Below are 144,179 nucleotides of genomic sequence, written 5' to 3' on the forward strand. Positions count from 1 at the left end.
GTTGCCATGATAAAGTATCGCAATTGGCAGCTTAAACATGAGAAATCAATTTTCTCACAGTTCTGGAGGCTGGGAGTCCAAGCTCAAGGTACCAGCAAGGTTGATTTCCTCTGTGTCCTCTCTGCTTGGCTTACAGATGGCAGCCCTCTTGCTGCCTCTGCATGGGGTCCTCTTTCTGTGCAGTCTTGTTCCTGGTGCCTCTTTGTGTGTCCTCATCTCTTCTTTTATAAGGACACCAGTCACATTGGATTAGGGCCTACCCCAACAGCCTCATTTGAGCTTCATCACCTCTTTAAAGGCCCTATCTTTACAGTCACATTCCGAGGTACTGGGGTTTAAGATTCAATATGGAATTTAGGCAGGGGGATACAATTCAGTCTATAAGACCCAGGAACTCACTGAGACTACACGAGGAGCTTAAATCACAGGGCTGTGTGGTTTTGCAGTGTGGCCCTGTTTGTAATGTATGAAATTCTATGCTCAAGGCTAGTCTTCTTCCTTCCCCCCACTTCCTCTTCTTTTCCTGGTGGGAAGACTCAAGCGAACATCTCCATTTTGACAAGTATATATTTCTTCTTTCTTTGCAGGGATTCTTCACCCATGGTTGCTTAGGTTGATAAGCAAGGAAACTGAATGAAGTCCCTTTCCTTTCTGGGTGAGCCCCTGGGTTTCTGGAAGATTCTTAAAATCACCCCTAAATGGCTTCCAAGCACTGAAGCCCGAGCTGTTAGCTGGCCTATGTGAAGCCTTGAGACAGAATGCCACAGCCACACCCCAAGGATGCTGAAGGGGATTTCCCTCCTCTGTGGTTTTTCTCCTTTCTTCCTGCAGCACTCCTCCTACATGGTGAGTCATCCAGAACTCCAAACACACAGCCAGCTGTTTGGAACACAAGAAATAACCATAGCCAGAGGCATCTTGGGCCCAAACTCTTCTCTCTTTTATTGCTTATTTCCCAAGTCACTTCCTTTCCCCTCCCCTACCCCCTACTTCCCCTCCCAGTTCTTCTTAGGATTTATCACAGGTGTCTGGAGACGCTGGGTCTTTGTCAGTCAATGTCGGACCTCTCCTAACATCGATATTTATCAAAGTAACGGTTACATCCCTCTTTCATATACTCGGAGTATTGTTCTTTCCTTCCCTCCCTCCCTACCTTCCTCCCTCCCTCCCTCCCTCCCTCCCTCCCTCCTTCCTTCCTTCCTTCCTTCCTTTCTTTCTTTCTTTCTTTCTTTCTTTCTTTCTTTCTTTCTTTCTTTCTTTCTTTCTTTCTTTCTTTCTTTCTTTCTTTCTTTCTTTCTCTTTCTTTCTTTCTTTCTTTCTTTCTTTTTCTTTCTTTCTTCTTTCTTTCTTTCTCTCTCCCTTCCTTCCTTGCTTCCTTCCTTCCTCCCTCCCTCCCTCCCTCCTCTCTCTCCTTCCTTCCTTCATTCCTCCCTGCCTCCCTCCCTCCTCTCTCTCTTTCTCTCCTTCTCTTCTCTCTTTCTGTCTGTCTCTTTCTCTCTTTCTTTCTTCTCACTCTGTCACCCAGGCTGGAGTGCAGTTGGAGGGATCCCAGCTCACTACAACCTCTGCCTTCCCAGTTCAAGCGATTCTCCTGCCTCAGGCTCCAGAGTAGCTGGGATTACAGGATTGCGCCACCACACCTCGCTAACTTTTTGTATTTTTAGTAGAAACAGGTTTTTGCCATGTTGCCCAGGCTGGTCTCAAACTCCTGGGCTCAGGCAATCCACCTGCCATGGCCTCCCAAAGTGCTGGAATTACAGGTGTGAGCCACTGCACTGGCCTGCGTTTCTTTCTTAAGGTGTGATCACTTTCCTTGTTGAATCTAGAATATTAGCTAATATCTAGAATGTTAGCTTCTCATGAACAGGGATCATGTAACCTCCATGGCCAGTGCTTTACACGTAGTCATGCTCAAACACTTTTTGAAGAAAGCAACGAAACTTTTTTTTTTTATCGTCACTTCTTTTTATTATTATTATTATTATTATTATTATTATACTTTAGGCTCTATGGTACATGTGCGCAACGTGCAGGTAAGTTACATATGTGTACATATGCCATGCTGGTGCGCTGCACCCACCAACTCGTCATCTAGCATTAGGTATATCTCCCAATGCTATCCCTCCCCCCTCCCCCCACCCCACAACAGTCCCCGAAGTGTGATGTTCCCCTTCCTGTGTCCATGTGTTCTCATTGTTCAATTCCCACCCATGAGTGAGAATATGCGGTGTTTGGTTTTTTGTTCTTGCGATAGTTTACTGAGAATGATGATTTCCAATTTCATCCATGTCCCTACAAAGGACATGAACTCATCATTTTTTATGGCTGCATAGTATTCCATGGTGTATATGTGCCACATTTTCTTAATCCAGTCTATCATTGTTGGACATTTGGGTTGGTTCCAAGTCTTTGCTATTGTGAATAATGCTGCAATAAACATACGTGTGCATGTGTCTTTATAGCAGCATGATTTATAGTCCTTTGGGTATATACCCAGTAATGGGATGGCTGGGTCAAATGGAATTTCTAGTTCTAGATCCCTGAGGAATCGCCACACTGACTTCCACAAGGGTTGAACTAGTTTACAGTCCCACCAACAGTGTAAAAGTGTTCCTATTTCTCCACATCCTCTCCAGCACCTGTTGTTTCCTGACTTTTTAAGGATTGCCATTCTAACTGGTGTGAGCAATGAAACTTTTAGGAAAAATATTATTCTCTGAGAGGTATAGGCTTGTAGTTAGCTTTAAAGAAACTTGAGGAGTCCCCTGAGTTATGTAAACCTGGAGTCACGGTGTGCCACTAGTACAGGTGTTACCAGTTACTCTGGTGATACCATTTAGCCATAGGTATAGTTTATTTTAAAATATATATATAACTTCTTTTGATACTAAAATGTAAAGCAGATAACTACATAAATTCATTTTTATAGACATAAATGCTTAGGTAAAATGTACCACCACATTAACTAGATATGATTTTATCATGTTTATTTGTTGTGGCACATGTGCACCATGGAATACTATGCAGCCATAAAAAGGATGAATGCACATCCTTTGCAGGGACATGGATGAAGCTGGAAACCATCACTCTCAGCAAACTAACACAGGAACAGAAAACCAAACATTGCATGTTCTCACTCATAAGCGAGAGTTGAAAAATGAGGACACATGGACCCAGGGAGGGGAAGAGCACACACTGGGGCCTGTTGGTGGGTGAGGGGCTAGGGGAGGGAGAGTATTAGGAGAAATACCTAATGTAGATGACAAGTTGATGGGTGCAGCAAACCACCATGGCACGTGTATACCTATGTAACAAACCTGCACGTTCTACACGTGTATCCCAGAACTTAGTATAATTTAAAAAAATAAAATAAAATAAATTGTGACAAAAATAGATTGGTATATAATATAGTTACCTATTGACTCTCACTTTCATTTCTACAGAAAGAATAGGTTAATTCTGATATGTAATAAAAATCATCCATATGAACCTTAAAATATATATAAATATTTATATATTTAATATATTTATATATAACTATATATTTAATATATTTATATATAACTATATATTTAATATATTTATATATAACTATATATTTAATATATTTATATATAACTATATATTTAATATATTTATATATAACTATATATTTAATATATTTATATATAACTATATATTTAATATATTTATATAACTATATATTTAATATATTTATATATAACTATATATTTAATATATTTATATATAACTATATATTTAATATATTTATATATAACTATATATTTAATATATTTATATATAACTATATATTTAATATATTTATATATAACTATATATTTAATATATTTATATATAACTATATATTTAATATATTTATATATAACTATATATTTAATATATTTATATATAAAATATATTTAATATATTTAATATATTGTTATATATTTAATATATTTAATATATTTAATATATTGTTATATATTTAATATATTTATATATAAAATATATTTAATATATTTAATATATTTTTATATATTTAATATATTTATATATAAAATATATTTAACATATTTAATATATTTTTATATATTTAATATATTTATATATTTAATATATTTATATATAAATATATATTTATATATTAAATACATTTATTATATAAATATATATAATATATATTATATTAATATAATATATAATATATATTATATTAATATAATATATATTATATTAATATAATATATAATATATATTATATTAATATAATATATTATATATTATATTAATATAATATATTATATATTATATTAATATATAATATATAATATATTATATTAATATATAATATATTATATATTATATTAATATATAATATATTTATATATTATATTAATATATAATATATTTATATATTATATTAATATATAATATATTTATATATTATATTAATATATAATATATTTATATATTATATTAATATATAATATATTTATATATTATATTAATATATAATATATTTATATATTATATTAATATATAATATATTTATATATTATATTAATATATAATATATTATATAAATATATAATATATTATATATTATATTAAATATATTATATTAAATATATAATATATTATATATTATATTAAATATATAATATATTTATATATTATATTAAATATATAATATATTTTTATATATATATTTTTTCCTTCTTGTGGCTTCAAAGTTAGAAATACCCTCTTAGATACTTGCTCTGATATTAAAGTCCCTGAAGTTTCATTGAAGTTAATGTCTTCAAGCTTTAAAGAGCAAGTTTAAGAGCTTCAAGCTCTTAAACATGTGGGGGCAGCGGGCTCTGACCCCATCCTAATCTTGCTTGCTCTCTTTCTCTCCTCTCTCTGCCATCAGAGGAAGAGGAAGGCAATGAGGAGATCGAATGGATCTCAGTTTTTCATCTCTGACCTTTCCTGCACTCCTTTCCGCTTAGCAGAAATAAAGATGGGGTACACGTGTGAAACTTGTACTTATTCATTCAACAAATATTTAATATGAACCTACTGTGCGCCAGACATTTTGCCAGGTTTGGGCACTACAGAGATGAGAAAGTCACAATCCTGGCCTGCAAGGAGCTCATAGTCTACTGGGGAGTAGAAATGCAACCGAATCATTCTTATAGACTGAGATATTGGAAATACATATAAAGGACTATGAGAGTACTGAGAAGGGGTTTGCCTCTTAGTCCAGGGTTTCTGTAGAACAGAGGTTCTCCAAGTGAGGTCTCCAGACCAGCAGCATCACCTGGGAACATGTTAGAAATGCGAATTACTTGGCTCCAGCCTAGACCTATTGAATGTGAAGCTCTGAGCTTGGGCCCAGCAATCCTCATTTTAACCAGCCCTCTGGGGATTCTGATGTTCACTCAAGTTTAAGAAACTCTGCCCAACCCTAAAGGATTTTTACAGTTGAAATGAAGTTAAGATGAACACTAGTAGAAGATTAAGGAAAATAAAGGCAAACAGAAATGGTAGACTGATAACAAGTTACAAATAAACAAGGTGGGAAAGCTAGACTCAATCCTGTGCTGCTGAGTCAGAGTCAGAGGTATAAACTCATACTGATTTTCGTATATGTAGGCAGATAGATATAGAACATATAGATATGTGTATACGGGCTGGGCACGGTGGCTTATGCCTGTAATCCCAGCACTCTGGGAGGCCGAGGCAGGTGGATCATGAGGTCAGGAGATCGAGACCATCCTGGCCAACATGGTGAAACCTCATCTCTACTAAAAATCAAAAATTAGCCGGGTGTGGTGGCAGGTGCCTATAGTCCCAGCTACTTGGGAGGCTGAGGCAGGAGAATTGCTTGAACCTGGGAGGCGGAGGTTGCAGTGAGCTGAGATTGTGCCACTGCACTCCAGCCTGGTGACAGAGAAAGACACTGTCTCAAAAAAAAAAAAAAGATATGTGTATATGTAGGTTAGTACACATGAATATATTTCCTACCTCTGTCTGCTGAGAGGTCCTAAATGCAGTGATACCCAGCAGCAAGAAGCATGCCTAGAAGCCAGATTTTGGTTTCTAATTATTGTTCTCTGATAAAAGAAACTTAAGGTCCTTTGGAGAAATGGCAGATTCTAGGGGGAGCAGGAATACAAGATAAGCCTGGAGCATCTTATAGTTTTAGAACCCCTAAGGAAAGCAAAGAAGTTCTAAGGAAACAAAAAATTAAGGTACATCAAAAGGACACAGAAGCCAACCTGAAAGAGTTCCCAACATCCAGAGCTGGAAGAATTAAAAAAAAGAAATTTTAAATATTATTTCAATAGTTTTAGGGGTACAGGTGGTTTTTAGTTACATGGATAAGTTCTTTAGTGGTGATTTCTGAGATGTTAGTGCACTCGTCATCTAAGCAGTGTGTGCACTGTCCCTTACCCCCTCTCAACCTTCCCCCACAAGTCCCCAAAATACATTATATCATTCTTAGGCCTATGCATCCTCATAGCTTAGCTCCCAATTATAAGTGAGGACATACGAAATTTGGTTTTTCATTCTTGAGTTACTTCACTTAGAATAGTTGCTGCAAGACATTACTTCATTCCTTTTTATGGCTGAGTAGTATTCCATGGTGTATACATACCACATTTTCTTTATTCATTCATTGGTCGATGGGTGCTTAGGTTGGTTCCATATCTTTGCAATTGTGAATTGTGCTGCTTTAAACATGCATATGCATGTGTCTTTTTCACATAATGACTTACCTTCCTTTGGGTAGAAACCCAGTAGCAGGATTCCTTAATTAAATGGTAGTTCTACTTTTAGTTCTTTAAGTAATCTTTTAGTTCTTTAAGGAATCTCCATACTGTGTTCTATAGTAGTTGTACTAATTTACATTCCCACCTAGAGCTGGAAGAATTTAAGCAATAAAATAAATGATGATAGGCTTGTATTATAACAGCAACAACAACTATATATATATGTTATATATTCACTAGTCTATGCAGGCTTAAATAAGTGATTGAATAAATAAATAAATGAGGTAGGAAGGGACAATTACTTTTTACAGAAGTTTTCAATAATATATGTAGACCATTCCTCCTTCAGAAAGTGGAGCTTAAATCCTCTTCCCTTGAGTGTAGGTTGGTCTTAGTGATTTATTTTCAAAGAGTAAAATATTGAAAGGGACAAATAGTAGCTTTATGGAGTGCTCTGGCAGACATCATCTTAAACAAGCAATGGGATTAGCATCACTAGTGATGTCATACACCCCGGCTATGATGACGAGAAGCATCACACCTCTGTGGTATTATCTTTAAAAACCCATAACCTCAGTCTAAGCATACAAATCCTTCCGACAGACTCACATTGGGAGATATTCTACAAAATATCTTACCAGTACTCCTTAAAAGTATCAAGGTCATAAAAAACAAATACTGAAAGACCGTCCCAGACCAGTAGAAACTAAGGAAACAAGATGATTAAATGCAATATGGTACCCTAGGTGATTCCTGGAAGAGAAAAAGAACATTAGTGAGAAAACTGGTAAAATCCAAATAATGTTGGTAATGTGATAGTAGTATTATATCAATGCTAATTTCCAGTGTGATAAAGATGCCATGGTTATATAAGATGCTAGCGTTAGGGGAAATTGAGTGAAGTATATACAGGAACTTTCTGTACTATATTTGTAATTTTTTCTGAGTTAAAAATAATTCCAAAATAAAAATTTATTAAAAAATATAGCTTGGTGAAGGCAAGATAGCTTGGTAAGGCCTAATATTACGTGCTGCCTTGATATCTAGTGCAACTGGGAAGGCTTCAAATGACCTAACTGCAAGGTCTCCTCTCTACTCCACTCCTGCAGCTAACATCTTCTAGTCAAACAACTCTCCTTTTCAAAGGGACCAGGCACAGTTTCTGCTTATCCCTGAGTAGCAGTGTTCAGTTTCCTGCCAGCTTGTGAAGTTTTTCAAACAAGCCAGTCACCTCCTCCTGTGGGAACTGAGAAGCACCCCACCCTCTCGATACTACAAAGCCCCTGCTTGTTCCCTAGTGCAACTCCCATGTGGTCCTGTGGAGCATATGGTATCTTCCTCTTCTGGGCAGTGGGCATATGTGACTAATAAACTGTCTATCTCATCTGTTCAGTGCCAGGTGTCATTTGTTCTTCCATCCCATGACCTAGGGTGGGGATTCCTTCCACACCAACAGGGTGAATGCAAGGTGATTAAAACAAGAAGTCTCTTCAGGATCTATATCCTAGGGAAAAAATTAAACAACAACAAAACAAGAAGCCTCAGCTCTGACTCTGTATTCCAGATGTGCTACAGGGGCCTGTCTCCCCAGAGCCACTCTCTGGGTCAGAGCTTACCTCCCCTTGCTCAGGGTTAGGAGCTCTGGGCAGGAAGAGGACACATGGTAAAAGCCAGAGATGAAGAGGGGAATATGGTAATGAGGAGACAAAGGAAGAGAAGCCAAGGAAATAGAAAAAGGAGGAGGTGACACACCTTGAAGGCTCCAGCCAGTGCTTAGGATATGCCAAAATGCATTAGGGGCCAGTGCCCCCACAAAATGCCTGGCATGTAGTAGGTGCTCAATTAGTATTGGAGGAGTCTGAAATTTTTACTGCCATAAGGCTTGGAGCAGGCTTCAGTGGAAAGGGACTGGATCCAAGCAGTACATCAAGAACTTCATCCAGCCATGCAATGGGCACTGCATTGGGTGTTACAAGTTTGGAATGTTGTTCCCAACACACCATCTAGCTGGATGGCCTTGGACAAATTCTCCAGTCTCTCTGAGTGTATAGATTCTCAACCATAAGTGAGGCTAATGAAACCCATGTGGTTCATACTTACCAAACTGGGTGAGACCCAAATATAATGTTCCGTGTGAACATGCAAAAAGTGTTAAAAAGTGTTAGCTTTAATAAACGTATTAAACACACTGATTTATGGGGCAGAAAGATTATGAGAGAGTATCAGAATAAGGATGAAAAGATGTGGCTTCTGTTCTCAAGAAAGGTGTAACCTAGTGGGAAGGAACACACACAGAGGTCACAGCAGTTCCAGCAAAGTCAGAGGTTCCATGGAAGAGGCGTACACAGCATGCAGCAACAGGGACGACTTGACCTGGGGATGGATAGAGATTCCACTGAGGAGGTATGACATGACCTAGACCTTGAAGTGTGAGTAATTATAAAGTATTATGTGGGGTGACACCAGTGGGGTTGGAATCAAAAGACTGGTTCAAATATTAGTCTCTATACTTACTGTTTCTGTGACACTGGGCAAGCTTGACTCTTTCTGAGTCTTAGTTGCCTCATCTTCTAAAGGGGATAACAATATCTATAGTTGTGATGAGAATCAAATGGAAGATACAAGTGAAAGTGCCCTACAGGGTGCCTGGCATGCAGTAGGTGCTCAGTTACTGTTGGCTGAGTCTGAAATTTTTATTGTCATAAGGCCTGGAGCAGGCATCCCTGGATAGGGGTTAAATCCAAGGAGCAGATTAAGAACTTAGCCCATCCTTGGAGATTTCCCAAGCATCATTAGACTTGTTCTGAAATACTTCCTGTTAGCCAGAGAGCCTTCAGAGCTACTTTGGGGATAGAGAGTGGGCCAGGGAGTGAGGCCTGGACAGCTGGGTTCCCAGTGATTACAAAATGAGGTGGGGAAGTCAGCCTCCCTCATGTGCTGTCCACTCTGGGGACTGGGCAAAGGAGGCAGGCACTGCCTTTCTGGCCTGGCAGTTATCAGCAAGCATATGGCAGCTGGCTTCAGTGGCTGCCACCTCAACAGGTGTTCCACTTAGCCATCATCTGCCATCTTAAGCTCAACACATCCAACCTGAACTCCTGATCTTCCATACCCACCTGCTCCGTCTAGCCTTCCCCATTCAGTGGACAGCATCTCCATTTTTCCAGGTGCTCAGGCCCAATTCCTCAGAGCTGACTTGGATCCTCTCTCCTTCTCCCTCTCTCCCTTCCCTCTCCCACAGCCCACCTTTCAGGAAATCCCATTGGCTCTCCTTTTATAATATAGCCAGAACTGACCACTCCTCAGCACTGCATTGCTGCCCCTGGGTTCAGATACCATGGTTCCCACACCTGGAACACTGCAGCATCCTGCTGGCTGGTCTCTTTGCTTTTACCCTTGACCCTGCTTTACAGCCTGTTCACAAGAGGGCAGCCAACTGATCCTACTAAAACTTAGATCATTTCAGTCCTCTGTTTGAGATCCTGCACATGTCCCCATTTCACTCAGAGTAAAAGCTAAGGTCCTTACAATGTCCTACAGGATCCCCTGTGACCTCAGGACCTTGTTTCTGTTCCCTCTCTGACTTCATCTCCTGCAACTCTCCCCCTTGAGTCCTCTCTTCCAGCCACACTGGCCTCCCCCTGTTCCTTAGGGCTTTTGCTCTGGCTGACTCTCTGCTTGGAATGCCTTTCCTCCAGATATCCATATGCCAGCTCCCTCATTCCTTCAAATTTTTGCTCAAATGTCAACCTCTCAATGAAGCTTTTGACAATCCTATTTAAAATAGTAACCTGCACAGCTCCCCGCCTTCCCCCAGCACACTCCAGCTCCACTACCCTGTGCCTCTTTTCTCACGTAGCACTCATCATCTATGGATCTTTTAATGTACTTGGTCTTTGTTTTCTGTCTCACCTCACTAGAGCATAAGCCAAATGAAGGCAGGGGACTTTGTCAGGCCTGTTCATGGATGTACTCTAAGTGCCTGGGGCACTTAATTGTTGCAGTTAAATATTTGCTTGCTTTTTTTGTCTTTGGCCCCTCCATACTGCTGGATGGAGCAGGTCTACTGTACCTAGGAGTCAATGCGTGGTCTGGGTTAGCAGCCTGGCCTTCGTGTAGGATCTCTGAGTTAGGTTCTAGGAGTGAACTGACTTGCCTAAATCCTCGAGCTGAAGTTGAAGGCTAGACCTAACAGGGACCTCAGGGGATCTGACTCCAAATGGGTCTTCTGTGTCTCTGAGCGTCCCAGGTTAAGAGAGGATTGGAACAGGAGATTGGAGCAGGAAGGAAGCGCTCCTGGGCAGGTGGGGGCTTAGGGACCCCCGTTTGTTCTGAGTGGGGAATTTAGCACACCTGCAGGATGTGCCCAGGGTTAGCTGTCTCTTTTTGAAACTGCCGTCTCCACCCCATTAGTTGCATGAGCCTCAGGTGGGCATCTCTCATGTTTCCATACCTGAGTGGGATGGGGAGGATTTCAGATGTTAGAGTTGAGCTTGCCAATGAATGAACTCTGGACTCTGAACTGAGCCTCCAGGAGAGGGAGAGAACCATGGGCAGGAGGTTGGGAGCTCGAGGTCCCCCTCACTCCAGCTGCTAGGCCATGGAGTTTTCATCTGTTCAAAGGGAACAGTTAAGCCTGCACTGTCTGCCTTCTGGAGTTCTGAGGATCAAGTGAAATAATGTATATGAAAATGTTTTCAAAAGAATAAACAGCTTTGCCAGGATAAGCAATTGCTTTTATTCCTAGTGATAAGTCAAGGGTGAGATTTCTAACGAGTATTTGTGTGTGGGCTGTTTTTTAAAAATTCTGTTTTGTTTCTTCAAAAACAAAAAAACCTCATGATCCACCTGACTCGGCCTCCCAAAGTGCTGGGATTATAGGCGTGAGCCACCGTGCCCGGCCAGCCGGGCCTGCTCTATCAAGAAAGAGTGGAGTGTGATGTGCGGCTTCACAAATCACCCATCTTTCCACAGCTCAGTGTTCTCTCCCACAGTAACCTGTTCTCAGATGGGGATGTGCTGGGTGGCTGAGTGTCTGCCCACCAGCACAGCCCTTGCATACCTGGGACAGGGCTGTGGTTTTGCAAAAGCCAGATCAGTGCTGCTTGGTTATGAGGGTGAACCACTTGCCCCAGAGCTTCATCGGCACAACTGGGAGGTAGGAGGATGTTGGGCCAATCCCTTAGTTTGTTCAGGACTTGAATGGGGAGCAGTGGAACAAGAGGAGGAAAACGAATATTTGTAGGATTCTTTTCTGTGCCAGGAGCCATCATTCTTTACACCTCACAATAAACCTGCATCTCTCTAAGGTTTATCATCGCTGATTTGAAAATTAGAAAACTGAGACTCAGAGAGGTTAAATAACCTGTCCCAGGCTTATTAGTCACCAGCAGGAGTGGCACTAAAATGAAGATCTGTCTGGTTTCCAAATCTGTGCCCTTTTCACGGTACTGCATTCCCCTTTGCACAGATTGATGGACTGGGTTCCAGTCTCAGCTCCTTCCCTGACATGTGTGACCTTAGGCAAGTCACTTAACTTCTCCCGTCCATTTCCTCAGCTATAAAATGCAATGATAACTTTCTCCCTCAGTGGGTGGTTGTGAGAATCAAGTGAGATAATATATGTGGAATGATCAGAAACATTGAGCTAGATGTTACATGCAAGCAGGGAATTGCTATTATAATTTTGAAAGCATTGCTTTCATTCTGTGACTCAGGAACCTTAGGTAAGTCACTTCCTTGCCCAGAATCTGCTGGGTCCTCCTCATCTCTTATGCTCTCACTGCCCCTCTTCCAGCTAGCCTTCCTCTGTGCTACTTTTTTTTTTTTTGAGATGGAGTCTCACTCTGTCGCCCAGGCTGGAGTACAGTGGCACGATCTCAGTTCACTGCAACCTCCACCTCCCTGATTCAAGCGATTCTCCCGCCTCAGCCTCCCAAGTAGCTGGGACTAGAGGTGCGTGCCACCACGCCTGGCTAATTTTTGTATTTTTAGTAGAGACGGGGTTTCACCATGTTGGTCAGGCTGGTCTCGAATTCCTGACCTTGTGATCCACCCACCTTGGCCACCCAGAGTGCTGGGATTACAGGTGTGAGCCACTGCCCCCAGCCTCTCTGTGCTCTTTTAAGTGGCATGTCCTTTACATGACATGTCAACTCTGCCACCTCTCTGCCAATCTGGATCTTTCCCCACCTTTAAAACATAATGCATACTGGGTCTGCTTCCTTTAGGAAGCCCTATTCTCCAGGCCCACCTGGCTGTGCCACCAGCTGCAAGTCCAAGTGCTCTTCAGTTGTTTCAGAAGCAGGAACATGTCTCTTCAAGGAGGTTTTCGGCTCCTGCAGGGTTGAGATCACGGTTCTGTGCTCTTTGAATGTTCTCACCATACTACATGCAGTACTTGAGACCTACGAGCTAAATACTCAGAAAATGTTGATGGATGGACTGATCCAGGGAACTGGATCCATTCCTCTACTTTCTCACGGTTGTACTGGGTCATGGAAAGGTGTGGCAGTTTTTCCAATCCCCCTCTGGGGTCCTCAACTCTATTCTGGAAGAGACAGCTTCTTGCCTGAACTCACACAGTCCCCAGCTTGAGTCTGCACCCCCTCCTGTCTGCCTGGCCTGGCTCTGTCCTTCTGGCACTGCTCTGCTCAAGGACTCTGACCTCAGGATCTTCCTTGCCTTGTACCCTTTCATACTCCATCTCTGAGCTCTTGCTTATGCCCTTGGGTTGTTTTTCAAGAACGCTATTGGTCAGCCATGGGCATGTAGTGGGTGCTCAGCACTTACATTTTACCAAGACTGGATGCTGATCTCAAAGGGTCAGCTGAAATCTGCACACCCAGATTGCAAAAGCTTCCCAGATGCCTCTTTTTTTTTTTTGAGACAGGGTCTCACTCTGACACTCAGGCTGGAGGACAGTGGTGTGATCTCTGCTCACTGCAACCTCTGCCTCCTGGGTTCAAGTGATTCTCCCACCTCAGCCTCCCAAGTAGCTGGGACTACAGGTGCACGCCACTATGTCCAGAAAGTTTTTGTATTTTTTTGGTAGAGACAGGGTGTTGTCTCTACGAAAAGGGTAGAGACCATGTTGGCCATGCTGGTCTCAAACTTCTGACTTCAAGTGATCTACCCGCCTGAGCCTCCCAAATGCTGGATTACAGGTGTGAGCCACCATGCCTGGCCCCCAGATGCTTTTTAGTATTCAGAATGCAAGTATAGATTCCCCAAGCAAGGGAAGGTAACAAAGAAAGCCTAGCCTTAGTATTGATCACATTGGCTTAAACCATGCCGCCGGGCACATGACCTCATCTCTCAGATCCTTGATTCCTTGACACATAAATTGTGGATGATGATAACACAGACATTATAGGGTTGTATGAGCATGCCTTTAAATTCCATCCCAAATTGTGTCTTCTCCAGTCCCACTGTTCAGGTCTTGGTTTAGATGCTTTTTACTCAGAAAGCATCTGAGAAATTCCTCCTACCCTCAAGGAAGTCCCTTGTGTTGTCTTGTACCATAATGCCCTGTTAATTTCCTTCCTAGCACTTGTACAATCTATAATTACTATGAATGTGTACCTGTATATTTTGTTTTCCCATTAGAATGTCAGCTCCATGAGAGCAGGGAACACCTCAGTCTTAATCACCACTGTATCCTTACCTCTTAGAACAATGCCTGACACTTAGTAGGTGTTCAATAATTTTTGGTGGCATTCCCTTCTCTTTCCTCAGTATATAGCACATTGTCAGCCTGTGTGTCAGGAAGATAAAGGGTCTCCTGTAAACCACTCAGACAGCTCCTGTGAGGGCATGAAGGGTGGAGCGTGCACACGTCAAGAAGGAGCTTCTACAACATAAAAACCTTTTCTTCAGAAAGAGGAAGACAGGCAGTGGGGGTGGAGGGTGGGGACAAGTGCCGGTGACCTTTTCATCTGAAGCAGCAGAACAAATGCCACTCATACCTACTGAGCTGGTTTTGGGGTTTCCTCTGCCTCCGCAGCTGGATGCCTGGAATCCCCAGGCCGCGAGGATGAATCTCGGCTGTTTCCACATGACAGGCAGAGGAGCTGCAGGGGCTGGGGCATTTCTGGAAGACTAGCCTGGTCTCGTCCTCCTTCCTGCCACCCAGCCCTTGCCTTCCCAGTACTTAGGTAGCACCGGGCCTTGCCACTCCTGGAGTCTGTCCAGGTTCGGCACACTGCCACGTGGCCACCAAAGAAGCTACTAGAGCTGTGACTTTTCTCACCCAGTATACTGCACAAGGGAGATGAACATGAGTTTGTGTGTGTGTGTGTGTGTGTACACAGGCGCACATGCAGGACTTTATTTTACACTTGAGAGAAGAAAAATGGGAAAGGACAGAAGAGAAGAGAGACGGGAAAGGCAAAAGCAGAGTGGAGGAGAATGGTGAGGTGACGAATGTGGAGAGAGAAATGTTAGATTAAGGGACTTTTACAATTTAAATGTGGGAAAGGTTCGAGCTTATAGAGAAGAGCCAGTTGAGAGGGAGAATTTGAAACTATGGCACAAGAGGAGGCTAATCACTAGAGCAGAGTCTAGGGTAACCAACTGTCCCAGTTTGCCCAGAACTAAGGGTTCTGGGATGTGGGGCATTTGGTTCAGAGGCCGACATGTGGGACTTCTCTGTGGCCAGGCATTTGCACAAGTGTGGCACTGGGGAGAATGGGGTTGGGGTAACTGAAGGGCCACCTTTCCACATATACCTCCTGATGTTTTCCAGGTGTGGAACCAAGAGTTGCTGGCCTCACTGGCACCTCACCCCCACCCCTGGGAAGGTAGCATTCTCCAGGGTCATAGTGTGGCTCTGTGTGTGTCACTTGAGTCAGCTGGACCTCATTTTCCTCATATGTAAAACAAGGACATTGGATTCAATAGGGTCTGAGACATTTTCCAGTCCCTGCTGAGCTTTTACAAGTCAGTGGCATAAGTTGTGATGATTTTGCTGGCCCTGGCTGAGGTCTGTTGGTAGGAGAATGCCTCAGGAGCCTCCGGTGGGGAAATCTCCAGGGAGGACTGCTTCTGGCTGTCATTGGAGCCCCCCCTATTTTGAAGACCTGGCTTTGGAACAGCTGGACCTCACATGAATGTAAATAGATGAGTGCGTGGGTGAACACTAACGCAGCAGGATCGTCCTCCCTCAGGAAACACTGTTGTCCACGTAGGGGTCTAGGCTAGCCAGGCATGGGCCCAGCAGTGACAAGATATCAATCTGTGTGGGGCTGTGTGGTTTCGTCAGCAGCCCCATGTGGCAGGGGCTACAAGAGAAGACAGCAGGAAATGGGAGTGTGGGAGGAGGGGGCTGCTGAACTGATCAGATTTCCCAATTATTTCTTTAACCAATTTGGGCTGAGTGAGCACCTGGGGCTCTTCAGTTTTAGGGGAGGAGATCCCAAGAGATGTGAAACTGGCCATCCTTCATTTTGGACAGGTAGTGACTTGAGTGATTAATGTGCATATGAAAAACAGATATCATTTTATTTATTTTCCAAGCTGATGGAGCAGGTCATGCCAGTCACATTAGTTTTTAAAAAGAAACAAAACAAAAACAAATAATATGTATGGGTCTGTGGTGGTATTCATGTGTGTTGTATGATGGGGGCGGTGGCTGAAATCCCAAATCAATAAGGTAATTGAGTTACTTCCTCCAAGTGTTTAAGGCTATCACTTTAAGTGAACACAGGGCACTTGACTGTGTTTGCTCGACTGTAATCAGCTTTGGACTCATTGGGCATATTGATCTCTTTCAATGCTACTTGGTGTTCTCACTGAAATACCAGCAAAAGTCTTCCCCTCCTCCTTTCCTTTCTCCCCTCCTTCCTTCATTCTCCAGGCTTCCAAAAAGCAAAAATGCACTTCTTTCTACGAGCTAGGCTGTAAGTTTTCTGCTCCACATCATCATCTCTTGTTCTAAAAGCAAAATTCAATTTTCCAAGACTCTTTACGCTTCTACACACACACACATGCACACACACACACACACACGGCCTCTGTGCTCAACAATGTGCTTTTTAATATAGAAAAAAAGCAAAAACAACAGGTCCACTATAGTCCTGCAGTATCCTCCGGCAGGGAAGCCATTCCCAGTTCAGCAAGAGACATTGTCCTCATTGAGGCGGCTCTCCAGCTCTGGGCGGCTCACAATCCCAACCTTTGTGGTGACCAAAGAATTGTGGCCTGTCCCCTTCCCCTCGGACTCCACCCTACTGGCCCCCAAAGGTCACTGACAGTGATGTCACGGAAAAGCCTGTGCTCAGAGAGCCTTTCCTCAGAGGAAGCCCTGGAAACTATTGGTGGGTCGCTGAATGCTGGTGGAGTTATCCTCCCTTCCGCCCAACCCCCAGCCCCAAGCCCTGGAGAATGTCTTCAGCTTGGAGAGAGTACATTGAGGGAAGGAGTCCTTTTGAACTTGAGTGGCCCAACTGGGAGATTCCACTGAGAGGGTGTGGGCAGTCCCCTTCTGCAGTGTCCATGTGTGCCCACCCAGGTGACAATGAGGACTATGCAAGCTGGTCGCTGATCCCCTCTCCAGCCTTTCATCTACTTTAACCCTCTTTTGCACAGCTGGATTTTGCTCCACTTTTTTGCATTCATTTGCTTTATCCAACCCTCTTTCCCTCCTTCCTTCAGCGTGAGCAGTACCTACATATGCATATATGTGTGTGTGTGCACACATGAATACATCCCCCAGGGTTCCCCATTAGCCTAGCTCTCTGTACGTGTTAGCCCTATCTCAACTCCAGGCCAGAAAAATCCAAGCAAAGCCTTGCTGGAGCAGTGTCGGCAGTGCAATTAGCTAGAGCCTACACATGTCCCTTGCCTGTCAAAGATAGCTTCTACCTAAAGGCTTAGGGGGCATGGAACTCATGGGGTATTGTAGAGATGATCTCAAAGAAAACAAAATTTACGTTAAAGTTGCATTGACCAAAGACTTCCTATGCACCAGGACCTGTCCTAGGTATTTCATATGTATTTCCAACAATAGTCTCAACTACTCCGGGAAGGAGGTGTCGCTACTGCATTTTAGCGCTAAAGAAGACGAAGCACAGCAGTGAGGCCAAATGCATATGAACAGGTTTGAAACCAGGCCCTTTAACTCCAGATCTAAGACTCTCTTTACTACCTTGTAGTTCAGAAACTGCAATAGGTAACTAGGATCATTTACATTCTAGAAGGGGAAGTGTGTGCAAATGTGTGTGTATGTATATGGGGGTGGGGTAGACAGTTTAAGGAATTTGGAGCCCAGGTAATGGGTGAAATGGCAATATCGTTATGTTTTCCTTTAGTGCCTTCCTCTCTGATACATGTCTGTTCTTCTTGGGATCAGGGTCCTTCAGCTGAACTCTGCCCAAGGCTCCACAGTGGCTCCTACCACCCCACTATTCTACTGCCACCAGAAAAAAGATTTGGCTTCCTCTCTGAACCCTCACTCCTTTCCATCCTCTCTTCTGCTGGCTCCTCTCTGCTTCCCTCCCCACTCCACTGTGCATTACTTACTGTGCCTCAAACATCCACGTTCTTGAAGACTCAATCCTTTGTATTGGCTGTACCCTTTGCCTGCCATATCTCCTCCTCGCCACCCTTTTTGGTGACCTCCTACTATCTTTTGAATCTCAACTTGTGACACTTTCTCTTAACCCCCATCCCCGTTGTGTCCCCATGACACTTTGCATATCCATCTATGCATTCCAAGTCTGATCAGAGCTGTGTTTGAGAAAGTTCATTGTATTGGTAGGTGGAGGTTGTTAGAGAAGAGGCTAAAGGCTGGGAGAACGTTAGGAGTTTGTTGCACTCATTTCAGGGAGAGACGAACTAAAGCAGGGGATGCAAAGAAGGGGACTGCCTGGGGTGGGGAGAGTTCCTGGAGATTGAGAGTACCAGGCATGGAGCTGAGTTTGATTCTAGGGTCAGATTAAGAGAGGCTACCACCTGCCCAAAGTGGGTTTCAGGAAAGTTTTGCCTCACTGCAGGAGACTTTCCTAGAAGACCTTTAGAAGACCCTTTCAACCCTTTAACCGATTTTGTTATAGCTGTGGCATTCTTCGGGTTGCTCAGAAGGCAGAAGCTCTAAAAATAGAAAGCATTATTATTACCGATTAAATTTCTTTCCACCTACGGAATTTTCTGAAAGTAATAAGAAGAGGAAGCCTGAGTCTCTGCTTAAGTGTTCCGGGAGCAGAAATGTATTGAGAGGTGATGAAAGAAGAAGGAGGGTGTGGAGAAAGGGAGGCTAGGCAGGTAAGATGGGGTTAGGATAAGAAAACACTGATTGAACCCACTGATGAGTAAAGGGACCTTTCAGCAGGCACTGACATTTCAAGAGAGATGCACTGCATATTAAAACAATAGAGTCCCCCTGAGGCCCACCGTCTCAGCTGTAGCAGGTCCAGGCTGCCAGATGGAATGGGGTTTGCCCCTGTCTCTGCATGGGTGCAATGTGGGAATGCTCTCCATAACTCTGACAAGTGTGCAGCCTCCAATGCCTTCACTCTCTGCTTCCTGAAGCATTTCATAAAAACCCATCTGCAAGGCTGCCTACAGCCTTGCAGTTTCTGAGGAGGGCACCCATAGTGACTAAGGATGTATAAGATCACATAAAGAGATGATTCAGAAAATATCCAATTTTACATATGTACTTATTAATTTTTTTGAAAAAGAGGAGCCTTCAAATTGATGGCATCAGGTCCTACAAACTTGGATTCAATTTTATGGCTCTATTAGAATATTTTAGAATGATTTTAATGCTTCTTTCTTTTCTTTTTTTTTTTTTAAAGATGGATTCTCACTCTGTCGCCCAGGTTGGTGTGGAGTGTGGTGTGATCTTGGCTCACTGCAACCTCCACCCCCTGGGTTCCAGTGATTCTCCTGTCTCAGCCTCCCAAGTAACTGGGATTACAGGCACCTGCCACCATACCTGGCTAATTTTTGTATTTTTAGTAGAGACAGGATTTCACCATGTTGGTCAGGCTGGTCTCGAACTTCTGACCTCAGGTGATCCACCCACCTTGGCCTCCCAAAGTGCTGGGATTACAGGCATGAGCCACCACATCCTGCCTAATGCCTCTTTCACATGACACAAAAAAGTCCAAGTTACTTTCCCTGTGTTTTCTGTATCTTCTCTTCTTCCATACAGCTTAGTTCATTGTCCTGGGTGCCCTCCCCAGTCATCCTTGCAGAATTGTTTTCAACAGCATGAAATATATCAGGACACAGGCTTGAAACTGGGTTCTGCTAAGAACTGACTTGGGCTACTTGCTTCTAAAATTAAATTATTCCAAATTGCTATTGTTCATAGGTAAAAAAAAAAGAAAAAAAAAAAGGTTGAGTAACAGCATTTTCACATGGTTCAACATAATAATTCCTCTGTTTTCTCTTCTACAAAATGGAGATAATAAAGCCTGTCTCACCTGATGGTGGTGAGGATGGAATGAAATAATCTATGTAAAGTGTTTTGCACACTTCCTGGCTTGTGGTCAATGCTCAATAAATGTTAGCATTTATTAGTAGTATTAGTATTAATAGTCGTTGTTCCCAAAAGTGGCGTTCTCTTTTCCCAAGCTAAAATCAAGTCTCTCTAATAGTTAAGGAGGCGAAAAACTCCGGGGAATCATCACTGAACAGAATTGCCAACACATTCATTGTTGTCCTTAGGCTCCCCCTTAAGCTGCAATTTGTATTCTTTATAATTGTAATAATAGCTAACACTCATCTTATGCTTTGTTCTACATGCTTAACACAAATGAGCTCATTTAAGCCACATGAGACCCCTCAAGGATGGGTATAATTATTTTCCTCACTTGCCTGAGGTCACATAGCTAGTAAGTGACAGTCCAGATAAGGCCGAGTGTTGCAAAGTCTATGATTTTGACCACTAAGTCAGTCATATGACCTTCACACAGCTTGCCTTGCTGCAGAGTCTGTAGTTTAGACCACTTAAAATGATTGGCTCCTCTTGAGCCTGTGGCCAACTACAGCCCTTTAGGCCTATGCTCTGTAACCCCTAGAGGGGTGCTCACGGGAGGGAGCTCCTGGAGGTTGCTCCTTACTCTACGGCTTTTCTGTTCAAACATCCTTCCCCTCAGAGAGCTCTGTGGCTGAGTCCCTTGGCCCAGAACTTCTGTTTATTTACATTTGCGTATTCTTCACTCACCATTTAGTTAATTACAGTAATATATGCACAGAGACATAAGTACCTGAGCCATATAGAACAATATAAAACAAGAGTTAAAATGTCCCTTTCCCCCCCGTCACCTGTCTCTAGGTTTAACCTTTTCTGTTTCTAGCTCTTCTGGTGGTTATGTCCAAACTTTAATTGCCTAAATGCTTATATTGCTTTTTCTTGGTTTTTCGACTTTAAACAGTGTTTATTGATTTTTTACTGTAGAGGAGGAAGAATTTAACTCATTTATAGTAGCCTCCTAATTTTGCTTTTGCTTTATTTTTGTTGTCTACCTGTGTGATTTTAAATAATATATTTAATTTATATTTTGAAAGACTATCTTTCTCGATATCTCAACTTCAGACAGTATTTCCTAATTCTTCACTATGAAATAAGAAATTCACCCTTTCTCCACAACCTGTTAGCTGTTCTGTCACTTTTACATTGTTTAGGTTGAAAATATTTAAATTCCGTTCTGTAATTACCATTAAGTCTTTGTGTTTTGTTTATATGTTGATTTTATAAGTTGGAAATCAATCAGTATTTACATTATGATTATGTAATTAGTATTCTCTTCAGAACCAAGTAGTGCAATTAGACACACAGAGAGGATGAATTCTATGTTGTTAAATCTCTTTTATTCGAGAGGGGGATGCTCTCAGAATCAATGTCAGATGTGTTCTGTTTTCATACATTCTACTCATGCTCAGAATTCTGTTATATCTTCATTTTTGTATATTTAGACCATGATTTTCTTTTATAGCTCTTTGTTAATTTTCCTGGTATTCTTAACTGTTTTTCTTTCTTCTTGCTTACAAAATAATGCTATTATTTCACCTTATCAGTAAGGTCATCTAGCTTCTTATTCCAGTTACTTGCTGTAGGAAATTTTCTTGACACTTGAAGACATTTTTCTCAAACAGCTCTGTTCCCTTTTCTAATTTTCTTGGTTACTTTCTAGGCGGCCCTCCAGAGAATTGCCACTCTAGGATATCAATTCATTTCCCTCTGGTTTACTCCCACTTTTTTTGGATCCCAAGTTCTCCTCTTAGATGTCTGTTTCGCTTGGTTAGAGTATGCTTTCAAATGATCTTTACACAAGGGTGCATTAGAGGTTAACTTTCTGGGTCTTTGCATTTCTATAAACTCATCTACTCCCACCTCCTTCATTGGTTTGGCTAGAATTCTAGATTTAAGATGATTTTTTCTTTGATCATTGACTTCTAGCATATAGTTTTAGTAATGATGGTCTGATACTTGTTGCTTTGTAGGTGACGAACTTAATTTTTTCCTCTCTTAGAAACTTTTAGGATATTTTTTATCCTTGGTGTTTCTAAACTTTACCAGGGGATATATTTAAATGTGGACCCAGTTTGTATTTTTTTTTGCAAGCTCCAGGTATTTGCTTGTACTTCTTTCTTTTTAAAATTATTTTCTCCCTTCCATTTACTCTGCGCTCATTTTCTGGAACTCTCATTGAATGGATAGTTCATCTACGGCATTGATTCTCTATGTTGCTTAACTTTTCTCTGATATTTTCCATCTCTATGTCCTTTTAATCTGTGGGTCTGGAGAATTTTCTTGAATTTGTCATCTAGTTGTTCTACTGATCTTTTTGTTTAGCAACTCCATCTTTAATGTGCAATAACTCTGTTTTGCTCTTTGAGTGTTTTATTTTTACAGCACCAATTTTTGTTTTATGAATGTAATATTTCTTTGAATCTCTCTGAGCACACTAGTTAGAATTATTTTAAAAGTTCACTTCTATTTGGTTTCCCCTGTGGTCAGTGTTTTATTTGTTAATCTATATTTATTTGTGATGGTGATTTTTCTCAAATACCTAGTGATCCTTGGAAGTCTATTTATATTTTTTGAATGAAAGAGTAAGTTGATTAATTTCTGAAGCCAGCACAAATTTCCTTTGTGGGTGTATAGTCCTGTTTTCTTACCAGGCTTCTTTACTAAATAGAAGACAATTAAGGTCACAAAGTTTCTGCCCTCATGCTATTTATAGTATTAGGAATACACACAACAAGATATGTTATGTTATATATATAACAGAATGAATAAATATAAAACTCTGATAAAAATTATGAAGAGAAATAACAAGGCTTTGTGAGGGAGTATAGCAGATTTGGGATAACTTTTCTGAGGAGGTGACATTTATACTGAGGTTTAAGGTGGCTTGGAGTTGCCTGGAAGAGTAGGTGTAAGAGCCTTCTAATCAGAGAGCATAGCATGTTCAAAGGCTCTGGAGTAGGAGAGAGGATGGTGTATTCTAGGCCCTGAAAGGAGGGTTGTGTGGCTGTGATGCAGTGATCAGGGCAAGAGTATATGAGGTTAGAGTTAAGTGCTGGGTCATGGGAACCTCGAAGATTAAGTTACAGGAAGAGAATTTATTTCTCAGTGCAATGATAAATCATTAAAGGACTTTAAGCATGGGAGTAATATGATCAAATTTATGATTTATAAATATTGTTTTGGTTATTTTGTGGCTAGTGGAATGGAGGTCTTAGCAGCAAAAACAGGGAAAGAGGTTAGGAAGTTTTTACAGAAGTCTAGGCAAAAGAAGATGATAGAATAAAGTGAATACATCAGAGACAGAGAAAAGTCACAGCATCAAATGAGAAATAAGGAGCTAGGGGGAAGTGGCTTCATGAATGACTCTTAGATTTCCGGCCTGAGTAACCTGGTTGGGTCGAGATACCATCTGGGGATAGCAGACCCTGGAAAAACCAGGTTTGGAGGGAACATCGTGAGTTTAGTTGGGTAACATTAGGTGTGAGATGATTATGAGATATCCAAGTGTGAATGTCTAGTGGGCCCCTTGACACTTGGATCTGAAGAGACTTGTGCCAGGAAGGCCAACTGAGCCTGCTTCAGGAAGGGAAGGGAATGGTCAGTTGTGTTGAGTGATGTCATGCTTGCAAATAAACATAGATAAGATTTATTCAAGTTTGAAGCAAACGGATTTTTTTATGACCTTGGAAAGAGTGGTCCTATTAGAGTGAAGGATGTAGAGGCCAGGCTGTGTGGGTTGAGAAGGAAGTAGAAGGTGGGCATGAGGGTTGCCTAAACAACCCCTTCAAGGGTAGCTGGGAAGGGGAAGAGAGGGCAGCTACTAAAGAACAGTGTCACATAACACAGATTTCCATATCAAAATTATTCATTAGGCTGTGCACTGCAGAGAGCAAGAACAATTTCTTCAACTTCTTTCATCCTCTGGACCAGCACAGTACCTGGCAAATGGTAGTTCATTAAACCATATTTATTGAACCTATCGGAAAATACAAATCCTTGACAAAGAGGACCATTCTACTGCTCCACAGCATGTAGAGCTGGCTCAATCCTTAGCACCCCCTGCTGTTGTTAAGACTGATGACAGGTCCAGATAACTGCAGACTGTTGACAGCCATGGCTTGTGTAAGTTATCCCTATCAGCCTGACCCCTTGGGGGTTAAGTTACCAAACGTTCTGCTTGGGAAAAATCAAAAGGATCCAGTGGATGTCTTGGTTAACTCCAGGGACTGGTTTTAGGGTTGAACTGTCCTCTCAAAATAAGAATAGCTGTAGACCTTCCTTATATTTATTGAGCACCTACTATGTATTGATCATGGTGTCATGTGTTTTTGTACGTTTTTCAATCTGATTTTCACAGTTATCATCCATATTTCATAGATGAGAGCATGAAAGCTCAGAGAGGATAAGTATATTTCTGATATGGTTTGGCTATGTCCCTGACCAAATCTCATCTTGAATTGTAATTCCCGGTAGGAGGTAATTGAACCCTAGGGGTGGGACTTTCCCATGCTGTTCTCGTGATAGTGAATAGGTCTTGTGAGATCTGATGGCTTTAAAAACCGGAATTTCCCTGCACAGGCCCTCTCTTTGCCTGCTGCCATCCATGTAAGATGTGACTTGTTCCTCCTTGCCTTCTGCCGTGATTGTGAGGCCTCCCTAGCCACGTGGAACTGTAAGTCCATTAAACCTCTTTATTTTGTAAATTGCCCAGTCTCGGGTATGTCTTTATCAGCAGCATGAAAATGGACTAATACAATTTCCTATGTGTTGTAAATAGCTGAGTCGGGATTTGAACCCAGGTCTTCTAATTTCACTGGGCATACACTTTATAAAGCTTAGAAAATTAGCAGGATAGAGGAGGACCAAGACAGGCCGTAATAATCCAAAAATATTGATGGTATGTCTTTTCTGTGATTTTTGAGGGACATGAAAAGCAGGTAATTAAATGATCAGGGGTGGGAGGGAGTATAGAAGAGAGGAGGAGGGGGAGGAGGGGCAACTGAAGAGTTTGAGTCATTGATGGGGTGAGATGTTTCATGTAATTCAGGTGAGTGGGCCTCTGAGGGGCTGTATCCAGGGATGCTCATAAAATGTTGGTTTTCTGGTCCAGCCTTTTTTATTTTTAATACATTTTGTTGTGTATATTTAAGGCACAGAACACGATGTTATAGGATACATAGAGATAGTAAAATGTTTCTATAGTAAAGCAAATTACTATATTTATCATCTCACATAGTAACCCATTATTTTTTGTGGCCAGATCAGTTAAAATCTACTTATTTAGCATGAGTCCTATATGCAGTACAATTTTATTACCTACAGTCCTCATATTGCACACTAGATCTCTAGGTGTGTCATCCTACCCATCTGTTGCATCTCCCCCCATCTGCCCTACTTGCAACCCACCTCTGGTAATCACTATTTTGTTATCTCTGTATATTTGAATTTTTTTTTAGATTCCACATATAAGTGAGGTCATGTAATATTTTTCTTTCTCTGTCTGGCTTATTTCACTTAGCATAATGTCTTCCAGAGGCATTCATGTTGTGGCAAAAGGCAAGAGCTCATTCTTTTTTAGGGATGAATAGTATTCCATTCTATATATGTACCACAGTTTTTTATCCATTTTTCTATCAAAGGACACTTAGGTTGTTTCCATATCTTGGCTATTGTGAATATGTTATTGTGAATATGGCTTGGCTTCAGTGAACATGAGGGTGCAGACCTCTTTATGAGGCAATGATTTCATTTCCTTTGGGTATATTTCTGGAAAAGGAATTGTTAGGCCACAATGTAGTTCTATTTTTAATTTCTTTAGAAAGTTCCATAATGTTTTTCATAATGGCTGTACCAATCTACATTCCCACGAGTAGTACACAGAAATTCCCTTTCTCCACACCCTTGCTAACATTTGTTGTCTTTGGACTTTTTGATAATATTTGGCTTCAATCTCATGGCTTTTTCAGGGAGGTGAGGATTCCAGGCTATTTTGTTTGTTTGTTTGATTATTTGTCAGCTGCTCGCTATATGAAATAGAATGTATGGAGGAAATGGGCTGTGACTTGTGATATACCAATGGCAAAAATAAACAAGTCAAAAGATTAAAGAATATTTTTGTTTAAGATTTTAAAATATTTTGATTATTTTTCTCATTGTAAATGTAATACATGGTCATAGAGAATTTGTTAATATATTGAATACTGTAAAATAAAATAAAAATCACTTCAAGATTGTGTGGTCTAAAGTTCAACATTGTTCAAATTCTGTTATATTTCTTTCCAGACTAAAGAATGTTTTTGAAAAATCCAAAGCTACATGAAACTTAGATAAAATATTTAAAGGAATGATGGGCAGTTCTCTTTTTTATCTGCAGGCACGTTTGATCTTACACTAATGAAGGAAAAGAAGAGTCTAGTTTTTCTTTAAAAATTCATAGAAAGAGGATATGTATAGCCACCCAAGGCACTACCTTCCTATGGACCCTACAGCCTGGAAGCCAGGAAGCTCTTTCAGTTTCCTAATCTAAATCACTCTTCTTTTTTACACCCACCTCTTTTAGTCCTGGCAGCAGTAGAAACATCTATGAAATAAACACACAAAATAGTCACACTCAACTTGCCTTTGAGGCAATTAATATTTACCAAAAGAGCTTAAGCCAAAATATAAAACCAAGAAGGAACTAAACTGTCTTCATTACTGTGATTGGCTCAGGACCTCAGTTATAAGTGAGGAAATAGCAGGAGGTAAAAACCAAAGCAAAGGTTAACTAGAAGACAGTTAGTGACCACATGAGGAGGAAGCTCTTTTAATAACAGAATCATAATAAAGTGTCTGTGAACAGATATGCTTCTCTTTAAAATAAAAACCCAAAGCTCTCATAGCTGGCTGGTGGCAAGCTGGGTCCAGAACCCAAGCTATCAGACTCTCTGGCAGACACTAATATGCATAAGTGCCCAGTCCAGTGTCTGAAACATAGAAGGACTCATTAGGCATGACATTTTTTTCCTTTGCCCCATCTAATGTGCTTTTCATTGCACCAACACTCTTCTAAGCTGTGCAGCATGTCCTCAGATGGACCAGTAGTATTTAATAAGGTTATGAAGTTTCATGGCATGGACATTGGCACTGGCGTTGACATCTTCTCAGTGCACAAATTTTCTGGTTCTCCACATTGGTAGGACTTATGGAAAACATCTTGGGTCACAAGGCTGTTTCAAACAGTTATGAGAGAACTTGTTAAAATAATCCATTGGTGAATACAAAAAACTTGGGTTTCTAATTTTTTTTTAAATCACAACCTGGTTTTATCCAGATTTTACATGTGCTTATGTGTTTAAAAAGCCATGGGGGCCCTCCGTTTAAGTACATAGGGTTCTAAAATTGCAGTAGCACCCAAAAATCTGGAAATGTTCAAGAAACCCCGCAGACAGCAGGGCCCAGACAGGAGAGGCCACTCCGAGAGACAGGAACCAACAATATTGTTTGTTCATTCCGGCTGGTGCTGACTCTGTCTGTCCACATTTGCGTTTTCCTCCACTCCCATCCTGTGTGCATCCCCACCCCCTTTTCCCATCTGCAGGCTCCCTATTCTTATCAAAAGCTGCTCCTCTTCTCCAGATCATGTAATGCCCGTTACCATAGCACCCGGGTACTTCACATTATTAAGACAATCTCTTTATTAGTAAGGCGGCTCCTCCCAGGAAGCCAGGAGCCTTGAAGCCCATTTGACAAGATGATGAACCTGTGTCTTGGAGGCTTAGAGATTTATCAGGGGGTCAGGACAGGCAGATTCAGAGAGCTTGGACCTCATGCTGCACTCCTGGCCCACACCTCACTGCTTAGAGAAGGACTGAGACTCCTCACAGCCATATTTCACTCCGTCGCCTTTTCCTTTTAATCATGCACTCACAATAATTATACATGCTATTACACTTCATGTTTTACAAAAGGCTTTCAGATACACCCCTTCTTTCAATCCTCACAATTTGCCTGTTAACTAAAAATTTTATGCTCATTTTAAAGCCTGAAGAAACTGGAAACTGACATTTAGAGGCCCCTAACTAGTCAAGATCATATAGACACTCAGGGGCAAAGCTGGGACTCAAAACCAGATCCTGCACTATCTCTACAACCACTTCTCTAATCCTAGACAAGCAGACAGTTGGACAGATAGATAAGCAGACAGATAGACAGATAAAGAACCCTATACTTTTTGCAGAAAGAGTGCTTAGTAATTATCTGTTGATTTATTGGACTAAATGTGTTTTCTTTTGAATCAAATGTGATGCCACTGACTCACCATCACATGCCTTAGATTACTCGCCCATTAGAGGAATAGGTTTAACAACTATTTGTTTGAGTACCTACTATGGACAAGGCACTGTTGAAAGTGTTGGGGGAATACAAAGGGCGTCCTATATCACCTATATTCTTAAAGACAGTGAAGAGTGGATGAGACATACACTGTGCACACAAAGCTATAAGCAGTGTGTGATAAATGCTATTCATTTATTCACCAAATATTTATTGCCTATCAACTACTAATACATTCCAGGCACTGGGAATTCAATGATGAATGAAAGAGGTATGGCCTTGTCCCCATGGAGCTTCCTATTGTGGAGGAAGCCAGGTGTTAAACTGCTGGTTAGACAGTTATTTAATTATAATTGTGATATGTGCTGGAGAGGAAGAATGCATGCACAGTGAGACACTTGTGTGGAAACTTAGGTGCCAACTTTGGCCAGGATGGAGGGATGTGGGGCACACTTGGGAAAGGTTCCTACAGAGGAGACTTTGATCCAGATTGGTGGGAAGACATGCCTGGCCCCCAAGAAGGGAACTGGGCTCCCTGTCTCATTACAATTATGCCAAGCCCTTGGTGTGGAGGCTAAACATCAGCTAAAATGCAAAAGCAAAAGGCATGAGGAATGAGTTTTTAGTAGCAGCAAGTTAAGTGATAGCAGTCTGTGAGTATGCTTCACATTGAGAAAAATTCAAAGATTACACAGCTTAGTAGCTAGTGCAGATCAGAAATAGAGGTACATGATGATGGGGGCTGGGGGCTGGGGATGAGAGTTCAAAAGCAGAGACAGAGACAGAGAGACAGAGAAAGAGATGCACAGGGACACACAGAGGAGAGAGAGATGGAAAGCAAGATAGAAGGAGATAGCGACTACTTAGTTAGGAAGGATTAGGGAGAGGAGCATTTAGGATGCCCAGAGAAGGATGAGATGGGATTCATCTAATGGGGTGGGTAGTGGGTAAGATGCTATTCCAGGATGGGAAAGCAGTTTGAGCAAAACCTGGGAACAAGGAATGTGCAAAGTGTGTATGGGAAAGAGTACATGTGCACTTTTCTAGACACTGAAATGTGCTCAGTCAAGTGAGGGCCAAAGGACATGGAGAAATGAGATGAAACCCAGTGTAGATATCTCTTTGGGCAAAGGAGAAGCCATTAAAAGTCTTTGGCTTAAAAGCCCAGCATAGTGGGATGTGCCTGTACCTCAGCTACCGCAGAGGCTGAGGTGGAGTAGTTGGGCTACAGGCACATGCCACTGTATGTGGATTGCAAGAGCCCGGGAGTGCAAGGCTGTGGTGAGCTATGATCACACCACTGCAATCCAGCCTGGGTGATAGAGCAAGACCCCATTTCTTAAAAAGGATTAAAAAAAAAAAAAAAAAAGGTCTTTGGTCCTAGGAGTCCCATCAGAGCTGTGCATTAGGAAGATTAATCTGTCAGAAGTGCATAGGATGGGATGGGTGGGAGAGGTAGGGAGGAAGGGTGGCAGCCCCTCCACCTCCCTCACAGCGTCTTCCTGGTTTACCGCAGACAAATCGGTCAATAAATTGAAGTTTTGAAACAGTCCTCTGCCCATTCTTTCACAGGAAATGGGTGATTCATTTTTATCACTGATCATTACTGCTTTTCTTAATTACCAGGCAGGACTGATCCCTCACTGAAGTATGGAGAGGGCACATCCTTGTCCCTCAAACAGTCAGGAAGCCATGGCTGTTCAAGAACTACTTATTGAATTTCCTCCCTTTTTGCTTTTGGTTTTGGTGGCCTGATGTCTTTGGAAGCTCTCTTCATCTGCCAGGCTGTCAAGGAGAAATCTCCTCCGTCACCATTGCCGTCTCCATTTCTGCCTTCACACCCTTTCAGTCTTGGCTGGCTGAGGCCTGCCAAGGATCTGGACCACAGGTGTCTATGCAGGACCAAGTGGCCTCCTGTGAAGGGGAGAGGGGGTGCAACATCAGCCTCACACATAGCCTTTGATTTGGCGTCAGAAGGGCTCTGGCCCCTAAATGTCTCTGTCCCAGCCTGCTGATGTGTCTAAAATTCCACCACAAAAGTTGCTGATGTTTGGGCCATTTCAGAAATAGCGTAGCATCCTTAACAGCTGCTTGTGGGTGAGGTCACAGGCAGCCAGAAAAGCCTTCCTCTCTGCCAAGGAATTGTTTCTAATCTTGACTCCACTACTAGTAACTGTGACTTAGGAAATTGGACTAAAATGGCATAATATCGACTCTTCAAAGTAACCAGAAGGCATCAACAAATAATCTCTGATGCTGTCATGTGGCATACCAAGTTCACACCTGACTTTCTGCAGATACCATTCTCTAAGGCCGTGATTCTCACATCATGCTCATGGGTGGGAATCATCTGTGGAGCTTGTCAAATGGACATATGTCTAGGCACAATCAAGCCCCAGATTCTGATTCAGAGGGTGGGAGCAGGCCCCATAAGTCTGTGTGTTTAGCCACCTTCCAGGTGAGTCTGATGTAGATGGTGCCAGGAGACTTGGAACCACCCTGCTGCAGGTGGAATGTCTCAGAACCCATCTTCCTCTATCTCCCATGGATGCTACTCCATGGTTGATACCAGCCAAACTGGGTCTAGTCTCTCTTCAAAGGCTAATATAATACACTAAATACAGAGCTTTCTCAAACTCTGATATTGCTAAACATTCTGACTATGTCCTTCTCTACCTGCACCCCCCACCAAACTTTTCCCCAATCAACTATTTCTCTACCTACAGCTATGTCTATTCATTTTCACTACTGGACAGAGTTATCCAAATGCTGGTGGTTAGTGTGGTTTTCTCCCAATTCCTTCCAAAACTAAATGCCTTCTGGCCTTTTGGTATTAGCTGCCTGGAAATAGGGATGGTTACAGAAGGGATTATGCAGTGTTTGGCTTTCAGCAGTAAGAAAACTATGTCTCTGTTGAACACCTACTCAAAAGACCTTCCCTGCTACAGAGGAAATCATTATGGCAAGATAAATTCTCATGTCTTAATATCCAATATCATTTCAGATTGTAGCCTTCTTGAATTCTGCTTTAACAATATTTTATACCCATTTATGAATGGGCTACAAAAGCATATTATAAATTATCAGGTGTTATACACATAGACAATTTCATTATTTAGTTATATAACTGCAAGGCCTTCTTATGATGCAAATGCCTCAGAACAGAACAAGGTTGGTTTTGTCTAAGGCCTACCTTGTGACATCTACATGCTTTGCTCAGTGGGTCTTTGGAGGGGATCACATAGTGCTTTTCCTGCCATACAAAACCCATTCTCAGGAGCTCTTAAATGAAAACCAAGTCAAATAATAGACATTTGCCCTTATGTAAATATAGCTCTACAAGTGGTGGGGGCCTTTGAGTTGTGCTGAGGTTAATGGTGAGGCTCCTGACGTCCCTGTCTGCTCCACCCTGCTCAGCTGCCAGCAATGATAATCTGCCTCCTGCAGTCACTGGATGGTATATTTAGAGCCTCTCCCCAAGAGTAAGTGGGATCTGAAAATAGACTGCTTTGCCTGTGTGTGATTGGGTTGCAGCCTCCAAATCTACACCTGAATACATGAATACATGTAGCCAGTAGCCAGTACACAGTGGTTCTTAATACGTGTCCGTTCAACAAAATCCAAGTGGCAATGACTTGGTCTTAGAGGCTGGGCTGTATTTTTAAATTTCCTCATCTCTCTCTCAGGGACTTGAACAGACTTTCCTGAGCTCTAATGCTGACATCTACTTCTTTGGCTGGGATTCCTTGGATCTGGACCCAGTCTAGATGAGAGTCCCATATTTGCACTGCTGTCTCCTCTCGAGAGGGGACCAGATGTTTTCCCCTGGTCTCAGCCCTATTCTCTCAGTGTGGTCACAGTTGTTCTGTATTCTGACAGCTCCCATGTGCACTGCAGCTGTGGTGGAGTTGTTTATGACAGGAAAGGTTTTGTGATCATCATTTGGCTGGGAACCAAGACATGGAGGCATCTATGCAATGGTTCCTTCTACCTTGAAAATTTTGTAACTGGTGTTACCTAGTTTGGAGTTAAGGGTAATTATGTTACCCTTAACTCATAGCTTATAGCTCAATAAGAGCAGAGATAGCATCTGCCCTGTTCATTGTTGTAATCTCAGCATTAATGCAATAAGAATTTATTAGGCACTTACTGTGTACAAAGCAAAATGCCACATTCTTTGACAATATAAAGATGAATAAAAGATTATGCCTGAACTCAAAAGAAGATTCCAGTTTAACAATTAGTTTTGATACTAAGGGAAATTAAATTCATGCTGTAATGAATAAGTAAGAATTTCGAGAGAACAGCAGAAGTATTAACTACTTGTAAGGGAAGACTTGATAGAGGGACTGGCCTTTAATGAGCAAGATTTTGATAGCAGAGGCAGTGTTGTGGGAGCATGCTATGCTGAGGACACAGTGCCAGGAAACCTCAAGTCAGTATATTCTATGTCTACACAGCAGATGGCCATAGCCACCATATCTCCCGCTAAGCAAGAGCTTCTTGGGTTCATAAGCCCCAATTCTGTGTACTAGCAGATGGGCAAAGTGGATCTTATTAGTTCCCTGGAATTATCCAGGGAAACAGTTTCTTATTTTCTGCTGATGGGCTTTTCTTAGCTTGTTATGAGAATGTTCTCTTGCTGCAAGTCAATGTTTCACAAACTCATCTGCACATTGGAATCACTGGGGTTCTTTTGGTAGTTCCAAAACCCAGACTACAAGCCCACATTAATTGAATAATCTCTGGAGGTGAACATAGGTATGAGTAATTTTTTTAAGCTTCCTGGATGATTTCAACTTGCAGACAAATTTGGGGATCATTTCCTTAAGGTAAACTCAGTCAGTTGGTTTCACCAGTGACTTGATCAATTAGCTATGACGCAAACTTATGGTTGGTTCCTAAGCCGTGTGTGACACATTTTAGATTTAATTTGTGCTTTTGGACAGGCCTTTTGGAAACGGCCTGTTTTGGATCATAGATGAAACTGTTCTAATTTAAAGCTAATCATCAATCTTTCTGATTTAGGTGCCTCATTTCCATCATCAGTGGGTCTTAGTCATCAAGACTGATGTACTGCACTAGTGCCAGCATTGAACCTGTCCACATAGGAGTCTGCTTCCAGGAAAAAGGAGCTCATGAAAATGAAAATTGGGCTGTTAAAAACTATTGGAACATAGGAATGGGAACACTCACTTCCTCATGCCCAGTGCCCTGGAGTTGACATCAGGACATCTCAGCATAATCAACAAACTTTTATTCATTCATTCATCATGTATTTACTGGGTTTCTACTATGAGTTAGGTTCTGGCATTAAAGGCTTTAGGAGCTACCAAAATGACTTGGATTCAGTTGTTAGTCATCTAGTAAGAGGGTTTTTCAGGTGCAGTCATGATAATCATATAAGAAGGAACATATTGAGAGACACAAGAGTGGTGAGTTACTGGGGGGTGTCATAGAAAAATGGCGAGTCATTGATCTGACCAGCAAGTGAAGGTGAGGCAAAGCCAGGAAGGATGGTTTTCTGGCAGCACAGAGCCCAAAGCTGACATGGGCATGTCAAGCAAAAAATCATGGGTGAGACAATGAAACAATGGAACTCACTGCAGGCGGGGCAGGGGATAAGAATATTCAGAGCTCCCATGTTAGATGGCCAGACCATGGTTAGACCTCCCATGTTAGATGGTTCAGATCTCCCATGTTAGATGGCCTGACCATGTTAGATGGCTCATGTTAGATGGCTAGACCATCTAACATGGGAGATCTGAACATTCTTACCCCCCAGCTTCTCAGATGCACTGACTTCATTCCCTCCTCAGGGCTGTTAGACCTATTGTTCTCTCTTTCTGCTCCACCATCTCCTCATCCTCCTGCTTTCTTCCCCAGATTGGATCCTACTCAGCCTTTAGATCTGAGTGTAACTGCCATTTTCTCAAAGAAGTCTGCTCTGACCTTCCAATTTAAATGAGATTTCCCTGCTATAGTCTTTCATCTCATCCAATTATTTTCCTTCATAGCTCTTATCATGGTTTATGCTGGTATATATGTGTCTACAAATATTTGTTTAATATCCATCTCATCTATTGGGATGCTTAAGGTACTATATCTATCTTTCCCCTTAGTATATCCCCACTGGTTGTCAGATAATAAGCTCTCAGTAAGTGCTAGCTGAATGATAAGTGAATAAGTGATTAACAGCAAAAAGAAAAAAAAAACTGTGTATAGAGAAACCTCATCCCCATTAACACAAACATAGATAGGAAACATATCATTAATGAGAGAAGGATTGTGATTTCACGGAAGACACATTTACTAGACGGCAGAGTTGGGGACCTGGCTTTTATACCCATTTCTTTCGCTACCTAGTTGTGAGACCAGATCCAAAACCCAATTTGTTAGAGTAACTGTCTTTCATTCTCTGATTTCATAGTCTTAGTCTCAAATTGCACATTTATAAAACTGGGGTAACAAAGCCTGCCCTATTTAAGTCTAGTATTGGGGATAGCACATGGAAAGTTAATGTACTATTATGTAGGTAAGGTATTACAAAAATATAAAAATATTAATACATAATATTAGTATGGAGATATTTGCATCTAAATTCTATAGCTAATGTTTATTGGTCATTGTCAAATGAATGAGTTTGGTTTTTCATTTGTATTTGCTGCAAAATACTATTTTATATCACCATAGGTCAAAACAGAAAAAAAGAGCAGATGTAAAGCTATATCCTTTGATTACCAGGGTGAATATTAGATATTATTGGCCGAATTTGTGTCAAACAGTCAAACATACTAGTCAAAATCCATGCTCTTTTCATTTATTCAAAGGCACTAATGGCTTTAGTAAAAGTAGAACATATTATTCAAGAGGACTAGTTAATTAGGCTTGACAAGAAGTAGGCCAAGAATTCTTGTGAATGAATTAGCTAATTCCTACTATAGACTTTGAGCATTTGGTCTTTCACTTGACATCCTAATGAGAATTCAGTAACAGCTGGAGACACAGTAGTGACTGAAGTCAGTGGAGCTGTTTGGGAAGGGCTTAGATTAGAAATATCAGCCACTTAGGATAACGTTGTTATATCAATAATGGTCTTAGGGAAGACACAATGGTGCCAAGAAAAAAAAAAAGTGTGTTAAAAAGAAAAAAACACATTCGTATTTCTTGATCTTTAGTCAGAGCTTATGGTTTGTTATGGGATATTAAGCCATATGGATGGTATCATAAGAAAAGCATACTGGGGTACCCTTTGGTATATTGTTTTTGATATATTTGACCATGTCAAGCATTTTTGATGCAGAAATATTTATTGAGCACCTACTGTGTGTTTTAGCACTTAGGTGAGAAAACAAAGAGACATAATACATTATCACTATATTTGAAGAGTTAACAATCATGTTATGAAGATAAGACATATTCAAAGGAAAGATAAATAACCATTCCTTGCCATTTCACTGGGGATACACAGTGAAGGCCATACACACTAAGTGTCACCTGAACACACTGGACAATAAGTTTTATCAGACCTAGGTTAGGGAGACATCTTTTTGGATAAGTGTTGTCATGGTGGGAACTGAGCTGGAACTTGAATGATAGGTAAGAATTTTAGCGATGAGAAAAGGTAAATGGGCATGAACAATGAACTATGTGTTAGTCCTTTTAGTGTTGTTATAAAGAAATACCTGAGGCTGGGTAATTTATAGAGAGAAAAGGTTTAATTGGCTGACAGTTCTGCAAGCTGTTAAGAAAAAGCATGGTGTCAGTGTCTGTTCAGCTCCTGGTGAAGCCCAGGAGGCTTTCAATCATGGTGGAAGGCAAAGGGAGAGCTGGTGTGTCACATGGTGAGAGAGGGGTCAAGACAGTGGAGGGGGAGGTCCCAAACTCTTAAACAACCAGATCTCCTGTGAGCTAACTGAGCAAGAACTCACTCATTACCAAAAGGATGGCACTAAGACATTCATGAGGGATCCACCCCATGATCCAACACCTCCCACTAGGCTCCACCTCCAACATTAGGGATCACATTTCAACATGAGATTTGGAGAGGAAAAATATCCAAACTATATCAAACTAGAAGTTGGAATGAACATACCATACCCCTACAGTGGGCAAAACAGCCAGATCAGAAGGAACTCTCAGAGAAAGGGAGGAAAGAAAATCAGGAAAATATTAATTCTTTGCATTTATTTTACAAAGCCATTGTATAGAACTTTGCAGTGTAAAAATGAGCACGTGCCCAACTCTCATCACATTTGATCCGCAAAACCAAAACTAAAACCAGAAACCTTAGTGAGGCTGGCAGCATGGATGTTTTTCCCAGACAGTGTGTATCCCAGGCCTTGTGATTACTGCCCCAAAGCACTTTCCTCTACATAGAGCTCACATGATAGGCCAAGACACCCCACAAATGGTGAGCCTTTTCCATGCCAGGTTAGGATTTGTTTTTTCTTCTGTGAGGAAAAGAAATAGACAATGTACTGAACTTAGAAAAAGGTGAAGAAAGCGTCTATCTGTTGGTGGCTTAACCAACAGACCATCTTGACAATGACCTTGGACAAGTCTGTAGACTGTGATTTTTAAAGAATGGTTTTTGAGTACTTGAGTACTTAGAAAAACCCTTGAAACATGGGTTCACAAAACAAAAAAAAAACCAGTTTAAGTAACTAATTTCCTTCTCTGACATGCGTATAATAGAAAACTGTAGATTGTAAGACACTTGCTTCAGATACCACTATGGAGAAAATAGACAATTATGGAATGGGTGATGGATTAGTCTGCATTCAGTTTTAAAGCTGAAGGTGATATTGGAACCCATGTAGCTCTGCTCCATCATTTTACAAATGAGAAAAAGGAGAGGATCCATAAAGTGACTTGCTTAAGGTTACATCTTCTTCCTCCTTGACCTCCTCCTCCTTTCCATCATTTGCCTCAAATTAGATTACATGTATCGAGTGTTTAGTATTTATCTGGCATATTTCAAGTGCTTAACATGTATTGACTCATTTAATCCTCATGGTAACCCTATAAGGTAACTGAGGCTCAGGGAGATTTACTCATTTGTCAGTATCATGAGGCTGTAAGCAGCAGAACAGGGATTTGTACTCAGCAAGGTTGGCTTGTGAGTTGTTAAGTTGATGCTTTTACTATACATATAGCCTTTCAATGCCATATAACTAGTGAGTAGCAGAGGAAAGTGTCTAAGGCACCAATGAATGGACTTTTTAGTGATATAAGATGTTGTCTTTGCTACGTCCATGTCAACATTTTTATCAATGAGTCGAATAAGATGTGAAAAAGCAGTTCATCAGATTTTCAGAAGTCGTGAAATAAAGGTATGAATAAGAAATACTTTGGACAACAGAAGCAGGATCCCAAAAGATTTGGGATGATGAATGAAGCCAAAAAGTTTTAACTTCAGAGGAATATAGGAAGCATTTCATGTAGGTCCCAAAACCAATTGCCCAAGGATGGGATGAAGAATGTGCATAAGAGAACACAACTTGGGGGAGGTAGGGGTGGGGAGATTTTTATCAAGTTAGTTCTATGTGAATTAACATGCAGAGCTGCCCACCTAATGCAAGTGAGCAAATGGTCCTCCCGTATTCTATATTACTTATGTCCACTGGACTCTCATCCCAGCAACAGTCAAGGCAGCTCTGGGCTCTCCAACGCTGTTTACAGTGAAGGCCTGGATATTTCTTCCTCCTTTCTGACATGCTGTTGCTTTGATTCCCCATTTTGGCCTCCTCCTTTGTCATCATGACTTTGTTCCTGATTCTGGCCTTTTATTCTACGTTTTTGTTTTGGCTTCTCCTAGCATTTGAATCTTGATTTTTTACTCTGGAACCCTGATTTGACTTACCTCTCTGGCTCTCTATGTCTTGTGCTGCATCAGGAGAAAATCTCTTATTTTTTTCCAGCCCAACAGAGCTCAGCCCATGAAATGGACCTTCAGTGGGTATGTTGACAGCACCCCATCACCCTGCCAACACATATACCATGAGGAAAAGGTTTGGACCATATCCGGAGTATTGCATCCAAGTCTGGCCAACCCCCTTCATCACTGTGAGGGTATCTATGTAAACTGAAGTACATTATTAGAAAAAGGATAGGTTGGGAATAGACATGAACCTTTGGTGATACACAGAATTACTGAAAGAGCCAGAGATGCCTAGGGAAAGGGGGATTATGGGCACAGCAGATCAATCTCAGGATTTGCAGAGGATCCCACTGTGAAAGACTTTTTTTGTCTTTCAGGCTTCTCTTGTGTGGCCCCTGGGATCAGTCTAGCACCTGTGGGCAGAAGCTGTAGGGAAAAGAAGCAGATTTTATCTCTATAAGAAACTTTCTTGTGGTGAAAACTGTCTAGAAATGGAATGAGAAAGTGGTGAGCGCCCCATTATTGGAGGTGTTCCAGTACAGGCTGAGCGGTGACTTATCACGAATACTGTATGACAGACCCCAAACATCAACGGGGTGCTTAGATTCTTTGATCTTGGGTCAGTTCCACACAAGACAGGCTCTGTGTCAGTGAGGACCCAGTGGTGTTTTTGAACAGGTGGCAGGATAACAATGGTATATAAAATAAATGCAGAGAAAGGCCTCCACATCAAGCCAACCCCTCCTCCCTACCTGTAAGTTTTCCACCTGAGTAAGCTCTGGCTCCAACTGCACTTGTCAAACTCCCATTGTTAGAGCACAGATAAATGCTTCCGGCCACCCAAGCAGGAGAGGCCCACCTCAACTTAAGGGCTGCTCTGTTTTAGTTTTCCGTAGCTGGAGATTGAGTATCACGCTTTTCTAATCTTGTGCTTCTGAAATGGCCCTGTTCTCTCTTGAACCCTATCCCCTCCTCCTTTCACAGATCGAATACCAAGTACGTTGGACAGATAGAAGCTCGAATGAGAAAATGCATTTTTAATAAAATCCCATTGATTTTTGTGGATGCAAGTCAAGGAACAGGCACCTAAAGAGTCTTCCATCCCCTGCCGTCTCCCGCCTCTCTCCTGACCTACACCGGGCGGTCATACATCGATTGGCTTCCTAGATAATAGATCGTGCCACCCGGTAGGGACCTCTGGGGACGCGCTGGGAGCTGGAAGAGTCGCACGCAGCAGCCCAACCCTGAGTTAATCAAACTAGCAACAGGATCTCAAGCAGCAGCGACGGCGGTGGCAAGAGTAGCGGTGACGGCGGCGGCGGCGGCGGCAGCATTATGCGTGATTACTGACAGGCACCAGCTGCTGCCGCCACAGCCGTCTCAAACGCACTATGTGGACTCTCCGATCTAGAGGCAGATTCCTGACTAATCCCAGAGGGTTGGCCCAGCCTGTGCTCCCCGGGCTGCTAGGAAGCGATGACCACTCTTGTTAGCCCAAGTTGAAGAAAGCCGGGCTGTGCCTGGGAGCCGAGCGAGGCAGTAATATTTAGAAGCTGCACAGGAGAGGAACATGAACTGAAGAGTAAACATGTATGGAAATTATTCTCACTTCATGAAGTTTCCCGCAGGCTATGGAGGTAAGTATCTCCCTTGGGCTTCACTGCGCGGACCTGTATGAGAGACTGAGAAGAAATTGGGAAATACGAATGACTGGATTAGTATTGAATTAAAAGGAGAACATATATGTTTATATGCATATATAGTGTGTATATAGCATTTCAGCGTGTGTGTGCACGCGTGCATGAGAGAGAGAGGAGAGGAGGAGAGAATGGTCTGTAGGTGAGGATACGTTTGCATATCAGAATGAGGATATGTGGATATTCTAAGGAGAGAGTAAACCAACATGCTTGAGAATGTGTCTGAGACAAAGATAGAATAAGAGCATTGTTATAACTCAGTGTGTTTGTGTGGGTGTGAAAAGTGGAAGAGTTAACAGGGAATTACTATGATGTTCCTATTAGCCAACTTGTAATGAGAAAAAAATGTGATTAAAAAGGTTTTGCTTATCTTGAGGGTTCCTGGGATACTTTGTAACAAGGGCATGATTGTTTTACTCAAAAGCAGATTTCCCTTTAATTGGATTTTTAAAAAGAAAACATAGTGCTTTAATTTGCTACTGTGTTTTCCTTCCCCTGTTTTCTTTCCTTTTGATTTGCTAATAGCCTCTTCTCTCCTCCCCTGCTGCTGCCCCCAATTCTACTGCAAGGGTTGCTGCAATCACTTCCACTCTGGGGGTAGAGATCTGGGGATGGGGGGTTGGGGCACTTAGAGAATTGGCAAACTGAAGATTCAAGTCACTGTGCCAGGCAGGGCAGCCCAGTCACACTTCACAGAAGCTTCCGGAGACTAGGTCCTCAGGCTGCTTTAACGCCCAAGCACATCCGTCCCAAGGATCCCCTGATTTAGTGACAGAAACAGTACAGCCGCCCAGCTCTGAGTAAATGGAAGCAACAGCTGACCAACTGGCCTCTCGCTTGTCAGTTGGAGGCATGTAGCTTATGTTGTTGGGAGCCAAAGGAAGATTCTGGCAGGCAAGACAGCAGAAATTCTTATAAGGTCTTGAGAATTGAAAAGTCCCTGCTCTCCAGACTTCCTTCGTGGACCAATTCATCTGAAGGCTTGGGAGTAAAGCTTACCTAACTTGGCTGGGCAGAACCCTCTGGGAGGCATGGTGAAACACTGCAAGGTAGAAGTGATCTCTGTCACCAGGAGGTGTTAGACCTGGGAGTTTGCACATTCATTCAGGGTAGTTTTTATGAGGCAGGCATGGTGTTGGGCACTGGGAATACAAATATGAATGAAATACAGTCTCTGCTCTTTGGGACTGGCACAGGCTTGTTACACAGACACATTATAATACTGCATGATGTGTGTAATAGCAAACGTAGGTTGTACTTGGACTTGGGGTGAGGGCCATGGAAATGTTCCCGAGGTGGTGTTCAAGTTCTTTGGGCCAGTCTGATGACAGAGTGAGAGTGGTGGCCGATGCTGTGAACTGGGCATTTGATCTCTAGTCTATGGTTGGGCTCCAGATGTGAAAACCCTCTTCAATTCCCACCTCAGTCCCATTCAGAGCTGAGAATTGCTTTTTCCTTTACATCTTAGTTCATTTGTAAGAGGTGCATGCTCATTTTCGGCCAGATTCTTGGGCCCCCCAAGGTCTGTGAGACTATGGCTTCATTAATGCCAAAGAGACCCTTGGAGATAGTTGGGGTGAATAAAAGGGTTGAAGCTAGAAAGACTTAGGGAGAGAACTAAAGTAAGAGCCAGAGAAAGAAGATCTAGTTAAAATTCCATGGGGTCTGGAATCTTGGATTGTTAGCATCCTAAGGACCTGAAACAGCATCTTAGGCTCTCATCTTATAGATGTGTAAACTGAGGCTCAAAGGAAGGCAGGGACTAGTCCAAATTTATATGGGGCTGAGCTGCAGAACACTTCCAGAAAAGTCCCTTACTCAAATTTATAATATTATTGCTTTAATATAGTGAAAAGAGCACGAGGAGGAAGAGGAGGCAGGAAGAGGTAGTGTGCTGAGTTTGGTTCCCAGTTTTTCACTTACTAGCTGTGTGACCTTAGGCAAGCTAGTGAACCTCTCTGAGCCTTAGCACCTTTCTCTCTAAAATGGGATTTATAATCTCATCCTTAGAGTATTGTGAAAATTAAATGAGCTAGCATGTGAAAAACAGCTGCTATAGTGTTGTCCATATATTTGCTACCTAATACAATATTTTCTTCCCCTCTATTTTACTCAGGGACTAACATGCAAAATAGTTAAAAATCAGACATTATTGTAAAATAATAAATAAGGAATCTGGGAAAGTAAAATTAAATCCACAAAGACCCTCATATTTTGCTGGCACAGATTTTCATAATTGTGGGGGCTCTGGTATTTAGTGTAATTAGATTTCAGATAGAAGGAAACACAATGGTTCAGCTATGGAAGGAAATAGTTCAGTATAGTATAGGGAACTTGAGGGGAAAGGGTCATGTAGGTTGTCTACATGTCTCCTCTAAAGCTGCTTTTCTATGTCATACTTGAGGGAGGAGAACAATTATTTTGTTTAGTTCTGTTGAGGTTTTCCATTTTGTTGGCATGCGCCAGTTAAGAGGAGGCCTAAATGCTGAGCCAAAGGACTCTGCCCCCATCTGCAGGGAGGTCTGTTTGAGAGCTTTCTGTGATGAGGGAGAGGGACAGAGGACTCACAAGCAGGCACAGGGGAAAGCAGGATTAGAGTGGACGTCACCTTTGGCCTCTAACCTCCCCTGCCACAGTGCAGCAAGTTGCACTGCACTTATTAAAATATTTGGTATATAACCCCCTGCCCTGTTACATATTAGCACATGGAATTACAGAGGGCCCCCATGATTCGTATAAGAGTCTCCAGGGAAGCAAAGTCACCTTTTGGAAATAACACCTGAGATTTTTGTCTGGGATCATGCTTACTAGATGTCAGAGCATCATCTGATCAGTGAGCAACAGATTGCTCAAACTGGCCAAAGTGTGGTGGCTACCTGTTGGCTCCACGAAGGTGCCCAATCTCCCAGCTTTGGGCCCTACCATGTGATGATGAGAGAAACCTTCTTTTCTCCTTCTCTGCCAAGTCCAGTGTTTGCCAGCTGCTCAGTAATAGGTTTGTTTTTCTGGGATGAGACAGTTGCTGCCTCTTAGAAGATGGCAAAACAAAGCCTGTAATCCCCCCATCCAATTGTGCAGTAATCCTCAGGGTGAGAAGGAGATCAGGGAGAGAGAGGACTTCTCTCATTTCATTTAACAAACACACTGTAACACTAATGCTTGCTACCATTGTAAGCACTTTACCAGCCTCGGCTCATGTAATCCTCATAACCATCTTAAGAGTAGGTACTGTTACCATTGTTCTCATACTCCTTTTAGAGATGAAGAAACAGAGGAATTGAGAGGTGAAATAACTTGCTTAAGGTCTTTTAGCTAGAAAATGGCACAGCCAGGGATTTGAACCCAGGCAGACTAGCTCCCAGAGTTCACACTGCTGAGCTGCCTCTCACAGCTTCTGTGAGTGACACATTTGCTCTGCAAAGCCAGGGGCAGCGGCACACCCCCAGGGAGCTCCTGGTGCTCCAATACAACCTCAGAAATGCAGCCTCAGCACTGACTGGTTGTTGCAGGCCCAATGGGCTGGCCATTGAGGAATAAGCCACCGGATAGGTTAAGAGCAACAGTGATCTCTGCAGAATTAATTGGTGGCTTCTCTTGGGTACATACTTATTTGCAAGAGTCCTGTCCAACTGACCCTGACCATTCATGTAGAATAGTTGCTTTTTCACTTGAAAATAGCCATAGAGAAGGGGTTGAGTTGGACCTGCTTGTATGTGTGCATGTGCACATGTGTGTATATGCTAGAACATATTTTTCCCCTCCACAGATACGTGGGTGGCTAATTGGAACCTATCATGGGCATAAGTGGTTAAGGTTTATGTGGAAAGGAGTAACTGTTTATGAGATTTACGAAGGAACATATTTAGTATAAACTATTTTCTAAAACATTTACAATCTCACCAAGAGATAGAGAGCTGAATAGCAACTGGGGGAAGAAATTGTGCAAAGAGTAATCTAAATGCCCCACCTCTTCCTTCCCCTCATTATGAAGCTTCTAGGTCTGCAGAGAACTTAGCCACCAGCTTTGGATGGCGGGTGTGCCAGGGGCTCCCAGAGGAAGCTGGTGTTTTCTCCTCTTTTTAAAAGTAGAAGACACAGAGGCCCAAGGAATGAAGTTAATTTTCTAGAATGCATGGGCTTTGGTGGCTCTCATGAGATTGACTCAGCCCTGGCTCAGTGATCCTCAGAAAGAAGTGAAAATACAGGTTGAGTATCCCTAATCCAAGCATCTAAAATCTGAAATGCTTCAAAATCCAGAACTTTTTGAATGCCAATATGATGCTCAAAGGAAATGCTCATCGGAGCATTTTGGATTTCAGATTTCTGGATTATAGATGCTCAATTGGTAAGTATAATGCAAATATTCCCCCCCCCAAAAAAAATCCAAAATCCAAAACGCTTCTGGTGCTAAGCATTTTGGATAAGAGATACTTAACCTGTATCAACTCGTTTCATAACTAAAACACAACTTTAAGGTCGGTGGTTTTATTACCCCCATTATACAGATGCAAAAACTGGGGGACAGAGAAATTAATAATTTGCCGAAGGGAACTTGGCTAATAAATGATAAAAGTGGCATTTGAATATGAGGAAAAGCAGCAGATCTGGATTTTAATCCCAGCTCTACCATGTACTATACTGTACTACTCTGTAAATTCTTACAGCAGTTACCCAGCACAGACCTTCCTGCCCCTTCCCAATTCAATACTTGGCCTCTCCCAGGATTTTGACCCTGGGCCAACTAGAACACTCCACATCTTGACTCTAGCTCTTCACAATTCAACCCCCAGTTTGGGTTCCCCTCCTCAGGGCTCCCAGCCTAGCCTAATCTTCTTCTCCCTCCTCTTTCCACATAAGAGCCACTCAGACACCAGGGATTAGCTAATATGCATTTCTTATATTTGAATTATTATCAGCATATTCAAGGGTACTTTCTCATAAACATTTAGGCTGCACTGAGTATAACTGCATTATACTGAGATGGAATGGGAAGGTATTTTATAACTGTTTTACTGGTGCGAAGCTTTACATTTTAACCGATGTAGAAAACAAGATGTTAGACATTAAATTTCCTGTGAATGGGGAGCAGAGAGAAGCTTTCTTCTGATGGGAAGGAAACCTTCTCTGCTACGGAAGCCCTTTCTGGCTTCCTCAGTGGGGGAAAATCAGGGAATGTGTTGGAGAGTGGAGAGCATGTAGAAGAGGCCCTCCTTCTGCCCCCGGAGGCTCAGCCCTCTCAGCCTCTCAGTGGGAATGTGAGAATGAAAACATGCATTAGCTGATGGGTTGACGCTGCTGCATGCTTCACGCAACCCCAGTTCGGACCAGCTGGCTAGCCTTTCGAAGCCGCACAGGGCAGTTCCACCTGGATTCATGTAGCCCCCAGAGAAGGGCTGACGAGCTGCTCAGGGTGGGAGCTGGGGTTGCTTCTAGTGCTTGAAGGAAGGGGGAGGGAGAGAGTGGCATCCCTGCCTCTCTCCCTCTCCTCCACCCCCCTCCTCCCCTCGCTCCCACTCCTCCCATCTTCCTCCACCCCCGCCCCCCTCCCCTAAAATCTGTAATGATGGAGGTAGTGAAAAGCAGGGAAAGATTGATAATCAGCCTCATTATTACCAGCATTATATATAATTATAGCAAAACCTCACTCATTTGGATCAATTGAGAGAAAAATCAGTCTAAATTCGTGACAAGTTGGCAGATTACTTTTAAATTACAATTTTATTACTTCTAAGTAACACATGTGAACAGTTTGTGTTTCAAGTACCACAAGCTAATGGTTACTCAGTGGGGATTTTAGAAAACCTGCTTTAAAAGATTCTTTTGTAATTAACACCCCGTTAATATGCCAATGTGCTCCTACTATGCTTTTTAAATTGCTTGAAAACATATGTATCTTAAATAGGCTCAACACTTCTACCATCTTATTTGCTTAACAAACCTTTTTTGTTATTATTTTGTGAATGAACAAATACAAACTAGTTTATACCGTGACCAATTTAGTCACCACTCTGAATTAATTATGTTGTAAATTAATAAGACCGTGTCGGTTGTTTTTGTTTAGAAACCAGACTTTTAGAACTTGAAGAACCACCTCATTTTATAGAAGAGAGGTTGAGAGACTTGCCCAAGGCCATATAGGCAAAAACAGCAGGTCTTCTGGCTCCTGGGTCCAAGTTTATTCCATCTGCTACAAAATGCCTTACATTCCTAAAACTCTTTATAAATATGTGCTATTTATTTCCATACCAATCACTGGGTTATCAGTCAAAAAACATTTGTTGAGTGCCTATTCTGTGCTAAGCCCTGTGCTTAATCCCCATATAATGGGGATAATAAAACTACCGACCTTAAAGTGGTGTTGTAGTTATGAAATGAGTTGATGCAAGTTAAGTGTCCCTTATCCAAAATGCTTAACACCAGAAGTGTTTTAGATTTGGGATTTTTTTTATTTTGGAATATGTGCATTATACTTACCAATTGAGCATCTATAATCCAGAAATCTGAAATCCAAAATGCTCCAATGAGCATTTCCTTTGAGCATCATATTGGCATTCAAAAAGTTCTGGATTTTGAAGCATTTCAGATTTTAGATGCTTGGATTAGGGATACTCAACCTGTATTTTCACTTTTTTTCTGAGGATCACTGAGCCAGGGCTGAGTCAATCTCAGCACAACAGATAGAGGGGCCCCTCCTGGAGGCCACCGTCTATTTCATTCAAACTTCCAACTGACAGTGTAGTCCATAAGGCAGAAATTATTCCCATTAGACAGATTAGGAAACTGAGGTTTAGAGTGATAAAGTGGCCCTTTTGAGGGCTTGCTGCAAATTATTATAGACCTAGAATTTGAGTCTAGTCTAGCAGAATTTCTGTGAACATTTCTGCATATAATTAATGACATTTTGCTTGCACACCACCTTTCCCAGCCAGCACCAAATTATAGACCTTGCTGGTACAGATGGACATTATGCCATCCCTAACAAATGAGAGGCTCCAGGGGATCCTGCTAACGAGGACCGACTGGCTGTCCCTTTAAGCCAATTCCGTATACTGGTACATCATGTACCCGTTAGTCCACGAAGGCAGATGTCAATGAGTGTTTGAAGCAGATGTCAATGAGGGTGCCCCCAGTTCTCCTCTCGTTCCTAAAGTCCTTGAACATCAATTATGTGCATACCCAGCTCTTGAATCCATGACCTCTGTCCATTACTCTCTCTGGATTTCTTGTTCAGATAGGCTCTCTCTATCTGAACAGGGCAATCTCTATAGATTGTCTTCTAAAGAGAGCAGTCTCTTAAAATAAAGCGAACTATATTCCTAGTCCCATGTTACCATTGGGTAATATTCAGAACATTATCTGTTCTCAGGTTCTAAATCTCTGAATTCTTTGAATCCATTCACTTAAACTCAGCCCTAAGAAAAATGTGCAGAAATAATTAATCTCCAAATATTTTGAAGACGTCAGAGCTTGTAACTAGTTTGTACATTCTGCCAGGGCAGGGAATGGGCTTCATGCTCTTGGTGTCTTACACAGCCCATATACAAGCAGATGCTTAGCCAGGCATGCTGGCTGACTGACTGACTGGCATTCTTCTCGGTCTAGGATGTTCTTCCCCTGCTCTCCAACCTCTGCTCTCCACATTGCTAGGGCTGTGAAAACAGATACTGTGAGCCCTGAACCCTCCAGGAGGCTGCTTCCCCATGACACTAGTGAGCAGTAAAATGAAAAGGAGGAGCAAAGGAGATGTTGAGTCACAGAGATGAAACCCAGGCAACCAAGCCTAGAAGAAACACTCCAAAATATTCATTAAGTACTTTGTTTCCCATTCCTCTGACATCTTGTAAATGCTTTTTGAATTAAAGATGATAACAGGCTTTTCTACTTTTCAAGTTTGGATGTTAATTCTGAAATCCTACCAGGAGTTTGGGATTGATCTTTAACCTTGAAACTCTTGCTGTCCCCTACTTCTGTCCCCATCTGGTTACAGTAGCTGATAAAAGAGGGCAAGGAACTCCAGGTTGTTCCATTTGCATTTGAGGAAATGGAGGGGGTCAGGACTTCTCAAGGTCACTGCCTGGAGTGAGGGTCTCCTGAAAATGATAGGAGTTGGAAGTCCCAGGTCACGGCTCTCTTTCTGTCTGACCTCATGAGTGCCTGCCCTGGGATGATTTGTTAAAACATAGTTATCTGAAAATGGTGCTCCCTCCGAGGCAGAATCCATGTCTTATTTACTTTGTCAGCATCTCATAGTGTGCTGTCTGACACTTTAAGAACAGGCGAATCTCCTCTAAGAAAAGGGTACATACCAAATTCTAGCTAAATTTAGTGCCATAGTCTCCAGATTTTCTATAGAAAAGGGAACTAACTTTTATTATGTGTTTACAATTTTCCAGGCTTGATTTTATTTAACCCTCACACTGTGGAAGGTTAACCCTTACCCCATGTGGCTGGTGGCATTGAGCTATTTTACCAAAGGGTGGGAGGAGGACTCACTGTGGTTCAGCCCCCTCTCCTCCCCTTCCTGCCACCCTAGGTGGCTCCAAGGGGACTCAGGGAAACTCAGTTTGAAGACCACAAACAGCCGCAGGTCATGGGCAAGCCATACCTCCTTTCCCCAGTGTCCTTGCTTGTAACTGAGGGGTTGAACTCGATGATCTGCAGGCCCCTCTGTGTAGCTTTGACAGTCAATCCAGCTCTGTGACAGGGAAGCTGGAGGAAGAGCAGTGTGGAGCTAAGGTGTTGGGGATCACTGCTAACTGAAGAGCAATCAGAAATGGTAATGGTAGTAAAACTTCTCCAGAATGATCCCCTAGAGGTCTGCAAGCTTATTGGAATGCAGCCACATCTGTGTGCATTAGCTTACGCATTGACTGTGGCTGCTTTCACACTACAGAGGATATTGTGAGTAGTTGTCACAGAGATGGTACAGCCGGCAAGACTGAAATGCTTACTGTCTGACCTTTGAAAGAAAAAGTGTGCCAACCTCTACTCCAGAATGCAAAATTGAGTTTCACATATTAAAATAAATTGAGGTCCACCTGGAAAAGTATTTTAATCCTTGTTTTATTAGCACCTTTGGGGGCCCAGTCCCCTGCCCCTAGTCATTTTGTTCATTTGGTGCAATTATGTATGTTCAAAAGGAAAAGAATGCATTATGATCCATAAGTAAGTTGTGAAGAGCATAGGGTAAGAATTGAGTATCTTAGTTGTTCTTACACATAATCCACCCGTTTGGGGCTTATCTGAGCTTACCTTCCACTATCTCCCCTCCACCCTGGCAAGTGGCAAGCGCAGTGCAGGAGTTCAGCACAGTGGCCCTGGCACAAGACTGCCTGGATTTGGATCCTGGCCCTGCTCTTTACCAGCTAGGGGGTCTTGGGCAGTTTGCTCAATCTCCCTGTGGCTCCACTTTCCTGTCAGTAAAAGGCGGATGAGGATACTAATAGTACCTTATTTCCAAGCGCCCTTGAGAATATGGTACATGTTCTCAAGATGTACCATAGGTACATGTTCCAAGGGCATGCCATGCCCTTGGAAGGGTGCGTGGCACATAGAAGGTGCCTAATAAATGTTAGCCACTCCAAGCTGAGTATCCCTTATTGGAAATGCTTGTGAATCAAGATATTTCAGATTTTGAATCTTCTTTTGATTTTGTGATATTTACATTATGTACTTACTGGTTTTGCATTCCTAATCCAAAAATCCCAAATACTCCAGTGAACATTTCTTTTGAGAGTCATGTCAGTGCTCAAAAAGTTTTGGATTTTGGAGCATTTTGGATTTGGGATTTCTAAATTAGAGATGCTCAACATGTAAAAAGTGTTTAGAACCATGTCTGGCTTGTGGCAATTGTTCAGTAAATATAAGTTATTGTTATTGTTACACAACGGAGGAGGTGACAGTCAGTTGTTGGTTGAAGTGCCTGTGCCTGGCAATCTCCTGCCGACCTTGCTTGGCAGCATGTCTGTGTTAAGAGCCAAGCAGGGAAAGGATATATGAGTAAGTTTGCTGCAGACAAAGAAAAACAAGCCAGATGTCTGAGAATCCTATGATTGTTGGGCCTTCACACCATATCCCTCTACTGGAGGAACAGAGGCAGGCTTTGGTGTGTGACATTTCCACCGTGGGAGAGATCAGAGTGGGATAGGGCCCCATGGTGCTCCCGTGACTTCATATGGAGACTCCTGACTCTGAAAAATGCCAAGTCTTTAGCTCTGTCCCTTTCCCCATGGGTGGGCATTAGCCATTATCAATGATTCATTACAAGTTTCCATCCAACCTGAAGAGGGTTGCTAATGGGAGAGCAAACTCTCTACCCTTCCTGGCACAGCAGCAAAGGGGTGGAAACACCAGGCCATTTGCTCCCTTGTCTGGCCAGTCAGAAAAACTGCATGCTTGACATTTTGCTTTTATTGGCTGAGGATGAGGTTGCTAAGCAACTTCCTTACCTTGGTAAGAATTCTGTAGTTCTAAGTACCCTGGCTTTTGTGTCCCCTTTCTCAGTAAGTCTCTCTTTCTCTCTCTCTCTCTCTGACACAAACACACACACACACACACACACATGCAATTCATTGTTTAGAGATTGTGGTTCTGGTAAACATCAGGGACATTGCTTTCTTATGCAAATAATTTCTGTTGGTAAACTTTATACCTAGTTATATACATTAATTAACAAAAAATTAATGGACCTCATAGTCTCAGGAGCTCTCAGCAGTCCTCTGAATTAGGCCTATTTGTCTCAATTTATGAATGAGGAAACTGCAGTTTACAGAGGTCATGTTCGGTGCTCAAATTTACATAGCTGGAAAGTGGCAGAACCTCAACCTAGAACTCTGACTTCTGAGCTGTTATCTCCTCCTCAGTCCTGCATCCCTGAAGCCATAATGCCATCAATGCACACAGGGACTTCTGGAGTCATTGTAGAGTTATGCACTGTACAGATTCCCTTCTCAGCTTTGGCTCCTGGTGACACTCTTAGCACCTTTAATTGGAATGCCAAATGGTTTGAAGGCCTAACATAGTCCAATTGATGGTGACAGGTACCCCTCAGCATCTGGTCCAGACTCAGACCATTCCAGACCACCAACATCTGCACTTCTTTCTTTTCAATGCCAATGAGCCATGTCCTACCCAATGCTCATGAAACATTAGTGCTGGAAGGGATCTTTCAGGTGACTGAGTGCCAGCTCCTTACTGGGGGAAATGAAAACCAGGAGTATGCGATGCTATTCTTGGGTATGTTACCAGGATAGAAGAAAACCTTTTGAGGAAATCCATTAGTGCTTTTTCATTAGATAAGTTATTTTGTAAATAAAATCATTGCCTGAGCAAAGAGAATGAACTCTACAGAATACAGACTTGCTGCATTTTCCAGGCATCTGGCATAGGTGGCTGGAAGATCAAGAGGGCCCAGGGGAAGGCAGGGAGCAAGGTTGATGGGATGGCGGGGCCAGGCGTCATGCCACAGAGTGAATTGGGCTGAGAGACTGGATCAGGCCATTTGTGCTGCTGGTGTCTTATGCTACAAAATACCTCAGACTAGGTAATTTATAAATAATAGGAATTTATTGCTCACAGTTCTGGAGACTTGGAAGTTCAGGATCAAGGCACGAGCAGGTTCGTGTCTGGTGAGGGCCACTCTCTGCTTCCAAAGATGGTGCTTCACATGATGGAAGGGATGGAAAAATGGACAAATCATGCATCCTCTGATGCAGAAGAGATGAAAGGGCCAAGTAGTTCACTGAAGTCCTCTCTTATAAGGGCATTAATCCCATTTATGAGGGTGGAGCCCTCATGGCCTACTCACCTCCAAAAGACCCCACCTGTTACTACTCTCTTACGGTTTAAATTCCAACACAAATTTTGGAAGGACACATCCATTCAAATCATTGCAAGGACCAAAAGGGAGCATTAGGGAAAACCTTGACTTCAGATTTGGACTAGACTTATCCTAGGCTGAGGGCTAGACAGAGTCTATCCTGGATAAATTTGCAATAAACACCACTCATCCTTCAAACAGGAGCCTGCCTACTTGCAGCTGGTGCTGAAGGGAAACCTGTCAGTTTTCTGCCCAGTTCAGAGCTTAACCAGAAGACTCTCGGTGGGGAAGGAAAAGAAATAAGATATAATCAGGTATCTGGAAAACTGGTGGTGCCTTTTGGTATTGGCTGCCGTTTCCATGGGGCTGTGGAAAAATAAAAAAAAAAAAGGACTGAGAGAGGCTGACAAAAACATCACAGACAGGTATGCATTAGTGTCTATTTGGGAGAATAGATAAATTTTCCATTGAGAAACACTGTTGTCATAAAAGTTATTGTTTTCTAACTTGTCTAAAAGCAAAGCTATTTATTTCTAAGAACTACTGGGACATTGTGAGAGGCAAAGAACTAAAATGCATTTGTCTAAGATGTATTTGTCTTTTAAAATTCTATTTTATTTTTTAAAATGTAGTTATAAAATAGCCCACCTCTTCTGGGTCATTGACTCAACAGAAATAAATCATATTTTAAAGGCCATTGAGAACCAAACTGTAACTCATTATTTCATTGTATCTCAACAATGTACCATTCTCACCACTGCGCTAAGTAGTCAAGTTAACTTACTTCTTATTAATAATGATAACAACAACAAAAATGTACTTTAAGTTTCAAATCACTTTCACATCATTATCTCATTTTATTTTTGAAACAACTCATGAGTTCTTCAAATTCCATATTTGTATATTTTTGTGCAGGTTGATGTTTCTTAAACATCATTTCTTTGCATACTATTTTCATGATATTTTATATATCCTCTGTGCTTAGCCTTTTTCTTAAATCAATTTACTGTTTTAAGAAAGCTTAAATAGCTATCTTTAGGGAGATAATTTTATAACAAAAAATGAGAGCTCAGTCCCTCCCTATAAACAAAAGGAAACAGAAAACATAAATATAAAACTATTAATTTTTTTTTAAATTTTGCTGACATACCACTTAAAATGCCCTTTGTCACTGGTGGCAGAGGGACCACACCCTGGAATTCTTGGGTTGATGAGTGTGAAGCAAACTCTTGCTCTTGCCTGTGCCCTCAATCTAGGCCTGATGTCAGGCTTTGGTTCTTGACCCTGAGGATAAAGAAATAGAAGGCGCAGTCTCTCTGAGATCTGTTTAAAGCAGAATAAAAAGGAAAGTTGCAGGGTGGTCTGGTCTGTTTTTGGCAAGCCTAAGCAAGAAGGAAAAGTCAATTTCCTTCAGATAGCTTGGTCATGGGGGAAGGACAGCTGTCTTCCCAGTGGAGTTCATGGCTCCTCACCCATTGAGTCAGGGCTGGCTCCTAACTCACCTGTCACACTTTATCTTAGTAACAGACTCAAGGTATACATTGGTCTCGTTAAATGTCACAGCCCCCAGGGCCTCAGAAGAGTCTAAAACTGCTCTTTCCAATGAGTGGCCATCTGAAGAGTCTCGGTTTTCTTGGCTTTGAGTTCTTTAGCACTGCCCTCTTTTCTCTCCTTCAGATGAACTTTCAGCTTGAGATCATTTCATAATTGAGTCATCTTGTACTCTTGGTGCAGATGGCTCTCCAATCATCTTTGCTGTCCTTGACAACAAACACAGAGGAGAGCGTGGGTTTCAGATTGGCAATTTGAATCGATGCTTTGCCACTAACTACCTGGGCAGTGCCAGGTAATCTGATAGAGATGCAGAAACACAACTGGACATGGTTTTTTCCTTTTTGTTTAGTGGGAAAGACAGGGAGTAAACAAATATGGTGATACAGTATAACAAATGCTAAGATACGAGTAGGAACAGACAGTTTTAGGAAACAAAAAAGGGCAGGAAACCAGACCAGGAACACCAGGAAAAGCTTCCTGGAGGAGGTGGCACTTGAGTTAGACCTTGAAGGTTGAATAAGAGCTTCTAGACAATGGAGGCAGAGGTAAGTCATCCTGGAACTGGAAATGGTATGGGGTTAGATGGAGCCTAAGTTTTCTCATCTGCAAAAGGCTGAAATGATTTTCATAGGCTTATTGTCAGGATAAAGAGTTATGGAAACTGCCTGATGCTATTGAGGAGACATAATAAATGTTTGAGTTATTCATTTTAACCACTTTGCCATGTCCCTGCGGGCCCACAGCATGTGTTTTCTCCTTGATTGTGGTACTTAGGACATGGGGTATTGGGACTTATCTGTTTATGAGGCAATTGTCCCTGATAGACCAAAGCTCCATATGTAGAATGACAAGAGGGTCACAGCTTCCTTGGAGTGACTTCCTTCCACAAGTAGCCCTCAACTAAGCTAGCGGAAGCTCCAAGAGAAACTGCAGGTTGACATTTTTTCCAGTGGGATATTTATGTTTAAGAATAGTTTCACAGTTATATTTCTGACACTTCCTGCTCTCCACCAGAACTTGAAAGAAGCCAGTTTCCCCTAGCATCCTACTCCTAACATTACACTTAGCACCCACTGATGTTGCCCAAAGGCTTAGGACAATGCCTTGCATGTAGTAGGCACTCAAGAAGTATTTGTTGGATGAATAATGAGCCACATAAAGTCAGGCATATGAGTTCCTCCACTTCTTATCCCATCTGCTTGGCAAGATGTCTGACCCACAGTAGGCATCTGAGAATGGGGTAGCTTCTCCAGCAGATCGTGCTTACTGAGCATTTAATCCTCTCCCTTTCTATCCACGTGGACAGCTTGGGTGCCATGGATATGCTGCGTGCAGCTACTGTGCACATGGCTTCTTTACATCTGTTCTTGCATGCTAGCTGCACAGGGATCTAGTGATGTGATCCACGGTGGGCTGCCCTGTGGTGTTTTCTAGTCTCTGCTTTGCTGCTACAGATCCTAAAGCTTATAGCTCCTCTCTTCTGGAGAGAATGTTCCATGTGGGGCTCCCAAGATGACAGGAGGGCACTCTCCTGTTTCATCTCGAGTTTGCTACTGACTACAGGGGAATGTGGGTTCAATTTATTGGAAGAAAGTGATACTGATGACCTCTTCACCCAGACCCTGTTCCACAGACACTTTTGGCGGCAGCATTCTATTCTTGGAGGCAGAAATGGTCTCGGCAGTCTGGTCTGCACTTGCCTTCCTATGCTTCCTGGGCCTCTGTGGCCATAAAGCCATGCCTAGCCATTCCAAGTTTTCTCCCCTGAGTGCTAATTAACCCTGTACTATAGAGAAGGACAGAACAAGAACATCATGTACATAAAGCTTCAATAGATATAGGAAACTAGGGATATGACAACAGCCACTGCCTTCCCCATCATTATTATGGAATGTGACTCCTGACGTCAGCGACTGTGTGCTCTTCAGCTCTGAATCCCCAGCACCTGGCACCCTAATAAATGTTTGTTGCATATAAATGAATGCATCTCAGCCCTGCCCCAATTATCAGAGCAATATGAGTTCTAGTCAGGGAATTCTGGAGCAGCCTGGGAACCTACTCACTCTCCCCATCGAGGTTTGGTATAGACTCACCTTCCCTGGCTGGCTGGCCCAGGCCACAGTCACTCAGGCCAGGGGCTTCCGGGCTGTGCCCCTTGTTGCACTGGCTGTGGATCCAGCATAGTCCAGAGTGGATTCCAAGCTAGGCCCCAGAGAACATCCATGCTTATTTCTGTCCTAGGGCAGGCCCTCTCCCCTCTGTGTCCCTCGAGTGAGCTTGTCTTTATACCACCAGGGTAGTGTAGGTGAGAGCGCCTAGGGCTAACAGGTGTGTAGGTGTGGCTAAAAGAGGGGCAGGATACAGGAAAGAAAGGTGGGGCTGGGCCTCTGTCCCCTAGGGCCCCTTTCCATGTTCCCCAACCTCCCACCATCTATATTCTTCTTCTCCTTATAGGCTCCCCTGGCCACACTGGCTCTACATCCATGAGCCCATCAGCAGCCTTGTCCACAGGGAAGCCAATGGACAGCCACCCCAGCTACACGGATACCCCAGTGAGTGCCCCACGGACTCTGAGTGCAGTGGGGACCCCCCTCAATGCCCTGGGCTCTCCATATCGAGTCATCACCTCTGCTATGGGCCCACCCTCAGGAGCACTGGCAGCGCCTCCAGGAATCAACTTGGTTGCCCCACCCAGCTCTCAGGTAAGTGTTCTTCCTCTCCAAGGCCTTTCCAGCCATCTTACATGGTTTCACCCAGGCTGCTCCTGGAGCAGAACCAGCACTCAGCAGGTGCATAATGCGTGCTTGCCAAAGGGTTTGGATGGTCTCTGCAGATGTCCCTCAGGCAGGGCCTTCATTGCATGTGTCCTCAGGCTGAGCAGTCCTGAAGAACTGACAACTCCTCATGGTCCAGGAGACTGTGACCAAAAGGGAGCCTCCCTTGTAGTTTTAGCGGCTCAGCCCTGGCTGTGATTTCAACATCTCTCAGCAGAATGGACCCCTTTTATTCTTTTCAATTCAATCATGAGCATTTATTGAGTCACTGAAGTGCCACGTGCTCTTGTTAAAGGCAGTGTAGAAATGATCAGGAAATGGCCATTGCTTTCCAGGAGCTTACAAATGAGAGGAGAAATAGGCAGGTATGTCAATGGATAAATTGAGAACAAGGCAGACTGCACTACATGCTGTCTCTGAGACTATGGGAGGTTGGAAAGGAAACTTTACCTTAATCTCGAGTGCCTTCTGCTATGATGGAGGAGAAGAGGTATGTGCATGGTACATGCTAGATTGCTACTCTGCAGAGCCTATAGGATGGCCGGATGTCTTTACTTCCTTCTAGCAACGCCACACTAAGGTCATCATCCTTCCCATCTTGTAGTGTTTGGCTATTGCTGCAGTAATGCTGCATAACAAAAATCCCCAAACACTTATCTTCTCACTCATATGTCTACCTTAGGCTAGGACAGATGGCTTTGCTTCAGATGGTGGGTGAGTGGGCTCAGCTGCAGGCTCCTCATATTTCAGTAGGAGTAGCAGCTACTTGGGGCATGCTTTTCTCATGGTGTATCATAGAAATGCAAAAGTCCAAACCCAATCCAGAAAGCACAGTGAAGCCTGTGCTCAAATCATGCCCACTAATATTCCATCAGCTTAAGAAAACCATATGACTGATTCAGGCCGGGCACGGTGGCTTATGCCTATAATCCTAGCACTTTGGGAGGCCGAAGTGGGCGGATCATGAGATCAGGAGATGGAGACCATCCTGGCTAATACAGTGAAACCCCGTCTCTACTAAAAATACAAAAAATTAGCTTGGTGTGGTGGCAGGTGCCTGTAATCCCAGCTACTCAGGAGGCTGAGGCAGGAGAATTGCTTGAGCCTGGGAGGCGGAGGTTGCAGTGAGCTGAGATAGTGCCACCGTGCCACTGCACTCCAGCTTGGGCAACAGAGTGAGACTCCGTCTGAAACAAAACAAAACAAAACAAAACATATGACAGATTCCAACACTGATGGGGCAAGGAAGAAGGCTGTGTCTATACTAGTGGGAGGTACTGCAGAGAAACAATGCAAAGAATATGAAGAATTAAAAGGAGTGAAGTATTAGGAACAATAATCTCATTTGCCATACCGTCATCTCTCCCTGTATAACAGCCAGAGTCCTTGCTGCCCCAACTACCAGCACACCTAGAGGCAGAACTGTCAGAGCGTTTGTGTGTCAACTTGACTGGGCCATAGGATGCCCTCATATTTGGTTAAACATTGTTCTGGATGTTTCTGAGAGGGTGTTTTTTGGATGAGATGAACATTTAAATAGGTAGACTGAGTAAAGGAGTTTGCCCTCCCTAATGTGAGTGGGCATCATCCAATCAGTGGAAGATCTGAATAGAACAAAAAAGCTCACCCTCCTCTGAGTAAGAGAACTTTCCTGTCTGATGACCTTTGAACTGTGCCGTCATTGTTTTTCCTGTCTCTGAACTTGAATTGAAGCATTTGCTCTTCCTGGGTCTCAAGCCTGCTGGCTTTTGGAGTATGCCATGAGCTTTTTTGGGTCTCCAGCTCACTGACTCACCCTGTGGATCTTGGGACTTATCAGCCTCCAAAATCATGTGAGACAATTGCTTATAATAAAATTTAAAATACACACACACACACACACACACACACACACACCTCCTATAGATTCTGTTTCTCTGGAGATCACTGACTAATGCAGTCCCAAAGCCTCCTTTGAATATAGTTTTGGAGAGGAGGAAGGGCTTCTTTTATGTCAGCATTTTCTGCTACTCCAGAGAGAACTTCAGTGACCATGCCTAGAGTCTTCTCTGAGACACCTCGTATTCTAGGGGTCTGAAAGCAAATTCATGTGGAGTTATAGCATAGAGCCAGTAAGGACTTCAAAAATGTATTGCTCCATAGATTAGATAATTTGGAGACGGCCTTCGAGATCAGCTAGTGTAGGGATTCCAGGAGCTGGGGCCAGTCAAGTAACACAGGTGAGTGAAGGAAGGGGTGTGTAAGTTAATGGGGCAGGTGTGGACTGTGGAGAGCTGCCCTGCTCCCTCAAAGCTGTTCAAATTCAAAGACTTTTAAAGCATTCCTCAGGCCAAATAAACTACTTTATTGGGTATAATTTGGCCAGTAATCTTCACCCCAGTTTCTAGTCTTATGGTTCTCACCTGTAGGACCTTTTTCAGAGTACACATTTCTCTCTCATCCCATATTTTGGCCCTTGTGAAGGTAGCAAAAGTCCCACAGGGGATCCTAACTGCCCCACTCTTGCTCAAATGAGGATCACTCATTCTGTCCAAACCCTTTATGCCACAAATGAAGTACCAAGACTTGGGGAGCCCAAGTGACTTGTGCAGCCTCACACGGTCAGTCAAAAACAGAGCCACAATGAAAACCTGTCCCCTGGCTTGCAGCCCTGTGTTCACAACCCTGCATTTGCCTAATGCTGTGATATATGCTGACTTGCACAGTGACCCCAAGATCTTCCTGTTGGCTGCCAAGGATTAAAAGATGGATAATCAGTGCTCCCGGGTAATCTTGTGGGAGAGGTGGCCACATTATGCAGATCCATTGCACTTCAGTGCTGCCTGTGTGCTGTCCTGGACGCAGGAGCAGACCTGAAGGGAGCAAAGAGAGGGACCTATAAACTGCTCAATATATATTCCTTAACCCCAGTGAGAGTATAAAACTGCTCAGAGGAGTGGGGATGGGGCAGCAGTGGGGGTGTACATGTATTTATGCCACCCCCACCCACTGTAATCAGCAGGGCCATTGATACCCTATGCTTCATAATGTATGAGGTTTGTTTATTTCCTTTCTTTCCTGTGAACAGAGTCCAGGAAGGCGAGTAAAATCTGGTAGTTAGAGACAGAAAGTACATTGTAGTTTTGGGATGAAAGTACAGTTTTGCAAAGAGCATTGACGTTCATCCCAATAACTATTTATGTGGACCTACTATGCATCAGGTACTAATTGATACTGTCCTAGGTTTTAGGGATAAGCACGGAATAAGGTGGCCAAGGTCTTTACTCTCATGGCAATCACACAATAGCAGGCAGGACAGGCCAAAACCTAAGGAATAAACAAGATAGTTTCAAATAAAAATCATAATATCTAAAAAGAAATAAAATAGGGTGAGGTGGTAGACAGATCCTGTGGGTAGGAATTGGGCAAGGCACCATCCCTCTGAGGCTGCTTTTAGCAACCACACTCAAGTCTGATTGAGCCAAACCTGGCCAGTCAATTCATCTTCAGAGCTGTGTGACTAGCAGGGCCGCTATTCCTGGACCATATGTCTGTACAGAGGGATTGGGGTTGAAAGGTCAGATGGAAGCTTTGGTCCTGGCCAACTGGGCTGTGTGCAGAGTCCAAGGCCAAGTTTGGCTTTGGGGAGCTATATTAAGCTTGCCAAGTGCTGGGGAAGCTCAGCAGCCTGAGACCCTAAGCAGTGTTCTGGGCTTGGGCTCTGGAACCACACTGCAGCAATGCTTTGCCCGGTTAACGAGATGACACTGGACAAAAGGCCTTGGTGTTAGCTACAGTGTGCTGGACTCTGGATCGTCTGGGCAGATTATTCCTATGCATCCTGCCTTCCTCACCCAGGACTGGTCTGAGAGGGATTCATGATGGAAACATGTTCATTCTGTGACCTGGGTCTCTTGTAAGTACAATTTGGGGGTGAAGGGAGGAGGAAGTGTCTAGGAGTGGGAGCAGCAGGCAGGACCAGTCTCCTCTGTGCTCTGTCATTTCATTGTTTGAGCTTCTCTTTTTGTGGTTGTTGGATTTTTGATCTTGAGGAGTAAAGAGATTGGAACTGGTACGATGAAGGCAGGAGTTGTGTAATCTTTTGCAAACCACTTTAACTCATTTCTGTTTCAGTTTCCTCTTCTTTATCGTGGGGTTACAAATACTTGCCCTGATTACCCTACAGGGATTTTTTTAGGCATGTCAAAGAAGATGTGGATTTAAAAATCACTTCTCAAGACATGCAATGCTCTATAGCAGTAACTTGGTATTATTAGGATTATTCCCAGGTGATAGTATTATACACTTAGGTAATTCAGGTGTACTGTGTTTCTGAGAGGTTCTAGAGAAGTCCATTTCAACAAGCATTTATTGAACCAGGCCCAGTACTGGGCACTGGAGATACCAAAAATGTGTATGAGATTTAATCCCTGTCCTGGGGAGCATCTAAGTGGAGTGATGCAATTTCTAAAGACATCAATATATCATTGGGAAGATATTTATGTACTTTGTAGATAATGTGATATAGGAAACATTTTTCTGAGTGTGTTTGTGTGTGTATGTTTGATACTGCATCTTTGTCAGCATGATGTCTGCTGGCTGGACTCCGCAACGGGCTTCACAGATCTTTGCAATACTCCTGTCCTTTTCTCCCGTCCTGAACTCTGCAGCCTGACCTGGGTTCTATCATTGCTAATTTCTGCTTAGATATTTATTGATAACTGAATTATTATCCTCTTAAGTCTGTTTGCATCTTTATAGAAAATGAATAAAAATTGCAAATGTTAGAGCTGGAATAGACCTTAAAGTTCATCTCTGATGATGATTTTAAAAAATTAAGTCATCAAGTCTTTTCTTCAGATGAAAGCATATTTGGAAGCCTGATATACACAAAAGATAAAAGCAGATCTGGTTGAGCCAGGGACAAAAGACTTGAAGCCTCAACCTTCCTCCCCACCCCCCCAGCGACACACACATTCACCTAGAAATGGGAAAATAGAGTCTTTGCTAAGTGAAGTGACCTGATTAGGAAGTCGCAGGTTTAGACCAAACCCATGTTGGAGGTCCAGGCTTATTACTCCTCATGATGAAGGCCCTAACTAGATTAAGGCTGTGCCACTATAAGAGTTCTGCTCCCTGGAATGGGAGTGCCTGCCTGCAGCCTAATCTTTGGTGGAAGGATTTGGGCTGAACACAGTTCAGAAATGCAGGACTCAGTGTTCAAGGATGGCTCCAGAAGCATGCAGAATGAATTGGTCCCTGGCTGAGTCTGCAAAAGGGAAGACAATCCAGCAGATAAGTATGTTTCTTTCCTGTTCTCAGGGAGCAGCCGGCTTGCATGCAGTAGCAGATAGGAGTTGCCTGGTGAATCCCGGCTCTAAAGTGCTTATTTCAGTAGACTGTTTCTAATGGAGCAAGACAGCCGGGACTGGGGGACTTGGGGACCAGGCAGCTAATGGGTTTATGCTCTGATGGCTGCCTTTGATCTCATCTGCCATTGCTCTGAGCCCAAAACAAACCCCAAGCCAGCCAGAGAGATGGACAGAGAAGACATCAACCAACCTGTCTCACTGCCCCTCCTGCCACTATCCACTCATGAAGAGGAGGAGTGTTGGAGAGGGGCTGCTGGCTCAGACTGGGGAGAAAGTGCCCCAAAGCAAGACCGCTCCTTCAGGGGCTCCTGGCCAAGGAGATGAGGAAGGAAGCTGCTAGGGCAGTTGAAGATTGAGGATCACCTCTCACCCAAGGCAGACAATGTGGTGAATGGGGAATGATGATCTGGGATCCAGGATCTCGGGGTTCTGGCTCCAAGCAGTCAGACCTGGTAAGGTACCTAACCTGGTATCTGGGCAGGTGCAATACCTTGGATGTCTCCTCTAATCTTTCCTCATGCTGTACTTCATTCACTATATTACTGAGATAGTTTCAGGTAATTATTTCTCTGCTCCAAGCCTCTAGTGGCTGCTTATTGCTTCCCAAACTAAATCCATTCTCCTAGCCAGGCAATTCAGCTTCTAGGCTTGGTCATAGCCCACTTCTCAGCATTATCTCCCATCCATCCACTGGACATGTTTGCTCCACAAACACTTGGGCTTCCCTCTACGCCTCTGCTCTCAAAGCCTTCTGCCCATCACTAGCCCATGCAAATCCTACCCATTTTTGAAGGCTGTCACGTCCCAGCTCAAATGCCTCTTCCTTCATGAAGCCTTCCCTGATCTCAACAGCATGTGATCTTTCCTTCCTGAATGATCCAAACTGACTTTTAATCACATTAATGGCCAATTCCTTGAGGCAGTGCCTGCATCTCCCTACGTTTTGGATCTCCATATTGTTCCTGAATAAACAAATGAATAAACCCACTTTAAGTCTCAATGTCCTTATCTGTAAATAGGAAGACCTCTTAGGGTTGTTGAGAGGATTAACATAATTAATTAGCAGTGAGCAAGCTTTCCATAGATGGTAGCAATGGCAATCATTACTCTCTGTGGTTGCTGCTGGGGCGGTGGAGCTGGTCCTGCTGGAGTTGGGGGTAAGAGGAAAAGGAAGGGTGAGGTCCCCTTGAACCTCAGGCAATGGTGGTTTCTTCCTTATTTCCATGACTTTTCTTGTCCCTCTGAGGACTTGGGGACAGAGCTGTGGTCAGCTAGAGGGCTCTCTCTGTGGGGTCATCTGACCTAAAGTTCTTCCATTTCATGAGTCGGATCCAAGTGCTAATCTCTGTTTCTTTGAGGCACTTGAGGAAAGTTATTGCCTAGAAGTCACACTATGGCAGTGGTTCTTAACCTTGGATGCACGTTAATGTCATCTGATGAAATGAAGAAATGCCAGAGCCAGCCAGGCACGGTGGCTCTCCCCTGTAATCCCAGCATTTTGGGAGGCCAAGACGGGCAGATTGCCTGAGGTCAGGAGTTCGAGACTAGTCTGACCAACATGGTGAAACCCTGTCTCTACCAAAAATACAAAAAAATTAGCTAAGTGTCGTGGCATGCTCCTGTAATGCCAGCTACTTGGGAGGCTGAGGCAGGGGAATTGCTTGAACCAGGGAGGTGAAGTTTGCAGTGAGCCGAGATGGCGCCACTGCACTCCAGCCTGGGTGACAGAGCGAGACTCCATCTCAAAAAAAGGAAAAAAAAAAAAAAAAGGTAGGCCAAGGCCCTACCTCAGACTCATGGAATCATAATCTCAAGACATGGATGGGGTCCATGTTTTTTTTCAAAGCCCCCAGGGTTGAGAACCAGTGTACTACATGAAAACAAAGCAAAATACTGGTTACAAGTTCCACATGTCTTCTCATAGCCTTGTATAAAAAAAGGGGTTGTGCAGGAAGAGAGAATTCTTCTATCACATATATTATTATGTGTCATTCATTATGCAAATTAATTTTTAAAAATTAACAGTGATGTTGATTTCAAAACAAAGCACCAAAGGCTGTGTCTTTTCTTTTTTGTATCCCTCATAGTGTTTAACCGAGAGCATCTGTTTGCCTTCTGCGCTCAACGAATATTTGCTTAGTGAATTGAAAAAGCTCGTGAATTTAGAAAGAACCTAGCTTAGGCTCTATTGTAGTTTCTGTTTTATTGAACCTTTCTTCTGTCCCAAAGGCCTTGAATAGAGAGGAAAATCGTACCTTTGATTCAGTTTGAGAATTATTGTCACTTTGGTTAGGCAATATGATTCAAAATTCAGACAAACCATGGGAAGTCAGTGGTTCCTAACCACTATACGTTTACCTCGTTAGACACTTATGCACATGCATATCCTGCACCACCTTCGTTTGAACTTGCTTGTAAGTGTTCTTATTTTTTTGTGCATGTTCAGACTCCTTGATGACATTGTACATTTTTGAGGAATGAGAGATACACCTTCTGGGTTTCTATTGCTGATTGGATGACTGGCTCAAATTTATTCAATTTGCTTTCTTTGGTGAATACAGGGGATACTTAGCCTCAGTTTCTGGGGAATCTTACCAAGAGCACTGGGAGATACAGGGATGGTGATGGGGAGCTGATATTAACTTACAATAAGGGATGTATTTGAGTTAGCATCTTCAGTGTGCTTGCAGAGATGACCATTACACATGTCCTTTTTCATTTTACTGTGAACTCCTTCTGTGTGTGTATTTTTCTTTGCCTTTGTACCCCAGAGCCTGGCACAGTGTCTGGCATGCTGAGTGCCCAGGGAATATCTGTTGATTGACTAATGAATGAATTTGCATTTTTTTCTTGGCTCTCTTAGAGTGTAAGTCTTTAGCCTGAGGGTCATAGTTCGTCTTGCAGCATGGCTGAATAGGCAGTCAATAGTTGATAAAAATTTTAAAATACACAGTTGACATTGTCCTGGGTGTGTAATTTGGCATGGATTTCTAGCTTAAATGAAACATATGAGTAAAATGAATAAAAGCAGAGAGACTCTAATGGAGATGTGTTATGATTTTTGGTTTAGGTTTTGGCTTCTAGAAATAATTTTGTTCCTCCTATGGCACTTTTATCCCTCCCTTAAGTTCATCTCACAGATAGGCAGTTTCAAATACTCTGTACTTGGAAACTGTTTCTTGAAATAGAACTTGTTTTTTCTTGAGTGTGCCCTCATTGCCTTAGGCCTTAGGGATTGAGTTTACTCTGGCTCTGTGCTTTACAGTATTTTTTTCTCTTGCAGCTAAATGTGGTCAACAGTGTCAGCAGTTCAGAGGACATCAAGCCCTTACCAGGGCTTCCCGGGATTGGAAACATGAACTACCCATCCACCAGCCCCGGATCTCTGGTTAAACACATCTGTGCCATCTGTGGAGACAGATCCTCAGGTACATGCAGAAGCAGACACTCCCTGAAAAGTGCCACAGAGAAGGGGCTGCTCACTGTCTGCCTGGATACTTTGTACTCAATGAAAGGAAAATGGCCCTTTAGGATGGGCTAACTGGGGACCCACTTATACATTTTTGTCACTGGGTTCACTGGCTGCCGTTTTGATGAATTTAAAGGATGGCTTTATTTTTTGAGGATGAGATTTACAGGAAACATTTCAGAAACCCTACTCTGGAGTCACACTATTACACATGTATCTGAGAGACAGAAGCTGTTGTCATTATCAAGTATTTCTGCTGGGTGTGGTGGCTCACACCTATAATCCCAGTGCTTTTGTGTAGTCCCAGCTACTTGGGAGGCTGAGGTGGGAGGATAGCTTGAGCCTGGGAAGTCAAGCCTGCAGTCAGCCATGATCACGCTACTGTACTCCAGCCTAGGCCACAGAATGAGACCCCATCTCAAAAAAAAAAAAAAAGTATTAAGAAAAACCCCTCCCAAATAAGCAATTGTAAAAATAATGTCCTAATGTAGAGGATTTGAACGAACTAGAAAACTGCAAAGAAAAGTAAAAAAATTACCCATAATGTCCCCAAGAAAAATAAACCCTTTAATATTTTAGCATATTCTTGCTATAACATTCTAGGTTTTCAATATGTTTTTATAGGCAGAAATAAATGTGTTTTCACCAACTTATCTTTGATTCTCTTCTCCTTTTCTCAGTTATTTCTTTCCTTGCTTCTTTCCTCTCCATTCTTCCTGCCCCATATTTCCCTCCCCACCAATTTTGAACACATCCGAATCTCCAATTTGATTATTTGAAGAATAATAATAAGAGGAGGTTATTCTCTTTTCTATAGCTGTCCATGATGGTTAACTGAATATTTCCTTACAGTCTTAATGCCACCAAAGCCACTAAAGAATGTCACTCCATTGAAAGTTCCAGGCACCTAGAACTTACCTAGCTGAATGGCTGATGTTTTCTTGCTCTCAAAAGATATTTCCCAAATCATGCAGACTTGTCCATTGCCATAACAGCACAGCAGAGTGTTTTCTCTGCTATGCTTATTCTAGTTGAAAGTCTATGAGGTTCATTTAAATATTGAAAAGCCATGGGAATGACTATGTCACACAGTTGAAAAATTGGTCCCATATTTCTCTAAGACAAATATTTCAGAGCTGAGAGCACTAGGTTTTCTGGACCTAAGATAAAATCCTGTATTTATCATTGCTGTGAGTTCAGCAATGTGAAAAGCCAGCCTGTAGTATGGTCAACTAATGAGGCAAAGGCTAGCTTTTCTTCAGGCAGGCTATCTCTAACCATCATTTCATCTTAGAGTGGCTTCCTCTGAACTGTAAACTCCTGAGATGCTGGAAACCTAAGTAAAACAGAATTAGAAAGTCATGTCACTTCTGTAGCTCAATGACATCACATATTACATTCAAAGAATCAGACATAAATATGTTTTGAATGATTTGTTTCCTTATATTTTTGAAGTTCTGCAATTCCAATCAATCAAGCATAGTGCCTGGTATTGAGAAGACTTCTACCTAGAAAAAGGATTGTGATTGATTCATGATGCCTGTGTGAGGATAGGCTTGGTGGCTCTCCTGACCCAAATTAGCCACCCCTGCCTGGGGTAATTGAAAACTGCATGTGTGGAGCAGGTAATAAGGGCAATGAAATATGCCTCAAATTAGTCTGGATTAAGCAAAATCACCTTCTTTTTTTTTTTTTTTTTTTTTTTGAGACAGGGTCTCGCTCTGTCACTTAGGCTGGAGTGCAGGGGCGTGATCTTGGCTCACTGCAACCTCTGCCTCCAGGGTTCAAGTGATTCCCATACCTCAGCCTCTGGAGTAGCTGAGACCACAGGCATGCGCCACCATGCATGGCTAATTTTTGTGTATATATATATATATATATATATATATATATATATATTTTAACAGAGACGAGGTTTTACCATGTTGGCCAGGCTGGTCTAAAAGCTCCTGACCTCAAGTGATCTTCCCACCTCGGCCTCCCAAAGTGCTGGGATTACAGGCGTGAGCCACCATGCCTGGCTGCAAAATCAGCTTCTATCAGATCTTTATGTCATAGCTTGATTGTCATATGATGATATAAAGATCAAACAGCAATTAATTTCCTCAACAGTCAATAACACTTAACAATTCATAACTCAGAATTCTGTTCATAGTTTATGGTAAAGGATAATAAATTTAAACAGGTTTCCTAAGAACTTGGGTCTGAATTATAGGAAATATTCGTTAAGTTGGAGTTCTTTTCCTGCTAGGTAATATGTGACAAACATATATATTTTTATTTATTATTCACACTAATGTTTTGAATGGAGAAAGAATATTTGCTTAACTAAACCCAAGAGTTGCCTTCACAAAATAAATATAAAGAAAGTCTTAGCTTTAGGAATTTTCTAATAATTCTATCTGGAATTAGTAATGCAGAGGAAAGACACAAGGAAAAGTGTATTTGCTGTGTCTTAGTTTGGTTCCTGTGATCAAGCCTGCATTCTCTGCTAGTGATTATTTGCTTTCTGTCTCAATGCCCAAGTGATATGCCTGTTTCTCTGGGGAAGAGCCAAGAGGTTCTTTTGAATGAAAGATCCAAATAAACAGAAGAACAATCTATGGAATGTTCTTTTCTTCTAACCAGGAAAGCACTACGGGGTATACAGTTGTGAAGGCTGCAAAGGGTTCTTCAAGAGGACGATAAGGAAGGACCTCATCTACACGTGTCGGGATAATAAAGACTGCCTCATTGACAAGCGTCAGCGCAACCGCTGCCAGTACTGTCGCTATCAGAAGTGCCTTGTCATGGGCATGAAGAGGGAAGGTGAGACACATTCGGTTTTAATACTCGTGTCTGGAGAGAGGCATTTCCTAGGCAAGGGGACATTCAACTGCAATACACGAGAAGTCATGGTGCCCAAAGTCATCCTAATCTCCACTTCAAACTTCTTCCCCACAGGGCTCTAAAGAGAAGTCTGAATAGGAAGTTAGGATGACTTTGGGTACTCGTGTATTGCAATTGAATGTACCGTTGTCCTAGGAAATGTGTCTCTCCAGAGCAGAGACGGCAAGAGGCATCTTCCTCCTCCACATTTACCCATCCTCTTCTGGAGCCCAGATGGTTATCCCCAAACTGGACCATCTCGTTTTTTCTTCCAATAACTAGGCAAGTCTCAGAGCCAAGGTTTCAGGGTCCTTATGCTCTGCTCTACCAATAGATCATCAGACTGACCTTCAGGGTGGAGATGACTTTTCTCCTCTAATCCTTAGGTCTCTCTCTGGGGAAAACTGCAGGTTTGATTTCACTCACTGAGTTTTTTACCTGGGTCTGCCATCAAGTCTTTGATATTGGTATATTCCATCATCTTTTGGCATTACTGGCATTACACAGGTTTGACAGACCTAGCCTTCCCATTCAGAGAGACCACCACTGTGTGTTGAAACCATCACATCTTTTAATTTATAGTGTGGTTTAGCCGGGTATTCTAGTATGAGAGAAAAAAACCTCAGAAGGTGCTTTCTGTTCCGTTAGTAGGCAGAAAAGTCTTTCCATTAAGTAGCACAGATAAATTGAAGTGGGCAGTTAATTAACTAGTGAGCTCAAGCAGGGACATGGGGCTAGTGGTGAATCTTAATAGATTTTAGAGTAAGAAGGTCCTGCCTCTCTTTAGGAAATAAGAACAAGGAGTTCAGTCAGGCCCAGCACGCTCCTCATTCTTGAGGAACTTCTTTTCTGTGGGAAGAGGGCATTTTACTGAAAGGGTCAATGAAGAGAAGCTCTTTGTGTCCCTGCTAAAAATGAATGTCACCCATGAGCAAACAAATTCTTGTAATCTTAACATGTCAAGATGCTAGAGGTGGTCTTACAGAGTCACCTAATCAACTGTAACCATCCGCCAGATGAGAAAACAGGCTCAGAGAGGTGAACGAAGTTTTCTGAGGTGCCAAAGTCGGGCAACGAACTGACCCCAGGTCTCTGACTTTCAGATCAGCCATAGTCTGTGTCTCCTTCCCCGCCAGGTTGTGAAGGAACTGAGGACGGCCCTCGCTGTGACATCTAACAGCAACCTCAAAAGTGAGAGACCCAAATCTCAGCTCCTGAAAATCTGCCCCACATCCCAGCCTGTTCCTCACGCAGTCTTCCCCTTTCAGGAAATGGCCACTTATTTTCCAGTTGCTCAGAACAAAAACCATTGACTTCCTTCTTTTTTCACACACCACATGTAGTGGGTGAGGAAATCTTGTCTCTTCCTCAAACTATGCCCAGAATTTTTCCATGTCTCACTACTTTTACCACTAACCCCCCAATCCAAGCTAACTGTAATCTTTTGTAGTGATTTACATAGCATCCTAAGACATCTCCCTGCTTCCATCTTTGTCCTTCTACAGTCTCTTCTTAGCACAGTAGCCAGAGGGAGGCTTTGAACAAGTAGATTGGGTCAAGGTATTCCTTCAGCAAAATCCTCCAATGTCTTTCCTTCTCACCCAGAAAAAAAGACAAACATCTTTGTCATGACTTAAGGTTGTACATAGTCTGGATGCCCTGTTGTCTCCCAGCCTCAGCCTTCCTGGCCTCTTTGGTGATCCTCAACTATACCAGGGATGCACCCACCTCAGGGCCTTTGCACTTGCTGTCTGTCTAGAATGATTTTTTTTTCAGGTATCTGCATGGCTCACTTCTTCTCATCCTTTGTATCTTTACCCAATTCTCACTTTCTTGGTAAAGCCTTGCCTGGCTATATCATCTAAAATTGCACCAGACACCTCCAACCCTTCCTTGTCTCTTTTACACAGCACTTATCATAATCTAACTCTTGTACTTATCCTGTTTACTGTCTGTATCCATGAAGGCGGGGGCTTCGTCTGCTTTTTTCCACCACTGCTTTATCACCAGTGACTAATACATTGTAGCCATTTAATAAATTGTTGAATGAATAGTTTAAACTGAATGCTGAAATCAGAAGTTTTAGAAGTGCAGGAGCTCCTAAAAATGACTCATTCATTTATTCATTGAGTATTAGCTGAGTGCCTACTCTGTGCTTATGTCATACTTGCTGTGGCAGTGGGATCAATGATATTACAGATTGGAACATACGATATGAAATACCTGCTGGTAAAGAACATCTTTTTTCCACCAGGATAGAATTGGATACTCCTTGGAGCTTCCCCCACCATGATTATCAAAATGAAACTAATGACTACAAGTATTTCTCCCATTAACAAGAGTCCAGTGACTGCAGGGTCATTTTTTTCCTCCTAAAACACTTGAGATAAGTTTCCAATTGACTTGGAACAGTAACAGTTTTCATTAAGCACATGATATTGAATTAAAAGAAAGTGAATGGTCTCAGTCAGAGAAACCATCATTTCTATTTCTCTAGCGTTAGTCTAATCCATCTCTGAAAATGCAGGCTGAATATCCCCAGCTCAGTTAGGGACAGAGTGGTCAATAGGCCAAATGTTGGGAACTGTGGTTCGTTAAATGTTTTTAAAAAAGGAAGGAAAACAGGGACATGTGAGCTGTAAGAGACAGGGCACTCCTTCTTGTATGGTTTGGGTACTTTAATAGAAAGTTGGACCCAATTTTTGCTCCTGCATTTTTTTAAAGAATGTGGAGAAACAGAAAGAATAGTGAAAAGCTGAGTAGTAAAAATTAGGAGAGGGAAAGGAGCTCTTAGGGAACTTTCTGAAGAGATTGGCACCATTTACCCTGACAAAGGGAAGGCAAAGAAGTGAATCAATTCCTCCTGTGACTATATAAGAGGGTGCATTTCAAAAGGCTACTGGATAGCCTGTCCACCGCCATCATTTCTGGTCTTGATTTATAGAATTTGGGGCTCAGTTTGAACACTTTCTTGAGGACAAGAATAATAACATCCTGGAGCAGATAACAGAGAGACCATGGAAATCACACAGATAAAGAGATGGAATTGGGGTAGGTACAGAATTTACCTGCCTGGGATCAGGGGCCAGGACCTGTTTCCCTTTTAGGATAAATAATGTTAAAGCTAGAGTGGACATTTTCTTTTTTTTTTTTCTTTTTATTCAGGTTTTATTTTAGAATCGGGGGTACATGTACAGGCTTGTTACAAAGGTATATTGCATAGTGCTGGGGCTTGGAGTATGAATTCTGTTTTCAGGCTAAATACTATTCCATTGTGTCCTTCAGTTCCATGATGCAACTGACAGGATTTCACTCTTTTTTATGGTTGAATAGTATTTCATTATGTATACAGACCATATTTCCTTCATTCATTCATCTATGGATAGACACTTAGGTTGATTCAACATCTGGGTTATTGTGAATAATGCTGCAATGAACATGGCGGTGCAGATGCCTCTTCCATGTACTGATTTCAAGTCTTTAGGATATCTACCCAGATGCACTTCTGTTCTTTGAAGCTCTAGAGTGGACATTTTCTATTCTCTAATGTAACACGTCCATTTCCTGAAAGACGAATTAGAGGTTTGGAGAGCCTAGGGACCTGCACAAGCCCACACAGCAAGCATATGGCAGACCCTGTATAGGACTGGGAACCTCTGATTCGTGGGCCACCTCAGGAATTCCGGAATGTCTATTTCCATGATTTCTTGTCATATACATGTAGTTTCAAGACTGGAGAATGGATTGCCTTTGAGGCTGTTCATGGGCAGCATTGGTATCGTTGTGAGCCCTGTGTGGTCTTTATTAATGGACCTAGCCCAGTACCTTGGAGGCAGTACTGAGAGGTTAGAGATGGGCCCAGGAGGAGCCATTGTGGGTGCATGTGCTGGCTCCATCATGGCCTACCACATGCCCTCAGGTGTGTTACTAGTTCCTGTGTGGCTTGTAGTATGTCAGAGCATTATTGTGGGGATTAAATGAAATGTAATCTATCTAAAATGTTGAGCGTAAGTCCCGACACAGAGAAAGAGCTTCATAAGTTTTGGCTATTGTAATAAGTGCAAAATAAACACGTGTTGGATGAATGGTTAAAATCCTTTCCTAAGGCAGAAGTTTGGCTCTATTTTTGATTATCCAGGGTTCCCTGGATGTACCCTGATGTGTGTCGTAATGGTAGCTCAGAATGTCTGACACGTAGAAGCTACCCCCAATAACAATATATGACTCCTCATTTATGACAGGAAGATTTAAGGCACAAAGAGGAAAAGTGAATAGCAAAGGGTTTGCTCAGTTAATGGCAAAACCAGAATTAGAATCAAATTCCCTGACATCAAGGATATTTTCTCTGAAGCTTGAAGGTTATTTTCCTTGAGTGTTACAAATCTCTAGAAGACATTGATTGAGGACCATGAATGAAACTTAACTTAGTTTGCTTTCCCTCATCTTTTAAAGTCAGGACAAATAGAAGTTCATAACCTACCTTTAAAAAATTAATACAAGAAGCATTCAACATTTCCCAGTAAATCCAAATATAATAAAAAATACATATTATAGTTTCTACATGTTGTCAGTGAATGAAGGCTGACAGAGTGAGCAGAAAGTAAGGATGAGAAAGAAGGAGGAAGAACAACAGGAGAGAGAGGAAGAGGCCAAAAACGGAGATGGAGAGATGAGCCCAAGAGGGTAAAAAGACACAAAAGGAAAGAGGAAATAACTATTTGTATTGAGTTTTTATAATTGTTTAATTCATCCCTACGATATTATTTCAGTTAACTACTGAAGAGTACCAACCTTAACTAAGTACCGGCCTTGACTATCTCAGTTAATCCCTGCTTCACAGATAAAGGATCTGGGGCTTACTAAGCTCAGTCATATGGCCAATGCCATTTAGCAAGGAAGGGGTAGAGTTATATGTGAAAAAATTTTCTTTGACTCCAAGGCACATGTTTTTTGCGCTTCTTTTCCCTATTTTCTCCTCTCTGTTCTCTCTCCCTTCTGTTTCCTCTTTTTCTCACCCTGTTTTGTTGTCTCTTTCCCTTATTCCTTTTCTCCTTTCTACCCTCCTTGCCTCTCTCTCAGTGACTCAGTACCATTCTTGTCTTGAAGCTTTTTGGCGTATCTCCACTAAGTTTTGGAGTATAAGTTGCATTTTTGCCGTCATACCCTTCTCTGACCTACCTTGAGAGACTGATATGGCTCGCATGACAAACTAGATGTTCGGCATTGTGATTCCAGTCCATTCTGCAGCCTCTGGGGCTCATTATCTCCTCAGAGATTAGGAGGCACTCTTGCAAGTGGACTATGGGGAGGAAGGGAGAGAAACAGAAATAGGAGCTGCTAGTGGAGTAGCTGTCATGGAGTTTCAGGCTAGTCACTTGCTTAAAGGATAATTTTCTTGACTTTGGGGATGTAAAAAATGTGTTCTAATATTGAATGCTGTTTATTGCTGCTGTGAATAAGATGGAAACTACAGCCTTCTAGATGATGGAAACTAACCCAACAGAGACTCTTCTCCTGATGAAGATCATAGAATTGGAGGGGGCAGCAGTCTGCTTTCAATCCTAATGTATAGACATGGAGGGTTCTGAGAGTTGCACTGAACCTTGATGAAAACCCTAAGCTTTGGAGAGGCTGAGATAATTTCAGCCTACACCTTTGCCTATGTACCCTCCCCCACCTCCAAAATGAGCCACTGATTCTGAAATGTCATCTAGGTGACATCCCTCCACCCCTTCACTTACTAAATACCCACAGCTGGCTCCCTAAAGATCTTCCCTGACAAGTCGGATCAGGTGATGTTGTGTTCAAGCTGGTGCACTAGGGGCAGACCTAATGGGACGTGAATGCCAAGGATGATGCATAGGATCTGACAGAGGGAGTTTTTAAAGTAATGTGCTTGTTACTTAACTATTTCATGCTCACAGTTTTTTAGAGGCAGCAGGTCGAGCAAGAATGTGGGGATCTGCAGGGATAGCAAGGAGAGGTTGGCCCGTTAAAAGAGAGGATATAATTAGAGTTTATTAAAGCTTAAAATGCATACTTCCTAGTGTTGTCACCATAATGCATTGGAAAGAATATGTACTAAAGAACCCCTCATTCTCCTTAGGCATAAGCAAACAGCTTTGCTTTCCTTGTTTCCTCTGTCAACATTCCAACATCCCCAATTCAGGATCATAATGATTCCCCTTTCATAGATGAGTAAGTTGAGGCTTAGGTGGGTAATAAACTTTCCCACGGTTGTCCTGGGCATTATGGTAACCTCTGCATGTCCTGCTGCATGTCAGCTGTGCAAGAAGAAAGACAGAGAAGCCGAGAGCGAGCCGAGAGTGAGGCAGAATGTGCCAGTAGTGGTCATGAAGACATGCCTGTGGAGAGGATTCTAGAAGCTGAACTTGCTGTTGAACCAAAGACAGAATCCTATGGTGACATGAACATGGAGAACTCGGTATGTGCTCTTAGACACACGTGTGTTCCATTTCTTGGGTAGGGCTGGAAATGGGAGAAAGGGGTGTATTTGAGTCCCAGGACCTGTGCCTCACAGTGCTTTGTTCCTTTTTCAGACAAATGACCCTGTTACCAACATATGTCATGCTGCTGACAAGCAGCTTTTCACCCTCGTTGAATGGGCCAAGCGTATTCCCCACTTCTCTGACCTCACCTTGGAGGACCAGGTCATTTTGCTTCGGGCAGGTAAAGCACATTGGCTGCCTTTTTTCCCGGGACAATTTTGAAATTGCTCTTGGGATCCTAAAAAAAGTAACCTGATGGAGCTGCAACATGTCTAAGCTATGTACCATGTTGATGATGAAATAACCCTATGCGGGGTTGTTCATTCCCAAAGGAAGCATCGTTAATGAAGGAGTGGGACTCTTTTCCCATGCAAATTTTACCATGGCTTTATAATTTGCATACATTTTAAAAAGACTATTAAATTATTTTATTGAGGATAATTTGAAGCAGTGGCTCATTATTGTAATGAAATTGGCAAATAGAGGTATTCCCATTTCATAGGTGAGACAAAGAAGCCAAAGATGTTTGCTCAAGCTTGTACTAGATGGGTTCCGCTGTCTTCCTATTTTAAGACTCTGTGTGCTGTATTTTCTTTTGCCTCCTATTTCTGGGACACTTGCAGGCCGTTGACATACGCCATATCTCCTCTTTGTCACTGAGCCAGCAGGGAAATTTCATGAAGATTGGCTGAGCATTGGGAACCAGTCCACTCATTCATCCCTGCTAGATAATGAGCACTCACTGAGTGTCAGCTGAAAGCTACAGACTGTGTTGGGTGTTACTAGACAATGCCAAAGAAACAAAACTAGGTTGTCAGGTCCTAGGGGGAAAAACTGCAAGGTATATTAGCTTTATCCACCATGGCAGCTAACATAGTGACTATTATCTGCTAAATGTTCAATCCACATTTGTTGACTGATTAGAAAAAAAAAGAATCCTTGTCTTCAAGCTGTCATTCTGGGTTGCATCTGAGAGAGAGTTGGGGGATGTGCAGAGCCATAAGTCAGGAGACCCCAGTCTTATCCTTTGTTTCTTCACTAATTAACTGTGTCATCTTGAACTAATTCTTAACCTCCCTAGATTGTCAATTCTGCTTGTGTTATGTGGGATAATAGTACATGCCTTGGGTGATTATAAGTAAAGAAAGAATGTGTTCTGTTTTCCCTCAAGACCTCCTCCTTATCCTTGCAGGGTGGAATGAATTGCTGATTGCCTCTTTCTCCCACCGCTCAGTTTCCGTGCAGGATGGCATCCTTCTGGCCACGGGTTTACATGTCCACAGGAGCAGTGCCCATAGTGCTGGGGTCGGCTCCATCTTTGACAGGTGTCTCTCTTCTGCTTCCAGTATTTGTGTGTATTATGTGTGTGTGTGTGTGTGTATACACATGTGTAGATACATGAATTCTCACGCGGGCATGAACCTCTGGGTAGTGCTGGGATGGAGGATGGGCAGCCCAAACAGTTAGCTGCACATGACCATGCAGAGACCACTAGGCACATGAAACTATAAACCTGGGGAATGAGGGAGAGATTAAAAGAAAGATTGAGATCACAATAAGATGGAGCCACTCAGAGGCCAGCACAGTTGCCAGGCAGGTGGGAGAACCTGTTCTCCCAGTGGATTTCCTAAGGAAAGATTAGATCTTGACATCAACTAGTAAGTTGTGGGTGGAGAGGGTGAACTGTTTATCCTAGGGGCCAAGGATGGGAAAGGGATCAGGATCTGTCCTCAAGAGGCCAGGCAAGATGGACTGTTTATGCTGGGCTCTGGATGATCTCAGAAGGAGGCCTGCAGCAGGAGCAAACCCATCTTCGTCAGGCAGGGATACACTGACAGAAATTCTGTACCTTAAATGATACTAAAGAAAAATTAAGCCATCTGATAAGGAGTTGAATAAAGTGAGTAGTTAATGACTTGAGAGTGAGAGGATGGAGAACTGATAAAGAGGAGAATTAAGTTGAAATTAATCTCTCTGTCCAATGCCAGGGCCCCGTGGTCCCTTTCTACCTCCATCGTAAATGGTCTTCTTTGGTCATGTGCACATCCACTGAGCTGTCTCTACTACTTCCCTGCCCTTTCCCACATGTTGCATGTAGAGCCCAACATGGTGTTTGGAATGACTCATCCCCCTTCGTGGTGACTGGACCTTTCTACCAGTTCACTGAATGCTGCCCTCTGCTGTGTTTTTCTAGACATGCAATCCCCTTACCTTGCTGTGCCTGTTGCATTTCTAATTTCCAAGACTTCCATGATGCCTTTCCGTTTCCCGGCTTGGAGTTCATTGCTTCCTCTTTGGAACCAACTTGGACTTTGCTTATGGCAGTTATATTCCTGGGCGTCATGCTGCTGCTAGTTTTTATGTCTGTTTCTTTAGTTAAACTGTAATCCCCTTGCAATGAGGGGTTGCATCTTTTTCATTTCTGTACCCCTAGTAACTGGTACATCATCTGGAAACAGAGTGGGCATATAAAAATTTTGGTTGAATTCATTTTATTGGCTCTTGGCCTGTTACTTATGGTTTTCTCATTACCTGCGTGTTTCCTGTTAACAGAGTTCTAACTGAGCTGGTTTCCAAAATGAAAGACATGCAGATGGACAAGTCGGAGCTGGGGTGCCTGCGAGCCATTGTGCTCTTTAACCCAGGTAACCACCCTTCAACCCCAGGGGATGTGCGTGTTCAGCCCTCTTCCACGGTCAGCCTCCAGTGCTCCCATGTTGTTGGTCCTCCATCTCAGCTGAGACACAGATGGCAGAGCCAGGAATCCAGGAGAGCTCACAGTGTCAGCTAGAGCCATCTTGGAAAATGTTTTGAATGAGTGTGGCAGGCACATGTCTGGGGCAAGTGGGGAAGATGAAAGATGACGGTGGCCCAGGGTGGCAGTGAAGTGGGTGGTAAAAAGCGATCACATTCTGGATATATTTCTAGGTAAAGCCACTGTGATTTGCTGATGGATTGAATATAGAATGAGAAAGAAAGAAAGGAGTTATATATGAGTCTCTGGTTTTTTTTTTTTTAAGTTTTGTTTTCCTGAACAATGGGAAAAATGAAGTTCTTATTCACTGAGATGGGGAAAACTCCATGAGGAGCTAGTTCTGACAGTGGGTGGGTAGGAATTGGGATCTTGTCTTTGGACATTAAAATAGGAAATGGGTAGTAGATATCCAAGAGTGGCTGCCCAGGAAGCAACTGCTCATATGAGTCTGGACTTCATGGGAGAAGCCATGTGCATCTGAGAGCTGTCAGCCTCTGCCTGTGTAAGGCTGTGACACTGGGGTGAGATCATCTGGGGAGATAGAGCAGAGAAGATGGCTGGGGACTGAGCCCTGGGGCATGCCAACATTTAGAGGTCAGGGAGAAAAGGGAGAGCTAGCAAAGGAACATGAGAAGGGGCAGGCAGTGAGATAGGGACAGAATCAGAAGGGTGGTGTCCTGGAGGCTTGACGGAAAATAGTCTTTCAAGAAGGAGGCGATCAGCTCCAGCAAACCCTGCTGTGGTCAAGAAAGATGAACCTTCAGAATTATGTAGTCATTCATGCAGAGGCTTTATCTCCAGAATTAGGCAGTTAGTTCATCAATGCAGGACATGTGCCAATTCAGCTTTTGTGCCCCATCTTATCACTCAGTCCATGCTTAGCACATAATAGGCACTCGGTAAATGTGTGCAGGTAATATTTCGAGAACGGTCCGGATAAAATTAAACTCTCCTCCTTAGAATCAGTGGTGGGTACATTTGCCTATTCATGGAGTTTAAAATCTTTGCCCCAAGAATTTGTTGGGTAAATTGGGCACAGAAAGAAGAGCAAGGGGGTGTGAATGACCAGCTTTGTTTATTTCACACTTGTCCCCATCCAGGGTGTCTCTAGTAACTCTAGAGATGGTGGCCAGAGGGAATGGGGACAGCCTTTGCTGGAGGGTGTGTAATCAAAGGCTAACTCACTCATGTCTTTTAGATGCCAAGGGCCTGTCCAACCCCTCTGAAGTGGAGACTCTGCGAGAGAAGGTTTATGCCACCCTTGAGGCCTACACCAAGCAGAAGTATCCAGAACAGCCAGGCAGGTGAGACAGTGCTGGCAGAATGGTAGTAACAGCAGCAACTACTCCCACTCTTCATCTACTGAGACCCTAAAGTACAGCAGGCACTGTTTAGGTGTTTTTAAATGTTATTTAATCTTCATAACAAGCTGAAAGCCACAAAAATGTTAATTCCATGGGGCTAGTGGCCTTATCTGTCTTGCTCACCATTCACTCCTCTAGCCTCAACACGTAAAACAGTGCCCGACACATAGTACACATCTTTAAATGGAGGATGAATAGCAAACAAATGAATAAATGTGGGAATTATTATCTCCAATTTTTATCAAGAAACAGAACCTCAGAAATGTTAAGCAACTTGCTGAAGACCATAATGCTAGCACGCGGTGGAGGTGAGATGTGAACCCTGTTCGTGTGATTTCACAAAGCCTGTGTTTGAGGTGTGACTGCATTGCTTTCTTGTCTGCCCCCATAGAAACCCCCATGCAGTAGGAAGTACAGGCTTTGGTAGCCAGAAGACATGGATGCTGGTCCCTAGGGTTCCACATGTGTGGCATCTGGGAAGGTGCTGGGTCTGAGTCTGGGCTCCTCATTTGGAAAGGTAGATGTTGGTCTAGCAGATCTCTGAGGCCATCTAGCAGTATAGGTATTTCTGAGTTATTAAAAGATATTCTCAAAACTTTCTTCCAAAGTACAGCTAAGCCAAAGAGTTTTCCCTCTCTGCTAATGCCAGTTAAAATGAGAAAATATGATCCTCAAATCTCATAGAAAATTGGAAATGAAACGGAAAAGCCTGTCTTAAAGACATTAATTTTGTTTGGGGGATTAATTTTACATGCTCCCAATGCTCACTAATGGTTTCTATTCCTCTGTGAAGTCTAATATCTACTTAGCTGTTTATCCTGAATCATAAGCCTACCTCTAGCAATTGTCCAGAAGAGACTGAGCTGTGTTTTTTGTTGGAGGCTGTGGATGAATTTGAGTAGGTGGGTTTTGGCCCTTTGGTGCAATGAATAGGCAGGGCCTAGTATATTAGTGAGATTAAGCTGTAATAGACCCACCAGATGCCACCAGTTTATCACAAACATCTATTCCTTGCTCACAAATCTGGGTGGGCAGTGAGTTCAGAGAGGTGGTTGTCTTGCATGCCATCACTCAGGGACAAAGACTCCTTTTTTCTTGTGTCTCCACCATGACCCAGAGCCATACTGTGTTTTGCATCCAGATGATGGAAGGGGGAAGAGGTGGAGGAGCAGAGAGGCTAGGCCATATGGGCCAGACCTGGGTCTTAGAGGGCCCTCATCTTTTCATTCACTTTCATTAGCTGATGCCAAGTCACGTGGCCCAGCTGGCCACAAAGGAGGCTGGAGAATGGATCCTGCTGTATGCCAAAGAACAGAAGAAAAGATTGGATTTTGGTGAACCTGGTAGTTCACTATAGATGAGATTGAGAGAGCCCTGGCCAAGAGGTCAGGACCTGGCTGCCAGCAATAACTTGGCCTCTGTCAGGTGTGAGCCCTGGGCAAGTCATCTTAATTGAAGCCCTGAGTTGGATGATTTCTATCAAATCTTCCATTTTTTGAGCACATATTGTGTGCAGGGCATTATAAATAATGAGTGTCATACATATCATTTTCCTCAAATTGTCTCTGTCTTGCTGTTTATCTTAAAAAACCAACAAAAAACTCCAACTCACTTTTTTCCTAACTATAAAAGCAATGCATGCTTTGGTTAAAAAAATTATAAAATATTTTTAAAAAATATGCGGTGGCTCACGTCTGTAATCCCAGCACTTTGGGAGGCTGAGGCTGGTGGATCACCTGAGGTCCGTTGTTCGAGACCAGCCTGACCAACATGTAGAAACCCTGTCTCTACTAATAATACAAAAATTAGCCAAGTGTGGTGGCATGCACTTATAATCCCAGCTACTCAGGAGGCTGAGGTAGGAGAATCGCTTGAACCGGGGAGGTGGAGGTTGTGGTGAGCTGAGATCATGCCATTGCACTCCAGCCCCTGGATGACAAGAGTGAAACTCCATCAAAACAACAACAACAAAAAAAACCCAGGTAATAAGAACTTATTGTAAATATTTTGGTATATTTCTTTCCATTATTGTCGTGTATCTATTATGTCTCGTGTGTATCCTTGTGTATCTATTATGTATTAAGCATGTCGTGTATGCATTTCTAGATATGAAATTATACAGTTTGGTGTATTATTTTCTTCCCTTAGCCATTCTAGAAATTTTATTCAATTATTGACAACTACAAATTATCATTTTCAATGGTTTTGTAATATTTTGCAGTGTGAACATATCCTAATGTATTTAGTCATTGCCCCGTGATTGACATTTTGGTTGTTTCTAATTCATATCACTTTGAAAACTTTGGAACTTGACTCTTCTGCCAGAATATGGCTGGCAGGGGGCTGGGCTGCCTCCACACACTGGGGAGAGAGGCCAACACTTGTTGCCAGGACTAGGGCAGAGCTAGTCCTGCCCTAGTTCTGCAGGGAGGTGGCAGAGTCCCCTGGGTTTGTCCATCACAGCTTGGACTGAGGCTGACTGCCCTGATCAAGTGTTCATAGTTGGCTCAGTAGGTACATCAGGGGTGTCACTGGCCAGGCATGTGGGTGTGCTGAGGGCTGGTCACCTCTGGTCCGCAGAACCTGGTTGAAGGGGATCCTGGCACAGCCAGGTAGAGGCAGATTTCTCAGCGGGAGAATGCTGCCACTCTGTGGAAACATTTCAGAAGTGCATGTCACAGGGGCCACATTCTGCTTTCGCTCTGATCAGAAAGCAGAGATCAAAAGTCAGGTCACAGAACTCACACACACACTCTCTTGCACGCACAGCAGGCACCTTCAAAGGCATAAATGCCCCTTGCTGCTAACCTGTGGGCGAGGAGTGCTGTGACATTCATGGGTGTGTTTATTTCTATTAGCCTTGATCTCAGTTCCTAAATCCAGGTCACACAACAAAGAGGATAGTATGACGGCATACTTCGAATTTTAGATATTGTGAAATCTTCGCCTTTTTAGAGTTAAAAAAATTTTTTAAAGTTAATCCCAGTCTAACTTTGCACTTACAGAGAAGCCGTTTCCTTTGCCTACTTCCATAAAGCTTAACGGCAGAGGCACGGCTGGGAGTTCAGCCTCCTTATTCTCTAACTACCTCTTTCCTGAATGGTGATGCCACTCAAATGCTTTCAGGGGCTTTACCACTGGAGGCTTTTGAAGTAATGTGTGGCATTGGCATAGACCTTTAATTTTTCCATGTAGGGAAGCAATTTCTACTTTTTTAGATGGTGCCACTTTATTTTCCTTGTATTGCTACATTTATTTAAAATGTCATGTGGCATGAGTATAGAAATATACACATTTTCAAGGAACATTGAAATTCTGATTTGTAACTTTTTCATGAAATAATGTTGTGACACTCAGTAAAGATTCATCTGGAACCAGAAATCTCTGACTTAGGGCCACAGTGACTAATGTGATTTTGGTCCTTGAGCTTTTTATTGGAAGTTGTGAGTAGAGTGACTTTATGTCTAGTAGCATTAATAACGTTAAAAATGAGCTGGCATTGCACTGTGTGCAGAGGGTCACACAGACAGAGTAAAAAATGTCACAGAGAGAGGTGCCCGAAAGGACATGCAGATGGGAGATGAATTCCTTCACATACTGGTCTTTCTCCCTTTTGTGAACCTCACAACAGATGTCCTCAGTTATAGAAAAATGTGTGTGAGGGTGTGTATGAGTGAGTGTGTGAGGGTATGTGTGTGTGCATGTTGTAAGAACATGTTAGAGTGTGAGTGTGGAGTGTGTCTGCATGTGTGTATGTGTGAGTGCATGCATCCACATGTGTGTGTGAGAGTGTGCATGTGTATGTATGTGAGACGACAGGCATGAGATATGTGAGAATGAGTGTGTGCACATGTGTGAGTATGTGTATTGCGTGTAATATGCATGAATATAGTGTGAGAGCATATGAGTGTGTGGATGCGTGTGTAAACACGTGAAGTATGTGTGAAGGTGTGTATGCATGAGAGTGTGTGAATGTGTGTGCATGAGTGTGTGTGAAGGTGTGTGTGCAGGCACATGTTGTGAGTTCCTGTGAAAGTGTACATGAGTGGGCATGTGTGTATGTGTGAGGGTGTGTGTGTAAGCGCAGGTATGCAAGGGAATGTGACAGTGTAAAAGAGTGTGAGTGTGCGTGTGTGAGTGGTGAGGATGTGTGTGCAGGCACATGGGTGTGAAGCATGTGCGATTGTGTATGATAATGTGTGGGTCAGTGTGTATGCATGTGTGCATGTATCCTCTCCCCAAACAGACCATAGACTCCTCAAGGGCAGAGACTATGATTTTCTCTCTCCTCTTTTCCTAATTTAAGGGTAAGCACAGACTAATAAGTTGATCATAAAAATTGGTAACAATTGGCCGGATGCGGTGGCTCACGCCTGTAATCCCAGCACTGTGGGAGGCTGAGGTGGGTGGATCACCTGAGGTCAGGAATTCGAGACCAGCCTGGCCAACATGGCAAAATCCTGTCTCTACTAAAAATACAAAAATTTAGCCAGGCATTTGTGGTGGGAGCCTGTATTCGCGGCTACTTGGGAGGCTGAGGCAGGAGAATTGCTTGAACCCGGGAGGCAGAGGTTGCAGTGAGCTGAGACTGGGCCATTGCACTCCAGCCTGGGCAACAGGAGGGAAACTCGGTCTCAAAAAAAAAAAAAATTGGTAACAATTGGTTACAAATTGGCAACAAAAATTTGGTAACTGTGGACCCCAAGGCATGTGCCTGTAGTCCCACCTACTTGGGAGGCTGAGGCGAGAGGATTGCTTGAGCCTAGGTACTCAGGTCCAGCCTGAGTAACATGGTGAGACCCCATTCTTAAAAAGATTTTTTGTGGGGGCTGGAAACTAAAGCAAATTGATGGCATGATGGCTAGAGTAATGTTCTCAAACGTGTCATCTAACGGTGACAGCTACCATGGGTTAAGCACACTCAGTGTCTCACACTTGGCTCTAAGTGTCTCAGCAGATCTGTGCAGGTACCCGAGGGACACAGAGAATGTGAGGAGCCAGTATGGCCAGCAACGTGAGTGGGCACAGTCATCTAGTTCTTCCTCTTCTCCACTGTGAATGAGGGGAGCTGAGGGCAGTCCTGGGACATGGCTACAGAATTCAAGATTCTTGAAGGGTCATGCACTCCAGCTTCTGCCTTTAAGGCTGACAAGCCCTCTAGCCTGTTTCTGAAGCTCTCTAGGCTTAGAGATTCTGTGACTCCCTTGTCTTCCCCTTCCAGCTCTTTTATCACAGATGGGTCGAGAAGGCCAAGTGGACCCGCCAGCAGGTGCAGGTGTGCAGTGCATGCCCTTCCCTATCCCTGATGCCTCTTGGCTTCCCTGCAGGTTTGCCAAGCTGCTGCTGCGCCTCCCAGCTCTGCGCTCCATTGGCTTGAAATGCCTGGAGCACCTCTTCTTCTTCAAGCTCATCGGGGACACCCCCATTGACACCTTCCTCATGGAGATGTTGGAGACCCCGCTGCAGATCACCTGAGCCCCACCAGCCACAGCCTCCCCACCCAGGATGACCCCTGGGCAGGTGTGTGTGGACCCCCACCCTGCACTTTCTTCACCTCCCACCCTAACCCCCTTCCTGTCCCCAAAATGTGATGCTTATAATAAAGAAAACCTTTCTACACATGAGACTTTTATAGGTGGACTTTTGTATAGATGTTAAAGGTAATACGCTTTGCTGTCTACAGGGCTGGGGGACTTTCTGGAAGTTCTTGGGAAACCTAATCAAGCCTCTGTACATACAATTGGTTTAAATTATTTTTTCACTTGCCCTGGAAAGCAAACAAATGAGTAATAAAATAATATATGTGAAATTGGCACTGCTGGAGCATGGGGTGTGTTATTGTGCTACAGGGAAGTCGTCTCAGACACAGAGAAGGGATATCAGAGGCTGGGGTCGAGGCTGGGGCTGGGGTCCTGAGACCATAAATCCCAGAGCACAATGCTTGAATCTAAGCTAGGCTTTGCTGCACAGCCAACTTTGCCCCAGGGCACATTCTGGGGAGACTGGGAAGAGATGCTGTCTTTCAAAAATCAACTTGGTTTTTTGTTTTTGTTTTTCTCCTAAGAATAATGAGCAGAAAAAGATTTATTCTAATTGGAGGCAATTGAGTGTAAGGCCAAAGGAGAGATATTCTCTGTCCTGGGAGTTGGTGGAAGATCTCAGGTTCTGGGAGTTGGTGGAAGGCAGTAACAAAGGAACAGATTTTTCTGTTATATCATGAGCTAGCAAAGATAGTCAAAAGACTAGAGTACACCAAATTTATTTTCTAACCTTATCTAACCCTGTGCAGCCTGTTCTTAAAAGGGAAAGAGAGAAAACCTCTCCCACCTTCTAGTCTAGGATGTCCAGATTTACCTAGTTTTTGAATCCCAATCATTGGCTGGACAATGAGCTCCTTGAAGGTATAGACTGTGTCTGATACCAGAGACAGCCCATATAGCTCACTGTTTTCAACTCACGTTCCTGCCATCTGCAGGAATAGGGCTTAACAGATACACAAATCGATGTATGCTATGAATTACATGGTACCCCCTAGGGTTGTAAATGTAAATGTGCAGCCTGAACAGCTGCACATGGCAGTCCTGCTTTACCTTTTCTATACCACCAGAACCTGACCCAGGGCCTGGTGTACAAAGCACACAGTAATCTGTGTTGTTGAATTGGGTTCCACACAACTAGAAAGAATCACCTAAGGACAATGTGGATGAAATTTGTCTCATTCCCCATCAATAACTTGTCCCCTCAAAATCCCCATGATTAACTCTCCAGTCCAAATACATCCCTCAGTGATCATACAATTGTAGAAAAACTAACATTGCTTTATTACTAGGAAAAATCTAGGGATCTCTTAGCCTTGGACATTAAGCAATGGAATGAAAATCTTAATTCTGCTGTTCTTTCCGTTAACTTGTGTATCTGCATTTACTGTGAACTATGATGAAAATGGTTGGAGGTGGGTGTTAAAATTTAATTGTAGCTTTCTTGATCTCGTCCCTCTGCCAGCATAATTCACTGGACACATTCAACTGCCTTACAGGTAACAAGGGCCTTCCAGGAAAATTCACTTCACCGCCACTGCTGGTGGTCACTTGAGTCCCATTCCTTTTTTTTTTTTTTTTTTTTTTAGATGGACTGTCACTCTGTCGCCCAAGCTGGAGTGCAGGGGTGCGATCCTGGCTTACTGCAACCTCCACCTCTCAGGTCTGAGCCATTCTCCTGCCACAGCCTCCCAAGTAGCTGGGACTACAGATGTGTGCCACCGTGCCCAGCTAATTGTTTTGTTTTTAATAGAGACGAGGTTTCTGCATGTTGGCCAGGCTGGTCTCAAACTCCTGACCTCAAGTCCTCTGCCCACCTTGGCCTCCCTAAGTGCTGAGATTATAGGCATGAGCTACCGCACCCGGCCCCATTCCAATCTTTGATCCCTTTTCCAGCCAACCCTAGCTCTTGCCTGCAGCAAAACACAGGGTGGTCAGGGCCCAGCAGGGTGCTGCACATCCATCAGGTGCAGTGTCTCCTGAACTGCTGCTAGGGAGCCTCACTGAGCCTGAACAGAAGCTTGGCAGGAGCCGGGTGTCTTCATTGCACGGGCTGGTCCCATGAGATTCAGGGCCTCAAAGGCCACCTCCTTCCTGAGCTGGTCCTCCTTATACCCTAGGAAGAGCAACTGAGTGGATATTCAGCCCCACCTGGATTGAGGTTCACCTTCCTGAAGGCCTGGCTCCACAGAAGCCATGACAAGCTTCTAGGGCCCCACATCTCTGAAGAGCAAAAGCTTTCCTCATTCCACATGCCTCACCTACAAGCGGAATCAGCTGTGTGAGGGGACGGTGCGGTCAAGGCTGACGAATGTTTTTGGAGTCCCACACCCTGTACTACGTAGATGACTTAAAACAGAGGAATGAAGCCTTGTTTTCCACAAATTCTCAAAGAGCCTGAGCTCACGGCTCTGGGGTGAAAAGCTTGTCATTCTGGACTTAGGCAGCCAGAGCCTGGCTCCTGGCTCTGCCAGCAGTAGTCTTGGATTTAGGGAAAGTTACTCACCCTCTCTGCCTTTTATTTCCCTCTCTTATTTGTAAAGGTCAGATAATAATACACACCTTATAAGGATAAAAAGTTGAAGGATGCGTAAAGCCTAGTGTAAGAGAACGTACATAAGACATACTTGGGTTCTGAGTCCTGACTTTGTCATTCATGATGGACTTAAACCTCGCTGAGCCTCAATTACCGAATCTGTAAAATGGGATTCTTGTGAGGATTACATAAGCTAATGCTCTTAGTGCTGTGACTGGCATGGAAGATGGGCAAAAATATTAATTTATTTTCTGCTGAAGAGTGAGATTGCAATTAAAACATAATCTTGGAGTTTCAAGGGGATTGCCAGAACATTCTATGCCACAGCCTGGCTTGGATCATCCAACATACTGTAAAAGGGACAAAAAATTTCTAGTTTCTAGTTTTGGTTTAACACTTTTATTCTAGGTCACATCTTCAGCAGGCAAATGGCAATGAACCAACCAATTTTCCTAACAAACAGTGATGATAACAGGAAAGCCTGTCTGAGCTGCAGGGACCAAGCGAGTGCAGGGCGCTGCTGACTGTGGAGCCTGCCTATGAGTCAGATTGGAGGAAATGCAAGCAGGAAGGGGCCATGGTTACAAACACAGGCTCAGAGTCAGCCCAGTCGGCCTCAATTAAAATCTCATCTGATCACTGAATAACCCCGGGAAAGTGATTTAACCTTTTAGACCTTAGTTTTCTACTTTGTAAACTGTGAAAAATAATAGTACCTATCCACAGGGGCCTGTTGAGAGAAGCAGATGAGATGATCAATGAACCATACACAGGGCTATGTCCAGCACGTGGTGAGCTCTCAATTAATTTTAGTACACCATTATTATTATTATTATTATTCATCCAAATATCTTCTACAGGATTCCTGCTCTGGAAAGAAAGTCCAGACTCCATGGAAAAGCCCCGCCCTACACCTAACTCCTTCTCCACACCCTACCTAACCTGAGAGCTCTCCGCACCTTAGTCCCCATCCTCCACGCTGACAACTCACCCGTGCAGTGTGGGCCCGCCCTTCCTCACATGGTTGGCGTGAAAGTTAAGTGAGATAATTTAATGACAGCACTTTGTACACTATTAAAGACTGTGAAAAGGATGTCATTTGCACAGTAAGTATTTCTTGGCCTTTGCCATTTCTTTTCATATCCTTTAGTGAAATCAACCAAATATTTGTTTATAATTTTATACTGCTTTCTTGTTCAAAAACTTTCAATGACTTCCTTTAGTCTATTAAGCAGTCTCAGGCTGGGCATGATGGCTCATGCCTGTAATCCCAGCACTTTGGGAGGCAGAGGCGGGTGGATCACCTGAGGTCAGGAGTTCAAGACCAACCTGGCCAACATGGTGAAACCCTGTCTCTTCTAAAAATACAAAAATTAGCTGGGCATGGTGGCAGGCACCTGCAATCCCAGCTACTTGGGAAGCTGAGGCAGGAGAATAACTTGAACCTGGGAGGCAGAGGTTGCAGTTAGCCGAGATCACGCCATTGTACTACAGCCTGGGTGACAAGAGTAAAACTTGGTCTAAAAAAAAAAAAAAAAACAGTCTCACCAGGGAACGAGCGTGTCCCTCCCCACCCCCAGGGACATTTGGCAATATCTGAAGACACTTTTGATGGTCATGACGGGGGAGTTCTTCTAGATGGAGGCTGGGGATGCTGCTAAACATCTATAATGCACAGGATGGCCCCACAGCAAAGAGTTATCTGGCCCAAAATGTCAAAAGTACTGAGATTGTGAAACTCTCTTACAAAGTGTCACTAATGGAATAAAATACCAAATAGTATTTTCCTGTCGTTTTGGAATTTTGGCTAAAGCCCCAAGGTGAGGCCATGAGGTCCTCTCATGTTCTAAGGACTTATGAAGGTAGATGAACTGGTTCTGTGACTTATTCCTCTTCTTGAGCCAATATTCATAGAAGATTGGAATTTAAGGAGAGAAGTCCGTAGAATAAGGAGTATTTGGGGAGTAGAGTCATGGCTTTACCCTACCCCTTCAGGGTATACAGTGAGAGGGGGTATCCCCATTCCCGTGGCAAATGAAGAGGGCAGAAAAGAGCCACTTATTGAGTGGGCGTGGGTACCTACACAATGGGGAGGCTGGCACCTGGCATCCTGGCTGATGCTTGCCTAGCAGCAGAAACCCACTGCCCCACCTTGCCACAGAGGGTGGGGAGAGAGAGCTGGGAGTGGTCTGAGCTACCGTGAGCATCGAGATGGATGTTTTTTCTTGATAGAGACCTCTGAGGACAGGGGCCCATTGTGAGGGTGTAAGTGCGGAAGGAAAGGGAGAGCACATACAGTGTATCCCACCGCCCCCCTCCCTGTACTTTGCTTGTCCAGGATGTGGCATTTTCTGTGGGCCAAGTGAATTCCCTGGAAAAAAGTTGTGTTTAGAGTACCCTGAAGGTACCAAGCCAAGTGAGTGGCCTCTCAAGGCAAGCAGACTCCCGCAGTAGTAGGCTGTGGGTTGAACTGCTGTGGGCAGGAACTAAGGGGTCAAGCAGAGCATTCGCTGCCCATACCTGTTAGCTCGCAGCACAGAGTTCCCCATGGGGCTTCCCGAAACCTCACCATGTGCACTAAGAAGAGCCACCTGTTGGTACTTGCCAGATGGAAGGCATCAACAGCACCACGTGCTTAAGAGCACTTCTCTCTCTTCTCAACCTTTCTCCAGGGCCCAATTCCCTGGTAGAGAGAGAGAGAAGCAAGACCCAAAAAAGGAAGGAGGGGGAAGAAGGTAGAAGCAGAGAGAAAGAATTGACCACTAAGCTTGGTTAAGACCAGACTTTATGACTACTGAAGTGAGATATTCTGGGTTTTGCCTGAAGTACTGTTAATAGGCAAGGAGTGGGAATGGCACAGAGCTGGTTTGAAGACTGGCTGGAAAAGAATAAAGCTTTACTGTTTGCATTTCACTGACTGTAGAGGCTTTGCAATACCAGGTGCACCAGTAAAAACCCAGGCCCCAGGCATGCACCAGCTTGACTTTGCCTTCTTTGGTTACCAGTCTCTCAGACTTAGCAACATCATTTTCACTTCTGCCCCTGGAATAGCCTACATGGCTTGTCTGAGCCCATCTGCCCAAAGCATCAGCTGTTATGATTTAGTTCTGCCTCTGAGATAAGCCCCAGCTTTTTATCAGGGCAATCAAGGCTGTCCATAGCTAGGCCCCAAAGAAAAAGTTCCCAGCTCTCTCCTTCTGTACATCACACACACCTCCAGCTGATTTAGCTATTTCTCAAATGAACTGCTGTCTACGTCTTTGCTCAGATATCTCTCTCTGCCTGGCATGACTCCTTCACCAGCTGTAGCTACCCAAGTCCTACGTATCCTTTAAGACCAGTTCAAAGGCCACATCTCTGTGAAGCTCTTCCTGATCTCTCCATCTTCGTAACATTATCAGCACTGCACGTTGCATTATTGACTTGTTGTATATGCTGTCAATTTTACTTGTAAACTCCTTGAGAGCAGGAGATCATGTCTGATTCAACTGCATATCCACAACATCTTTGAATGGAGTGCCCAGCCCAAAGTTGGCATTCAACACATGTTAGTGCAATTGGCACCTCTGTTTTCACTCCCAGTACACGGCAGCCCACTGAAAGTGGTGTGTTCCCATAGCAAGCCCAGGAGCCTCCCCACTGGAGCCCTGTACCAGAAAACCAGTCCTGGGTAGGATGTTAAGATAAGGTATGAGGTCTCCACTGCCTGCCAAGTTACTCTTCATGGGCACAGTGGGCAATGGCCCAAGAACTTGAGGCATGTTCTTTGCCTTCAGGTAACTTACAATGGAAAAAAGCAGAAAGCACAAGGATCAAGGTATCCTAAGCAACAATACACCTCCAGCACTTTGAAGTTCACAAAGCACACGCGAAGATCTGTGGTGGTAATCTGGCCTTGGAGAAGAAGGCAAGGGAGCTGTTGAGGTCTCCATGTTAAAGATGAGAAACTGAGACTCTAGAGATTCAATGACTTGTCTTGGGACACATGTGGTGGTAGCATGAGGAACTCAACTACTCTCACGGCAGATGCAGAGCCAGTGCCACTCGACTCCAAGACCTCTGGGCCTATATCCTCAGTGAATTTTTTTTTTTTTTTTTTTTTGAGATGGAGTCTTACTGTGTAGCCCAGGCTGGAGTGCAGTGGCATGATCTCGGCTCACTGCTACCTCCGCCTCCTGGGTTCAAGCAATTCTCTTGCCTCAGCCTCCTGAGTAGCTGAGATTACAGGTGTGTGCCACCATGCCTAGCTAATTTTTGTATTTTCAGTAAAGATGGGGTTTCACTGGGCAGGGGAGCTGTTGAGGTCTCCATGTTAAAGATGAGAAACTGAGACTCTAGAGATTCAATGACTTGTCTTGGGACACACACGGTGGTAGCATGAGGAACTCCGCTACTCTCACGGCAGATGCAGAGCCAGTGCCACTCAACTTCAATACCTTGGGGCCTATACCCTGGTGAACTTTGTTTTGTTTTTGTTTTTTTTTTTTGAGATGGAGTCTCAGCCCAGGCTGGAGTGCAGTGGTGCAATCTCGGCTCACTGCTACCTCCGCCTGCTGGGTTCAAGCAATTCTCCAGCCTCAGCCTCCCGAGTAGCTGGGATTACAGGTATGTGCCACCATGCTCAGCTAATTTTTATATTTTCAGTAAAGATGGGGTTTCACCGTGTTGGCCAGGCTGGTCTTGAACTCCTGCCTCAGTCTCCCAGAGTGCTGGGATTACAGGCGTGAGCCACCACGCCCGGCCCTCAGTGAACTTTTTATATTCTGTGCCCATGAAATATTTGTAGGTTGAGGGATTGGTATACATGAAGAACAAACATAAAATAATAAGGGATGGTGTTTTTTAATAAATGTGGAACTTAGATAAACAAACCAACATTTAGCTAACATCTCCTTCAGGAGTTTGACTACAGTGATATTTTCCTTGGATAGTTCCCTTTCACGTTTGTCTTCAGAGCTGGTTTAAGGCCACCTAAGATACATGATCTCATGATTCTATAGTAAAGACTTATTAAATAACAACAACTACAACATCTCTCCTGGTCCAGGTTCATGTAACATGCTCATCAATCCGGAACCCAGCATACACCAGGCCCCAGGCTGGCACATTCATATTCTCAGCTTTATTTCCTACATTGTTCAAGAGATTTGGAACTGAATGGCATTTGATTATTTTTAAAAACCAAATCTACCCTCTATGAATGAAAATTTGCCACCACTTCTGTAATTTAAAAAAACTGACTCAGGCTCTGGAAGAACTGGGTCTTGGAGCCAAATGATCTCAAGGCTTCAGGCAATAAATCAACAATGCCTTTCCACTAGGAGAAAGCTTGGGGCGGCAGCTACACGACTAATTAAGGCGTTACTGGGAGGGGCTAAGTGAGGCGTGGAATGGAAGGCACAAACCCCTTTTCTCCGAAGGCAGGCAGGGAAGGCAGATTGGAATAAGAGGTTTGTTAGTTTATGAGTTTAAGAGAACTGGAGACCCAAACTCTTTCCCAGCTAGGAAGAGCAGCTTTCACCCTCCTCTACAGAAAACTCCATGGAAATGTCTCCCGTGACAGTGCTGGCGCACACAACCATCTCTGACCACAGACCACAGACCACAGAAGAATTGGCCCGGCCCGGCCTTCCCAGGGGAGGCATCTTGGGTTGTGCAGCTGCGAGGGATGCTTGCAACCTGCCCCTCCCGGCTGCACACTTTGTGCGGGAAGATTGTTAGGCATGGGCGCCCTCTGCTGTCCGCTCAAGGCATCACGTCCCCGAGAAAGCAGCTTCCAGGAGGACTGAGAGGGAAGGGATTTTAAAAATTGAAAACAAAAAGAGTAGTTTGAGAAATGAACCTCAAATAGACTCAGAGGAAAGGGTACCCTTAGCCAGATACTCACTCAATGGAGTGTTTACTTCAGACTAGGGAAATGGGCTTAGAAGACGAATCTCAAGGGGGAATGGTTGGAGCATCCCATAGAGAATGCATGAAAAGGAGTCGGGTTCAGGCTGGGAAAGAACAACCTCCTCCTCACCTGTCAGCCACACCACTAAAGGGAACACAGGTCTGTAACTGCCAATTCACTGGCATCACATACAAAGCCGAAGGCTAATGCCACATCAGGACTGGTTCTTCAAAGCGGGTGACCACTCTGTACAACAATATTGTTCCCACAGCAACATGACAGTCAAACCTCTTTCCCACAGGTAGAATTTGAGATTTTTGAGAATGGCTAAATGCGAGCTTTTAATGGCGAGATGTTTTAGGGAAATTTTCTGTTGTTCTTTTCCTGGTTGCCATGCAATGTACAAAAGTGCCAGATCAGCCCTTCCCAAATTTGCAGAGGCAGATGTGGGCATTCACAGCAAGCTGAAGTTGCAGTGCTCTTAGGAGGAGCAATGCTGATAGCAGGTGGCCTGGTGGAAGGACCAGGGGACAGGGAGTTAGAGGGCAGGTGAGTTGTCTGACCTAGGCATGTCTCTAAACCTCTCAGGCCTTCAGCTTTCTCTTCCGTAAAATCAAAGATTCTAACCAGATAATCTCTAAAGTTCTTTCTACCTCATCAGATCAATAATATCTTTTAGAGATAGATTGACATTCTACTTCATTACCTTACATGAAAGCAGGAGCTCACCCTAAGCTCTGGGCACCGGTTTCAGAGAGAACTCTGAAAAAATCCTATTCCTTAGAAAGCCCAGGATCTGAAGGATAAAACACACAGATTAAAAAATTATTAAATTATGAGTTGAACACCTGGTATGGGTTTAGTGTGCTGTTAAAGGATAAATTTATAAGGCTGGGCAAGATAGCGATACCCCATCTCTACAAAAAATACAAAAAACAAAATTAGCCAGGTGTGGTGGTGTGCACCTGTATTCTCAGCTACTCGGGAGGTTGAAGTGAGAGGATCTCTTGAGCCCAGGAGGTCAAGGCTGCAGTGAGCCATGATTGCTCCACTGCACTCCATTCTGGGTGACAGAGTGAGACCCTGTCTCAAAAAAAAAAAAAAAAAAGATATAGATTTATAAAGATGGTTTCTAATCCCAGGTGAGCAGAATTGAGTTTATCTATCTCAGTTGATGGCAAAACAGACCATCCAAGTTACTTCTTTTGTTTATTCTTCTCCTGTCATCTGCTATCTCAGATCCAAATCTTCCCCAAAGATTCCAAGTTCCTATTTTTTTTTCTAGTAGGTCCTTGAAAATCCACCTTCCACAGGTTTATTTCTACATATGACATCCATGGAAACTATATGGTATTATTTTGTTGTTTTAAAACTGTATATGAATGACTTTTTTCGTATCAGTTTCATTTTATCCATTCTTCTTTGTTTCTCTCATTACTGCGCTTTGCCATCCATCAGCAATGCTCTGTGTAACTCTGGCCGGTTCCTTTTAATTGCTGCACAGTGTTTCAGTAAACACGTAGATGGCTGACAGCTCTTTACCATGACAGGCATTCTTGCATACGTCTCCTTGCTTACCTGTATGGGAGTGTCTCTGGGGTGTATACCCAGAAGTAGGACTTGCCTAATTGCAGAGTATCCACATACTCAGTTTCACTGCACTTTCCTACTGTTTTCCAAACATTTGCACCAATATATATATAGTATATACTCCCACCAGTGCATAAGGGTCTCATTTCCACACATCCTTCTTAGCATTTGTTATAGTTCAAATTTCTAATTTTGTCAGTGTGCTTCATACCAAGTCTTTCTCTGATTTGTCTTTCTCTTATTACTAGAAAGATTGAGCTCCTCTTTCCTTATTAGCCATTCAGATTTCTTATGTGTGTTCTATTGCTTATCTTAAAAGAATTACAATTTAGGCCTGGCGTAGAAGAGGCAAGTGCTTAGTATATATTGCAATGGACTGAATGTTTATGTCCCTCCCCCCCCAATTCAAATGTTGAAATCTTAACCCCTAAGGCAATGGGGGAGGTGGGGCTTTTGATAGGTGATCATGAAGGCAGAGAATGGGATTAGTGCCCTTATAAAAGAGACTCGAGAGAGATCCCTTTGTCCTTCCACCACATGAGGACACAATCAGAAGTTGGCCATCTATGAGCCAGGAAGTGGGCCCTTATCAGAAACCAGACTTGCTAGTCCTTTGATCTTGGACTTCCCAGTCTCCAGAACTATGAGAAATTTCTGCTGTTTTATAACAGAAATGTTACAAGTACTTTTTCCCAATCTAATACCATCTGTTCACTCCAGCAGAATCTTTAATATTGATGTGGTCAAATCCATCCGTTTCTCACTTTATGGTTTGCAATTTTGGAGTCTTGTTGGAGGAACCTCCTTCATCCGAAGGTCCCAGAATCATTTTCTCATTAACCTAACAACAGACTCAAGGAGCCATGTGGGGATCAAAGTATTTGCTTTGTAAGAGACTGATCTGGACTGGAGAACTTGACAGGCTTTTCTACCCTCTTCCCTTCCTGAATTACAGATGTCCAAGTCCACAGTGCAGGGCCAACCTGACTTACCTATGCTTTCCCAGGTGGAGAAACTGAAGAATGGGGACCTTCTGTGGTGAGAGTGCCCCTGTTCAGGGATTCATCCCTTGGGTCCTGGAAGCACGTGGCTCACTGAACTTCAACACATGCAGGTCCAGGAAACAGGTCAAGATTTTACCCCTCCACCTTGCCCAAGGCAGAAACATGGCTGAACAAATGGCTGCTTTTCTTAATCTCACCAATCTGACTAGTCACCTCTCTCCTATGAGGAAGAGCAAGTGACAGTGTGGACAGGGAAGCCAAAGGATTTCATCAAGGACTTTTATGTCCAGTAGAAAAGCAGGAGCCCTTCATCTTTGAGCTAAAATGAGTATGTGAGATTAGGAAGAGTAGAAAGTTCCTTTCTCTAGCTAATCTTAATATCTTTATATTACAATTGAAGAGGAGTCTCAGAGAGGCTGAGTCACTTGCCCATGGTCCCACAGCAAGTGGTAAAGCTGAAAGTCAAAATTAATCTCTAAAGTGAGACAGACTCTAACTTTTAACCACAAACTCTTAATTTCTTCTTGTCACCAAAAACCTAAGTATAGACTGTGATTTCCCCTATTCTCTATTTCCTCCAGATCATAGATGCTCAGGATGTTGCAACTTCAGCGGCCCCTTCTTACTTCTGCCTGATCTAACTATAGAGGTCCTAGAGACCCACAAGGCAAAGGGACTTGTCCAAAGCTACCAGCAAAGTAGAGGCAGAAAAAAATACATGTTTTCCAAACATCATGAAAAGTTCTGCCTCACTGCTGGATGCTTTTAGCCTTGAGCTTCTTTTTTGAAGAGGACTAATGGAAATAATACAGATGCAACTCAATCTGGTTTAAGTAAAAAAGTCTCACAAAACTGAAAGTCTTAGGACAGGACCAGCTCCAGGTACAGAGGGCCCAGGCACTCAGATGATACCTTCAGGACTCTTGCTGTCTCTGGGGTCTGTATTTCTCTCTGTTAGAGTCATTCTTGATAAGCTTGACAAAAAGTGACTTCCAGGAACTCTAAGTTGGCATCCTTGTGGGCCAGTGACCCTAGCCAAACGAGGAGAGATCTTCTCTTTGCCCACGTTCCAGCAGAAATCCCGGAGCAGATATTCACAAGCTCTACTTGGTTGGAATTAGGTCCCAGATACACCTGTGAGAATGGTGGGAGGGATAGCAACATCTGAATCACATGGGCGGAACCTGGGAAGGAGTGGTTTCCTAAAATGAAAACTGAGGTGTGCTCACCAGAAATGGATCCAGAAAGGAAAAATCTAGATGTCAACACAACTGACAGATTCAACATGCAGCCATGTCTGTGTATTTCTCTATTACTAGCATTGCTCTACTACCAGGCAACCTACATTGCCTGCACATGGTACTCCAGACATTGGGCCAAGCATTTCATATGCATTACCTTATTTTATCCTCAGTGCACTTCCATGAAGTGGCTACTATCATGATCCCCATTTTAATGGAGAGGATATCAATGCTTAGGGAGGTTTTATTATTAATTGTGTCACATAGCTAGTCATGGGCAGAATCCAAACTCGAACCCAGGAATGCCTTAACTTAAATCCCATACTTTTAGCCACTGCATTCTATTGCAAACAAAACAGTTAATTCTAGGAAAAGAGGACAGTCTTTATTCTGCAGATAATATAATGTAAGTCCTTCTCCTCCTGCCCCCCTTCCCCATCGGCAACCAAATTGTAGAACAGAAAGCACAACTCCATAGCATCATTGCTTCTGATTTCTTCCTTGAGATTCTGGATTTCCACTGTATCCACAGACACTTCCTTTCTTGGATAAATCTGACCACCCACACAAGAGAACCGATGCTATAAGATAACAGCTGCTTTGGGGTTGTCCATAGCCAGAGATACACAATATTTGTTTTTCAGTTGAAAAAGGATATTCTCCCTCAAATTGCCTGAATCCAAACTGGCTAAACCACTTTTGTTCAAACTTTCCAAGCAATTTCAACCTTGGGGTGGAAACAGAGCATGAAATGATTTGGAGCAAGAGGACAATTTTTGGCAATTTTAAGTGAGTGAAAACAGGAGGTTATAATGGAAGTTGTCTTTCAACCCTTAACTCCAGCATTTTGTAACCAAGAATTCTGTCTCTCAGGTTTTGCTGGTGGGAACGTAATGCTGAGCAGTTGTCTGGAGCTGCTTCTAGATATTCAATAATTAGAAACAGCAACGCTGACTCAGAAGCCTATCAGCTGGCTTTCAGAGTGCCACTTCACAGAAGAAAAAAGGAAAAAAAGTTGCAAACTTGTTAAAATAACAATTGAACAAAAATCAATAAATATGTCATATACATTTCAACAGTGATTTGTAATTCTCCTTTAAAATTGCATTGTCAAATGTCTAATATAAATAAGTCCTATATGAGGAATGAATTGGAAGAAAAGTTGAAAATTTTTCAGTAATGACGAGAGGGCAAAATCTCTTATTTGGGGCCATGTGGTCAATGGAAGGAGACAGGGTGGTTTAGTAGTAATTCAGGTGACACAACTAGGAAGCTAATTTGTCTGCAAAAATGTCTTTTGAAATTTGGTCCAGGATGGGATCAGTCATGTTCCAATTTCCTCGAAGAGATTTAAAAGCTGGAAAACACCCAGCTATTGTCCATGACTTAGACACAGGCTTCCTGGAGACAGAGAAACATTTTTTGGAGTGTCCTTTTCTACTCAATGATTTTTCAGGGTCTTTGTCTTTCCATCTTACAATAGGTGTGATAACACAGAACATATGGAGAGGACACACACACAGACACACACACACACACACACACACAGACTGTAATCGTTCAGGCCTGTGGCAAATGGTAGAAGAGAGAACAAAAGGCATACGTGGAAGTAGAAAATTTTCCTACAGCATGGAACAGGGCTGGACTTAAGAGTAGAAAAGTTTTCCACTCACCTATGAGCACATCCATCGCAGCAGCCTCAGACATCATAGCCACTGTTTTCTTTCTTGGGTCTGTCTGAGGCAGGTGGAGCCAGGAGGCAAGTGGGATGCAGACTCCTGCACCTGCATTTGCCACTCCGCTCCATTCCTGGGATTATTCTGGAAGTGGTCATGGCCAGGGCCTGGTACCCTGTCTGGTACTTAAGTCTATTCTGAAAATGTCTGTTGAGGGATGAAAGATACCTCTCAGACCAGGGTTAGGGATCTGGCTTGTGGCTGTCCCAAATCTTCAGTGCAGACTCTGAACGCAAAGAGGCCTTTCTCCATCTCCAAAAAGAACTAAAAGGTGTAACACTGGGGCTGGAAACAGAAAGACTGTCTACACACATATTGGACTCTGGTGCCCAGGGAGGTGTCACCTCCACCTCCTCCACATGGCTGGTAAACAGTGCTTTGTTCACATCTCTTCTCTGCACCCAAGGAGCTCACCAAAGCACACATCCACTAACAGAAGAAGCCGGAGAACCAGCTGCTGACCTTGGACCTGGCCCTGATCCTCAGCATTAGTTGGGTGGGCCTTTTGAGTAGTTTAAGAAACTCAATACTCATCAGCCTTTACAGAGCAAACATTTATTCTGTGTGTAATTCTATGCCAAGATTCAGGGCAACGCGTAAAGTATGATTCTGTTTATGCAAAAAATACCCATATAGGTGATTTGTAAGGTTTATATAACTGTATAGAAAGAAGCTAGGAAGGATGCATACTGCTAACGGTGGTTACTTCTGGGAGCAGTGTGGAATTAGAGGCAGTGCTGAAGTGTACTTTCATTTTTTACTTTATCTTTTCTATTTCTTTTTTATAATGAGCATGTATTTATATATTACTTATGAAATTCTTTATAACATTTATCATTTCTTGTCATGAAATACATATAAATGTATATAGATGTGTTTATTTTCTGTCTCTTTCATGAGGACAAAGACTATTTGGGGGGATGTCAAGGACTAAGGGATGTGTATTTTGTTAACCATTGTATTCCTGGAGCCCCGAACAGTGTTTGGCACAGAGTAACTGTTCAATAAATATTTGTTGATCAAATGAACTACTTACAAAATTAAAAACTGGAAAAATATGTGTGTTCCAGTCTGAGGGCTTGGTCTCTGGAACACAACCTGGCTCATGCTAAATACTTAACATGTGAATTTAAATGAAATGCTTTGGTGCATAAGCCTTCATGCCTGCTTAAAGATTTCACAACCCAGGCATGTCCAGGGTAGAATCGGTTCCGTGTCTCTTCTACCTTCTGGTGGCTGCCGGCAATCCTCGGTGTTTCTTAGTTTGGGGCTTCATCATTCCAATCTCTATCTCCGCCTTCACGTTGCCTTCTCTGTGTGTGTCTGCCTACTCTCCCTTGTCCCCTCTTACAACGATACGTGTGATGGCACTCAGGACCCCCTAGATAATCCAGGATAATCGCCTCTCAAGATGCTTACCTCAACCACTTTTGCCATGTAAGGTAATATTCAAACGTTCTGGGGATTAGGAAATGAATATATCTTTGGGGAGGGGACACTTTTTTTTTCTGCCTAGCACAAATGGAGACGATTTTGAGATGTGGAGAAGGGAAGAAGGGGGTTCCAGGTGGAAAGGTCAGAATATACTGGTCTCTGGAGGCAGGGAATCATGAGTCATGGTCCAGGGCTGGTGAATGGTTTGCTCAACAGAAACCTAGGTGTTTATGAGAGGAGTGGATAATTCTACTTCTTGGTGTATATTCCAAAGAACTGAAAGCAGGAACTCAGATATTTTGAATGCTAATGTTTATTGCACCATTATTGACTATGATACAAAGGTAAAAACAGCCCACATGTCCATTAACAAATAAATGGATAAACAAAACAGGGTTTATCCATACAATGGAATATTGTTCAGCTATCAAAAGGAGTGAAGTTCTGATACACACTACAACATGGGTGAACCTTGAAAGTCATATTGAGTGAATGAAGCCAGTCACAGAGGGACAAATGTTGTATGATCCCACATATATGAAATATCTAGAATAGGAAAATTCATAGAGGCAGAAAGTAGTTTAGAGGTTACCAGGGCTTGGGGAAGTGGGGAGTGGAAGTTACTGCTTAATGATTACGGAGTTTCTATTTGGGGTGATGAAAAAGTTTTGGAAATGGATAGTGATGACAGATGCACAACATTGTAAATTAATACCTCAGAACTGTCCATGTAAAAATGGTTATGATGGCAAACTTGTATATATTTGTACCGTAATAAAAAAGAAAGACAAAAGAGAAAAAAAGGGAGGGGTGGGTTTTATAGCAGAATGGGAGGTGGGCCTGAGTGCCAAGCTGAGGAAACAGAAGTGGATAATGGGGTTCCCTTCTTAGAGCCCTGCTCAGGGTCCATAGAGCCATGCCTTGGCTGCTGGGAGCATCACCTGCTGATGTCTCCGAGCTGTGTTCCTCACTAGGCACTGCCTTCGGCTGTAGGGAGCTGTCTTACCTGGGAATGTACCCCCTTTGTGGGGTAGGGTAGACTGTGACCAATGAGTGGCTGATGTCTGGGGACTTGGCTCAATTTGGGACTACTCTGCAGGGCCATCCCAAATCCAGAACTCCCCATAGAACCAGCAGAGGCCTCAGGTACCACCACCTGTGGGCCAGCTTCTTCCTGGGTCCTATCCTGTCTTCCTTACTTCCTTACAGATCTGTCTCCCAAGAGCATTCCCCAGGAAACTTTCTGCATGCAATTCTCCTGCTCGAACTCTATTTCCAGAAAACCTGAACTATGATGAAGACAAGTGGGAATTTGTTTTTTTGTTTGTTTGTTTTTTAATTTAGGAGTGGCAGAATGAGAGCTGTGGCTTAGGGAGATCATCTTGGCAGAACTGCATATTATAAGTTGGAGGATGAGAGAACAGAGGTGGGAAGATTATCTGGGATGCCATCACACCACAGTCAAGCAAGACGAAGAAAGGACCTGAAGTAGGATGATGGCAGAGGGAGAGAATGGACAAAAAAATTAGAGCTAGAATTGGCAGAGGAGGGGAGTTAGCTGCATAGAGGCTGTGAGGTAGCTAATTCGCAGCCTGATTCCATGAGATTCCTAGGAATTGGAATGTACTTGCCAACCAAGGCAGCCACACACCTTGCCCTCTGCTGTGGGGCCTGGCACTAGGTCCAGGCAAGTACCCAGCAGCCTGGCTGCAGTATGCCAGCTGAGAGGCCACCCTGAGTTCTGCCAAGAGGCTGTGGGGAAGCTGGAGGTCTTCCTGCTGATTCCCTGGCATTGCTGCAGTTTCTTCTTCAACCAAGCCCACAGCTAAGGCTGCCAGTGTCAGGATGCCAGAATTTAAAGGGCAGAGAAGTCCTGGGGCAGGGGTCTATCAAGAGGAAAATCTGATGAAGCTTTGCAGTAGGCTGGCTAGTTCTGTGTAGGCCAGGAAAGCATTTCCTGGTGGATAGGATTTGAGAGGGAGCAGTGTCCAAGGACCTGCTTTGGGATGAAACTGCTCTGGTCTAGAAGGGCTGTCTTCCGTGCAAGTTTAGATGCTGTCTCATTAGTAAGACTTTTGCTTACTAATCTTCCCAGCCCCTCGACACTTCGTCTCACTTTCCTCACAATGGCATAGCTTGGGAAGTGGATTTGAAGCCCCATGGAATCCCACAGTCCCTCTGGAATCTCTGACTTTGAGTGGCTACTGGAGTTCTGGCACAGGCCTAGACAAGTTTCCCCAGAGGTCTGGGTGGACTCCAGGGATAGCTAAAACACCTTTGGCAAAAACAGACGGGTCGTGAGGGTGCATCCCAGGCACCGAAACAACAGAAAGGGCGTCCTAGAATGGTCTAGCGCCGTGATGCCCAAATCTGCCTGTGCATCAGTGTCCTTTTAAAAGTTGTTTAAAACTACAGAGGTCTGTGTGCTGCCCCTGATCTGCTGAATCAGAATCTCTGAGGCTGGGTGGAGATTTGTCTTTTTAAAGCTCCCCAGGTGATGCTAATGTGTAGGCAGGGTTGGAATCCAAAATGCTTATTCCACAGCTGGGAGGTGGGCCCAGAAAGGTGAGTCACCAAGGCTGGCCGAGCCAGGCCTGGAACCCAAGTCTTCCAGGACCCAGTCCAAACTCACATTCCCCCTGCTGACTGTCAGGCTTCCCTGGACACGGACTGCACTGCCCAGCCCCAGCCTCTCTCGCGCCCTCTCGACCTCATGCAGATGCGTGTGCTCTGCCCTTCCACGTGTTCATAGTGTGCCTGCTTTCTAACTTGCTTCTTAGGGTCAAAATAAGTGTTTGCTTATTTCTCCAATTCCTTCATTGAATCATAAGGTCAGTGAGGCTGTAGACCACAACAAATCAAACTCTAATAAGCCATAGTTGCAGAACAAGTGCTGTGGGCCCCACAGGATCCAGAGAAACATAAAAGTTGAATCTTCTTCAGAGTAGAAGACAACATAGTATAGTGGGAAGGGAATCGACTTTGGAATCCATTAAATCAGCTTTGGAATCAGTTTTTGAATCTGAGCTTCAGTTTCCTCATCTGTGCAATGAAATTCACAGGGTTGCAGTGGTCATCACATGAGTTAATGTATGGGAAAAGAACCTGATTTATTATAGGGAGGCTACAGTCAGGATAGGCTGAGATTCCGCTATAACAAACAACCCCAAAATCCCAGTGCATAAAACAAAGCTCACTTCAGGTTGAAGGGGGAGTTCGAAGGGAGAATTAGTTGGTGGTAGACACTCAGAGGCCCAGACTGAAGAATATCAGGCTTCAGGTTCACGGTGACAGGAAAACAGAGCATGGAGACTCATGCTGGCTCTAAAATATTCTCCACCAGAATTGACAAATGTCTTTCCACTCACATTTCACTGGCCAAAGCAAGTCACAAGGATACATCTTACATTGAGGGATATGTGCTGAGAAGGAGAAGAGAGTCAGAAATCTTGGTGAACACTAGTCATGTCCACATTTTATGTAAGGACTTATTACTGTCCTGGTGGCACAAAGAGATATTACCACACCAAGACTAAATCCTCATCTTTCACAGCACGCAGCTACCAATGGACAGTTAGCGGTTGTATGAATTCCTCTCCCTTCTGAGTCATTTGCCTTTTTTATAGTCAAACGCTGAAGAGAAACATTTCAGCACACATAAATGAGCAAAGAGAATGAAATTCCATGGTCAAACCTTCCAGTTCGAGGACTGTCCTTTCTTTCAGGGCTCATAACTTCTGTCATATTTCTAAATGGCTTATGCTTGGCAGCGATAGTACTTCCTCTGTAAACAATGGAATTTGAAGTATGACATGCAAAAGATATATCACTCTTCAATACACGCTTTTGACTTGGGTGTGGAAGTGGGGTGTATTGTCAGTGTACATCCTGGGTCCCTGAGCAGTCATTTGCAAAGAGCTCTTCTCTCGGATGACTTCCTCTGGAAACACCTCCATCATGCATACTGGAGGAGCCCTGGCTTTTGGGGGTGCCCCAGCTCTGTAGAAACCACTCAGGCACTAAGTCCACTGAAACTCTGACCTATTAAAATAAAATCAAAGAACTCAATGGGAAGATGGGAGACAGATTCAGCTATTAAACTGCTCCCAGTTTACATAAAATTCTTCCTTATGAATCAAAAGTACTCCTGGAAGTTCTTTTAGTGACTGATTATAAATGCATATCATATTCAGTGCCTACTATAAGTCAGGTTTTGTTCTAGGCTTTGGGATTCATCAATGAGTAAAATAATTTTCTGCTCTCATAGAGTTTAGAATCTGGGGAAGGAATAGAAGAGAAAACAAACTCATAAGTAAGTAATTCTACCTTAGGCAGACTACATGATAAAGAAAATGATTCAAGGTAAGGAGAGAGAGGATGCATAGACTGGGGGAGGGAGATTGCTATTTTAGAGAGTAGCCAGGAAAGACTTTTCTGAGGAGGAGTCAGCCAATCAGAGATGTGAATGAAGAGAATGGACTAGTAATGCTAAGATATAGCAGATCCACTCAGAGATGTGAGGGGTGTGTGTGTGTGTGTGTGTGTGTATGTGTGTGTGTGTGTGTGTATGTGTGTAGTAATGCCCACAGGCAGGACAGGTAATACCAGTAATAGGTCCATCATATTTTATGCAGGTTCGTTGGTACGTACTTGTGGTGCCAAGTTCAGCATGCCATATAGACAGGGGTAACAGCAAGTATAAATGCCCTGTGGCAGAAAGTAGCTTGTAGAGCAGAAAGTATCAGTGACCACTGCCTGCTGCAAGAGGAAGAGAGGGAGGGGAGGAAGGGCCACATTAAGATTGGCCTTGTTGGCCATAATAAGGATCAAATTCTGATGCACCACCACACAGCCCTTTCCAAAGCCCACATTGATCTTCATCCCCCACAGCACCATCCTGCTGTACAAAAGGGCCCAGTTGTGATAATCACTACAACTGGGGAGATGTTGGTCATCACAGGCTCTGGGGGTCTGGGCAGGATAGAACTGAGCTCCATGTGACTTTCACTACCCCCTAAGCAATTTAGCATCACTCTGTAGCTGGCCTAAGAAGAGGGCAGATCCTCCTTCCAACTCTACTCACTTCTTCCCACCTGACTCCACCGCCCATCCTTACAATTTTAAGTGTTTTTAAATCCACCTACTTCTGGGAAATTTCTGGGGCTCTTATTGAGTCCTGCTAAGAGCCTGAGGGAACTGAGAGAAAGACAGGAGGCTCTCCCTTTTAGGAATGGATTGTGGGTCACTGACGTTCAGTAAGTGGGGAGCTCTGGGCGGCCTCCAGCAAAAGATCTGATGGTCAACCCTGAGGTGGAATGAGTTTAGAAAACAAAGCTATTTTTGCCCCATTCATTCATGTCCACCAGCTGCTCCCTGAGCTCCATCGCCCTGGTTATTGTTTTTCTTGGCATTCCAGGGTAGTAGGTCACGTTAGACTCTTTTCTTTCAAATATTCTACTGACATCAAAGTGGAAGGGATGTAAGGTAAAAAGAAATAAATCGGGGAGGATTCCGCATGTTTCACAACTGCTTTTATGTTCAGGATGTGCAGGAATGCCGGGGTGGGCGCAGATTCTGTTACCTCCCCCAGTTCAAGGAAGAGTGGTGGGTGGGAGTGTGATGTCCAAATGCAGAAATGATCTGGACTGACAGTAGGGCAGTAGGCTGCACGAAAGCAAGAGTTAGGGGCAAGATTTTTCAAATTGAGATAGTGTAGCGGATAACACAGGGCTTAGATTGAGCAATAAAACATGAAAACTGGTGGGAGGCAGCTGGAGGTGACAGCAGGAAGGTGGAGAGACAGGAACGAGGCTCCATTGCTTGATGTGTGCTCTTGGGAAGGGCACGTCCACTCCCAGAGTCCAGATTTTCTCACCTATAAAGTAGATTCTGTATGTACGACTTTTTCAGGTCTTAGATCTTCCTGAACAGTTCTGATTTGGGTGGTTAGCCAAAGAATCAAAAGCAATTTCATTTTTATAACATAGCCTTGGTCCTTGGACTTCAGGAGTTTGCAGTCTGATGGAGGAGTTAGCATGAGCATGTTACAGAGATTGCAGAAGTCTCCAGCAGTGCAAAGTGAAGAAGCACCGGAAGTCTTCAGTAGAGAAGAGTCTTAAAGAGAGCTTGCCTGGAGTAAGTTGTAGAGAATCTGGGAAGACTCAACTAAGACACTTTCAGAAGCAGGGGTCACTAAAGCCGGTGGAGAGAAGGCTGGTGAATAGCCAGGTTATAACAATTATAGATTAGAGAGGATATTGTTTCATGTCTGTTTTACTGAATGAGCCCATTATTGCATTGGGTACATAAGGCTCAAAACAATTTTAATTTTTTAAAAAACTTCTTCCTGACTCCCTCTTTTCAGTGAAATTTATACACTTTTTCTACAGTGCAGTGTACCTCAAGAAATTTCAAAATGGTTATACATTTTCACCTGAAAGTTCTACTTTTAGAAATGTGTTCTAAGAAAATAATCAAGGCTATCAATTGCTATGTGCCAGGCATGACCAAAACAATTTATATATATAATTTTGCTCTCACAATAACTCCATAAGGAAGACATTATTATTACCTTATCTATGTGTGAGAAACATGAGATCTAGAAAACTTTAGTAAATGTGGGTAAAGTTACATCTAGCAAGTGGTACAGACAGGATTTGAAACCAGATCTGAATGAGTCAAAAGCCTATTTTCAATCTCCACAGTTTTCTTCCACTTTAGGGACATGCACAATGATGTATGTACAAGAATTGATTAAACCAGTTATAGTTCATTAATGTTGAATATTGTGAAGACATGAAAAATGGTGCTGTACAACACTTCAACGCCATGGAAAATTATTTATAATACGTTAAGTAGAAATGTGATGACATATTGTGTATAACATGAGCCCAATTTTATAAAAAGACATGATGATGCTTAGGTACTAATCAAATAAAATGTCGATATTTTATGCACTATATTAGGATTGTGAATTTTTTATTTTCTTATCAATGTATTTTGTAGTTTCAAATTTTTCTTTAAAACATAACATTGCTTTTTTAATCAGAAAAAATAAATGACACAAAACAGTTTGCTTTTAATCATAAAAATTAATGCCTGGTCAAAAATTTCAGAAATTACCTAAAAGTAGAAGTAAGGAAGCAGGCCGGGCTTGGTGGCTCACACCTGTAATCCCAGCACTTTGGGAGGCCGAGGCTGGCGGATCACCCGATGTCAGGAATTCGAGACCAGCCTGGTACAACATGGTGAAATCCCGTCTCTACTAAAAGTACAAAAATTAGCCGGGCATGGTGCATGCCTGTAATCCCCGCTACTCGCGAGGCTGAGGCAGGAGAATCACTTGAAACCGAGAGGCGGAGGCTGCAGTGAGCGGACACCAGGCCACTGCCCTCCAGCCTGGGTGATAGAGCTAGACTCCATCTCAAAAAAAAAGGAAGGAAGGAAACAGTTATCCTATAGCTATTTTGGTACATTTCATTTCAGTCTTTTATCTGTGCACTATCTGCCTATTAGTTTATTTTACATAGCTGTGCTCAGAATTAGATGTGAACTATGTTGTTTTAGTGACAAACTGGAGCCAGAAAATTTCCTTGTTTCTTTTCTCCTCACTTGACTGTAAAGTCTTTAAGGGCAGGATAATTTCCTTTGTTCGTTTTTGTATTTGCAGCCCATAGTTCAGTGCCTGGAACCTTGTAGATGCTCAATAAATACTTGTGGAATGACGAAGTGGTGGGGTAGGGGAGGGAGAGGCTATAAAGTTCTGCATAATCTGACCAGAAATTTTGCACTGGAAGATTTTGGATAGAAGGCCGGTGAGACAGGGCAGGCAAGATGGGGGGCCATTGGGGAGGGCCTTGATGCTCATAGTTAGAAACTGAGATCTGACATATGAGGCCGCTGAGACTCACTCTGGTCTTCCAAGTGGGGATGTTACATGATCAAAACCGTGGAACGGAAAGGCGATTCTGGCAGCTGTGCTGTGTGGATGGCTGGGTCAGGGGAGCCGCAGAGGGGAGGGTGCTGAAGGCAGGGAGGTAGGGAGGCAGGGAGGTAGAGAGGCTGTCCTCGCTCTTTCCAGCCAACGGACGCTTGCACTAATCCCTGCCTGGGGAGGCTGGGCTTGGACCGGGGCTGCGAGTGCGCACAGTGAGAGAAAAGGGAAACGCGCAGCTCTGCTTCCAGGACCAGGCAGGGGCCAAGGGAGGGCAAGGAGGGAGTAGAGTCAAAGACAATGGGGGGCGGGGCTAAGAGCTTCTGAAGCAGCGGGTGCCAGCAGCCGGGAGAAACTGAAGTTAGAAAACCGCCTCCCCAATCCCCCATTTCTTTTGGCTTTTTGGTTGCCTGGGTGTACGGAGGAACAAATTTGTGGTGTGGAAGGATTCCAGGCCAGTCATCTATCATGCACAGTGAATACTCACTAGGCGCTCATCACACGCTCGGCGGCCTCACCCTCTCCAAGAGAGCTCTGGCGGCGGTCCAGGGGCTGCCCAAGGTGACTTGCCAGATTCTCCCTTGAACTTCGCTCTCTTCCTTGCTCTAGTCCTGTTTTCTTTTAATTCAGAAAAAGCAACAACAAACCGTTCCCAGCCCCCTCCCTTCTCGGGCCGTCCCTCCCTGCGGTTTGGCGGAGAAAGGGCCTCGGCAGTCCCTGAGAAGATTAGCTAACGCCGCGTGCTCTGGGCGAGCGGGAGCCGGCGGGGCTGGGCGCGGGGCGCCCCCGAGAGCTCTGCCCGGCTGAGCCCGCCCTCTGTGGGGGGCCCCTCCGCTCGTCCCCGGCCCAGGCAGCCTGCGGTCCGGGCGGAGCAGCGAGTTAGCCAGGCTCAGGGTCTTGGGCCGTCAAAGGTGAGAGACAGGCCCCACCCCACTTACTGGTCTGTTGGCCAACTCAAATGCGGAAACACTCATTTATTCAGTAGTTGTATTTAATAATATTAATTGTTAGTGTGCTCAAGCACGGCCTTTAAGGTAAATATAAGGAATCTAACTGGCGATCTTCTTCCTTGTAGTTCTGTGCTGCCTCACCCTGACAATGGTCTTGTATGCTCATGTCCTAAAATGTTTTATGATGATGTTTTCTACCAATGATTTGTGCAGTATTATGAGCCTACAAAAAGAAAACGTTTTATGTTTTAAGAAGCAATGACATACACAACACGATTTTTAAAAAGCCTCCAAAATTAGAAATCCTTGCCTAATAGACTCATAAAATTTAGCTCATTATAGACATACAGGACAGATGAAAAATGAGGATATAATACCAAGTAATTGGGGATATAAGGCAAGGGGCTACAGGCAGAGCCACGTTTCAAGGACACCACGACCGCTTTCTTTGAGGGCCTCCTTCGATGCCACTTTGGAATGATCGGAAAGCACCAGGTTAGGTCTTACTTAGAGGAATTGTCCTGTGCTCCCACCACACCTGTGTCTACCTGGAAGCACTCATGGCACAGACCTGAAATTTCTGCTTTCCTTGGCCAAGGTTGCTGGCACTAAGCAATCTTGCACCCAGTGCATTGGTCAGCACCACTGGGGCCACAGAAAGTACCAGAGACCATTGATTACTGAAAGGTCCGGTGGGAGTGGCCAGTAATTACAGTGGAGGTTGGGGGGCAGTGTGGAAGTCAGAGTGGTTTCATTTTATTTATTTATTTATTTTTGTGTGAAAGCAAGTTTATTAGGAAAGTAAAGGAATAAAGAATGGCTACCCCATAGACAGAGCAGCCAAGAATGGTTTTAGGTGGATGGGGCAAGAGGGTCTTTTACCTCAGTGGTTGGCTTTCCTTGCTTCTTTCCCCACAACACACAGGATGGCTGCAGGGTCCCATCAATTTCGTTAAGTACTATAAAGGTGAGATTTTTGCTAGTGCAATTGACTTGAAAGGAAACAAGCTCTAACTGTTGTCAGGCTTATCTTGAGATCGATTTGGGTGACTTCCTTTTGGAAGGTGATTAACTTGTGAGAATTTTTTAAATATGTTTTTAATTCTCCTCCCAGAGGGCTAGTGGAAAAGTTACCCATGACGACTCTAAAAGCAGTTTGGGAAGTCTATCAGATGATTTCAGCCCAGGGAATCAGCCTTAAAAGACCGAACATGAAACCTGCTGTCAGTAGTTCAAGTAACTGGGAAATCCACTGGGATTGAACTCCCAGTAGCTGGGTTTTCTCACCTGCAAAACTAAGACTACCGTGTCTGGCCTTTGTGCATCTCTCAGGGTAAAGAAAAATAGCAACTTATAAAATTTCCCACAGGGACCTTAGTGAAGGGACCATGCCAAGTCTGAGGTCTGTGTGCTTGGGCCCTGCTGGTGACTGACAGCCAGAAAGGGGAGAGATGAGGCCACTCCTTCCTCCCAGGTGGACAAGTCTGGCGACAGACAGGCACAAAGCTGAATCGGGTGAATCTTTAGAGTAAGTCAGTCAATTTGCTAAATGTAAATATCACCTTTTAAATAACACAAACTTGGAATAAGCCATTAAAATATTTTTAAACTTTAAAACACACAGGGAATCAGCTCCTGTCAAAACTAAAATCTATATGTTTCTTTTTATTAAAGAAAGATGTTCTGCTTTCTAATGGTAATATAAGGGTGTTAAAAATATATGTTCACAGAAAAAGTAAATGGAAGGGAAAAAATTTACTCTAAGTTCTGCTCCTGAAAATTTAACCATTGTTCACTTTGTGTGAATTACATAATATGCAAAAGTATTAGAATGACGCAAAACCTCATGAACATGATCTTTAAACCAAGGCTGAATACAAGACTTCATTTAGCTTTGCCTTTTGGAGGTTGGAATAATTTGGGTGTCCCTGTGGAGGCAGCAGCTCTCTGGGGAACAAGGTCCATTCTCTGGTCTCTGCTAGGCCACCCGCACAGGAAAAGCAGGTACACCAAGTTCTGTTTCTTAAGGGTGCTGGCACTTGAAAAGGGAACACAAATGTCTGGAAAATGTCAGTTCCCACATTTAGATGCATATGGGCATCATGGGGTGATGAAGACTTTGAACATCCATGCCTGGAATTAACTCTGCTGGGGACAGAGATGGTGGGATGACACCCCAGAAGTCCTGGCATGTGATTGGAGAGGGGAGTCCCTCCAGCACCCTGTGAAACAGATGAGGCTGAGCTGGGCTCCTGGAGCAGTTAGAGATACATTCTTACTACAGAAATGTGTCCTCCAAGATCTCATGGGTACATTTTAGTCTTGGGGTCTGCCTCAAGGCAGAAGTGCTGCTGGGACCTGTGGCATGTGTGAGTGAGAGGCTTGGCTTCCGTGAGGTACTTTGGGGCCACAGCATCAGTTAGAAAAACAACTGAGATGGATTTGGGAATGGAAATAATTCCTGAGAGCTGCCTTACAAATTACTCAATGAAACCTGGAGGAAAATATCAGTCTCAGGTAAGAATGTTCAACACACTGTGGACCGGACATGGCATGGGCTAAGAGGGGTTCTTTCAGGGGCTGTTTAGGACGCCTCCCAGGAATCACAGCCTGTGCATCCCATCCTGCTCTGCAGGAACAGCTTGGAAAGAGCTGCGGTAACCTAGGAAGTTTCACTTGTTCTGCTTACAATTTGAGGCTGAGAGCTGACAGATCTCACAAGTGAGTGGAAAAGGACCACTTGTATGGCTCTAAACCTCCAAATTACCAGCCTGCCCCTGCCCCCCATGACCCCAGAGCAGTGGAGAAACTCACCTTCATGTGTAGTTTCTGCTTGCACACCAGATAGCAGCTATTGTCAAAGGGTCGTGGATGATCCAGATTTGAAAGAGAAATATGTACACATACAAGCCCAGGGTCTACTGAATTCAGAACTGGTGATCATACAAAAATGTTCCAATTTGAAATCCATATTCACACTGAAAAAAGAAAATAGTGCAAGTGAACAGTGAGAACAAAGTTATGGGGAGATTGCTTAAACTACTTGAGGCCAAGTAACATTCAAGGCATTTTAAAGTTATTCTTTGCAAAAAATAAATGGGCCGGTTATAACAATCCAAAAATTTAGCCCAGTCCTGCAATAACTTGAGTTGTCAACACATCTGGACTAGGAATTCTAGGCAAGTCATATTCTGGGTACCTGGTTCATGAAAATTCAAAGAAATTGAGCACTCTATAGTCTTCGTAATCACTGTGGAGGTTTTATGGGGGAAGGCTGACTTACGGACTCCCTGCTTATCAAACGGACCAACAGAACAGTGATACCATAGAGTCACAGGGGAGTCTCAGCACTGAATACCCCTGCACTGGGCTTTCTATAGTTGGTGTATTTGACTTGTCTTCCCTCTTGGCCACTTCTATTCTCCATCATCATCTCCTTTGATTGACAGCATGTTTCCAATCTAAGTTGTAACTTCTACTTCTCTGGCCATAGGTCATCGCTGTCCACCTGATTGTTCCTTGTTATTTGTTTTTATTTCCACCTTCATTATTGTATTCTCTGTACCTCCGTGTCATCATCTATAAAATGTGGACAATATTAGCACATACCTGATATGGTTGTTATATAGATTATGTAAGTAATACATGTAAAGCAATTGGAATAGAGTCATGTACTAAGTGTTCAATAAATATTAGTTGTTAATGTTGTAGTCATTATTATTACTGTTATTATTGTATCTGATTCCTCTTTTTTTTTCCTTTTGACTTGGGTGCTGGTAAAGTTTTACTTGTATAGGCATTGAACAGTCAATGAGAGTAGCACTTTCTTTTGGTTAGCAAAATAACTGAATCTCAGCAGATTTCCCTTTTGGGGCTATTTTTGGCTACTTTCATTGCTGCTGATGCCTGAAGGACTTCTTGATTATTTCTGGGTTTGTGGCTTTTCTTGGCAGTTGAATTGAATTAAAGAGATATTAAGTGTCTGCATGTTGAATAAGGAGAGTGCCCTGAATTTGAAAGTAATCAAAGTGTATTCTATTACAAAATTTAATAGTCTGGACTTTCCAGTAATTCACTTTTGCCTTATGTCTAATTAGCCTGAATTAGTGAGGCATTTTATACGTGTTGAGAATGTATGTTTTGTATGTTTGTACATATTGTACATTTTTGTGCTTATATCAGTAAAAGGGAATAGGGATGTTTGCATTTACAGTTAAATTATTACTATGAACTTTGCTCGAGGTACATAGGAATGCTGTGTGAGGAAGACCTCACTTGGAGGTTGTCCACTTTTTGTATCTTGCTTCTGTAGCAAGTCACTCCATGCAGAGAGCAGGTGGTTCCGTTGAAGAGTGAGGCGAAAGTTTTCCCCTTTACAAACTTCTTCCTTTGTTTATTTACCCACGTATTCATTCATCCATTAAGCATGCATTTATTAATGGCCTACTGTGGGCATTGTGGAAACAGCAACAAGCAAACCACAAGATGAGGCTCTCACAGACCTTATCTTCTAGCAAGGGAAACAGAAAATCAGCTCTTTGATAACCAAGTAATAGGTTTGATGGCGATTAATACTATGAAGAAAACACAAGGTAAGAAGACAGTGTGGAGATGGAGGTGGAGGGTATGGGCTTATCTACAGAGATCCAGGAGCACTTTCTCTGATCAGGCAGTAATTGAATGAGACCTAAAGAAGTGAAGGCAGGAGGCATGGAGGCATCCAGGGGAAGAGGGAACAGGCTGAAGGGAAGAAGTGCAAAGGCACTGAGGTGGGACCATGTTCAAGAACACACCAAAGGAGCACAGATACAAATTTATAAAAAAAGAGAAGATGGAGAGGAACTTGAGATTTTTACAAGGTCATAGCAGAGCTGATTTTGAGTTCAGATTTGGAATAGTGAATATTCCAGATGACAATAAATCACATATTTGTGCTTTGAGGATGCTAACTTTAAAATAGGCCAGAGCTAGCCAGAAGTCTGGCTAAATCTGATTTGAAGTGGCTATTTTGTGTTTACTGTGGAGCAGGAATTTGAACTGCATCTCAGCTCACTGTTGTGATCAATGTGTTGATCTTCGATGGGAGCGTGTGTGTGTGTGTGTGTGTGTGTGTGTGGTGGGGTTGGGGGTGGCATGAAGGACTTATATCTGCCATCCTAGAAATAGGGCAGTCTGAAGGGAAGGCCCTTGTCTTCTATCCAGGTATCCAAGAGATCTCCTTGTTAGTGGACACTGGAACAGAAGCTGGGGGAGATAAGCCCCTAGAGTAACTCCTGCCCTCTCAGCCCCAGCTGTGTCCACCTGGCTTTGATCTGGGCTCCTCACACACTGGCACTGTGAACTTGACAGCTCAAGTGGAGAGGGGTGCTTGAGAACTATTTGCATCCCCTCAAAATTTCTTGAGAGCAGACTGGATTAGTCTGTTCTTGAATTGCTATAAAGAAATACCTGAGGCTGGGTAATTTATAAGGAAAAGAAGCTTAATTGGCCCATAGTTCTGCAGGCTGTACAGGAAGCATGATGCTGGCATCTGCTCAGCTTCTGGGGAGACTTCAGGAAGCTTACAATCATGGCAGAAGATGAAGGAGGAGCATGGCTAGAGCAGGAGCAAAAGAGAGAGGGGCAGGAGGAGATGCCACACACTTTTAAATGACCAGGTTCCATGTGAACTCACTCACTATTGCAAGAACAGTATGAAGGGGATGGCACTAAACCATTCATGAGAGGTCTATCCCCACAATCCAGTCACTTCCCACCAGGCCCTACCTCCAACATTAGGGATTACAATTCGACATGAGATTTGGTTGGGGAAACAGATGCAAACCATATCAGGGACTAAATCAAAGAATTTGAATTCTTAATGTTCATTAGGAAATGAAGTAAATTCTTGAGAAAGGAATCCATCCATAAGTGGGATAGGGTGGACTGTGCTTACCCAGGCACTCACCTCTTCAGAGCCATAGTCCACAGCTCCCAGAAGAGGTGAAAGGGATTGACCAGTTAGCTATTCTGGTCCAGGGCTTTCATGCCTGAGGTCAGCTGGAAGAGTGGGTCTGGGATGGTTTTCTCAATGTAATTTCTGTGCCCGTTCCCTATGGTTGGTTCTCTTCTTCTAGGCCTCTAAATCCAGAAAGCCTGAGGGTTAAGAGAGAATCGCTTCCCCTTGCCCATCCCTGCCCCAACTCCCACCCCTCCAATTGTCCATTATCCAAGAGCTGCTCGTGGTCGTTTGAGGAGCCAAGGCTTGGTTGGGTTAAGCAGATAGTCTTGAAGCAAAAAGGGGACTGTGGTGGGGTCCAGCAGGGCAGGGGCCACGTGGAGAAAGAACTGGATAGAAAAACCAGAAAGAAGATGGAGATGAGGATGCTGAAATCTGTTTAACACCACAAAAGTGTGGAAAGAGAACAAAAGTTTGGGTAAAACCACTTTCAAGTTCAAAACTGCTGTGCACACATGTGGCATGAAGATGTGGCAGGTTAAGACGGCCCTTGTGTCTTTGCAGCCACTTGTCAGCAGGGTGCGCTCAAGTTCACAGCAATGTCCCAGTGCCGCTGGAGCCTTGGTTGGGGCATTCTGGGAAAGGAGGGGCAAAGCTTCATTAAAAGGAATCCCAGATAATTTGGTTGCGTCTGTATTTTCCAGTGATGATGACTGAGGAGGCTCTGTTTTTTAAATGCTACAGCCAGCACGATTCATTTCAGTGGCTCCTGAAGAGAGGGCTTTGATGGGAGTTGCTGGTCTGCAAAGAGTCCAGCTTTGATTTTAGCAGAGACACATCGGCCTCCTTTTCTCCCTCTTCAGCCCCTACCTGCCCTCTCGTCCTGCTCTTTCCCTTGTGCAGATCCAAATCTGCTGCTGGGCATTTTTAGTCAAGCTAAGCTGTCGCAGAGATAAGTTCTGCTCCCACTTCTCTGTGCCCAAGGTGGCGTCTTTCTTCTCTCCCCAGGTAAGGTGCTATCTAGAAAGAATCATGCTTGAGAATGAGGGATGTCTGCCTTTTGATGAGATCTATGAGACTGACTCTCACTCCAGGCCATTGTGGGGCAGGAGATATTATATTATAGTTGTATTTTTCTGCGTTCCTTTGTCTGGGTGGTGGGACTTGGCAGGGCGGGGGGGCGGGGGGGGCGGCTAGGTGACCGTTGGCCAGAGGAACAAGGAAGAACACATGCTGGGGAGGGAGGCAGCCAGTTGGCCTGCTTGTTTACCATTCCAAAGCACCAGTCACGGAGCTGCCTTGCAGGACAAGGCAAAGAACCAGGGTTAGACCTCGGAGTAAGGGTCAGGAGTAGAGGACCCGAGTTGATCAGCAGTGCCCATTTCTCAGCTTCAAGACAGTGCCTTTCATGTGTAGATGCAGAGTGGGCATTTGTAGACTTAATTTTTCAGGTGGAGGATCTGTGACCCAATGATCACAATTAAATCTCTCATTAGTTTTAGTCCTGACAAAAAGTATCTATCAGTCAGAGTTCAGTTAGGAAACAAAAGCCACTCCCAGTTGCTTGATTAGAGAAAATTTAATATAAGGAATAGATAACTAGGCATAACTGAAAATGCAGGAAGAGAACACTAGGTTACCATAAATGGAGCAATTGCAAAGGGCCTACCACCCATAGGGCTGTTGGGGCAGAGTGAAGCTACGGGAGAAGGAAGAAGTTGTAATGATAAAAATTAGAGCCTTGGAGGAGATGCCTAGTGGACTCAGGACCCAGACCTCTGATGATGGAGCACAGGCAGCTGGTGTGAGTGCCTTTAAGGTGGGCATGGTGGAGTTAGCTCTGCATGAGTTGGGGAAGATGCCAGCTGTCTTCAGCTGCTGTCAGGGGGATGCTACCACTGGGATGAAGAAGCATTTCTAGGTGTCGATCAGAACAAGAGGTAGAAGTAAGGAAGTCCAAACAAGCAAACTTCTAGTAAGGAAATGCCTCCTTCCTCCACCCTAACCTAGCGGAGCCTACCATGAGCCACCTGGCAAAGCAGAGAGGGGGTTTGCAGGGTCCCGGCTTCAGCATTGCAAGGCAGGATAGAGAAGAATGGGGTTAGAGCTGAGACACAACAGCTGAAAAACTGGGGCAGTGTGCTGGGCTGGAATACAGCAAAAGAGGATTTGGGAGTTGGCAAGAAGAGAATGAAACTAGAATTTCTTTTCCTTTCTTTTAAAAAAAATCCTGAAACTTCAAGAATAACAGATTTGACGATAAGCCACCAAGATGTTGGACTATTTGCCGGGTCTCAGAAAGCTTATATAGGTTTCTGCAGAATAAGATGGCCCCATTCCTGACCATCCAGCTAGAGAAAGTTCTATGGAAGCTCAGCCAGCAAAGCGCTCAGATGGGCTGGCCGCCCTCCAAAGCTGGGAAGGCCACCAGAGAACTGCAAACGGGAGAGCTACTTCCCTCTTGTGGACAACTGTAGTTCTGCAGGAGGGTAATGGGACTTGCAGCGTGCAGAGGTGGTTGGCTGGCCCACTACATCTGCCCATCTTGGACTCCAAGAATGAGTAGCTGAGAAAGGTTAGCTTGACCTTCTGATGCAGATGAGGAATCTCTCAACATTGGTTCATGGTGGCGATGCTTTTCTTCAAGAAGAACAAAAGTCTCACCACTGAGATCCTATTTGGCCGGGTACAGACACCTAAAGCTGAAAGAGATGCATCTGTTTCATCTGGACATCTACTTTGGGTCTTATAGTATCTTTTAGAACAGGGTTTGGCAAGCTTTTTCTGTGAAGGGCCAGATAGTAAATATTTTAGGCTTTCGACTTTGCAATTCCAACTATTCGACTGTGTTGCTGTAGGATGACAGCAGTCATAGGCAGTCACTAAACGAAGGGGCATGAAGGTGTCCTAACAAAACTTCGTTATGAACACTGAAATGTAAATTGTTCATATAATTTTCACATGTCACAAAATATTTTTCTTTTAATCTTAAAAGTCACTTAAAAATGTAAAAACTTTTAGTTTGCAGGCTGTGCAAAAAACAAGCAATGGGTTGAATTTGTCCCCTGGCTGTAGTTGATGGACCCCTGATTTACAATCTTGAACAGTTAAAGTCATTAGGTGGCCAGCCGGTATGGTGGCTCATGCCTGTACTCTCAGAGTTTTGGGAGGCTGTGATGGGAGGATCGCTTGAGGCCAGGAGTCTGGAGCAACCTGGGCAACATAGCAAGACTGCGCCTCTACAAAAAATTTAAAAAATTAACCGGGAATGGTGGCACATGCTTGTAGTCCCAGCTTCTTGGGAGGCTGAGGCAGGAGGATCACTTGAGCTCAGGAGCTGGAGGTTATAGTGAACCATGATCATGGCACTGCACTCCAGCCTGGGCAACAGAGTGAGACTCTGTCTCTAAAAGAAATTTCTTTAAAATCATTAGATGGTGCCATTGCAAGCTGAAATCATGGAAGCAGCTTCTCACTACCTTGCCAATCCCAAGGAAGCTGCATATGTGTCCACAGAATCTGGCTCCATAGATGAAAAGGTGGGGTCAACCAGGGCTATCAGTTCCCTGTATTTTGGGTTTGAAGGGGTTTCTGTGGGAGGAACTCTGGCTCTAAATTTTACCCTTTTTCTCACTAGACAGAGAAACTTGCTTTCATTTAAATCTGTGTTACTGGGTTCTAAAAAATGAGGTGTTAGCAAATCTGAACCGAATCAACAGTTTGGGGAGTAGCAGAATATACCGTTTCCTCATCGGTAAGAAAATACACTCCTGAATATCTTTAAACAACATGCCCCTTCAATGCACTGGAAATGTGACTACTTTAATACAAATGTGATTTTACATGATTTCCCAGGAACTCAATCATTTTTAAAGGCAAGATGCACATGTACTGTGACTTACATTAAATGTGTGGTATTATTTGTTTCATGGATAGGTAAACCTATGAGTTGAAGATTTGAATAGAGGGAGGATGAATATGAGAAACTTGAAAGATTTTAAAGGGCGTCTGTAAAAAAAAAGTTTATGTTTTGGGTTACAAAGCGGGAAGTAAAGGATCTATATTTGTGTTGTGGTTTTTGGGGGGTACTCTTAAAGAAACTGAAGGATACCTCATAACCTACTACCTGGCATGTTATATATCAGGGAGAGCTGGGCAGAGAGCAGGGACTGGAGGGAGACTTCACTGCACTTTTTTTGCACCCTTGGTTTGTAAACCCTATTATAATCTGCATTTTTCCTTCTTCATTTCCCACATCTGTCACCAGGGCCTGACTCTGGGAGGTTCTGAGGACACTAAGCTCTCTAAGTCACACATCTGTGTGTTTTCTAGTGAAGGAGGCAGATATCTAAAGGAAAACTGGAGATACCTTGTGATAAATGCTAAACAGCCTGCCAGGCAGAGGAGGTGCTAATTACCTGTCTGAGGGCTTAAGAGGTGGGTTTTCAACGGGGCAGAGAAGAAAGGGAAGTGGACTCCTGCCTGAGGACACTGCTGATTGGGTAGCAGAGCACAGACCTGTGCCAGGAAAATGGATGGGGAGTGTCTGAGTCACCGTGTGTGTGTGTCGGGGTGTGGGGGGGTGGGTAATGTAGAGTTGTGAATGCCTGGAGTTGAGTGAGGAGGAGGGAAGAAAGAAGGGGAATGAGGGAGAGGAGGCTGGAAATGTTCAGTGGGACCAGCTTGTGCAGAGAAATTTGGATTTTCCTTGGGATGTAGGGATCCATAAGAGGCCCCAACATATATATCCGAAAACCAACAGATGACAGCTGGGAGTGGTCGTGGCTACAGACTGGAGGCCCCTCATCTGTGAGGTGAGAGGCTAGATCAGCTCTGCGCTGGAGCCCTGTCCAGGACTGACTTTTTATGACTAGGTCAGTGTTTCTTCTCTCTGTGCAATTGCTTGTGCCATCCAACTGAGGCTCAGCCAGGAGCATGCAGAGCCCTCTCATTAATGTCTTGCTGTCCTAAGGAGGTGAGAAATATTATCTGCCCCATTGCTCAGGGGAGAAGTTGCAGCCTGGGGTGAAACCACTTGCCTGTGCCTGGAAGTGAGTCAGTGGTGAAACCAGAGCCTGCTACCCAGCGGGAAGAAAGATGAGATGCTAAAGAAACTCCAATGGCTGTGCTCCTCCCTCCCCACCCTGCCCAGATGTTCTGGGAGACTCTGGCTGAACTCCGGGGCACACCCATCCATGTTCCTGGCAAGCATGGCAGGCCGCAGTGTTTGCACTACCCAGTTTTTAGCTGCTGCTGGCTCAGAGCCAGGATGGGGTGGCTGAGCCCTGGCGAAGCTTTGGGGCTGCCTGGAGAGGGCAGGGCACCTGCCAGTGGGTGCCCTGGTACCATCAGAAGGATCAAGGCATACGTTTGCTCATTGAAACTTGGCAGCTCTAAACAGGGGCAGAGCAGTTTTCAGCTGACATTCAGGGTGGATCTCACTCTGCTTGCATATGAAATCAATGAGATAATGGATGGGAAAACATTTTGAAAAGTCACCAAACTTCTTCTTGCACCCCATCCTGCTGCTTTCCTCCTGCATTTCCTATTTCTATTACTGCCACACTGTTCCCCAAGCCTCTTTGATGCCTTTTCCCGATCATTTTTTCTCACTTCACAACTAAACAGATGCTGGACTTTTTGACTTGATTTCTGATATTGCTCTTACATTCATCCCCCTCAATGTAATTTCCCTGCCCTCCGCCAGGCCTTGAATTTCTCACTTATACTAGAGTAACTAAGTTTATCTGCTCTACCTCCCTCTTCTCCTTTCTTTGAATTCATTAGCCACACTGATACCAGAATTAATAAACATAGACCAAACCCCTGATTATTTTACTCCTCCAATCCCAAACTTCCAAAGGCTCTCTATGGCCTGTGGAGTCATAAACTTAAAGTCCAGTATTTGAACCTCCTGTGTTGCCCCATTTCCTTCTGTGCACAGAGATTTTCTAACTTACCTTGACTTTCTCCCCAGATGCCTTTGCTGAAGCCATGTCATCTACCTGGAATACCTTCACCTTCGGTATTCTCCTGACAAATTTTTTTCCTCTCTGAACTTTAAGGTTAAAAAAGGATTGGGGATAAGTTATTGATGGGATAGGAAAGGAGGAAATGGAATCACGTCTTAGATGCATCAAAAACCCTTTATTTTAATGATCTTATTAATATATTCATGCAACAAATATTTATTTTATGTAAGGCGCTGTGCTGAGGAGTGGGATGGAAAGATTCACTGTTTGCTTCCTTGGGCACAAGAATCTAGAGGTATGAGGATTAAGGGTACATTTTCTTTTTTGTTTAATCAAACAAATCCACAATTACCGCTCTAATCCAGGTGCAAAAATATCTATAAGCTGGTTATCTCTCTTTTTGCCCTAGCCGCCAGGAAGCTCAAAGGCAAATTGGACTCTCATTCATGGTATTCATTTGCTCAAATGTTCACACATAACAAGTGCCAAGTATGTACTTAGAACTATGTTAGACTGAACCGTGTTATCATAGTTGCTGCCCTCAAAGAGACAACTGTTAACTCTTATATTTAATATTATCTGTTTTCTCTCTTCCTGGTTTTGTAGTTCTATCTTATTAACTTGTTGTATACATCATTTGTTTTACATTTGCTATAATTCTTTTCACAAGAGGTGAGATACAGTCAATAAACAAAAGTAAAAAATTTTCAAACACTGTTCGTGAGGTCACAGGTCTGATCTCCATTGTCATGAGTTACATATGTTCTTTTATTATAGACTCTGTCCTAAGCCAGCTAGACATAGAAATAATGTTGGAAACACAGTTTGATTGGATCGTAACAATTTTGTAAAGCTTTACTTTTCTCTGTCTCACCTTGTAAACACAGAGTGACATTTAACATTCTACCACAATTCAAATATTTAGCCCCACATTATTATTTGGGAGGGGGTATGATTTGCTTTTCTGCTCCCAGTATATAATTTTAATTAAAAAAATTCATTTCATTATTGGTAGTGTTTGTCACCTCAAATCCTGTTTAGAAACTAGGAGAGATATATTATATAAATAAATTAACAATGGAATAAACAGGGCATATCCATCAGAAGAATGAGGATGGATGTACATTCAGGGGCAGGGGCATTCTCAGTCCCATTGTGGTTTAATGCCCTTGGTAGATGAAGACACAGGTAGAGTCCCTTCCTGAAAATACCTGTAGGAAGCTGGAGTCTTGCTGCTGGCTTGATGGAGATGGCCTCTGCACCTGTTTCAACACAGCGCTAATTCAGGCAAGCTGCCTCTGCCCTAGGCATTGCCTGCCTGTGGGGCCTGTTCTTAGCTGTTGTAGCCAGCACAGGGACACCCTAATGATGCAAAAAGGCTTCAGCCAGGCTCCCAACTGCTCCCTGTGCATTGTCCCCGAGGACCTCTGCCAAATTCATCCGTACATTCACCGCGTGGTAACTGAGATGTGGTGGCACATGAACCAGGCCCAGGAGCTAACAGACCCCACCTCTTCACAGATCTCTCCCTGTTTTGATGTCTGGGGGAGTTCACTTTTTGTGCCCCACCCTCCCCCCCATTATTTCCAGGTTTCTGGTATTTGGTGTGAAGTATCACACATATATGTCAAAGATAGGGTTTGCCAGAGCCCATGAGTGAGGGCCTCATGCAGGAAGCCTGCAATCTGGGGACTTGTTAGGGAACACGTGGGACTGCTCCAGGAGAAATGCCATCTCAAGTGTGGGTAGAACCAAGAGCCAAACACTACGTGAGCCTCACTCAGCACCAGGGACTGTCTTCAATTCAGTTCGGTTTAGGTTAATTCAAGTTACATTCTCTGGACACCTATGTTCAAGTGTTAGGTATATCAGATGTAAATAAAACATGGTTCTAGAGCTGCTTATTGTTCAATATTGGTGAGAATGATAACAATAGCAGCTACAATTCACTGAATCCTTACGATGTTCCTAGCATTGTGTTAGGTATTTTGTATTTATTATTTTATTTAAACACACAGAAAAACAGCTCAATAATTTCCTCAGTTTACCAAATGAGGAAATGGAGGCTTGGAGAGATTAAAGAACTTGTCCAAGGCCATCATTGGTGGCAGTGTCAACAACCAATCCCATGTCTGTCTGTCCCCAGGGCCCGTCTTCTTAACTGCCCTGCAATGCCATGAACCCAGCCATGGAGGACAGCCTATCCCAGGTGCAGAAACCCCTCAGTTACACCATGACAACCGCTGTCACTAGGCACAGGGACTCTGCCTGAATGCTGGCGTGGTTCCTGTTTACTCATAAGAACAGGGCAAAGCCAAGGTGATTTCCCTTCAGAAACTCATTCAGAGGGATGGTAGAGGAGACTTACAGAGTCCGAACATTAAGTTGGTCAGATTATTAGATGTTTCACAGCCATTGTTGCTATTAACTGTCACAATAACTCTGGGGGAATATCATTCCTCTTCTTGTACCAATAAGGAAACTGAAACATGGAGAGGTTGAATAATTTAAGATTAAATGGCTTACTAATGTCAGCGCTGGGATTTGAACTCAGGCCTGTTTCCACTCCTGGCTGTAGTGAGAACTCTACTCATTCCTCAGCTAAGTAAAGGGCATTTGTTCATCAATTGTATGTGTCTAGGTCTGCACTAAAAGTGATGTGACTTATGATGTGAGTTACGGCATGCTGAGCTATGGCATGAAGTAGACTATGACTTCAGGGCATTCGTACTTAGACAACAAACATCCACGGAGTCTCTTCAGTATGTGAAGCATTGTGCCATGCTGGGGAGAATCACAGGGGAGTCTGACATGGAACCTTTTCTTAAGGAGCTCATGAGACAGCAGGAAGATAAAGTGGGCATGTAGGTAATTTTACTTCGAGGTCCAAAGAATGTGCTGCTTTCAATGGTACTCTTGCTAGCCTGGACAAGTCTCCTCCTTGCCTAGGGCTGTCCTTGCCCGGCTGGAGGGAGAATCTGCCTTAAGCTTAGGGAACAATATCCACATTTGCATTGTCAGACTTTCCTCCTATTCCAGCAGCTGGTTTGGGATGGCCCTTTCACCCTAGAACATGAGAGGCACCTGGTCCTCCAGCTCTGTTGAGAGATCTGAATGTCAACACAGGACTGGGGGATTCACATGAAAATAATCCAGGTAAGGGTAGTGTGTAGTTCAAGTGTGTCCCCACAACCATGAGCCAGTCTTTGGCTGTCCTCGTTAGAATATTGCCATTCTAGGCGGTAATGTTCCTGCTTCTTTTCCTCTTGCTTGAAATGCACTTTGACATTTTTAAACAAATAACACAATTTTCCCTTTGTGTTTCCCTTAATAAAACACAGAAATGAGAGCGAGAAAAGGAAAGTAAAAAAATGTGTTCCTGTCATCTCCACTCTATAGCAGGATGTCTGTCCTCCGCCCTTTCTTCTTCTCTCTCACCAAGCATTGGTCTCTGACTGCTCTCTCCTCACTCCTCTCCCTAAATCTCAGCCACAAAGACTCATGTATCTGATATTTTTGCTTCTCTGTTTTCTGCCATAGAAGGGGTAGCTCCATAGCTATTTGGCATGTTCCACCCCCATCTTCTACAAATTGCTATTGGGCTGAAGACAGATGACAGAATTGGAACAGGATCAGGGAAACCTCCTACTTGGAGAAGTATCCCCAAGTTACAAGGCCTCACATACCCCTGGGACCCACAGATGCACCCATTGATTGGTCCTGGCTCTCTTCCTCCAATGATGGAGCTTCCAGACCAGCTTGGCAAGGGCCACATATTTCTCTCTCAAAACAAAGCACTAGGCTTAAGACATAGTTTCCGGATCTCTTGGGATATGCTTGAAGTCGCAAGATTTCTGATACAACAGCTACCTGTCTCTTAGCAGGGATAAATTTCACACTTGGATCCAAACATCAATTGTACAAACGCGATATGGCAGAGATGGGCCCTACCAGCAGACCATGTGGAAAAGGACTGAGGAGGTTTATTAATGACACATACAGTGTGAGTCAACAGCAGCCATTGAAATGTACACAAGGCCGGGCACGGTGGCTTACACCTGTAATCCCAGCACTTTGGGAGGCTGAGGTGGGTGGATCAAGAGGTCAGGAGATCGAGACCATCTTGGCTAACACGGTGAAACTTCATTTCTACTAAAAAGACAAAAAAATTAGCTGGGCGTGGTGGCGGGTGCCTCAGGAGGCTGAGGCAGGAGAACGGCTTGAACCTGGGAGGCGGAGCTTGCAGTGAGCTGAGATCGCAACACTGCACTTCAGCCTGCGCGGCACAGAGAGACTCCATCTCAAAAAAAAAAAAAAAAAAAGAAAAAGAAAAAAAGAAAATGCTCACACAAAATCAGGAACATTAATGGGTGTTATATTGCTTGAGAAACACCCTGAACACACTATCACTGGAAACTCACAGCAGTCCTGGGTGCCATAATTTATAAGAGACAGGAAAACTGGATCAGATTCAAAGACTGGGCAGGAGAGTGAGGCCAGCTCTGCCTTCATCTGAAAGTTTTAGAGGCAGGATTTGACTTCCTGAATGGCTAGCCCCGAGGAATCAATGGAACAGAGGGTGGAAACTTTAGGTAAATGAATTTTGATCCATTACAAACTAAATGGTTGGACCACATAAGCTTTAAAATCATTTCCAACTCTAAACGTGTAATCTTCTGGGTCCCCTCTGAAGCCTATTCACCTCATTCCCATGAATTCTCAGAGTACTTCTTTTTGATAAAAGGGAGAAGATGGCTGATTCTTCATAAATGGCTTCTGGGCAGTGGCTCTGTGGCATCTTCTTTCATTTAAAAGGTAAAATAAAAGCGTTTGAGTTTAAACCACAAGGAAAAACATGAGGCATGGTTAGGAGGATCTTTCATAGAGGGGTCAGAATGATCTACCTGTGCTCAACCCACCCATCCATGTCACTGAGTTGGATAAGGCCAAACTGAAACAATCCTGGGGTAGGAGTGGGATTCATGACTCCTACTTCATTGAAAGAGGGCAAACAAATCACAAAAGAGAAAACTCCGAATAAATAAGTTTTATCTTTATTGGTTTAGGCACATCACTTAAACACATCAGCCAAGACTATACCTAGGCAACCACTGCTCAGCATCCCATATGGATCTGTTGGTTCTACTGCCTATCCCACTGGCCAAAGCCAGTCTGATTTCACAGACTTTAGACTATGAGGGCCTGACCAACCACATAATGTAGACCCTTCATTCCAGAGAGGTATTGACATCTAAAGAGGTGAACTGATGGCCCAGACCAATTCAGTGGCAAAGCTGGGAATGGAACTGAGGTCCTTTGATTCCTGACCCTTCACTGCAGTGCCTTCTGACTGTAGTGAGAGTTCTACTCATTCCTCAACCAAGTAAAAGGCATTTGTTCATCCATTGTATGTGTCTAGGTCTGCACTAAAAGTGATATGACTTATGATGTGATTTTGAGGCGCCGTCCCCATCCTGAAGTGCCCAATGGCTGGGGAGACATTCTTACCAAAAACCTGTGTGATCTACACTAATCAAGCTGCCTTGTGGGTGGATGTAAGAATTGTTTGAAAGATTTGAGTTTCAGGTCAAATGACAATCTATCTACTTTCAGGATATTCACTAAAAGGAACAGTCTTACCACTAGTTAAAATGTATTTCATATATTTCATATAAGACCTTTAGTGAAACCAAAACTCTGCCGGGTATATAAATAAAAATATTCCTTATGGTTGTATCTGTCCTATTCCATTTTTTTCTTGCTTAACTTCTATTTCACATATTATCCTAATAATACTTGTAGTTTGTATTTTTTTTACACCCTGCTCTACCTGGGGTGACAGAAAGGACAGAAGTCAGGTGTTAGGAGACATGCCACTAGCCATCTGGGCAACATCAGGGAAATCTCCCAGCCGTGCTAAGCTCCAAAGATTCATCTGAAACAAAAGATAAAACTGTTCTGCTTACCTCACAGGTTTGCTGTAAAGATCAAGCAAAATCATGTATGTGAAAATGCCTGGAAAGTGTAAAGCAGCATTCAAATATAACGTATTAGCCTCTTTGCCATTTCCCCTCGTTCCTCTGGAGTCATATTCAGTGTTTGGCTTGTGCCTGCTGGCAGAAAGCACTTAGAATGGCTTTCTTAGTGCTTAGTGGGGTCGCTGCTCCTAAGCACATTAGAGCAAGTTGCTGCCAGCACTTTTTCTTTAAGAATAAAGAAGTGGCTGTGTCTTTGGAGGAGGTAATAGAAAAACCCTGGCTATGCGGCATCTTCTCTGCTTGAGTTCACCATGTCAAACGGCCTGCCAATTTCATCTCAGTTCGGTTCAGTTTAGGAACTGAAGGTGCCCCAGAGAATCACACTGAATTGAACTGAACCTTCCCATTGTATTCAGATGATGGGACTCGGATTCCATGAATTCGCTTCCATTTCCCTCAACTGTAAGATTGGGACAATTGTCTCCACTTCATGGAGGTTGTTGTAAAGATTAAATGAGGTGACTATGTAACAAAGCTGGCACAAAATAAATGATAAACGCTAGCCAGCATTGTAATTTATTTGTTGAGCATCCACTTGGGGCCACACAACATGCTTACCTCTTGGGCTATACAGACGGATAAGGCCTTATTCCTGCTCTGGAGGGGGCTAAAGGTCTGTTATTGTAAATTAAAGTTAGGAGATGCAGATAATTCACATTTCCCCCCAGATACTTTTTTCTCCTAACAATGTCCCTTTACCTGATTTCCTGCTGAGTGTCATTGCAAGTTCATCATCTGGGGGGCAGATCCCACCTAGTGTCTCCCAAGAGCATGATTCTTAGGCCGTGAGTCCCATGGCCTCTGTACGCCCCATCAGTGAATATGGTTCGAGCTTAAAGGAAGTTGGGAACTGGCGAGAGCCCTCGGGTGATGAGGGGTTTGAGGAGCTAGGAGCTGCTGGGCCCACATCCACTGGCGCTAAACAGCTTCTCAGCGCTTCCCGGGGCCCTAGTAAGGATTGCAGCGCTTTTATAGCAGCAGTTGGAGAGCGGCGGGGGAATCCTCGTGGCGGCACCGCTGTCCAGGAAGCGCCGACATCTCCTCAAAGGCCCTGTCCGGGTCGGGGGCACTGGGGAGCGACCGGGCCAGAGCGCCCCGAGGTAACAGTTACACGTGGAGCGGAGGACACTTAGCGTGTCCGAGAGCTCCCAGAGGCGGAGGGGCGCAGAGGGCAGCGGCCGTGTGGTGGCCGCGCAGCCAGGCTGGGAAAGGCAGCACCACGGCCCCGCCACGGGACGCGCTGCCAGCCCCCCGCCCAGCGCACCCCACCCCCTCTCCGCCGCCGCGCACGCAGCGCCTCGGCCCCTGTCAGAAGCTGCAGGATCCGCCCCGGCGAAGCAGGGCCGACTCGCACCCAGGACCCTGGGCCTCTGCCTTCCCTCCTAGCCTCGGAGAAGCAACCGGCCCTCTCCTCCCGCTGAGGAGCAACGCGGGCTGGTAGGACGTCCCGGGAAGGCCGGCAGCTCGCGACCGCGTCCCGGCCCAGCCCGGGCGCGCCGGGGAGCAGAGCCAGGGGCCGGCGTTCGCTCCGGCTCCCTCCCCGGCGCTCCGAAGCCGAGGGCGGCTCCTCCGGCTGCAGTCTCGGGGGCGACGCCTTCCCGGGCAGAAGCTTCCAGCAGCGCTCCGCAACTTCTCTCTGCTCCAGTCACTGGGAGAGAGCTCGCCTACCAGGTAAGTAAGGCTGCCCGTGCCTAGGCTGTGGCTCGGCGGGCGTGTTTCTGAAAGTTGACTTGAAATGCATCCAAGAGTGAGCCGGGCCAGCCGGGGCTCCTCCCCAAGGCGACTCTTTTGCTTCTGCAGACATTCCCGGCACTGGCCGACTGGCGGGAGGACCTCCCCGAGCGCCCCGCACACCCGCTACCGCGCGCCCCCCAGCAGAGCGCAGCGCCAGGAGTCCAGAAGCGGGCGGGACGCTCTCCGGGTCCCTTACTGTGCCCCTTCTCGACCTGGGGCAGGTGAGGACCGCAACGGGGCGGCTGGGACGCGGGATTGCAAACCCCATCGTCCCGCGTGCCTGGACCCGGTCGCGCGAGGGAGGGTACCCACTCTTTATATACCCATCATACCCCAGTAGCTGGGTTCCTGCAGAGACGTCCCGAGGGCCCACCTTAGTATAGGTTGGGGCGGAGTCGGATTCGGGATGGAAAACCTGGGGCAAGGGATGTAGGTGGGGGTGGGGGGGCAAGAGAAGGAGAAACGCAGTTGGGGGGCGGAGGCCTAAGTACATAACGTGTTGACTTCAAGTGAAATCAGATCAGTCAGAGCAGTTCGCTGTGACTGATCTCTCCTCCCACCCTACATTCTCTTGGCTGGACTCTATCCTCCTGGCTGATTCTGGTCGCCCTGGACACTCACTCAGTTCTTTCCCAGGAGTGCGGTGGCTGCTGGCGCCAGTCCCAGCGGACACGGACGTCAGACGCATCGTTTCTTCTCCTCTACAGGTCCTCCCGGCCCGAACATGCTGGACGGCCTAAAGATGGAGGAGAACTTCCAAAGCGCGATCGACACCTCGGCCTCCTTCTCCTCGCTGCTGGGTGAGTGTTCAGGCCGTGAGTCCTGGGCGCACTCTCTTTCCGCCAGGCGCTGAGCTCTGGAGCACCGCTCTCTGGGACCTGGTCCGCGATAGGGGAGCTAGCGCCGCTCTTCATGCACTAAATTGAGCCCCATCACTATCTGTCCGTCAGTCCTTGTGGGTCGTCCCTACCCAAATAAATCCAACAAGCCGCCCCAGGCCTCACGCACCGGGCACCGAATTCCCCAAAGCCGCGAGGGGCGGGCGAGCTTGTTCGCAGGCATCTGAGTGGCAAGTGATTAAAAATACCCAGGGCTGGATTTTTAATCTCGGAGCTGATCGACGTCTCATAAATGCCGCCCTCTTCTCGCGGCCTAGAGGCAATAGCATCCGAGACCTGAGGCCTGGAGCGCCCAAGTTCGAGGCGGCTTCTCTCTCCCACCAACTCCAGCCCCAATTTCAGCCATGGGCACGGCCGAGAGAGACTTTTCTGGGCCAGCAGGCAACGCAGCGCGGGGATTAGACCGCGCGGCTGGGCCCTAGGCTCCGCGTTAATTAACTGGAGCTGGATGTCGGGTCCTGTGGGTCCCCCCTCACAACTCCTTTGCAGCGACAGAGGAGGAGCAGCGAGTCAAGGACCCCGGAAGAGTGTCCACACACGGGTCTTGCAGAGCTGAAGCCAGAGATTCTGGTTACGGCTCCCCCATCCACTCTGCCCTTGGAGCTTTTCAAGTTTGGGAAGCCCGTATTTTATTTTATTTTATTTTATTTTTAGCAGGAGGGAGTATTCCTTCTGTCCTTTAAACCTCTTGCCTCTTTCACTCGGAACCGCTAGAGCGGCATGAATGTGGAGGATGAGACAGTTCTGCTGGAGAAACCAAATCCAGTGAGGCATCTCCCCACCCCCAGCACCCTAGATGAAACGAAATCACGTGCACTGAGCACCCCTCTTTGAACCCCCCTTTCGGGAACTTTTGGACTTGCCCGTCCTCGGAAGAGAGCGGAGGCCAGAGCAGGCAGTACCCGGGCGGGCAGCGGGTGCGGATTTATGCATACAGCGGGCGTCGCTTTTTGCTCTGTGTCCTCCGCCCGGCCCACGTTCGCTCTCAACGTGGCTCAGGACGCCGAGACCCTACCGAAAGAAAATAGAATTGTAAAATTGAGATCTGTTTCGCTGCTTCTCCTAACCTTCCTCGTCCGCTCCCCAAAGCGACCGGCCCAGCTCCCGAGCCGGTGGCCGGGCCTCTCGGAAGGGGAGAATGAGAAGAGTGCAGCCGGGAAATGGGGAGCGCAAGAGTGTTGGTACTGGGGGGACAAGCGCAAGAGTGTTGTTGCTGGGGGAAAAGGCCTTCTTTAAACAGCTGTGAAAAGTGCCAATATAGGTGGCCAAGCGTCGCCACCTGAACCACCTCTCCGCCCCCCACAAACTAAAGGAACAAAACACAAAATCCAAGGGGTAGCAAAGAGTGGCTTTCCTGCCTCCGCCGAGTCGCTTTGAGGCCCGTTTCGCCCTCGAGCACTGCTGCCGAACGCGCCTGGCATCGGGAATCCCGGCCGGGACACTCAGCGGCTTGCTTCTTCCGCTAATTTTTTCCCTCCCTCTGTTTTGACGCTTCTTAGTTTTGAAAAACCCATGTGCAATTTGCATGCCAGTCAAGACGCAGCAGTTTGGGGTTCATCGGTTTGAATAATGTTAGGTTTGCTTCGGAGTGAGACGGTATTTTTCTGTACCCCCAGGACTTTTTAGGAAGAAAAGAGAAAATTTTGTTTCCCCTCAAAAAATAGAACAGAACTCTGCGTTTTAACGAAGAAAAATCCAAATTGTTCTTATGCATTCTCAGTTTTTAAAACAGTCAGTAGAGACAGGCATAGTGATTTAATAATTACGACGTAATAAACCTGAGAGCACAAATTTTTATGTAATTTAATCTTACAGGATGTGCACACGTTTGCGAGCATACCTGGGTATGTTTGTTAATTAAAGGTCAATTATTGATTTCTGTACCCTCCCCCGCTTGGAATTAAACCTTCTCACATAGTCTCCGTTTATTAGAAACGCCACTTGGTTTGATTTTTTCCAAGTTTCAGCTTGGTCGATTAGCAGGGGTTCCCTGGGGTGGGGGGTGGGGGGCGCTGGGGGAATCCGTGGATGTGAAAGGATCAGGAGCGGGTCCGGGCCAGGTTTGGCATGGTCTACCTGCCCAGGCTGCTCACCCGCCAACGTCTGTTGTGGCTACAGGCAGAGCGGTGAGCCCCAAGTCTGTCTGCGAGGGCTGTCAGCGGGTCATCTTGGACAGGTTTCTGCTGCGGCTCAACGACAGCTTCTGGCATGAGCAGTGCGTGCAGTGCGCCTCCTGCAAAGAGCCCCTGGAGACCACCTGCTTCTACCGGGACAAGAAGCTCTACTGCAAGTATGACTACGAGAAGTAAGTGGCCGCGCCCCCGCAGCGCTCCCCACGCACTGGCATCAGTGTGCGTCGAGGAGTTTGTCCTCCTTTACCCTAGTCCTTTTCTGGAAGGCCCAAGAGACACGCCCAGCGAGCAGAACTTCCCTTCAGCACAGTCGTGTACATTGCCCCTCACGGGAAGGTGGTAGGGCAGAGATCTGCGCGGGTGCGCGCAACAGCGGCCCGAGTCCCGCAGAAGTGCGCGCGATGGCTCTCCTCCACGGTCTGCTCGCCTGCTTTCTAGTCCTCCCAGGTCCTTTTCTCTGACTGCCATTCCCAGAGGCCACTCTTTGTTAGCCTTGGAATCCCTCAAGCTTGGTCTCCCTCTTTTACCAGGGTGCCCTGCGGGTTGCCAATGACCCCGTGTCTCCTTGCTGGTTCTCACCCCATGTTACCCAGGTGTCCGCGCCAGCTTCGCGCCTGTGCCGTGCGGTGAGACTGTATTGACCCCGCAGCTTCTGTCACCTGTGCCCTGTGCGCGTTTCCCGCTCGGGTTTGTTCGCTGGAGTCCGGACAGTTTGGGCCCGGAAATGGCGCTGCTGCCATTCGGAGCTAAGCGCATAGCCCGTTCGCCCTTTCACTGTCACCTTCCTGGTTTTCTCCAGAACCCTCGGATGCAGGGGCTTTTAGGACAGTAGTTGGGGCCTGAACTGAAGCCCTCTCCTTCAACCTGTGCCTCCACCCTAGTTCAGGTGTGGGTATGCTCTTCTGCCACGGAGCAGGTTCAGTTCCCTCCTGTCCACAAGAACGTTCTGGTATGTTTAGAGGAGAACTGGGAGGCAGGAATTTAAGAAAGTGGATATTTCGAAAGTGGATTTTTATAACACTAAAGCCTGGATGAAGCCAGAAAGTGGGAGGTAGAAGAACTTCCGTATTCTCTCCGGCGTGCCGGGAGGAGCTTAGGAGGTGTAAGGGGAGGGAACGGTTTTTCCTTGCGAAATGTTTAATTAATAAGGGTATTGGCTTTGCAGGGCTTTGGAGATGATTGGAGAAAAGTGGCTTATCCAGAGGTCTCAGTTTTTGTGCATTAGGACTGGTGTAGGTTGACTGTGTGGACGCGCAAGTGCACGCGCAGAATTCTGCATTTGTAACTGGTGAATGAAAGGGACAGCATCACATGAAGATAATCAAAGGAGGGTTAGCGTGCATGAAAAGCAGTTCTATCATGTTATTAAAAACACAGTGAGGTGCTGAACGGGAGAAGTCTCTGTATAACAAAAAGCACTGAAAATAAATAGAAGTTTATTTATTATTGCTGTCTGGGGCTATGCCAGTTTAAAAACTTGACAAAGTGATTAGACCCTGTGACCACACAAAAAAATTGTTTCTGCCACTCCGCTTTTTTGCCTTAAAATGCTCGAATTTTAACCCCATGTGGAGAGAGTACTAAGCATTTTTTTTGTCGTTTTGAAAATATAATAGCTTGGCTTTTTTCAGAACTAAAAGAAATGTGTGCTCGATTTTGGATGAGCTGGACAATACAGAAATATATAAAGAAGTGAAAACTCCCTATAACAACCTATGAAGTGATCATTATGGATAACATTTTTGAAAGAAGATATGCCTGTGTATTCTTGGTTGTCTGTTTATTGACATGTTGTCTGAGTGAAAAGTGTAATTTTTAGGTAGTTAAATAGATTTAGCCCACATAACTTCAAGTATCACCTTTGAATAAAGCTTCTGGCTGACTGCTCGCTTTTTTTCTCTCTCGCTTTTCATCGAAAGGTTTTGGTATTGTGTAGACCCAATCTTTAACTTTCTGCTTATAGATTACTGAAATGTCCACATCCTTCAGGCACAACACTAGCAAATTCACAAGTATTGGGGCTTAGGAAAGGATTTGGGTTGTGAATTTCTATTCTGTTTGTTAGAAAAAAAAAAAAAATCACGAATCAAAGAAGGCTTAAGGGTCAACACAGCTGTCTGGCCAGTCAAATCTTCTTTAAGGAAGTCAGGCTGTGTCAAGAGGAGAAGAAACAGTTGTTGTAAAGTACTTAACACAACAATGTCCCTTCCATTTCAGCCCTCCAGGTTTGGCGCGGTTTGGGCTTATTAGCCCAGGAGGGTCAGTTCTCTCCTCACAAAGCTATTTCTGCAAAGGGAAAATTGCAGGGATCAACTTGCCAGCTGTTAGCCAGAACCAAGAAGATTTTACAGAGGGATGTGAGCTACATTGTTCAGAGAGGTGCTGACATTTCAGTGAAAGATTTTAATTTTATTTTTAAAATATTTTTGGAAACATGGATTTCCAAAATTGAGGTTTTTGTCCTCTTTAGCTCATGGCGTCATAGCAGTACTGGCCTGTGCTTAGCCCATCAGTTGCTTGTTAGATTAATTTATTTCTTTTTAAAATTCCTTTTTTCGTTTCTCTATCCTCCATCCTAGTTATATTCTTTTTCCAATAAAATAGGGTTTTAATATATTTGATAATCTTAATGGTCTTAGTCTGCATGCTGGTATCTGTAGGAGAAAAAGGAGAGTGATTTTTGTTTGTTTGTTTGTTTTGTAAAAAAAATAGGCTCAGGGCAAACTTCTGTATTCAGTAAGCTTTTATGGAGCTTCTATATGCAAGACGCTAGGCTAGATGAGGAGAGGACAATGAGAAAAAGTCTCAGAGCCTGCCTTCAGGAGGCTTATAGCTCAACACTTTTTCCGTCTGTGTTGTCCTTGCCATCAAGTATTTCTCAAGGGCTTCTTCCATTTAGAGTGTAGGACTAGATATTGCACAGAAGCTATCTGGAATGGCCAGATATTTATCTTCCAGAGGGAATACAACTCAATTTTAGACAATAGTCCTGAAGCAATTACAAAGGACATTTTCCTCTTTAAAAAATACATTTGTAAAAATAGCTTTGCTTTTTTTTTTTTTTTTTTTTGGTGGATCTTTGAAAAATTTGAGGCCCAAACAAAGTAAATGGGAAGAAAATCAGGTGAAAGTTAAGTGGTAGGACAATGTTGACGGTAAATTAAGGAGCACTTAATAAAAAATGAATATGCAGGCAGTGCCTTGGTTTCCAAAATTCATGAAAATCAAATGCTATTTCTACACATTTAAATGAAAGAATATATAGTGAATGCACAGTTTTCAGTGTCAATCATAGGCATAATATTAACAAAGCAAGTTTATCACATTTATCTTAGCCATCTGTATATGCATTTCTTGCTGTTGGGCAGTTTTGCATTTGAATTATTAGCTGTCTGTTTATGGTGTTAGGCAACCGGTTAAAAAGTTAAAATTTCATTCTCTCAACTAGCTATTACACCTTCACAATGTCAAACACCAAGTTCTTCTAATTAAAAAAATAGAATTGACAGTGACGTCTTGCACACACAACTATTCATCGGAAGACTTCAGGATGTTTTATTAAGTATTTTTCTCATATACTGTGATGCTGTTAGGAATAATTTATCTTCTGATTACCAAAAAAATAAGCATTTAAGGCGAGAGTGTAGAACACTGATTTACTAATGTATAGAAATTAAGAACTGAAGGCTGTAATTGTTATGACATGTCAACATGGAAAAATTGCTAGCTTGGTGGGATGACAACACTTACACAATTGATGAATCTGTACCATGTCATATGAAACATGAGGATACCATAGGTGTAGATGTTTTAAAAGTGGATTCAACTGTCTTCAATGTTCCTGAAAGTTAGCAGACAATCAAAATATTTTCCAGCCTAGGGGACTTCTATTTATATAACTGTTGTTTCCTATTTAACTGAGTCCTGTATGATCTGGTTAGTTTGGAGTTTTCCCTGAATTTGTTCCAAACAAATACTGCAGTTGGACTTCAGTCTGAGACAGAAGAGACTGCTGAATAACGGGAATGTGGTAATACAATAGATAATTAAGCCCTCTGGAAGGGATCCCACAGTTAAATCAAGTTTTTATTGTTTCTTTCATGTGCCTGGCTCTGAGGGTCAGGCGGAGCCCCCTGCCCTCACATATGAAGTTTATCGTGATCCCTTGGATTGCTCTGGACATGCTAGGAGCAGTGTGGGATAGTATTGCTGTCATCAGGGCTGTTCTCATAACATCATAACTCCCCTTCATGTCAGCAAATCACAGGCCTTGGGAAACCTTTCCTCAGAGAGCCAGTGGATGTTTTCTTCCCTTTCTTTGGGAGAAGACCAATTTTCCAAAGAAAGGGACTGAAAAAGGGGAAAGTGGCTGTCACACTTAGAGCTTTCTCTGCATCTTTCTTTGGACCTGCTGATTGGCAGCCCTGTGGTGAAAATGACTTAGGTAATGATATCTATTAGCATCAGTAATTAACTAATTCTGCATTTTATCAAGGTAGTGGAGGAAGTGTGTGTGTGTGAGGAGGAGTTTGGTTTTATTACTGTGACATTACTTGGAGATCAAAATTGGGCATGCAGTTACTCATGAAAGGAGCCCGCAGATGAAATGACAGAGGCAATTGTTAACATTTTTGCTTTACTTTATCTTTTGTTGTCCCCACTCCTGGCACAATAAAATTTCAGGAATATGAAAATCAAACACAGCTAGGCAATAAACTGATGCCTGTGTTAAATTGCAGGGGGCTTAGCTCAGCATAAGCACTGTCCATGGGCTGTGGCTGTGTTTGTGTCGGCACTTAATCTCTCTCTCTTTTTCTCTCTTTTTAATTTTGGAGCGTGATTGGAAACATTCTTTGCTCAGAGGTGTTTTCTCTTTTTATATGTATTGGTCCCTGGGTAAGACTTTCTTGGAATCTAAGACTTAAAATTTTGAAATAAAATTAGATAGCAGGAGTAGATATTAATAGTATTCTGGGAATTAAAATACTAGATATGAACATTCCTTTTTACAGTAGGCTTATGGGATTCTTTTGATCCTTACATAAATGGAACACATTTTTAAAAGTTATTTATTCAGTCTGGTTTTACATATTACACCTACCTGACTAGGAAATAGCTTTTGATGTTCAGATTTTAGTGCCAATAACTTTCCTGATCATTCGTTGTTCTCTTGCTTTTTGTTTTCATTTTTCTTATTTATAACATTTGTATTAATCAAAAGACCATTACTAATTTCAGGGAAGGCTCTTGATTATTGCTTTTTAATTCTGGGAAGGTTTTTGGAGAGAGTGAGCAGGAGCTGTTTCTCTAATGACAACAATTCCAACTATTTCATTATCAGCTAATTTTTCTTTTGTAGTCAAAGAAATTATTTGGGTCATAGTGTTTAGAAGGGAGAAAGTAGACAAAGGTTTAAAATACTCATGATATGATCAGAAATTTACTAAAGCGTCTTAGAATAAATGCATTTTACAAAATGTCATTGTTGAATTTTATGAAGTTCAAAATAACCAATACTGAATGTTATGATCTTGGTTATTAAGTACAGTTATACAACACTGGAAAATGAATTATGAAGAAAAAAGTGCAATCACATCCACAGAAAAAGATTTAAAAATAATTTCTGCCCTAACTCTGAAACCTTAGCTCTACTTCAGTGTTTTTCAATTTTCTTTCTTTCTTTTTTATAAAGATTTTTCTGACATGGATTTGTAAATGCTCTTTCACATCTTCAGAGAGAAGTTCCCATATAAGCCACTTGGAGGGTGAGATATAGGGATGGGGTGAGCTGTGTCTCTCCCACCCTCTGCATAGAAGCAGAAAGGCTCCTATGTGGGAGGGCTCAGCCCTATTTCCAGCATGCCTGAGGCTTCCTCTTAGGAATACGCTATATGTTTTTCTTCAAGAAGTCTCTTAGGAACATTAGGACAGTCACTGCCAGTGGCCTTTTCAGATTTGGTTTGGGGAAGTTGGTAATTTTGAGAGCAAAGTGTAGAAAAGGTTCTGGAGCAAATATCAGAGAGGACAGATAAAAGATGCCTTTTTTCCCCTTTGTGCCCCCTTAGAAGGGCCTGTTTTCTGCAAGAGAGGGAGACTCTGTCTTGATACGCCATAGGATTAACATTTTCTCCTTAGTCTCCTTTGACTCGCATGATATGAGGTGTTTTAGTCCTTTTATCACAACTAAAATTAGTTACGTTATATTGACCAATGTCGACTGCAGCTTTGTGTCTCCTTGTCATATATTAAATAAAATCTGGCCAACTGTCTTGCTAAAATGAAGCGAACACCCCCCAAATGTCAAATTGTTATTTTAGTAAAGCACAATTATCTGTCTATATTTTTAACCAAGATGAAATTAATAAAGTTGCTATGGCCCTGGTGTTAATTAACGGGAGGATTAGAGCTATATCGGCTAAAAAGGAGGTGTAAACACTGTAATCTTGCTACATGTTTGTTTTCACACTACTGAAAATAAATAAAATGAGACTTAGGATAGGGATTAAGTTTCTTTTGGCATTAGACAGCAGATGCAACTGGAATGCAGCAGAAACCCTGAAGTATTAGTGAAGACATGGTGTAAGGAGGAAAACTGTGGCCCTTCATCGGTTTCCTACCCTGTGGGTATACTTGGTCCTGTCACAAATAGCCCCATCTGGGTAGTTAAAAAAGGATTTTGAAAGCCTACCTCGGTGCTGTTCTTACAGTGGTGAACCAAGGCAACTAAATCATCTGTAGAGCTTGTCGCCTTGCTGCCATGCACAGATTAGCTAGAATTTAATGAAACGATTGCCAGATTCCCCATTATTGCACCATAATGTCATAACAACTAAAAATACAAAGTGGACTGTGCTTTTCCTAGTCCTCTAACTGAAGTCACATGAAAGAGTTTGCTCTCTTCCAGCCTTTCAAGATTCCAGTTTGGGGATCCTATTTTTGGATAACAGCAAATATGTCTGGCTTTTCTGACTCTCTGGGCCTCCAATGTCTCCTTGCACCAATAGATCGATCTGTGTTTTATTATTGTTGTTGTATAATAGAGTGATAGATAGATCTGGCTATCTCTGAGAGCTCTCTGGCCACTATGGATCGGACTGCCTTATCCTACAGGTCTGATTGAACTCCATCGTATTAAAAATATCTTAAGTGTCCAGCTTTGCTGAGAATGGACCACATGCTGTATCTGGACTTCACATCTGCCTCTGTCCCCTTCTCCCTCCCCTGTACTCTGTAGAATTCTATTAACTTGACTCTTTCAACAATCCATCAGATGTTGCTTCAACTCCCTTTCATCAACTGCCTCATTTTTTGCCCAGACCATTTTTGTGGACTGTTAGTGCTCTTTTGAGTTTCTAATTAGCCATTTATTTATTTAGTAGAGACAGAGTCTTGCTATGTTGCTCCAGCTGGTCTCGAACTAATGGCCTCAAAGCGATCCTCCCACCTTAGCCTCCCAAAGTGCTGGGATTATAGGCATGAGCTACTGCACCTGGCCTAATTAGCCTTTTAGATGCACAAAATAAGTTATGTGACCACTCAGTTGGGTGGGGCTCAGGCAAATAGACGGTGAGTAGCGTAACTCTCAGGTATGCATGACCTCACGTCCATTACTCTTTGGGTAACCATTTAGGGACCTCTAAAAACCTTTCTAACTGTGCCTGGCACCTTAGTAGATGCTGGATTATGTCCTGCTACTACAGGTGGGTGTGTTTTGGTGGGCGAGAGAAGTGCCAAGTGCCTGAGTCTGATACTGTCACCAATAAATGAGGAGAGTCATTTGGCCAGAAGCCTGGCTAGCAATCGGTAGGATGTAAACACATCACTCGTTCTCAACTCTTGGCTGCTCCTCTGAACGTCACACTTCTCCTGCCTGGAAAGAAGCATCCTTCATCTCTTAGTACCAGGTTCTACTGCTGCGATGAGAAGAGCTCTTTGGAGCAGCTTCCTCTCTAATTCCTTCCCACCCCTTCAGTTGCACAGCAGCCACGCCTTGACTCACAATTCTGTTGCCTCCTCCCTATCAAGCCTCAGGAATCTTTAAAAGGACTTTTCGAAACAAAACAAAACACCCCCTCCTGAACTCCAGATTAGCCTCTTAAGCTCATTAAAGTTCCTTTAAATACCAAAATGTTGGGCTCCTGGGGACTATCCCCCCAAACCATATTTTCATTCTTAGCATTGTTGTCATTCATTGTGCAGCAGATTAAGGCCAGCTCCCCCCTGGGCCCAGAAATAGGCCCCCTGTCTCTGCAGGAGGGTCCGAATATGTCTTTGTTTGAGCACCCGACAGCCTGAGCCTGAGTGGGAGCTGATGCCAGCTTGGCCTGGGGCCCCCAGCTCCAGGTTGGGGAGAGGTTGATGTCTCTCCTGAGCATGGGGCCCTGAAAAGGGAATGGGCAGTTGAGAGGATAAGGTGTGAGTTTTTGCAGTTTTGCAGTTTCACAAGCTTGGCAGTCATTGGGTCCTATCCCAGTCACTGGAGAGAATCAGGAATGGGCAAGTGCTCTGATGGCCTGGATTTAAAGAGCTGTCCTTGTCCTAGAGAATCAGGGTGGCTTTAGGAGCCTTTGAGAAACACTAGAGCCTAGTTTCTGTGCATCCCTCAGGCATTCCTGGTCTATCACAGTCCAGAGGTGGATTTTTATGGACACATCTGCCTTTTGCCTAATATTTCTTCCTTTATTTCAGCCTCCTTTCCAAAGAGCTTGCTTAATAACATCCTGCCTCCTCTCTGTCATTGCAGGCTTCCTTCTCTAAGGCTGGCTCTTGGGGAGAGCTTTCTGGTTTTGACAGTGGAACAAATCCTTTTAAACATAACCATCTAGAGTTTCCTCCCCTGCTATTGGCTACCCCCTCACTCTTTCTCCTCTTGCTCCTCCTCACATTGTGTCAGGAATTCCTACTGTGCATGTGTTCTTTGGTAATGACAGCCACCGTCTTCACAGGGATGCAGGCATAGCTCTTCAGAGATGAAAACCAGTTGGCAGTGCCATGAGGTAAACTCTGGAAACCCAGAACGGAAGAACATCCCAGGAGACCCCTCTCTCCTCTTTTTGGCTGGAGTTTTGATTGCACCCCTCTTTTCCCTGGAGCTCTGTGCACCCTGAATTTCTGGATTCAACCACAGCACTTGTTTTTCTAAGCCCCATTTTCAGAATCTCAGCTTGGCTGTGCCTTCTTGCTTGTCTCATGCTCTGAACCCATCTTGTGACCTTTTATGTTGCATATTACTTTGTGTGCAGGCTAGAGTTGGCTCTTAGCTAGCTGTCAAATTGGGAGAATGTTATGAAATAATTCACATTGGGATGGACAAGATAATGTTCTATTCTTCTGAAGATACTTTTTAACTGGAAGGGTGTTCAGTCAAAGGAAAGACTATCTTAGGGTAGAATTTTAGGCTCTAGACTGGAACCACTAGTGGAGGACATAATTTTGTGCAAATAACACTTTGTAGGAGGCTTCCCTGTTTATCTATATGAATGGCTGGCCAGTATTATGCACCCACTTTTTTCTTCTGGGTTTTATTTTCTTTATGCTTTGTCTTTGGTTGGGATCTTCCATTTCAAAAACCCGTATTCATAGATGGAAGGGGATAGACAGGTGGGTATGAGTGGTTTGGACACTGCATAGCTCTCTCCATTACTGAAAAAATAATTTGAAATGCATGTCCTATTGTCAACAGGTGTCCAAGCCATGGTTTTCTCATCTATACAATAGAATGTAAGAATAATGACCTCATAAAGTTATTGAGAGAATTAAAGAAGATAATGAACCTGAAAGGCCTTTTGGTAAAGTGTAGAGTACTCTACAGGATTGGGTGTTATTATTATTATTATTATTTATAAATGAGTAAAAGCTTATACATAGTTTTAGAAGCTGTGTGTGATAAGCCAAGACAGTGTAGTTGTTAAGAGCATAGACTTAGGAGCCAGAGCATCTGGGATCAAATCCTTGTCCCGCTGTTCCTTAGCTGTGTTACCATGGGCAAGGGTCTTACTTGCTCTGTTCCCATTTCTTCTCCCTAAAACAAGGATAATGATAGTACCAAACTCAAAGGTTCACTTTTGTTTAATATTTGAAATGCATGCAGATCAATGCTTGGCTCATAGAAAATGCTGTAAAATGATTTGCTGAAAAAATGTATCCTTTTCAATTTTCAAAGCACCTTCACATATATTATCTCTGTTAATCCTCACAACAGTTTTAAAAGTTAGGTAAGGAGAGGTTTTCGGTTTTCTCCTCTTACATTTTATAGCTGAGGAAATAAAGGCTCAGGGAAGTTAACAACTTGCCCAAGGTCACGCTGTTGGGGAAGAGGAAACTGGGATGCTGTCCCCAGCCTCTAACTCCTGGTCCAATGGCCTTTCCACTAAATCACACCATCTGCTGCTTGAATTCTGGTGTTCACACCCCGGTGAGATCACAATTCTCAGTTTGTCCTGTTGAACCAGCTCTTGGAAAACAAGTCCCCACCTGCTAGATACTTGAGCTTTCAGGCAGCCTCCCGATGGTCAGCTGTTTATAGTATTCTGTGGTTTTAAAGGAAGTTTTTAGGATTTGGGGATTGCCTCTTTGCGTGTATGAGAAATCAGCTCATGTACAATCATTGCTCTTGTTTGTCAAACTCCTTCACACACACAAAGCTGTCCTAGCCCATCCTTTCCTATCCCACACCATCCACATTGATCTCTATTGCCCCTCTAGCATATAGCATAGCTCTTCTTCCCCCCAGCCCCCAGAAGAAGGACAAAAAGGCAGGCAGAATCCATTTTCTTTCTCTCCAGCTCCCAGGATTTGCTATTGGTGACTTTTGTCCTGGGAGCTTGTCTGCACATTTGGCAGCAGAACTGTTGAATATCATATCCGGAGCTTCCAGCATAACTTCCATCGGGAACAGCCGGCAGCTGTCCATCCATTCTTTGCATAACCCCTTTCCAAGTTTTCTTCTGAACTGTGTTGTATTTTCAAACAAGTCTCAGCCTTAGCTAGAAAAGATCCCACTGTGCCCTCAATGGAGGCTGATTTCCAGAACTGTTGACATCCCTCTTGTTTGTTACTTGGCCTGGCTGGATCAAAAAGTGATAATGGAATCCCAGTTTTTAAGGAAACTGAGTATTCCTGTATTGTATTATTTCTCTCACCATTGCTGAAATTTTATTCTCTTAAAACTAGTTCTAGTCCATTTTGGAGAGATGAAATATGTGTCTGAATTTAATCTTTGTAAACTGGTATTTAATGAAACTAGAGATTTCAGGTAACACATGAGCAACTGGAATATACTTTACCTAGTTGCATGTGGAATTTTCTAATTTAGAGTTAAACAGACTCTTATAAACAGTTGGTTCATTAATTAAATCACTCATTCATTCATTTAATCATCAAACATTCGTATTAAATTCCTGTATGTGTCAGGTCTGTAAAAATGAATAAAACAAATCACTCATGTACTAAAGGTCTAGCAGAGACTGTTTAGACATGTAAATTAAGCAGATGCTTGAAAAAAGAATAACATTATTTTAAGAAAGGCATGGCCACAGGGATAGAAAACCAGCTTCTCTAAATTCCTTGGTTCCGTATTACTATGTTCTATTCATCATCTTCAAGCACTTATTACAATTTGAAATATATATATATTTCAATTTATATATAAATATATATAAATATAAATATATATAAATAAATATATATAAAACTACATATATATATATTTGGTTTATTGTCTGGCTATGTCACTAGACCATAAGCTCTATGAAGGAAGACGCTTCTTGTTTTGGTTTTGTTTTATAATCCCTACACCTCCATAATCTTGCATAGTATTCAGTGAATGCATGTTAGTTGAATAGATAAATTAATCACGTGACTTGCTTGGGGTTGTTTAAAAAGCTTCATGGAAAAGGTGACATGTTAACTGGCTCTTGGAGGATGAGTGGGAGTGTAGGAAAAGGGGAGAGGATGGGAGAATTCCAAGTGGAAGAAGAAACATATGCAAATGGATGGAGACCTGAAAAGAAAGTGTGCTAGTTGCTGTGGTCACTGGTCATGGACATGGTGGTGCCACAACATCAAGAGCATTTAGGGTATGGCTGGTTGTGGACTGCAAAATCATGCCAAGTCGCTATGAGTATTGTGTAACATGAGAAGAACATTCAGTTTCATACTGTGGTTAGTAGGTAGCCAGCAGGGATTTCTAAGCATGAAATATTGTGGCCATATTTATTTTATGGAAAGGTAATTCTGGTGGCAAACTGGGGCACTGGTAGGAGTGTGGGTAGAGACTGGCAGAGACCACTTAGATAGTTGTTGCTATAGTCTAGACAAGAGATAATAAGGATATGAATTAAGGTGAGACATTGGGAATGAAGAGGACAAACATGACCTAGAAAATATTCCTGACATAGGATAAGTTGAACATCATGACTTTTGACTGAGGAAAGGGGTGATAAAGAGAGAAGATTTGAAGATGATCCAGAAGGAACAAGGTGGACTGTTACGTCAGTACCTGATAGAGGGAATTTAAGAAGTGAGCAGGAGACAGGCAGAAGCAGATAATGAGATAATTGTGAACATGCTATGCTAAGTTACTGGCGGGACAGTCAGGTGGAGATGTCCAGGAGGCAGTTGTGAAAGAAGGTCTGGAAACTAGCCAGAGCACAAAGCTTTGGGATACATTGTCATATAAATATGAGAAGAGGGGAATGCCCAAGGGTGTACTACATGAAAAGAGAGCCAAGGTTGACTCTGTGGAGGAACACCAGAATTCAAAGAGCTTTGGGAGATTCTGTAATGAGATGACACAGAGGCAGGGGAGAACATCAGAGTGAATGGAGTTCTGGAAGGCAGGGCAGTAGTAGGGAATTTCAAGAAGTAGGGCTTCCTGTTTGCCCTTACCAAGAGTAGTTTTGGCCAGGTGAAGTGGCTCATGCCTGTAATCCCAGCACTTTTGGAGGCTGAGGTGGGTGGATCACTTGAGTCCAGGAGTTTGAGACCAGCTTGGGCAATGTAGTGAGACCCCA

At 43.6% G+C, this 144,179-nt stretch overlaps 2 protein-coding genes across 5 annotated transcripts in view; both read left to right on the plus strand.

The window, feature by feature from the left end:
- Nucleotides 1-39,765: 39,765 nt before the first annotated feature.
- Nucleotides 39,766-84,218, plus strand: RXRG (retinoid X receptor gamma). Its single transcript, NM_001131352.1, is given in 10 exon segments — nucleotides 39,766-40,077; nucleotides 55,964-56,211; nucleotides 64,918-65,062; nucleotides 67,732-67,911; nucleotides 74,256-74,416; nucleotides 74,532-74,661; nucleotides 75,673-75,805; nucleotides 77,034-77,125; nucleotides 78,434-78,539; nucleotides 83,927-84,218. Coding segments are annotated over 10 exon segments (1,392 nt in total). The 5' UTR covers nucleotides 39,766-40,028; the 3' UTR covers nucleotides 84,075-84,218.
- Nucleotides 84,219-127,708: 43,490 nt separating this feature from the next.
- Nucleotides 127,709-144,179, plus strand: part of LMX1A (LIM homeobox transcription factor 1 alpha) — a 156,614-nt gene continuing 140,143 nt past the window's right edge. For 2 of the 4 annotated variants that reach the window (XM_024231024.2, XM_054526221.2), the window contains exons 1-3: nucleotides 128,168-128,356; nucleotides 128,843-128,935; nucleotides 131,153-131,339. In XM_024231024.2, the coding sequence (XP_024086792.1) occupies nucleotides 128,860-128,935; nucleotides 131,153-131,339 (263 nt within the window). In that variant the 5' untranslated portion in view covers nucleotides 128,168-128,356; nucleotides 128,843-128,859. Of the gene's footprint in view, nucleotides 128,073-128,167; nucleotides 128,357-128,842; nucleotides 128,936-131,152; nucleotides 131,340-144,179 lie in introns of those variants that run through there. The other 2 variants (XM_054526222.2, XM_024231029.3) reach the window with 2 other exon arrangements.

This window comes from Pongo abelii, chromosome 1 (assembly GCF_028885655.2).
Source record: "Pongo abelii isolate AG06213 chromosome 1, NHGRI_mPonAbe1-v2.0_pri, whole genome shotgun sequence".
Classification (NCBI taxonomy): Eukaryota; Metazoa; Chordata; class Mammalia; order Primates; family Hominidae; genus Pongo; species Pongo abelii.